The sequence below is a fragment of the Ailuropoda melanoleuca genome, chromosome 10 (genome assembly GCF_002007445.2).
Source record: "Ailuropoda melanoleuca isolate Jingjing chromosome 10, ASM200744v2, whole genome shotgun sequence".
NCBI classification, from domain to species: Eukaryota; Metazoa; Chordata; class Mammalia; order Carnivora; family Ursidae; genus Ailuropoda; species Ailuropoda melanoleuca.
Genome location: NC_048227.1, coordinates 65,941,311 through 66,064,761, shown reverse-complemented (window position 1 = coordinate 66,064,761; position 123,451 = coordinate 65,941,311). Strand labels below are relative to the sequence as shown.

Sequence of the window (123,451 nt, the reverse complement as noted above, 5' to 3'; positions counted from 1 at the left end):
GCGCCGCCTCGTCCGCCTCGGTGTCCATCGGCCGGAAGGTGGAGCCCTTCCTGGTCACGGTCTCGGTGCCAATCATGAGCGGCGGCTGGTAATCTGAAATCAGAAGCGCAGGAGACACGCCGTGTGCGCGGAACGCGGACCCCGGGCAAGCCGGTGCTTGCGGGGGGAGGAGCTCTGCGGCACCAGCTCGGCCCACTGCCGGCCGCACAGCGGGCAGGGTGCGCCCAGCGGGCGGGGTGCGCAAGCCCGAGGTGCAGAAGGCGCAGGTGCCACACACAGGGGCCTAGGCAGCCTTACTCAGCGCATCGCAGGAGCCTAGAGAAGGCAGAGATGACGCTTCCCCACACCGAGGGGTGCGAGGGAAAGTACCTCATGGAGCTCTCCAGCTGGCTCTTGAGGTGGCAGATTTTGGAGGTGGAGGTAGTACTATGAGGAACGGGAACGGTGATTAGAAACCTATTTGATGTGGGCAGAGTATGAGGGACATGGGGTGGTGTAATGGAACACGAAGACCAGAATAGTGGGTTGGGGACTAATGATGATGGCGATGATAACGATAAAACTCCCATTTACTGAGTCCTCACTCTGTGCCGGGCACTCTTCTAAGATACTAAGATATCAATGAGTGAAATCCTCAGAAAAAGTACAATGAGGTAGTGACTATACTCCATTTCACCAACGGGAAAAGAGAAGCAGGTTGAGATGAAGTAACTTCTCCAAGATCACACAGCTAGCAGCCAGTGGAGCCAGAAGTCGAACTCAGGTCCCAGGTGTGCGCTCTTAGACGAGGCTCCACCATAGAGAACACTGAGTGCCTTGCTAGCAAGTTTGGTTTACTTTTTAGAAAGCTACTGAGGATTGTAAAGAAGAGACTGGCACAGTTAGAGGTAACCCGGAAGCCGACTAAAGAGGGAAAGATCACAAAAATGAGAAAAAAAGAAAAAGTCTAATTCACACACTAAGGATCTGGCAGCAGCCTTGGAAAGGCCACCCCTTGGAGACACGACTCAGAGAAATATATTACCAACAGTGTAGGGTGTGAGGAAAGAGGGGAGCCAAGGCCCCTTCCCAGATGTTAAGCCCAGAAGCCTGGGATACACAGACGGGAAGCCACTTGGAAGAGAATGTATGAAGCAGTCATGGGGAGGGTGAGGAACGATGGGTTCAGTTCTGGACCCACTGAGGAACTGGTGACACTCACAGGTAGAGGGGTCCAGCAGGTGAGAATGGCTGACTTCTCGGGGACAGGGAGGGAAGTCTGCGCTTAGCAGCTGGACAGAAAAATAATGCAAGGAAGGGCTCTCTACTGGGCGCTCTGCAGCAGGGGATGGTGAGGCTGCTGAGAAGAGAGACTGTGGCTAAGTGGGGGGAAGAGTGAGACCCAGGGGCTCCCACAGTCAAGGTGCTGAGAAGGACCACACAGTGGGGGAGGAGGACAGGCTGCACCAGAAGCTAAAGAACAATGAAAGGAAGAAATGGATAGACAAGGGAGTCTTCCCTCCCCTTGTTTTATCTACAAGGTAGCACTAGAATTGTCAGGGGTGGGGGGTGGGAGGAGGAATAAGAAGATGGATTTTGGGTGGAGAGATGCTCTCTTTGCCCTGAAGCGGCTCCAGCATTCTTTCCCTGGTAGCTTCCTGACTTTGACATGCACCACCTGGGGACTTCTGGGTCGGAAGGCCCAGGGCATGGCCTGAAAGCCCTCGTTTCTGGCAAGCTCCCTGTGCTGCTGGCCCTCCGAATGCACTCTGGGTAGCGAGAAGCTAAGCAGTGCTCCTCAGAGTGTGGTCTGCAGATGCCTGCGCATCTGAGAACCGAGACAGGTCTGCAAAAAGACAAGTACGCAAATTCAGAGCAAGTGTTTAGAAACTCACAGGAATTTGGAGGTAACTTTATGTCCACTGAATCTAATAAAAGAATTAGACTTTGTATTTTGTATGTCTTTTTTTAAATGTCATTATTACTCCTAATTTATACAGCGGATGCTGAACAACAGGGGTTTGAACTGTGTGTGTCCACCTACGGGTGGATTTTTTTCAATACAGTGAGTACTGGAAATGTATTTTCCTCTTCTTTAAGATTTCTTAATAATATGTTCTCTTGCTTTATTGCAAGAATACAATATATAATGCATATAACATACAAAGTATGTGTTAACTGACTGTTTATGTTATTTTTAAGGATGAAATCAACAGTAGGTTGTCCTGACCAGCAAAAAGCTATGAGTAATACGTTCTGGGGGAGTCACAAGTTACACATGGATTTCTGACTGGGCGGGGGGCGGGGGGCGGGGGACGGCATCCCTAACCCCTTGCTGTTCAAGGGTCAACTGTATTGTATTTTACAAAAGTATTAGTTCTTGATGGATTAGAAATAATTTTTTAAAAGGCGAAAACCAAAATGGATCCTTCCCCAAGAACCGTTTGAGAAGCTTGACTCTCAGGGAGGGCTACTGAGGACACAGAGGCCATTCTAACACTGGGCGGCTTCTTTTATCTCCTAGCTCGTCTTCCACAAGGGCAGGAGCTGTGCTTTCCAGTCCCTCTTAGTGTCTTCACCAAAACCTTAGTGACAGATGAATTCAGGGCTTCCAGATTGTCGTGGTACCGGGGCCATTGCCATAGCTCTGCTCTAGCTCCTGTCGGTGTATCGGCCTGGTGTGAACCGGCTTCTGAGAGAGACCTCAGGGTCCGTTTGCAACTCGGTGCAGAGTGAAGAAAGAACACTGTGCACATCACTGACTTATGGGGCCCCATGTGAACACAAGGGTTTTCGCCTTCTTTCCCTCCTGGTCTCCCCCCTCCCAGAGGCAGCGCTTCCGACCCTAGAGCACCGTCCCAGCGGCTGGACGCTTACCTGCCATATCACTTGTGATGAGGTCTAACTTTTGTGTCACTTCCTTTTCATTATCATAGCTGATGGTGAACTCGGCGGACTGGTGTCTAGCAAAGGGATACTTGATCTGTTTCCAACAGTCTGGAATAAAGATAACACGGAACAAACTAGTATCTCAGAAGCCTAACGCACACTGCCCACGATGTGTTTCTCCATGAGTCGGGGGTCAGGCCGCCTCCTGCCGGCTGACCTTCCGTGTCCAATACGTGGCCCCGGCCCCTCAGATACATGTGGTAGAAACAACATGCTGCGGTCGTTACAACAGCGAACACCATTCCGACCACAGTTTCCACTTGCCTTCGGGATGTATTTGTGTATCCCTAACATCCCAGATCACCCTACGTGACACACGTGGGCGTGGTGTCCCCTGTGCTCATCTGCACAGACGCGACACTCGTGTCTCAGAGGAGTCAGCACATCTGGCTGTCGAGAGCTTGCGGAGGTGGAGTCCCAAAGTGCCCCTAAGATTCTGAGGGGTCCTGCCCCCCTGTTCTTTCTCTGGGCTGCGGCTGACTCATTGCACAGGCGTCCTGTAGTCCTAAGGATTCTCTGCAACCTGAACCTGAACCCTGCCTGGTTCCTCTTTGCTCTCCCAGGATGGGAAATACCGTGGAAGCCTGGGGAGGCACAGTGTGCTGGACAATGTACTTTGTGAAAATGGGGCTTTTATAACTTCTCCCAGGTGACCAGCAGTGGGGTGGCCTTCACAGTGGCCAAAAAAAAAAAAAAAGAATGTTGATAAATGATGGGACAAGCTGAACAGAAGTCAAAGTAACAGGCCATGGAAACTCCCAATTAAAATAAAGAGGATACAATCTTACTTTCCTTTTAGGCTTGATAACTTAAAGGCTATAGATCTTATTTTTTTTTTAACAAGTAAGTGTGGTCACAGACCTCCTCGTGCTTTTAATCAGCAGATCCTGTCCCTTCTCTAAGACAGTATAAAAATTGTAGGAAGAGTTTTCTGCAAACCAACCTGTTTTCTGGGCCTTAGCTGATCCATATGGATTTCCTTTCTTCTTCCTCCTACAGAGACAAAAGAATCCTACTTGAAAAGGTTTCTAAGTGATAAGTATTGTTTATAGAAGAATACATGATACTTTCTACCCCTACTCAACTTATTTTTAAAACATAAATTAACATTTTATCTTGGCCAAAGTAACGCTGCTTTTCTACACCAAAAAAAAAAAAAAAAAGCAAACATTTTGGTTTTGTCATTCTTTGCATAATTAGAGAAGAAACTTAAAAATGTCAAGTCACACACCTTCTAAGGACTGCAAAGATCCCCATTCCGGCAACCAGCAGGGCAAGGAGTACCAGCGGGATGGCAACAGCAGTGCTGTTTATTCCTAGGAAGGGGGAAAGCCGCCACATTACAATAGAAATGAAAGGCAGCCAGCGTTCACAGTCTGAAACTCAACACTAATTTGAAAGCTCTTCAATGGTTTAATATATGGGGAAAATGAATATGTGCGAGGCATTTCCTGATCTCAGAAAGCATAAAGAGAGGATTCAAAATCCTGGCTCAAGTTTAGGAAAATAAATTTTATTTTTTCCAAAAAGGCAATTTTTGATGGTCCTCAGGGATTAACATTTACTCTGAGCTTGCTGTTTGGACAACATTAGGCTCCAAAATCAGAATTGAGGGGGAAGGTTTCAAGCTGGCCCACCCAGCTGGCCCGGAGGTAATGAGCTCAAGGAACCAGTTCCCCCAGATGGCGGGAAGCTTTGCCCGTGCACAGCAACAGTAGCTGAGGGGAAAGGGGAGAAGAGCCCTGGGCTTCCGGTTACCAGGGCTCTGGAGCGGTGGGCCCAGCGGAAATGCAGCCTGATGACCTCAGACAGCATTTCCGCTCTGCTGCACGGAGCACCATGTCTTTCTACTTTAAAAAAGGAAGTCACGTTAACAGCTAATAAAGCAGGCCCCAAGCTTGTAGATACGATGCAAACTAAAGGAGAAATATTAGTTCGTCACCCTTCTTTATCTGTGATCCCTGAGAAGAAAACAAAGCAATGATCAGGAGTGGAAATGTGCAGTTCATGAAATGGGGGGCATAAGGACCTTCGAAAGGAACAAAAGTTGTAATTAACAGTGGCGTCATTTACCAGAGTGGAAATTTGGGAAAAATCTAAGAACTTAAACATCCAACAATAGGGGAATGGTTAACTAAGTGATATGGATATACATCCATATGAAAAAATACTATCAAGCTACTAGCAGCTGTGTTTTTCAACTACTTAGTAACACTGGAAGATACTTATGATACAATGTTAAGTGAAAAACTATATGCTACAGAACAAAATATGTGGTATGCTACCATTTTTTCTCCAAGTTACAGATAAATATAGTTGATTATATACAGTGGAATATGGTGATTGTGGATGCTAATTTATGACTTTTTTTCATACTTATAGACCTATAATCTTTCTGAATTTTATAAAATAATACATAAATCATCTTATATTCTGAAAAAAATAAATGTACTTTTAATGTTTATTACTTGAATTTATTATGTATTTACATGTTCAAACTTCAAAAAGTTTGAAGACACAAAGTCTCCCTCCTACCTCTGTTCCTCCTCTCAGGAAGCCAAATTATGTTTCTGACATTCTTCCAGAGATACTGGAATGATTATCTCTATATATTCATTCTTTATTCCCTTTTTAAAAAAAAAAAATTTATTTGTTTAAGAGAGAGAGACAGAGTGAGCACAAGCAGGCAGAGGGGCAGAGGAAGAGGGAGAAACAGACTCCCCACTGGGCAGGGAGCCCGATGCGGGGCTCAATCCCAGGACCCTGGGATCATGACCTAAGCGGGAGGCATACACTTAACCGACTGAGCTGCCCAGGTGCCCCTCTTCCCTCCCTTTTTTGCACACATGGTAGAGTCCTCTACGGACTGTCCTGTCCTTTGTGTATTTTCTTAAGTTTGTCTCTTATTTCAGAGAGCTTCCTCTATTACTAAACACATTTTTTTCACGGCTGCAGAGTATTCCATTGTACAGAGGCGCTATTATTTTCCCATAAAATCTTTACCTGGTGTGTGAAGGGCAAATACTACTTTCTCTACTTACAACGTTGCATCATTTTACACATATGCAGCTACCTCTCGGCCATCTGACTCCAGACATTCCTACTGTTGTATGAATGCGGAATAAGTTTCTGTTGAAGCTACTGTAATAATCATGTGGAGTCCGGTCGTGCTCCTGAGGAAACCACGAAACAGTAAGTGCTCTACCTGTGGGCATTTCCGGAGAGGGGACGGATTTTGTGATCGTCTCATCTTCTCTTTCAGTGGAACCGACAGTGTTTGGACTTGTTTTGCGAAACACCAACGAGTCATTACCTGCGACAGAGGAGATGGTGGAAGAATCACGTTAGTAACAACTGTCTGGGACAGGGCACGAGCAGAACCGAACGACTTGCTGACTTGCCTTGTGTGATCCGGCAGCCAAAGAGCTCCACCTTCAAGGCTATCCTCTGATGCCACGTCTGGGGGACAACCCGCACGTATCTGGCCACGATGGGAGGGATGAAATTATTCCTCACTGGATCCCGAAAATTAGAGTTGCCCTGAAACACCTGTAGAATGAAGTAACTTTTACCTGAAGAGGCGGGGCATTCACTCCTCCGTCCTTCCCACCCCAGTCCTACCCGGCTGTGGACACCAAAGCCAGGAACCCAGGTCTGCTGTGGCTCTGCAGACACCCTTGGTAGCGTAGTTACAAGGCTTTGCCAACAAAGGCTGAGTTACCTAACGAAGGTGGTGCTGCAGATCTGTTTTCTGAAAACACACTGATAAAAATATCTTGAGACCCACTCTCCCACTCAGGTCTTTCCTCCAAAGTTTCTCTTACCTTTTCTTTATTACTTGCAATTCCTTTATAGGTCCTCCACTTGGAGTTGTTGTTTTTGAACTTCATCACGAAACTCTTTACATAAAAGTTGAAATTCGACTGTGTGGATCCTGTGGTCATAATTCCTTGTAAGAAAATATTACTGATAGGTTAGATTTTAAAATATATATAGCATGTATTACAACCCCAGGTTTCTCTTCTCTTTCTTTTCTTTTTTTCCCCTCACTTGAAATCTTAAATCATTTTATAGGCAAATTTTTCTTATTCGCATTTAGAAACCTGACCACAGCTGACTGTTTCCACACTGACAACACACTATAAAAAGGTTTCATCTAGGGGCGCCTGAGGGGCTCAGTCGGTTAAGCATCTATCTGCCTTCAGCTCAGATCATGATCCTAGGGTCCTAGGATCAAGCCCCACATCGGGCTCCCCGCTCAGCAGGGAGCCTGCTACTCTCTCTCCCTCTGCTGCTCCCCTTGCTTGTGCTGGCTCTGTCAAATGAATAAATCAAATCTTAAAAAAAAAAAAAAGTTTCATCTAATCCATACCTCCACCCTTACAACCTGCACGAAGGTTCTTCCCATCGAGGTGATGTGGAGGCTTGTTACATTTAGAAAAGACACAGAGTACTCTGAGGTAGAGAAGAGGCGCCTACGTTGCTCGGAATCATAATTTCAACTGCCCGTCATTTTGCATCTGTGAAGCCGTACCTGTTATTTTCTTTTTCTCTCCCAAATCGGTCTCCAGCCACTCGCGCTGTCTGCGGGTCTTGCCGCTGTCCCCTGAAGCCCATGACGGGTCTTGGTCCTGAAGCTGGGCTTGGCCGGGAGACCAGTGAACTTGTTCTCCCGTCTCACTGACCCACTGCCAAGAAGCTCTGATCTGTGTGTCCGGTTCCAGACTCAATGATCTGCTGCAACCTAAAAAAAAAAAGGCCAAGAAAGTATTTCAGATAAAAAAAAAAAAAAAAAAAAAAAAAAAAAAAAAAAAAAAGAAGTACTCCATCTCACCTAGAATTTTCAGTTGATTTATTTTCGTTCTGATATCAAATCAACTGTTTAATTACTAGTTTTTTTTAATGACCCAGACTTTTCATCTGACTCATTTATACTGTTGTCTCTTGCAACTGCTGCCTTTCTTCTTAATGGACCTCAATGAAATCACATCCCCTATAAATGACATCTTTGTTCCCACTATTGATTTTCCTTTCTAGACTTCTAAATTCACCCTCATTTCAGCAAAGTACAATGTGTCTTAAAGGTTTAAAATGCTGAAGATTCTTCTCACTTGATCAGAGGGGACTCTATTGTCTGTGTCCTTGAAGAGGAGGGACATCCGGGTGCTCTGAAGATAGTAAATTGTACTCAACGTCATCCTTAGGACCTTAATTTTACCATGTCCAAGACAATGTGGAGGTTAGCAAATAAAGGCCACACTCCTCTCCTGGACAAGAATACATATTCATATTGTTCTCCTGGAAATATTTTACTTTATGCTGAGAAAATATTTACACAGAATATATTTTGTGATGGAGGGGCTACAAAGCCCTTGTTTCACACACTCATGTTCAATCACTTTATTCAAGATAACCACAAATCAAACTGTAATATTTAAAAGCTGTTCTTGTTAAAATCTAACAGAAAGGAGTTTATCTTCACGTCAGTGTCATTTTGAATTTTCATTCTTTTTCTGGCAAAAATTTGAGAGAGCTTAGATTATGAAGAAAAAATATTTTCTACTTCATGCTAATTGAGTTACTGTCTCGGTATTTTTAAGTTATAGCATACTTGCTGCTGTGTGACCTGTGGGAAAAAAGAAAAATAAAATCCTTTAAACTATATCATCGGAGGGGTATGGGAGAATAAACTACCGCTGAAGACTTGAAAATACCAAATTCTTAAGGAAAGCAGGATCCTTACCATCGGAGGTAAAGAGAAATCGCTTGTCGGACAGGGAACCACTGCAAATAATAAACACAAACAGGAGGTGAGTTGCTTCCGTGGATTGCACTGACTGACACAGCCCCACAGCCCAGGCGCCATGGAGCCTTCCCACACCTCATGGGATCCTCACTGCACCCCAGCAAGGCTCTTGTCATCTTTGTCACTGGCGTTATAGAGAAACTCAGGCCCACTGAAGGGAAGCAACGTTCCTAAAGCCACCCAGGGCCAGGACTCTTGAGTCCCCGCTATTAGGTCAAAATCTTGTGTGGTTGCCATCATGCCACATTGTGTGGGGGGAAGGAAAGTAAACACATACATTCCCAGGACCAACCTTAAGACCCAATTAATTAATACCTGGCAATGGAGGCAGAAAGAATGACTGCCCTCAATACTCCCCTTGCTTTAATAGCCACCTTGAAGCATCCTAATCATTGTCAATAGTCAAGGACCATGGAGAGAAATGAAAAAGACCGGCCACTTTTAGAAGAATGACCATGTCATCTGCTCGCTGCCTTTTCTACAAGCTTTGCTCCTTCCCTGAGGGGTCCTGCCCCAGTGCTGCTCTGGGGAAGCCTCAGCTAAGTCTCTCCAGTCACATTCCTCCCCACTTTAGCAACCGACACCAAGCTATGAACCATCCTGCTTCTGGATGACGAGGTGCAGAGGGAGAAAACTCATGGCATCTCACTGACCTTGCCTAAACTGGGCATCACCCCTGTGGGACAGTCCTACTGCTGAGCTCGCATTAATCCCTGGGCCTGTGGACTCTAGGATTTCTACAGCTCATGGTACTCTCATAGGCAAACATCGTATTGGCCTTGTTCTGCAGTTGTCTCCTTCCGTGGAGAAGAGATTCCTAAGGCCCAAGACCATATTTACCTTTTTGTAAATCCCTTACCAACTCAACAGTGTAAAACTATGTCGAAAATTTGGAGTTCTCAAGATGAATCTGACATGCATAGTACTCAGTACAATGATACTAGAGAAACGCACAAAGACGGAGATGTCACTGTGGTGGTCAATTACTTTACACTCTGAGGGCACTGCTTGTTGTTTGGATGTTTAACTCTGAATTTGATCCGGCAACCACGGACAGAGAGCGTACTGAACGGTGAAATCCACGGAGAGCCCAGAAAGAGTCTGGACAAGACTGTAAGAACCTTCCCATCTCAAAGCTCGGTGGCTGGTGTTGTTTAGAAGTACCAGGTAGTGCAACTCCCTGGAACGGACTTCTTCTCTCACATTCTTTGTCCACTCTCAAGCTCAGACTCCACCGCCCTGCCATTCCACAGAAGGTTCTGTTATAAGCTCTGCACTGAATACAATGCAGGCAGCCAGCATTTCTCACGTGAAAGTGCGGGCCCGCTGGGGTCACAGCACTTGCCTAAATTCACAGCTCGTGGCAAAACCAGGGTCAAGATCCAGCTCTCCTAACTTCTAAAGAAATGTGCACACTGTTCACATCCAGAGTTTGATTGATTTGTTTAGAGCCTCCATTTGACTGCTTTTTCCATTTTTTCTAACGTTTCCGCACTAAGTATTCCACTTAAAATTTTGCTCAAATAAAGCTACCTGGTATTGCGGTAACTCGGAGGGCCCCAACTCGCTCCTGCTGCCATGAGACACTAACATATTTATTTTGTTTTGGAAAAGAGAAGTTAGGGAAAGAAGGATAACTGTGGAGTTAACCTGGGGAAGACACCGCCAGGGAAGGCTCTGCTCCTAACCGCTCTCTGCCTGCCTGGCTCTTCTCCGTGATCAGGGGGATGCGTTTTTCCATTGCTCTCTATTAAACTAAATACAACCACTTCGAGAATTCTATTGGTAAATGAGCCTCCCCTCCTAGCAATGAAGACACCCCCAGAGGCTGGGGTTCGGAGGCAGTCCCGCATCAGGGTGAATGAATTCAGATGACTGGAATTGCCAGCCTTCCCAGAAGGCTCCAGAAGCAAGCAAGAAGAGGCTGATGTAAACGGAAAGAAAAGCCTTCCCTGCTGGTGGTGCGAGCCTTCCCTCTCGGTCTGAGGTCAGGCTTTCTTCCTGATTCCATTCTGGTCTCCTCAAATCAAGGAAGTGACCCGACCCGGATGAATCCCAGAAGAAACCTAGATATTTACTTTGGGGACTCCTTCTTCCTCAGGGGCAGCGCTTCCTTCTGTGTTTTTTCCTGAACACCAAACAATCATGTGTGGGAACAGAAGTTCAACGACCGCGCGCACACTGCGTCCCCAACAGCACACCCGCACAGATAAAAACAACTGCCCCCAAAAGATCTGGGAGTCGGGATGAGTGGAAGAGACGTGTTTGCATGTAGTTCACTCTTCTCTGCTCAGGACAAAAAGCCAGAGCAAAATCAGAGCTAGAAGATAGAAGGGACCTCGATATAATTCTAGACTTTCTCTTCCCACCCCCCCAAAAAATTGAACAGTTTGTTCAAATAACTACATGGGATGTGGAGTCACACTCTTCGTGATTCATTCATGGTTAAGGTTTCTGGACTCTTTGCATCAACATTTAATTTCAGATTACATAAAGTGACTTCATCTGTATCAAGCCTGGAAGTAATTGAGAACATCTCTACTTCTCTTCAATAGGTTAAATAATTTTTTTTTGAAAGTAAAATAAAATCCTAGTAGTACAAGTTCAACTTTCTATGATTCTATTTTTCTACAAAAGAAGCATTGAAATGTACACAAACACAGGCAAGAGATTCCAAAAAACAGATTTAAAACCAGAGGCCAATTCTTTGCTCCTATCTGGAGATGGGGCTCCCAACAAATCTAGGCCACAGCATGGCATCTTCCTGAAATAGTGCCCTGGTATCACTATATCGGACCATAAAAAATGTCAACAGAAACAGATCCTCAAATGTCAAGATCAAGCTGACACAGCTTACTGAGTCTAAGCAATCACTTTTATTATAAATCAGGATATAATATTTATGTTCCAAAAACCTTGAGGCAAATACATAAGTGAAAAAATATATGTACATACATATGTGTGCATGTATGTATATGTAATACATGCATGCATATATTTATATATAGTACATATGTGTAAAGCATACATGTATGTATAAAGTACATGTGTGTGTAGATAAAAATGAATTTCTAATACACACATATATAAATTTTATTTATTTGAATAAGGATTTTACTTGCTAAAGGTACTCTCTTACTAAGCTTTTAGATCTTACATTTGGGACTGATTTGTGTTTGAAATGTTCACATACTATGAAAAGAACACTTTGGGGCCTCTCAAAGCTAAAAGTCCTATCCAGGGGAAAGTAGTGGGGAGTCCTATCGGTAGTGAGCAGAGAACACAAAGACAGAGCGGTGAGCCTGCCCATCAGAGTGCAGCCTGCCCCTGGTCTCAGTGCATGGCTGCCTCCTGCGGATTACATATGGCATCACTTGTGTGGCTTGTGAAAGACTTGGCCTGGAACACCCTCTCCCGTTACCCCACCTGCAGCCCCGACTCAGATTCTGCCTTCTCTCCTCAGCCACCCACCGGCCAGGGCCCTGGACGTGGGCATGGTGTGCTGACCGCCTCAGCTCCCCTAGTGTCCCTCCCTGGGCCCTGACTCTGCTCCCGCGTCCCCATCTGCCCGGTTCCTGCCTTCCACCAAACCCAAAGCTTGCCTCCTTCATGAAGGCGACCTAAGCAATTTCTCCCCCAACTTCAGTCACTGCTTCTATATCCCCTCTCCTGCGAGTTTAACCCAACACCCCAACCCAGAAATGGGTTTTAGTCCCTATGTTTACTTAGGCTGTTCATCAACTGGTTCTTTGGAACTTAAGATACATTTTCCTATAAAAATAATATGGTAGCTTGGAGTCAGAATCCCCATTTGAACCACAATATCGCTAAACTAAGCTGTAATATATTTAAATAAAAAGCAGAAGGGGAAGGAAAAAAATTACTGTATGACTTTCTCAAAATGACATCAGCGTCACCATATTATGCTAACTAGGGAACCTATCGACCCCCTTATGTGGTTTCTTTTCACCAGATGAGATGGTCCACACCCTCTGCGAGAACAGAGCAGGGAAACGTGATTGTGTTCTTCCTGCACACAAGCAGGGACCATGGCAATGGCGGGTGGGGGGTTGTGGCGGGCGGTCAGTGATCAGCGCACAGACGAGGGAGTGGTAGAGGATACAGGCCCTGACCTCCTTTTTCCTACTTTTGGATCCTGAAATTGAAATGCCTGTAGTCTCTGTCTTGTGCCATATTCTTGGGACCAAGACTATGTGACAACCTGTCCAAAACACCCAGGGTCATGGGAGCAGGAAGACATTTCTGAGGCAGATAGGGAGGGAGCAAGAGATAGACACAGTGGCTGGAGAATCACCATTCTCTGACAAGGCACCCACCCAAAGAAAGCCCCCTCTGGCCCACTCAAGCTGCCTGCTTCTATGGGTGGGCTCCTGGACCACGAGGCGGGCTTATATTTAGTTCTAACAGCTCTTGTTTTCCACTCCAGAAGCTGAGGAAACCGAAAAGCATTAAAGGCTCAGGTTGAAATGTTGAAAACAATTGAACAATTGACATACTTTTTTCTCATGAAGCTGAAAGAGCAGAGGATACCAGCAAACAGAGAGGTAAATGTTAACAAAAGCCCTTTTTTTTCACTTCCCAACTATTACTCATGACTAAGAGCTTGTCTCTAGGGATCTTCCGGGGAGCTTGGTAGTTCAAGGGAGGCTAATTTTAGCTCCCCGTCTCCTTCAGTACCTTTGGTAATACTGCAGATCACCAGTGATTTACTTAAACTGGAAACACTGAAAACGGACAGCCTTTATTTTTTCCTACTAACGTACCTGAGAGTAGAAACACTCCTTTGCCCCAGAACTTCAGATATGTGCCATATCTGTCAGCATAATCAGGGAGCTTTTTTACTGCTGCACTGACCCTCCACATAGACACCATAAATGCTGCTTTCACGCACACACGTTCTTCCCAGCTGACAACCCCCTGGTAGCATGTGCCCACTGTCCCTTCAAAATTGCGAGCTGATACATTATGCCTTCTGGGTTACCTTCCACTCAGAACAAAGGACAAAGTACTTACTCTCTTGAGAGCACACCATTGGCCAGGATTCCTTCGTATCGACTTATCCCTTTGCTTTGAAGCACGTGGATCTGACCGCCCAACTCGTCTGCAATTACTCCCGCGTGGATGGCGGCTTTGCACAACAAAGAGGTCTGAAACACAGCAAGGCCATCACTCACAGCTACTCAGGAACACATTCAAATATGGTGGGAGGTTTCCATTTTGTTATAACATGTGGTCAGGATCCCTATCTGACCCATGACATTGCAACACTATAATTCATTTAAATAAAAAGTAGAAGAGGAGGGGAAAAACTATTATATATCTCCAAATGACTTCAGGGTCACATTTACGCCAATGTGGGCACCCATCCACTCGAGAGGTAAGTAGGTTATTCGTGGTGCCCCCCACCATGAATAACGCCTCCTGAAGGTCATGCCCCCACGTAGATCCCTCCCACTGACTGCAGTGGACCATGTAACTTGCTTTGTTCTGCTGCAGATGACACGGCCCAACCAACTGCCAGACATGTCATCGTGGCCACCTTCGGCCCTCCGGCCCCACCTGATGCACTGCACGACTGCAGGAGCTCTTCTAGGCAAGGGGGGATTAAGAACTGACCAGCCCAAACTGCTGACCCACAAACTCAACAGCAAATAACACGGTGCTATTTTAAGCCACTAAATTTTGGGGTGGTTGGTTAAGCAGAAATAGATAACTCATCAGCTTCTGACATTTGGTTTCCCAGATACACATAACAAGGCTCATCTGAGAATGTGAACCTTCCATATCACGGCTTCATTTGATAATTAATTCAGAGATTGAACAAGGCACCGAAAACAAGAGAGTGATGTCAGCCACAGAATATTAAATGGAATGGAAAACATCACAGAGGTCTTAGAGCTATGAGGATGAGCAACCCAGGGCCCACAGTCTCCGTCTCATTTCCTGAGTCTCTTCTGGAAGGTCAGACAGCTGGCACCTGCCCAGTCCTCCAAGACTGCTGTCTGCAGTGACAAAGCGAGGAGGAGCACCTCACCAGCCGATTAGCAGGTGGCCCTGGGATTGGAATTGGCCCACTGGACGTCTGGCTGGGGAAGGACTGGAACTTTTCCAAGGGATGCCCAGGCCCCGAGGTCCCCTGGGTACAGACTGTGTGGGAAGGTGATTAGGCAGTCAGCCCAGGACTGAGGAGCTGAGAAACATCATTTTCTAAATGAACTTTAGCAATGCCTCACTTCTTCATGAGGCTAATGCCAAAATGAGAAAAGCAGCTCATGAAATTGTGTCTCAATAACTGGACTTGAGAATTTCTCTTCATGTTAATGACAATGCCGTTGCCTTAATTTGCCATGGAAAAACTCTCTTGGATTTAGGTTACAATATCTGGGGCACCAAGGAGACCAACCATGTTTTGTAATAATTGTGGCTGCCATGAAATCGAGAACTTCTGTAATCTTTGTTTTAGAGAGTGTATTATTTCCTAACCTAGATTCGATTTGGGGAAATGAGTCGGGTTTGCAATAATGGCTATCATAGCCGAAAGAGGGGAAGAGTTCCTGACGGAGCAGAAACACGAACATCCTAAAAGACAGATGCAGATACTACCCTCGTTGAATTTGGAGAAAAAAAGAATTAGAAGATGAGAAAAAGATAGTGCTCTTTAAACTAAATAGGCAGCTTGTGTGTGTGTATGCGTGTGTGTGTGTGTTTCTGGAATGTTCTTTTCTTAAATAGGTTTGTTATAATTGTTTTAGATTCTTGGGGTACAAAATGGAGCTGCCAGTTGTAATGGAAAAGCCCTGAATTTAAATTCAGCAATTTAGCTCATCAGCCCAGCTTTACCTCTAATTCTATCACATATGAGTAAGTCATGTCACTGCTCTGGACCTGGCTCCCCAATTCCTCTGTACAATGAAAAGGCTGGACTGCATGATGTCTGGTATCTTTTCTAATGGGTGTCACCTTGTAATTCTAATCATCCTATGTACCCACTATAGGGTCCGTGCACGCCTGCCCAGCCCTCTTAGCCCCCAAATGAAAAGCAAATTGGTCCAGTGGTCTACTGGGCAGATAATCCCACTATCTCTGGGATCATTGATCTTCCTTGGAATTTGTTCTGGGGATGGAATGGTCTTTATCCAGGAGCTGTGCCTGGTGGACAGCTCTCACTGGACTTGGCATGTCCAAGGCCTCCTTGGTTACAAAAGGCCAGTTTCACAGGTCAGTGAGCAATAGGACCTAATACCAGCTTCACTGGCCAACATATATTCCCATTTTCCACAGTAACCAGTATTGAGGGACCCCAGTGGCATATATATACCCTTTTTATGGAATTTGTTCAATTGCAGCTCACGTTTTTCCATAATATCCAATGTGGGCCATAGGATACAACTCCAAGAGAATAACCACCAGATCTGGCTATTACAGTATTGTGATAAAATTATTATTCGTTTCCAGGATTGTTTAAAATCCCTCTCTTACCCAACCAACTTAAATAAAATTGATGTTTACTTAAATTGGGGCTTTTTGGTATCAATTTTAAAAATTTACTTTCGCTGAACTTGACTTTTAAAAATTCCCTTTTGAAGAGCGGCATAATTTATACTTTGATTTTCTAGCTATTTTCGAGGTCTAAGCCTCGCTGAAATGTAAATATAGGAAAGCCACATCACTGGCCTGTGTTAGTGAACTGCCTTGGACTCAAATGAAATAATTTAAATATAATTCTTCAGGAAAAGAAATGCAACAGACAGCTCGAAGAACACCTGCATGGCTCGTGAAATTGTAGGTTGATGGTGTGAAACATTTCTGAAGTTCACTAAGCCCTAAAAGATGGCCAAACAGGATAAAATAAGACTGTATCAACTTTCAAAGCAGTTATCACATCATCCCAGAACTGGAGCATTTTCTTAAGTCTTCCTTTAGGAAAAGCCAACTTGTATTAAAAAGTGTAGACAAAGTATTAAAATAAAGTTTAATGTAAAACTAAACGCTTGAGGTTGCATTTAATAAAACATGAATAAAGCACATGTCTTAAAATGATGGTAAAATGCTAAATTGTGGGACGCCTGGGTGGCTCAGTCAGGTGTCTGCCTTCAGCTCAGGTCATGATCCCAGGGTCCTGGGATTGAGTCCTGTATCAGGCACCTTGCTCACCAGGGAGTCTGCTTCTCCCTCTCTCTCAATCTCTCTGTCTCTCTGACAAATAAATAAATAAAATCTTCAAAAAATAGTTAAATTATAAAATATAATTCCACATTCTATCATATGAATTGTTCCAATGTTGCTACAGTCTTTGTAATTACCATATTGAAAACCTTTTCTTTACAAAAGTAATATGCATCCATTGCAGAAATGTTGGAAAATATGAAAAAAAAAAAAAAAGGCAGTCATACTGCCATCACCTGGAGACAGTCATGTGCCATTACAAGGTATTTCCCTCTGGCTTTTTGTGGGTGTACAACAGGCCTGGTTTCTCCCCTTCTGCTAAACCAGGAGCACACTCTGTGCACTGTCTTCCTTTATTTTATAGTCCTTCTTGAATATTTGAGGCGAATGGAGAATTTACTGGAGCAAGTTATTAAGGGATGTCTTCCACTGAAATACAGATGGTGCAGTCAGCACGCTTGGGAGAAGGTACCAAGACAGAAGCTGTTCTAGGGGCTTTTTCTTTCTGGTTTTCAGGTGAGGCAGATCTCAAAGAGAAGCCCATCCTACTTACCTGGCAGGGTAAGCATGTACCAATACAGATGTCAAGGAGACAGAGTCACAGAACCACCTTTAAAGTTCTCTACTGACACTCCTTGACGGTCACTTTCTCCACCCCACAGCACCTTCCCAGACATATACGGGCCACATCTGACAAATGGCTGTAACATCTACACTTGACACTTCCAGGGACTAGAGCTCACCATTTCTTGAGACATCCCATCCCATTTTACGCTCCTCAATTATTCCTTATACGCAACTGAATCTGGCTTCTCTAGAACTCTCATCCTCTGATCCTACTTCTACCTTTTGGAACAACATAGAATGAACCAATGCCTTTTCTGTCATTGTTCTTTAAGACAACATATCTCTTTCCTGAGATAGAGCACCTGTTTCTTCAACTGCTTCTCTAGTAACCTGTTTTACGGATTCTGTCATCCTGATCTACAGAATATGCTTTGGTTTTGCAAAGATGATTCCAGGAAGGATGTGCTGCAACTGAACACGTTTCCGAAGACGAAGACACCATGGAGGACAGACTCTAGGATAACCTCCAGGAGCCCCGCCTCCTAGCATTCCCCCACAATGTAATCCCTCTGCACGTAGGTGGGAGCTGTGGTCTTCTTCTACTAATAAAACATAGCAAAGGTGATGGGATGCCACTCCCAGGATCACATTATGTAAGGTTGTAACCTGTCTTAGTAGAAAATGCCTTCATTTGGAAATTCTCCCCAGGGGGCTTTGAAGAAGCAAGAAGTGGCGTCAGGAAGGCCTAAATGGCAAGGAGATGAGGACAGCCTCCAGCCAAAATCCAGGAAGAAACTGGGGTCTTCCATTCAACAATCCATAAGTAACTGAATGCTGCCCACACCACGTGAGCTGAGAAGCGAAGCGGAGCCTCAGATGGACTGCGGCCCCAGCTGACAACTTGGACGCACCCCTGGGAGACTGTGAGGCAGAGAACTCAGCTAAGCTACCCAAACTCCCGACCCCCAGAGCAGGAGAGAGAACACATGTGTTGTTTTAATCTAAGTTTGGAGTCATAAGTTACGTAGCAATAGATATCTCCTACAGCCACCATGTCAACATATACGAAAAGGCACTAGTGAGACTTCTTTGAAAAGATTAGTTTTCAAAATACACATTTTCTCTCCAGATCAAGTCATTCGAAAGCAAATGATATGAAACCAGCTAGTCAAACAGGAAAGCTGTTTGCTAGCACTTACAGATCATGTACTCAGATCTCCCAGGCAGGGAGCTGTTTATTTACTTGTTGTCCTAAAACACAGAGCTCTGTCAAGAGGAAGCAAGATAAACAACTAAAGTAAGAAAAAAAAATGATGCTATCTCTCTTATCGCACATAATTTTTAAGTTTCTTGCATGGGATGGAAAAATAACGAAGAGACTTTCTATTGCTGGGGGGAGAAGTACACCTCAACTGTTTATTTCTCACAGTTAATCTCCTGAAGTCATTTAGAAATAGCTTGTGCCAAGTATATCTCAAACTGAGGTATTATAAATCATTTTAAGATTCAAGCAATGTATAGGCCAAATGAATATCCTATGTCAATCCTGTAAATAAAGACAATACACGCAAAAGAAAACAAAGAAAAAAAGTAGCAAAATATGCTGCTTCCAGAATCAGGATGAATTAAAAGCAAAAATTAAAGCCAAGTTTGTTTTCCCCCTGCTGGAGATGAAATTATCAATCCCCTGGAACATGTATGTTTTCTTCGATGCATGAAGACACACGTCAATAACTCTTAGCAAAGTTCCAACACTACACAGATTTTCACATTTCTAATAACTCAAGCCAATTCCCGTGTACTGTAAACTCAACTATTTTAAGTAGCAATGTTAATATTCAAAAATTAGATGCCAAATTTCCAGGGATTGAGATCTGCAAATAGTAAGACATAAAGGGCTGTGTATCTGGAGACAGGACATGTACCTTAGACAAATTTCTTCTTGTGAATGTATTTTTCTCTGGGAACCATGGAGGCAACCAGAGAGTCCCAGTCTGCAGAAGAAGCTGGGGTGCAAGGAAGGAAGAATTAGTGCGTAAGTGCAGGGCCGCTGGCTTCCCTGGTCCCAGACACAGTGTTGTTACTCTGTGATGTGAATGGTCAAGCCCTTGCCTATTACACGAACCAACTGAGGCATTAAAATAAAGAAATAAATTACCAAAAAAATCCCCCCAAAAACAAAAAACCCTCCAGATGACCTTTTCTAAAAAAATAAATGAATTATACTCATAGGTGTTGAAAACGGTTTTATTTACCATTTCACTTACACCATGCTTAAGTGGAAATGCTAAAAACAGGAATGCATGCGTGAACAACCTTGGTTTTTATACTTATTATTTCATTTATTCTCAGAAAAATAGAGAATTGTGCATTTATCTACAGAGTTTTAGATCTTATTTAACTTGACTTTATGAATTTAGGCAGAACAATAAACACTTTTTGATTTCCTCCCTGCCCTAAATTTACCCTCAATTACTTACATCCCTGTATCCATCCACCAGATTCCCAGAAATGTCTCCTGCTATGTCTCTACAACCAGCTGGGCAGAATTTGCTGGAAAAAGAAAATAAAGAATTGATATTTTTATTAAATTACACTTAAACTAAAAAGTATAAATTATACTTAAATGTACTTTCTCTCCTCCACAGAACATGCAGGAGGGAACACGCTCTTTTATTTTTTTATTATTTAAAAATTTTTTTTAAAGAGTTATTTATTTGAGAAAGAGAGAGCACAGCATGCACGCGTGTGTGAGCAGGGGGGAGTATCAGAAGAAGAAAGAGAGAGAGAAACAATCCTCAAGCAGATTCCCCACAGAACGCAGAGCCTGACGCTTGATTCTAGGACCCCGACATCAGGACCTGAGCTGAAATCAAGAGTCAGCCGCTTGACCAACTGAGCCACCCAGACCCCCTGGGAATATGTTGTTTTAGTGACAAATCAGAAACCTGACTTGTGAAAGCACAGATTAATCTAAAATGTGAACCTGAAGGCAAGTTTTACACAGTAATAATTTGCTTTATATAAGGACTCATTATAAACTCTATTAAACAATGAGCTTCCCTAATGCATCTTAATTGATTCAAAGGTGTCCAAGACGTATTTTTTAATTTTAATTTTTTATTTATTTACTTTCTAAAAGTTTATTTATTTATTTTAGTAATCTCTACACCCAACATGGGCCTTGAACTCACAACCCAGAGATCAAGAGTTACATGCCCTTTCAACTGAGCAGCCAGGTGCCCCTCCAAGAGATATTTTTTTAAAATAAAGTTTCTAAACACTATACATAACATGATCTTGTTTTTATAAAAAGATATGTTTAAAATATATAAAATAACATGTTTTTTATGAATATAAAGAAGAAAAGGAAGACTATCTCTGGATTCTCTCCAAGAACAGCATTTTAAGAAACTTTCACTTTCTGTGCCATTTGACTCTGTAATATCTTGATTCAGCCTACTAGAACTCACTCCCCAGTAGTAACCTAATGGAAACCACATATGTAAATTTAAATATTCTAGTAGCCATATTAAAAAGGTAGAGAAAAAAAGGCAAAACTAACAATAATATATTCTAGTTAACCCAATGTATTCAAATTTTATCATTTCTACATGTAATGAACAAAAAAAATGTCAACAAGATATTTCTAGTCTTTTTTTTTTTTTTTGTACTAAGTCCTCAAAATCTGCAGTTTATTTTGTACTCATAGCACACCTGAATTTGGACCAGTCACAGTTTAAGTCCTTAATAGCCACATGTGGCTAGTATTGGACAGTGATGGTCTACATTAGTTATTAATTGCCTTTGCAATCAGATAAAAAAGATACATATATTTTTTTCTGTTTAATGTGCTATAATTGACAAATTGTAAGATATTTCAAGTGTATATCACCTCATGTATATTAATATATAAATGTACATATTTAAATATGTATATATATATACACACACATATGTAACACATATATTTTTGGTAAGAACATTTAAGCTCTACTCTCAGCAAATTTCAGTTCTATAATACAGTGTTATCTGCTATAGTCATGGTTCACATTAGGTTCTCAGACCTTATTCATCTGATGGCTACATATATTGATCAAAAACATTAATATCTCTGTAACAGATACATTACTAGTCATATTAAGTCCAATACATACAGACTAAATAGACTCAAGTTAGTTAAATTTTGCTGTCAAATGAATTTAAGTTTGCACTGATCAGGTATCGCCACCAAATGAGTTATAAAAACTTTTTGACTTTTTTTTTTTTAAGATTTATTCATTTATTTGAGAGAGAGAGAATATGAGCGGGAGAGGCAGAGGGGAGGGAGAATCTCACACGGACTCCATGCTTGGGGCAGAGCTCGATCTCATGACCCTGAGATGATGACCTGAGCCGAAACCAAGAGTCAGATGTTTAACTGACTGAGCCACCCAGGCGCCCCACGACCTTTTGACTTTTAAAGCTTTCTACATTTCACAATCATAGATGAGGGAATGTGGACCTGTACCAGTCACCACACCTCATCTTACCTAAACACTCCGAAACAGCTGGGCTGTAGCCTAGGTGATCTGGCACCGTAGTATCACCCCGCAGGCCTGAGTATATTCTTCTCTGTAGGAGGACAGGAAATGACCGCTGCTGCCCTGAGGCCCTATCACCACTGAGACTCTATAGGTATGGCTGGAAAGATCTCAGAGGTTGGCATTTGTCCATAATGAATAAATGGCAACTTTACAGGGCAAATGTAATTATTAGTCATTTTAATTTTTATTGTCCAATTATTTAAATTATTGGTTATTTTCTTTTTTGTTTCTCTACTAGACTTAATATTAGTTAACACCAGAATCGATTCTGCATTAAAATAATCTCATTTATTAGGATGTCGGACCATGGACTCCTGCACCTGACTGTCTGCATATACTCATGAGGTGGGCAGCCCCGGACAAGCTACTTAACTGCTTTGTGCCTCTGTTTTCAGGGTATGACAGAACCTACCTTGCAGGCCTGCTGGAACATTCACGAGTTATTTATATGCAAAGTCCAGGGAGCTATGACTGGCATGAAGAAAGCGCTCTAAGGAGTTACAGCTGTTGTTAGTGGGGGTGTTACTGACAGTCCCCTCTAGACCAGTGGTTCTCAACACGGAGTGAATTTTACCTGCCCTGGAAGACCTCTGGCAACATCTGGAGACATTTCTGGTTATCACAACTGACACACAGAGGGTAGAGCCCAGGGATACTGGGCACAATGCACAGAACAGCTCTTCACAACAGAGAATCATTAACCCAAAATAACAACAGTGCCGAGGCGGAGGAATCCTGCTCCGGACTACTCTTACTTTAGATGAGGAAATGTACATCAAAGAGAGTAAGTAATTTTCCCAGTTAAAGTGAAGCTGGAATCAAAAATTTCATCTATTCTCAGCAGGTTTCTCTTTCGTGAGAAAGACAAAATGAACTCTCTCTGAAAGTGAAGGAATTACGAAAGTCACTTCCAAATGCTGGCCAGGTTAAAAAAAAGAAAAAAAAACACATTCTAGATTCTGCTATGGCTCATTGGTACTGTGGTAGAACTCAGGGGTCAGCAAATTGTAGCTCATGGGCCAAATCCAGGGGGCTGTTTGTTTTTGTAAATAAAGCTTTATTGAAACACTGCCACACACATTTGTTTACATACTGTCCACGACTGTTTTTGCATCACAGCAGCAACAGAAACTATGAATAGATGCAAAAGAGACTGCATTGCCTGCAAAATCTAAAATTTTTTCTCTCTGGCCCTGGACACAAAGTTTGATCTCTGCTATATAAGAAACCATTTCAAGTATTCTTCATAACTTACAAATGATTTTTTAAAAATTAAATACAAATAAGGTACTTTATCTGGTTTAATGTGAAAGAAAACATAATGTCCAACAGATACCTGCCACACAGCTTGGACACTGTATTTACCTGTATTCTGTCTTCAAATAATGGTTAGCACGTTCCAAGCACGTTATTAAATCTGTCATAAATAAAGATAATTGCAGTTAGGAAACTGAATGGAAGGACACTCATGCTCAAAAACAAAAAAACAAAAAAAAGAATTTTAAATAATTGAATAAAAAAGGATTTTTTTTTAAAGATTTTTAATTTTTTCATTTGACAGAGGTAGAGACAGCCAGCGAGAGAGGGAACACAAGCAGAGGGAGTGGGAGAGGAAGAAGCAGGCCTCCAGCGGAGGAGCCTAATGTGGGGCTCAATCCCAGAACGCTGGGGTCACACCCTGAGCTGAAGGCAGACGCTTAACGACTGAGCCACCCAGGAGCCCCATAAAAAAGGATTTTTAAACATTTTTAAAAAGATTTTATCTATTTGAGAGAGAGAGAGTGAGCAAGAGAGCACAAGTGGGTTGGGGGGGTGGCGGGGAGAGGCAGAGGGAGAGGGAGAAGCAGACTCCCCACTAAGTAGGGAGCCCAGTGTGGGGCTGGATCCCAAGACCCTGAGATCATGACCTGAGCAGAAGGCAGATGCTCAACCAACTGAGGCACCCAGGTGCCCCTAAAAAAGGATTTTTAAAAAGCATTTATTCACTATCTAGTTATTATCTGAATTTTTCCATTTAAAAATAAATCAAAACTGAGAACACTGTCTTCAGGATTTAACCAATTTCTTCCATTTCTCTTTTCTACCACTAAACACGGTTTTTCAGCAATTGTCCCGTGAACGATAACAGGAACTATTTCAAACAGAAAAACCAACACTGGTTCATTACTGTCCACTACATGCCTACAAAGATCCTATGTATAATGACCTCCCTTGGCAAGAGGAAAACAATTTCAAAAGCCTGATGTGGTTCATAGAGAAGGTTTGGGAACATTTTAATTTAGCAATTTAGCTAGCAGCATCTGAGTGACCATGGGACCACATGTTTACCGAGAATACAACCTTTCCACTTTCATCAGTCAGGACCAAGGACTTAAAAAAAATAATGCTCTTTAGGGGCGCCTGGGTGGCACAGCGGTTAAGCGTCTGCCTTCGGCTCAGGGCGTGATCCCGGCGTTATGGGATCGAGCCCCACATCAGGCTCTTCCACTGGGAACCTGCTTCTTCCTCTCCCACTCCCCCTGCTTGTGTTCCCTCTCTCGCTGGCTGTCTCTATCTCTGTCGAATAAATAAATAAAATCTTAAAAAAAAAATAATGCTCTTTGGAATACACCACTGAATGAACACTCAGCAATGGGGAGGCTAAGATGCTGTGGATTTTAATGCATTTAGATCAACCGAGGATAGTTTCCAAAATATTCCACACTTGCGGTAATAGTTCTTTCTTTCCTTAATATTCTCAGTAGTTCTTAGGGAGCAACATACAGTGAACACTGGTCCTGCTAGGGTCTGCTGGGATTGGCCAGATTTGATTGGCTGAGAGAGAAATGAATGGTGCACCCCCTTCCTAGAGCATTTCTGCCAGCTGGGACTGAGAGCAGAAACTCCGGGCCACTTCTGTGACCCTGGGCAGACATGGAGCACAGGTACAGTAATCACTCAGGAGCACAAGACGGCTGGACAGGAGGCCATGCTTTCCTCCCTCATCAGTTTTCATACTCCCCTTCTCTCCTGCTCAAGTGTCAGCTCCATGGTTAAGGCACACCGTGACGGTGACTTCACATGCGACTCACACTCCCGTGCGTCCCCCATGCTGGTACACTGGTGTGTGTGAGTGGACGTGGGTGGTGGAGGGCGGAGGTACCACTGGTTAAAAGGCTTGTGCCCGAGGCTGAGAAAGGTTGAGGGAGGGCTCCAGAGAATAACCAGACCTTAAAATAGCCCTAAAGGTGCATCACCCAAGATTTCTATGAAAATGAGATTAACCCTCTTCCACATGGGTCAGCTGATCAAGCTAACATGCTCGATAACAGTATTCTGAGTTCAGATCTAACTGCTTATGAAGACACTGCATTCCTCTCTTCCTTCACATACTCTATACCCAATGTCACAATTCTGTCCAGAGATGGTGATAAAAGTAGCAAGAAGAGGGGCGCCTGGGTGGCGCAGTCGTTAAGCGTCTGCCTCCGGCTCAGGGCGTGATCCCAGCGTTCTGGGATCGAGCTCCACATTGGGATCCTCCCCTGGGAGCCTGCTTCTTCCTCTCTCACTCCCCCTGCTTGTGTTCCCTCTCTCGCTGGCTGTCTCCCTCTGTCAAATAAATAATGAAATAAAATCTTTAAAAAAAAAAAAAGCGAGAAGAATTCTTAGATAGACACAAGTTTACAGATCTGGGTTGAGTCTTCTGCTGTACCTGGATGGTCGCTGCTGGCATAGGTCAGCAAAAATCCCCGCCCTGAAATGTGGGATCCACTCTCAAAGCGAACAGTGACTTCGTTCGTGTTCAATAGGAGTTCTTTGGGAACAGGAATACTTCCACAATATGGTCCTAAAAACAAAGCACACTTTTGGCACATTCAAAATTTAAACCAGCACAAAGAATTGGTATATGGAATTTTTTTCCCTTAAAGGTCAAATTTAGCAGACAACACATTGTAAGATTGCAACCTTTACCCAACTGAAATTTTGCTTATTACTGGAACTGACAATTAGTGCCTAAATGTGGGCTCGATGATACTGACAAGCCAAGGTGGGGGGAGGGCAAACTCTAGATAAGCAATGGGCTGGAACTAGTTAATTGTGAACAACCCAAGAGATCTGTTTCAGTTTTTGTAAAAGAAGACTAACAAAGGTCGAATACATTAGGTAGTCAAGAAAATGTTATCACAAAGGTGATATTCTAGGGGCCTCTTAAATTTGCTAGAAGAAACTCACAAATTTTCTTTTTTCAAGGTTTCCATAATTAAAAGACTGTCCAATGCATGGTAACAATCTTATTCTCTTGCAGTTTATACATTTATCTCTCTCTCACCAGTACCATACAACTTATTTTGACTTACAAAATGAAGTTTGTAAAAAAGCAGAAGAATTTCTAAAGGCTTTTGAAGTACTGTAGTATAAATTATGCAATTAAGAGTATAATACATCATTTCTAGAATAAGTTACTTGAAAAGCAATAGGAAGCTCCACGAACTTTCAAAGGACAAAATTAGATTTGGAACTAAAAAAGAAAAATAGACCTTCCTACTACTCAAGTTAAAGTTTAGTTTGTAAACTGTCATCTTGAAAATCATGTATGTAAGAGATAATTCTAAGAAAATAGGGATTAGTAAGCAAAGCTTGAAGACAGGTACTCTCCGTTAACTTCTCCCCAAATAAAACTGTATGGAAAGAGTCAACAGCAACATCAGGTAACAGTCAACAGTGACAGCAGTGTCAACAACAGGTTAAGGAAGGAGGAAGGAAAGAAGGTCTGGGAGAGGATCAGGAAACCAACTAAGCGCTCCTCTCCTGCTCTATGGGACCGGATTTCTTTTGTCCCGTCCAGGTCTCACATTTGGAAGATGTAATTGAATAAAAGAGAAATGTTGTGTGTTTACCTTCATGCCTCAAATCTCTGTTGTTCCCTATTATTAAATTATAGTGAAATCCGAATTAAAAACGATGACTTGCCTCTTTAGAGATTCTCATCTTATATAATTATTTACATGAAATAGCAAACTGATTAGAATAGTACCTAGCATATAATGAGAGCTAACTAACTTGGTAGTTAGTAGTAAGTAGTTAAATAAATATGAATGAATACATTAAAACAAACAAGTAACGTCTGTTTTCCTTTTAGACGGCATTCGATGGGGTTAGAAACTTTCTATCCACCACTTTATCCCCCGCAGTTTATACAATACCTGGCATGTGGCGGCCTTCCAAATATCGTTAGAATTGAAATGAAGTTAAATGCTCTTCTACTTGCAACAGTTTTGAAAAGCCAAGCCTGATTATAAAGATGCAGGAAAGATTTAATCCTCGCATTTTAAAATATCATGAAGAAGTCAGGAAGAGAAATGTGGAAAAGCAAGAAAGGAAAGAAAATCATTAGTGTAATAAATACATGGATGTTTGTGAACTTTAACAGTGCTCACAGCATGGTAGAGAAGCAGTTTATACTAAGTCCATTTCTGTATAGTAGAGTGATAAGCATTTTTTCAAAATTAAAGTGAGTGGGGTTACTGTACTTGACTTTTCAACTTAGTTTGTTATACATGTTTGAAATTCCTTTGTTCTCTACACAGAGATGTGAAGATGCTTGCTTTGCAAATCTAAGAATAAAAATGAAATAGCTAGTAACTAGCTGCTACTGGTAAATCAGAATATTTTTCTAACCACATTATCCTTTCCAAGAGGAAATGATAACGTATATGCTCCTCTCCAAAGGGTGATAATGATACTAATCTCTCCTCCAATTTCTACAGCATTCCAATGAGTCCTAAGAAAAACAGTGAGATAAGCAAGTCTAAAGTGATGGTAAGTGAGAACTTGTTTGGATTTTTTTAGTGCAAATATATTTGATATGTAACACTGTAAATTTAAAGTGTACTATATATTCATTTGATACATTGATATACTTTAATATGATTGTCATTGTAAGGATAAATAGCACTTCCATCACGTTACATAATTACTTCTTTTCATGGCTGTAATAATTAGGTTCTAGTCTCTCCGTAAATTTGGTGATTATACAGTTGACCCTTGAACAATGTGCTGGTTAGGGGTGCCAACCCCTGTGTAGTTGAAAATCCACGGATAACTTCACTCTCCAGAACCTTTTTTTTCAAGATTTTATTTATTTATTTTAGAGAAAGCACAGGTCCATACACGGGGTGGAGGTCGGGGCAGAGGGAGAGGAAGTGAGAGAATCTCAAGCAGATTCCCCACTGAGGATGGAGCCGGAGGCAGGGGGAATTCGATCCCAGGACCCTGAGATCATGACCTGAGCTGAAACAAGAGTTGGACGCTCAACCAACTGAGCCACCCAGGCGCCCCTCTTGACTCTCCAAAAACTTAACAACTAAGAGCTTACTGTTGACTAGAAGCCTTACCAGTAACATAAGCAGTCAATTAACACATATTTTGTACATTATACGCATTATTTACTGTATTTTTATAACAAAGTAAGCTAGAGAAAATAAAGTATTAAGAAAATCATAAGGTAGAGAAAACATATTTGCAATACTGTATTGTAAAAACAATTCATGTGTAAGTAAGCTGCATAATTCAAACCTGCATTGCTCAAGGGTCAATTTCGATATTGTTGTCTATATTCACTATACTGTGAATTAGATAAGGGCATATTTACTACTCACTGCAAGCTTGTACCCTTAAATAACATCGACCTATCCACCCCACCCCACTGCCGGCCTCTGGTAACCACGCCCTTTTACTCTCTATTTTTATGAGCTTGGCTGTTTTAGATTCCACATATAAGCGCTATCATACAGTACTTATCTTTCTCTGACTTATCTCACTTAGCATAATGCCCTCAAGGTCCATTCCTGTTGTTGTAAATGGCAGGATGTCCTTCTTTCTCATGGCTGAATAATTGGAATTTTTTTTTTTTTAGATTTTTATGGAACAGTTGAAAGGAATGGTTGCAACACTGCATATATCTTACACAGAGGGATAAGCGTGTATGTCATCACGCGAAGCTGTCACGCAATACATATAATTTCCTACACCAAAAAGACACATAAATATAGTAAAACTCTAATTTGGTTGTATCCTCCCAAAGTCATGATAGGAATGTAAATATTCCTCAAAGATAAAATGTAAACACACTGCTTTAATCACCTTCCCCCCCCCCAGGCACCAATCTCTCTCCCATTCTTCCCGAAGTAACTGCAAAAATGTAACTAAATCCTAGACGGGAGAGAAGATACCCTCTCCGTATCAACGCAGCATTACACAGGCAGGAGGCAGCGTTAGTTCAGCGGGGAGGCTAGAATCCACTGTGGGCTGTGGCGAAACGTCCAATTATTTCCTGTCTGAAGGCCTGACAGATAGATTCCTTTACACAGAATGGAAGTTAATAACTGCATTCCTCGAGTTAAAAGGGAAAAGAGATGAAAATGGAAAAATGTAAATGGCAGTGAGAGGGAAAAATAATGAACGGGAAGGCACTGAATGATCCGAACCAATCTGTCCCAAGCAACATTTTCAGTTTTCAGCCAAACTCTACGGAGGATTATAGCTTTTCTCATGACAAAGCCTTCCTCCACCCACCCCTGGCCACACAATACATTTCACTGTTAGACTTGCCATCACAGCTTTTAAGAAGGGGCGACACTTACATTTACACATTCCCAAAGACAGTTCAAAGGAAACCCAATGGAGAGCTTGGTGACTTCTAACTTAGATCCTGGTTATGGTCTCTGTCCCAGGGAGTGTTCCCGGACGGGTAAACCTGTCTCAATTCATAGTCAGGCTGAACGCCAGTCTTTCTGAAGGGGGTCTTAAGAACTGTAGCAGAACAGTAAACATAGGACTCCCAGTGCTGGATGGTGTTTGCTTCACGACCGGCCATGCTGTGTGTTCTGCCGCGCTTGGACTTGCTAACTTCCACCTTCCCTCCCCTCGATCCTTGTCGGGAAGGCGGGTTCCATCTTACTCTGCCGTCCCCAGTTCCCACTGGACCCGGCCACAGCTGGAAGGCAGTTCATCAAGCAGGCAAACAAATCAGGAAAAATAAGTACCCCCACCTTTTGTGAAATAAAATTGGTAGCCCTGGATTGTGGGAAGAGCTATCAGTGATAGCAAATGGGAGAGCGTGGTGGCATTTGGCACCACACGTGAGACGGAGACCTAGCAGACAATGCCCTGATTCCTCGGACAAAGGAAGAAAAGGCCAGGAACCGTAGGAGCTGCCTTCGCTGAGCACAGTAGGCCAGTTCCTCTCAACACACCCCTTGTTTGGAGCTACTGTTCCATGAGCAGCTGAGAGGGAAACCCTTTATCTTTGCATGCGTGAATGAAAGAAAACTGTCCTACAAGGAAGAATAAACTGTCTGCCCCCAGCCAAGCCCAGAATTCTCTTGCTCCTCTGGCGACCTGACAGTCCATTCCGTACTGCGATTTATGCTGCTACAACATTCTCTGCGGACTGTGTGAGATGCCACATTACAAGGCAATAGCAGTCTGGTTAATAACTGCTCCAGGCCAGGTCGGGCGGCTATGTGTTTTTCATCTTGAAACGGATGAAACTAAGTTATTGTTTCGTCTGTGAGAGGGATGTGTTTAAAAAATGGGGTGCGTGCCATTAAAAAGCAAAATCAAACACAAACCCAGAGACCCCTCCCCATCCTGACGCATATTCTCAGTGGTGAAAAACAGAGACCTGACTCTTGAGACATCTGTCATAAACCAAATTAAACAACAACAAGACAATCTCCTAAAAACTTTCATTAACCTTATGAACACCCTCTGAAACACACATGTAATTTCTCAGGAGAGATAAGAACGTGCTGCAGAGCCTAAGCGGTCCTTCCAGGGAGTGTCCCCGCCACAGGGCACACACCAGCCGCCAGGAAAGTGGTGTTTGGCGCAGCCCAGATTTGTCCTCGGAGGCGTGCTGATAAAGCAATCTGTAGAAATGCTGAAGCTGCAAACGCCTTTACCCTCGTGTCTGTTTTCCATTTGTTTTCTCAATGCAGGCAAATGGCACGGTTTGTCCTTGCTCGCCAATTGCAATAGGGTCATCGTACAAAATTACAGAATTTTCAGGGCCATTTTCTTTGAAAAGGAAGGGAATTAGCATTAAAAAAGGATATTCCTAGACTATGCTATTAAAACGATAGTCACGTAAGAATGTAAGTGGTATCCCTGGAGAGTTTTGGTCCCTGGTTCCCAGGCAAAAATCAGTGACAGATGATAAATGAACCAGGCAGATTCCAAGACAAAGGTGTAGCTTTCCTTGGGGCTCCGGGACTCAGGTCAAGAAACGCCTTCACGCTAGAGCTCACAACCCACCTAGGCCATTACCTCTCTCCCAACAAAAGATGGCAGTTACTGAAACTAAATCCCGGTGTCTCCAGGGAAGGGTCTGGGAGAAAAGAGGAGGAGGAGGCCCATAGCTTTTTCTCCTTGGGGCTTATGGTATGTCAATGAGATACATCTTGGTTGGAAGAGTCTGGCCGATACAAGTTAAAGATGTTTCTGAGTTCTATCATGGCATAAAAGATGAAACAAAACAAAAACAAATAAACAAAAATCAGTCCTTCCCAAGGGTGTCCACCCAAGTAGACCCAATCGGAGGAGAATGAATGTAATTCTGAAGCCCAAAACAACTCTGTACAAGCTAGGAATTTCTTTAAAGGCTATTTATTATTATTATTTTTAAAAGTTGTGAGAATTTTGCATTCTTCATAATATGTCTGGGAGACATAAACCACTTAAAAATAGATGCTACCAATCTTGTGTTTTTTCCCTATTTAGGATTTTAAAAAAAAAATCAACAGACAAGGCATAATGATTAGATCTTAACGCAGTATGCCAGATATGCATCTTTCTGAAAATTATCACAGCAATCTTGTTTGCAATCAGAGTACTTATCATTTCCTAGTTTTCCCATTTCTCTTATTCCTAGTGTAATAGAAATATTAACGGCTGGCTTCACATCGCTATACTTCTAGGTCACTGACAATAGTTAGAAAAATATTGGGAGTGGAGGTGGAAGTACAGGAAATGGAAGGGAACAATTCTTGAACTTCCTTCTCTATCTCAAATCAGGTAGCAGACCACCACCAATTCAACCAACTTACGATTAGGTTCCTGTGGCAAGCTGGTTTCTTTCTATCCCTGACCACAATGCCTCCTGCAGCATTTCTCTGAAACCTTAAATTTATACTAGTACTCTTCATGGGAGTGATTTCTCAGAACTCCAGCTTCTTCTCACGATACCCTGGTGGGGAGGCCTGGAGAAGTTTCCATCTCTTCCAGCAAATGACAGACAAAACTATAGCTCAGGTTTTCTTATACACAAGCCACTTGGTCTGATGGTTTCTGGGACATTACAGGGTTTAAGAATTGGGACATTACAGGGTTCAGGAGTGGAGTCTCTGAAATCAAATGCCCACACTCACATCCCACATCTAGGAAAGTGATAAGCAAGTTACTTGACCTCTTTGAGCTTCAGTATCCATAGGTTTGGATGTTAATAACAGGCCCCATTCTCAGGGCTATCATGACAGTTAAATGGGTTAGTTAGTCTAAAGAACTAAGCCCCGTGTACAGCATGTAGTTGAATGCTCAAGTGTAAGAGCCTCCTACAGCACTTCATGGTCTTTTCTATAGAATAAGTAGGCTCCTAAAATTTTATGTAAATCAAGTCTTTTTGTAAATGCAAAGGAGATATTTATAGATCGAAGAATCTTACTAATCTTCCTACAGTGTGAATAAAGATACTTAATCTTCTGTGAAAATCCAGATTTTTTTTTAAGAGAGAGAGAGAGCACGTGTGTGAGCGTGGGGGTGGGGTGGGCAGAGGGAGAGGGAGAGAGAGAATCTTAAGCAGGCTCCATGCCCAGCGTGGAGCCCCAAATGAGGCTTGAGTTCATGACCCCGAGATCATGACCTGAGCGAAATCAAGTCAGATATGTAACGAGGCATCCACATGCTCCCAAAATGTAGATTTTTAAATGTATGTTTGCCAAAATCAAGCTACATGCAATCAGATTCATTAAATATTCAGTGAGCATCTGCAAATGCAAGAGTATGCTAAGCACCCAGGGATACTGAAAAAATGAATAAAATGCAATTCCTGGCTCAGGAAACCCTATATCTGGTACAGAAACTAACATATGATCTCAAACTGAGAATGGTGCTCCAGTAGTAAAGGCTTAGAGAATCAATATAAGCCCCACAGAGGGAGTAACTGGAGCTGCTGGACATCAGAGAAGGCTCTGGGGCTCTGGGGTAAGTAGCAATGGATCGTGTGTGTGTGTGTGTGTGTGTGTGTGTGTGTGTGCGTGCATGTGTTGTGTGTCTGTGTAAGAAGGGGTAGGAAATGTAGGGGAAGGAAAAGAGACCTACGGGAGGAATACTGTCAATAAAAATACCACTGCATGAAGCTCTATGTACGATGTGTTCAGGAAAAGGCACAGACATAGGGAGACTCAGAGATGAGGCTGGAAATGGGGATGGGGAGAAGAGTGAGTGAACCTTGAATGCCATGTTGACAAGGTTCTGTAGATAGGAGGGTACAATAAGTAATTTTTGAAATAAGAAAAGAAAGAAATTACAATCACATTCAACAAGATAACCTTGGCCAGCCTGGCGGGAACAGAGACTGGTGAAAGGAGAGCGGGAAATACCAGGAAGCTCCTTCCATAAGAAATAGATACAAAGACATGGGCTGGCAGTGAAATAAGAGAGCCACACTGAACAAAACGACCTGTGAGCTTGGAGAATATGTGTTTTCTGCTCATCTCACAAGGCTGGATGGAGAAAATCTGTCCCAGGAGCTATTTCCGGCTCAGGGAGCCCCCGCCAAGTGCTTGGAATGATATGGGCAAACTCAGGCGACCAGGAACGCAGTGGGAGGGTAGGGTGCCCTGCTGCAGCTCAGCCTTTGCTTGGTGCAAGGGAAGTGTTCAGGGTACTGAGCAGGGACCAATGTGTTCTCTGCTCTTAGACCTCTTAGACAAAGAATAAATAAACTGTGTGCAAGGCCACTGAGGAAGGGGGGAGGAAGGGCAGGTGGAGAGGAGTGAGGGTGATGATGGCTAACATTTGCTGAGTGCTTATTTTTTGCCAGCATCATTCTTTTTAAGTTATACATATGTGCCTCAATTATCCAAATACGGTAGATAGTACTATTTTGCCCACTTTACTTTTTTAAAGACTATTTATTTATTTATTTGACAGAGCGCGCGCACCTGCGCGCATGAGCGGGGGGGGGGGGGGGGGGAGAGGGAGAGGGAGAAGCAGGCTCCCCACTGAGCAGGCAGCCCGATGTAGGGAGGTAGGCTCGATCCCAGGACCCTGGGATCATGACCTGAGTCGAGGGCAGATGCTCAACCGACTGAGCCACCCAGGCGCCCTATTTAGCCCGTTTTAGATGGGGGAATGGAGCGAGGGAAAGATGACATAATTTGCTCAAGGCTAAGCAATTAATAAACGAGCAGTACAACAGCAACTTGAAGCAGACAGTCTCACTCCAGAGTCTGCACTCAAGCACAAATGAAAAATCTCAGCAGAAATGACAGCCTTAATCTTGATCCACGCTGAAGGCCTGTTTTCACTGATCCGCACTGACACAGGTGGGGAAGTCTGTGGGAACGAGGTCCTCTGAGATCTGAGAAGCCAGTACCTGGTTCCTACCCAGAATCTTCCAGCAAGTTCTTCAGCAGGTCCAGGAACAACCCGGAACCCCATACATCAAGGGAAGGCCAACTTTCAGGGGAAATGGTCCAGTCAATCCTCCTGAAACATCAGGAAAACAGACATGACAATTCCCCTGGGGTGTCTGAGGGCAGGCCCTTTCTGGTCAGCACGACTGGAAACAGAACTTCACCATGGGATGAGTTTTAAAGTTGAGAAGAATGACCTTCGGTATGAATTCACAGCCCTCCCTCTTTAATGTCATAAATAAAAGTTAGATATTTCATTTTTTTAAAAAAGATTTTATTCATTTATTCGACAGAGATAGAGACAGCCAGCGAGAGAGGGAACACAAGCAGGGGGAGTGGGAGAGGAAGAAGCAGGCTCATAGCGGAGGAGCCTGATGTGGGGCTCGATCCCAGAATGCCAGGATCACGCCCTGAGCTGAAGGCAGACGCTTAACCGCTGTGCCACGCAGGCACCCCTAGATATTTCATATTTTAAATGGAGGGATTTTGGTTTGACAGTGTCTAAATTAGCATCTACTTTTTCCCAAAGTTCAAGATAGTTTACTGTTATTTTAATGTTTTATATAACTAACCTGCTATTATTTTACATCATGGCTATAGAAGGCCAGAAACTGAGAATCAGTACCGAGGCAGCAATCGGGACTGTACTACAGAACAATTTTAAATCTGAAGATGTATTACTTAAATAGATTCTTTGTTTTATTTTTTATTTTATTTTTTTAAAGATTTTATTTATTTATTTGACAGAGATAGAGACATCCAGCGAGAGAGGGAACCCAAGCACAGGGAGTGGGAGAGGAAGAAGCAGGCTCCCAGCAGAAGAGCCTGATGTGGGGCTCGATCCCAGAACGCCGGGATCACGCCCTGAGCCGAAGGCAGACGCTTAACGACTGGGCCACCCAGGCACCCCAGATTCTTTGTTTTAATCTTCAAATTCAGGCTTAAAAGTGAACCTGTTCAATCCTACGACAGCGTTGGCTCCTTCAGTCAAATCTCTATGGCCTCATGTGTCCAAATATAAGGTGAACTTCCTCTGCAAAGAAGGTGCCACTTTAAATTTGCATTTTTTCCACAGTCTCCTGTTACACCGACCTCTCTGAACAATGCAGAACTGTTTGGGGAAGACAGGTGAAGTAACTTAAATGGATGTAGTTTTGAATGCCAGAAAGAGTCCACCTGAGGAAAGCGTGAAAACAGAAACAAAGAAAACAATGCAGACTTAATCCACGTTCCTCAGGGGACACAGGACCTCACAATTTCTAATGCTGGAAATTTTTGCAAACAAGCCTTTCAAAGATCACTTTAAAAAGGGATAATGTTCTATTTTCCAAAAAAAATATGCATAAACTGAATTTAATCACAAGGGTACATCGAACCAACCCAAAGCAACAGACATTCTACAAAATAAATGGTTGGACTCTTCAAACCCATGTAAGAGACAAAGTAAACCTGAGGAACTCTCCCAGATTAAGGCAAAGGGAGGAGTCATGACAAGGAAAGGCTTCCTGACCCTAGCTCGAATCCTAGAATATAAAAGGGACATTAATGTTTCTTTGGAAGGTAGTCTCAGCTTCTTTGGTCTCCTAAACAAAAACCCAGAATTCCCTAAGTTACAGCGAAAACAACCTCTACTAAGCAAACTATGACTCTTATTAAAGACTTTGGGGTGGGGCAGGATATTAGCACACATGACCTTGAAAGTCGGTATATATATTTTAGATCCAAAATGTTTTGTGAGTTTAAAAGCAAAATTTGTGCTTAAGAATACCTTTAAAAAACTTATTTTGTTCTTAAAAAAACACATTTTCCAAAGTAAGGTTCATATACTTCGTCAACTTTGCTGCTTCCTGGCCGTTTCCAGGGTATTTTGAAAGGAAGAGTCAGTGTCTTCACTCAGTAATAAACATATATGTAATCCTTCTAACTGAAGTTGAATCTGAAATATCAACTATAATTACAATGCCTGACAAACAGAAGACTAATAATCCCACCTAATCTGTATCAGGCCTTCTAAAAGCAATGAGATCGAATGTATATTTTGCCTGATTACTGGGAAAGCTGGTGTGGCTTACACTTGTTTATAGTGCATTTTACTACCATGAATGTCGATTATAAAAGTATATGAACCAAACATTTAAAACAAAATTGGCATGGGGATGAATCATTACAAAGGAACCACACAATGATTAAAAGTGCACAACTCCTGTATATTCACAATTTGTTAATGCAATCGCATTCCAAGTCCTTCCATTCTTGGCAGAGCTTACAAACACGAATGCCAGAAAACATAACTCTTTTTCAAAACTTTAACTCCATATTCAAAATTCTGTTAGCGTTGAGTCTTAACATCTCTTGGCATGGGTTTTAATAATTAACTGGTTAGTGAAAAAAATCGAGCTGGATAAACTACAACTCTTTGGCTATTTCAGCCACACATGGAATGGTCAGAGCCATCGTCTACGGGAATTTCGAAGAGGTATTACACAACGCCCTTCCCCACTGCTGCCCCTCAGCAGGCACTTTCTGCCACCACCGCCAGCCCAAACAAGTGTGGTGGATTCCCGGGGCCCCTGCGTTAACCCTCCGGCTCTCCCTCCGTAGGCGCACCAGCTCCTGCGGCCACACTGGCTGCACACTGGAGTCCCACTCTCCCAGAAAACCGGGCAACAGCCCCGCAGCAGGGCCCACCCTGAGCTTCAGTGCAGAATCACAGAATAACAAAGCAATTCTACCTCCTCCCCCCCTTCGCAGATGCCTGCGCTCCTTAGGTAAGTTCAAAGTGACCAGGAGACTATTTTAACTAAGAGTATTGGTCTAGTTAGTGTTTTGGGTCAAAGGAAATCTATTTGTTCTGTATTAACATATGCTTGTTAGAGAAAAAATAGAAAGTAGAGAGGAGGTGTAACAATACCAGTAGTTAAAACTTCTAAAGCCTCACCTTAAGATTCTGCTAAAGTTATGTTGTCTTATTTTATTGGAAGGTTTTTTTTCCCTATTGTTATGACATTAGCATATATTCATATTTTACCTAACACTATATCATAAGCAGCTTTCCATATTAATAGTCTTTTAAGCAAATATGTGTTTAATAGGCCAAGTAACTGTAACATGTTTTAGTTAGCTGGTTCCTTGTCATTGAATTGTTCATTCACTTCATTAAAAAGTCATTTATTCACTGAATAGACCTACTACATTCAAATCACTGAATTAAATACTAAAAGTACGTGCATAAGAACAAGTGGCCCCTCTCAGAATGCTCTCCAAAACTACAAAAGACACAAACATATACGCAACACACACAGCATATGCATGTATACACTTTCTATGTCTGGCCCTAAGCATTTAATTTTTAAAAAATATTCTTACAGGACTAAAGTATCCTAATTTTCTTTCTAGGTATTTCTTTTATTGCTAATTTCTCTTACCCTTGTCTGCGGGGTTTGTCTTAGCATGACTGATCAGGAAATCTTTAAAGTAGCCACGAAAGAAAAATTCTGAGCATCATTAAATATTTTATCTTAAAAACATCCCTAGCCAAAAACATGAACTCCACCTGCATTTTAGACAAAACTGCTATATGCTATAATATTGGGCTGAGAATCTGTTGTGGTTTTCTTTGAGTTGTGGGACTGGGACAGAGGAGCAGACATCTGGAAACAGAGGTCTTCGAGCCACAAAGACATGGATATAAATCCTTCTTTCAGCCCTTAACTAGCTGTGTGATCTTTGGCGTGTTACTCAAAAACAGAAACAAAAACAAAAACAAAAACACCCCACTCACTATGCTTTCATTTCCCTATTTGTAGAAAGGAGTTAATAACATTTACCTCCAAGGTGGATGTAAGGATTCCAGAAAATCTGTGTACGGGTCAATCATATGCCTGGCATTACAAGAGATGCTGACTATGTTTATTTCTACAATGAGCACAAATTCTGTTTCTAAAAGATAAACCTAACTGGTATATAGAAAAAAATATAAAAAGAAAAATTAATTTACTTGGTTTTACTGCTACAGGTGAAGTGTAATTCATTACTCATTTCCTAGTAAAGAGTCTAAGTCTTGAAAATCCGAGAAATCTAGAAATGTGGAGATTGGTGCCCTGAAGCTGACCACAATCACCTCAGAACCTAGCTCCTAATATGTTGTTAATCCTATGCTTTTCCTCTTTTCTGTATATTCCCCAATATACATTGGAGATGATATAGTGAACTCACGGTGTGGTGTGGGAAGGCAACATCCATTCTCCAATCCTGCTTTGGGAGGATTTGCTCCCCTTTCTAGTTCTTCTCACCTCACCTCTGATTTGAGAGAGGCTGAAAGCAACAGAGATGATCACCCTGCCGCTCTGGGGAATGGGTGGAATTAACTGTTCATCTTCCAGGGAAGTAGATGGTCCCGGGGAGACACCAGTGTGGGAAAGCAGTCTCTGGCCCCACAGTGTCTTGCCTCACATCTTACAGGGGGGCTCTGACACTCAATCCTCTCCTCTGAATGTGAATGACGTTTCCTGGCAGATGAGGGATTCCCTGAAGAGTGCTTCCACAAATTAATACACATGTGATCACCAGTAAGCGTTCCCAGGGGCCTTAAGCATCCTTTGAATTCCCATTTTTCCCATCTGTTTGTTTTTTTATGAAGATTTTATTTATTTATTTGAGAGAGAGAGAGTGTGCGTGCAGGAGAGAGAGCATGAGTGGGAGGAGGGGCAGAAGGAGAGGGAGAAGCAGGCTCCATGCTGAGCACAGAGCCCCACTCGGGGCTGATCCCAGGACCCCAAGACCATGACCTGAGCTGAAGTGAGATGCTTAACCAGCTGAGCCACCCAGGCACCCCTCATTTTTCCCATCTGAATCAAACTGGAGTTAAAAAGTTGCAACCAATTATATGGAATTGACTATCTTTAATCTGTTAGAGTGTTTCAGCCATCATTAAAACAGACATAATATTCCCAGGGATACAAAAATCCTCAATTTTTTTCCCCATGGGGCCGGATAAACCCAGACCTCTGAGTGGTCTCCAGGCCAGTCTGGGCCTCCACGCTGGGAGGAGGCAGCCGGAGAGAGGGGAAACACGTCTGTGGGCAAAGGTAAGGACAACATTGAAAGTTGTGTGTGTTCGAGAAATTGCCTGAGAGCCAGTAGGCAGACAAAATCGGTATCGTTTTTGGAGCTATATGCCAAGAGAATTTCCGTAAACCTCTAACCTCAAAAGAACCTGTACATAAGATTTCGTCTTTATTTTTGAACTGTCTAAACCTAAGCTGTTTCCTTGGACTTGGGATCACAGGGTCACTGTTATGCTGATTTCAGACTCTGAGGTGCTAACTGCACACCCAAGCACACAAAAAAGCCTGATTTCAAAAGATAATTTTGGAAACTGTCCTCTGCATCTGCTGTTCCCTTACCCAGAAAACTCTGACCTCAGACATGCGTACACAGTCCATTCGCTCGCGTCATTCGGGTCTCTGCCCACATGTTCCCGTACTGGAGAAGTCTTCCTGACCGCCCCATTTGAAGTGGTACAAACCCACTCTATCCAGGCTCCACACCACCTCAGGGTGCCTTGTTTTCCCTATTCTTAGTTTTCTTTCTCACGACGTCTCCTATGACAGATGCATTTGATTTTCCACCTCCCCTCCCCAGCAATGCAAGCTGCACGAAGGAGGAACTTAAGTCTTTTCACTGCTCGGTCCCACAGAGTTCCTGAATACACAATCGCAGTTCAATAAATATTTGTCACAGGAATGAATGACTTGCAGATGTTTTAGCCAAGTGCCATACATCCCCAATTCTCTTCCCAGCAAGAAATGAAGTCAAACAAAGCTCCTGGGACACACACGAGGCTAAAGCTAAACCCTAGATGTCTTTGCTGTAGCTTAGGAAGCAAGCGCGGCCATGTGAGCTGCCCTAGGAGTTTACAAAAAGCAAGCTTCTCTTCTAATCTTCCCAGCCTATTATACTCATCAACAGACAACTTGCCCTCCCTCCCAAGCTTCAAATTATTTCATGCTCACAGAAACCTAGACCTTTTTTCTTACCATACTGATCGGAACTGCTGGTGAAGAGAAGGTAGTCAGAAGCACAGGTCTGGGATTCAATATCCAAATCTCCTAACCTCAGAATCAGTTTCTTCCCTTTTGGTACTTTGATAGTCTTTTCACAAACCGTGTGATTGGGGTAAGTCCCTGGATAATTCTTAGACGTCATTGTGCCACTGTCCTGATAGGTCACTATGTGCCCACAGCCATCACCTGGTGAAGAAAAAGAGAATGAAAGAAGTAATATTAATTCTTACTGAGGATTGACAGAGGCTAGTACAATCTCCAGGTCATGTATGTTATTCCTTCTTTGTAGAGGGAAAAGCTAAAAAAAAAAAAAGAAAAGAAAGAAAGAAAGAAAAGATAGAAAAAAAAAGAAGATTAAATTTTTTATTATTTCAGGTTATTTCATCTTGTTCCCAGTTTAATCATCTGAATATTTCTGACCAAAGTGTTTCATATATTAGAATGGAAAGCCCTCAGCAAACGTATCATTTAATCACACCACTTTTTCTGATCATCTACTTCTCTACCCATGCAAACGAGCACAGTAGGTCCTCGGCATTCACAGATTTGCCATTTGTGGTTTCTTCTATTAGCAAGCCAATGCTGTGCAATAATTGGTGGTGGAAAAATAATGGCACTTACTTCTGAGGGTCACTGTATTGTTAAACAAGAGAACATTCGCCCTGTGCTGCTGGTTGAATCTGAGACATAGGCTGAGAGGAGAGTGAGAATCTGTCATATAACTGGGGGCTTCCAGCTGTTCGACATTCATGTCACAGTTAATGACAGTCGCAAACTGGAAGGTTCCTGACAGACCCAGGATGTCATTAGAGAATGTCCAGGGTCTAGTGCATTGAGCGCTTGGCACATACCAGACCTGGTACTGCTGGAGACAAAAAAGCAGCAATGGTGGCTTCACAGAACTCAGAGCAAAAGGGGAGATGGTCCCATGTTCAGCTAACTATGATACTGGGTGCTGCGTGCCATACCAGGAGCTTGAAGTGCCGTGGAAGGCAGGAAAGAACCTATTCCAGCGAATTATCACTACTTCACTAAGATAAGAAATTTTCTTAAGACTTTTCTGAATAGGGAAGTTCATCAATTGACCAACAAGTTGCTCCAGCAGATTAAAGTGACTAAGTCACTCACTCAAATACCGAGTGGCCTGCACAACTGGGTGGGCTGCAAGGGAAATGGGCATATACACTGCTTTCAAATCGCAAAATCTCTGTGGACAGTATGGCTTCACATAAAGGCAAGAATTTCTGCCCTTAACTGGAGGGAGAGAAAGCAGAAATTGCTCAAAGAAGGAATTCTCTGAGTAACAAAACAAGGCCTCTGCATCCCAAAGTCTCCCACAGAGAAGCCCCAGTTTGGGAGTAGTGGGAATCTAAAGCCCAAGGCAGCCTTCTTCCTCCTCCAGCCTCTTCCTGAGCGACAAGAGGACTGGCCTGGGGCTTTCCTTTATCTCACTCTTTTCTGACCCTGAGGCTTACAGCCCAAATGATAATGGAGGCTTAATTAAAAAAAAAAAAAATTGGCAGGGGGGCAGGGCATAGAACTCCAAAAAGCTAGCCCATCTCAAGAGACAAGTCTTAGGAGAGGAATCCACCCATATTCCAGAAACTGCCACAGATTCCCAGCAGCTCCCGCCAGACGGATAGATGGGGGATAAGAGTTAACTTTACCGAGAATACCAGCAGAAATGTAGATGGACACTAAGATAAAACTACTGGGACACCTGCACGTCTAAGGAAAAGCTGTGCAATTTATATGGAAGACTCTAGAGACCCAGAGACGTTTTTAAGAAGGAAAATAATGAAAGAAGTATTTAAAAAAAGTATGATCGATCTGGCTGGGCAATGCTACAGGACCTAGGATGTGGGATGAATCCGGATCAGAAGAGTAGTACAAGGGCTAGGAATGGGGCAGCTAGAAAGGGAAGGGAAAGAAAAACAGGGAAATTCACAAGAAAAAAAAAAAAGCAATGGTTCAGAAAACAACAGGTGTTGGAGAGGATGCAGAGAAAGGGGAACTGTCTTCCACTGTAGGTGAGAATGCAAACTGGTGCAGCCACTCTGGAAACTGGTACAGAAGTTCCTTAAAAAGTTGAAAATAGACTACCCTGGGGCACCTGGGTGGCTCAGTCAGTTAAGAACCCGACTCTTCATTTCGGCTCAGGTCATAATCTTGGGGTCCTGGGATTGAGCCCCAAGTCAGGCTCTACACTGGGCCTGGAGCCTGCTTGGGATTCTCTCTCTCCCTCTGCCCATCCCCCAATTTGCACTTTCTCTCTCTCTTTCCCTCTCTCTTCAATAAATAAGTAAATCTTAAACAAACAAACAAACAAAAACAACCAGAATTACCCTATGACCCAGCAATTGCACTACTAAGTATTCATCCAAAAGATACAAACACGGTGATTTGAAGGGACACCTGTACCCCAATGTTTATAGCAGCAATGTCCACAATAACCAAAATATGGAAAGAGCCCAGGTGTCCATAGACTGATGAATGGATAAAGACGATGTACATACAATGGAATATTACTCAGTTATCAAAAAGAATGAAATCTTGCCATTTGCAATGACGCGGATGGAAGTAGAGGGTATTATGCTGAACAAAGTAAGTCAGAGAAAGACAAATATCATATGATTTCACTCATCTGTGGAATTTAAGAAAAAAACAGATGAACATAGGGGAAGGGAAGGAAAAATAAACTAAGATAAAACAGAGAGGTGGGCAAACCATAATTGACTCTTAACTCTAGGAAACAAACTGAGGTTTGCTGGAGGGGAGGTGAGTGGGAGGATGGAGTAACTGGGTGACAGGCATTAAGGACGGCACGTGATATAATGAGTGCTGGGTGTTGTATGCAACTGATGAATCACTAAATTCTATCCCCTGAAACTAATACTGCACTGTATGTTAACTAACTTGAATTTAAATAAAATCTAAAAAAAAAAAAAAAATCAACAGACTTGGGTTTTGGTTTAGTGGGAAAGACAAGAGAAGAAAAAAAAACCCCACTGAGATTCCGAGTCCAGAAATGACTGGAACACTAAGGCTAATTGATATCAAATGAGAAGCCCAGAGAGAGAGCAGGTTTGGGGGCAAAGGCTGTAAGTTTGGTTAAGGCTGAGGTGACAGCTATACTTCATGACATCTCTGGCAGTAAGTACAAAACTGTTGAAATTTCAATGAAAATTATACTAGAGTGAAGCATATGGTGCAGAAGCCCACAGTGCTCGGGGCTTTGGTTTAAAATCTGAGTTATGTGCCTGCTTATAAAGGCTTTCATTAAAAAATCCAATTTACAGTTTCTCTTGAAGACAGGAAGACATGGCAACGACTCCAACAGGCATTCCCATCGGGCTAGTGATACAGTGGCTGCCCGTTTAAAGGAGAAAAATGCCCTAGCTCCTGGCCGCATCCTAGCCGCTCATTTCTATGACACACCCCACCTTGGAAGGCAGTGATCTGGAGCATGCCGACAGGGCAACGCTAGGGTAACTGGGGTACAAACAATCACGCACACACATTGCACATAACCCTATCTCAGCCACCGAGATACCACCTGGTCAAACATTTAAATGCCTCTTTTCTTATTACTGTGAAATTCTCTGCTTTAATAAGAGAAGAAAAAGTGAACTCTTTCTCGAAAGCACAGCTAAATATAAAATGAGGCGTAATTATATGTGAATCAACTTTCATTTGATCATTGCAGTCTCAATTTTATTTAAGTGACATGTCATGACAAAAGAAAATCCCAGGGTATCACATGTATTCAACCCTGTAATTATACTTCTTTCCAATCACTTTTACTCTAAAGCCCAAGAGGAAACTAATTTTACCCAACGATACCAGCAGAAGGTGAGCGGGTCTGTCTTCAACACTCCCATCATTACTTTGCCTGGGGGATCTGTGCCTCCTTGGAAAAATTTCTCTGTTCCATTAACTATCAGAATGATACTCTAGGAGTCTTTGTTCTGCCAAAAAACCTGAAAGGAACTGCTGAATCCTAATTTATTAAAAAGCAAGCTGTCATCAGAAGTTTGTAATTTCACCCCGGCCTATGGAAGGAGACCATTTATGGGGTTTTCTGTGGCAAGCACTAATATAATACATTTATTCCATGGTATTAACTACATCAGGAATTTTCACCTTATTGTCCTTCCACAGTTTTGATGAATTCAAAAAACTAGATATAATAATAGTAATACTGGAAGGTTGCTAAGAGAGTAGATCTTAAATGTTGTCACCATAAAAAAGAAATGGTGATTACGTGAGGTGATGAAGAGGTTAGCTAATGTTACAGTGGTAATAATTTTGCAATAGGTAAGTGTATCAGATTAACACATTGTAGACGTAAACTAATGCAACATCATATGTCAATTATATCTTAATAAAGCTGGAGAAAAAAAAGGACTAGAAATATGCCAAAGGGGAGAATGGAGAACTGGGTGGGAGAGAAAATGCCCACTGTACCATGGATTGTATAAACCAGATGCACGCAAATGATCGACAGTAGGGAAGCAATATTCCCATGACCTCATCCTAACACTCAGGGAGCTTACTCTCATCACCCAACTCTAGTGAAGAATCACCAACAAGAAAGATGACAAAAATTATTTAAAAATCTATCAGTTCCTGTTCCATTTCTTGCATATCAATGTCAACTTCCTGGTTGTGATTGGCAAGATGCTATCATTGAGGATAACCAGGTAAAGGGTACACAACATTTCTATTATTTCTTCCAACTGTATATAATTGACAGTTATCTCAGGAAAAGTTTAATTTAAAAAAATGTGTTAGTCTGGTTAAGTTTGGCTGACGGGGGATGGAAACTAGGATGTTTTCATTTTCTATTTTATACTTTTCTATACCATTTGGATTTTGTTATTCTGTATCAACTAAACTATGCTTAAATAAAATATTATCCACATTTGCATTGAAAAGGTATATATGGAATGACAACCAATAAAGGAGGCCACTTTTATTCTAAAAATCTCTCTGTACCAATTCATTGCCCACATTTCCCATATTTGTCTGAGAAGCAAATATGTCTGAGGGGGGCTCCTTTACATACTCTAGCTTACAGATGAGAAAATACAATGTATATGGGCTTTCCTTAAGGCTACTTTACTGATGGTGGGGATTTAGCAATGGCTCTAGGATTTTAAAAACATTTTTGTCTCTCTTCTTTATTTGATTTTGTAATAAATTTTTGTGTTTAATCTTAAAAAAAAAAAACCATCTGAGCGGCTTCCCTATCAGACCTCCCTTTGGATACTTCCATGACATTCTCCTATTAAAATGAACTGTTCCCTAACGAGAGGTAACTGACTCCTGCCATGGTCATAAACAGATGGAGAACCACTGGGTAGAAGGTTGAGGAAGAACTTTAAAATGCCAGTACCAGGTGTGTTACCAGCTAAACTCACTGATGGATCCCAGCATGATGACAAGTAAGGTCATCAGATACTGTGTGTCTCTAGGCAGGATAAAATGTGCTCCATGCACCAACACCTAGGAACACTCTTGCCAAAAAGCAAAACATGAATCAATAACTGACTCCAAATCTCATCAAGCCTTTAGGTCTAACTTCCAGGCTATAGGAAATCCACAAGTTCACTGACACCACAAGGAAGCTATTAGCCACATCCGGGCTGGGACAATCTAGGTGCAACTGACCGAGTTTCTTCAACAAGGAATTGTATAAAAGAAAGTATTTATTTCAGATTAAAAGAAAGTTAAATAAACAACAACCAAATGAATTTTGTTTGGATCCTGATTTGAAACACCAACCTTACAAAACGACTTAAAGAAGGTAAGTAGGGGGATTGCTATCAGGGAAGAATTATTCATTTTATTAGGTGTGATAATGGTATTGAGGTTATATAACAAATGTCTTCTTTTAGGGAGGCCAAATGACATATTTGAGCTGAAAAGACATGATGACATGAAGTCTGGGATTTGCCTTAAGATACGAGAGTAAAAAAAGGGAGGAAGCAGGATTAAAAAAAAAGAGAGAGAGAGACAGGGAGAGGTTGATGGCTGCTGTAACTATGATGATGAGGGTGTACAGGTTTTTAAATTTTTATTTATTTACTTATCTGACAAGAGAGGGAGAGAGAGAGCCTAAGTAGGGGGAGCAGTAGCAGGAGGGGGAGAAGCAGACTCCCCGCTGAGCAGGGAACCCGATGTGGGGCTCGATCCCAGGACCCTGGGATCAAGACCAGAGCTGCTGGCAGATGCCTAATCCACTGAGCCACCCAGGTGCCCTGAGAGTGAACAGGTTTTTTTGTTTTGTTTTGTTTTGTTTTAAACTAAAATGGAAGAAATGAAGGTCAGTCTTTAGGGCAAAAAATACAACCTTGGTTTGGAGGATTAAGCTTCACATGGTGTTGGGAGCCCTGATGGGCAGTGAGGGTGGCACAGGCGAGACTAGAGTCAACTGCCACCTACCAATGTCAAAGGGGAGGCCGTGGAAATAAGGGGGAAGGAGGAAGCTTTGCCACAGGGAACTTGTCTACTTTTCAAAAGTGGCTACGGTGCAATGTTTATCTTTTTCTTCCTTTGAACTGTAATTTAATTGCCAAAGTGCCAAAGCACATGATGACTAAACTATGCATCATTTCCTCTCTCCTTAGGCTGAAAGCTCCTGTCCTCTGCAGGGTATGTGATGCGTGGTCACTCCATTATGCACCGAAATCCTAGGGTCTGCTTGGAGCCAGAGCTGGTTTGTGAGACTGACCAAACCCCGTCTCAAAACAACTTGCCAAAACAAAACTGGATGCAGTTTAGATTTTAAAAAAAAGCTGTTAAGTCCTCAGTATTTTATAGCTCCCCCAGTGATCGCTACACACAATTTAACTATTTTAACTCTGAACATTTGACAACAATCTAAATTAGAAAAGGCTGGTCAAACTATGATATCTCCAAGCAATGTGATATTAAGGAAAAGTTAAAGTCATGTTTTAGAATTCTATTTAATTAAAAAACAGAATATTGTGTACACATAGAGATATAAAGGGAAAATGTTTGAAGTGTTATGATGTAGGATTACAAGTGATTTGCATTTTATTTATACATTTATTTTCTAAATTCTCTACAATATGAAAACATTACATATAAATCACAAAAATGATACAATTAAAAATACCAAATTTACCTAATATTCTCTGTTAACATAGGGTACTTTCAGCGCTAGCCTTAAAGTATAGACTAAAAGAAGTCCCTTTAAACCAATACGCAGAAACTGTCATTAAAAGCTCACTCAACAGGGGTGCCTGGGTGGCTCAGTTAGTTAAGCTCTGGTTGTGATCTCAGAGTCCTGAGATCGAGCCCCATGTTGGGCTCCCTGCTCAGCGAGGAGTCTGTTTCTCCCTTTCCCTTTGCCCCTCCCCTGCTGTGCTCTCTTTCTCTCTCAAATAAATAAGTAAAAATCTTAAAAAAACAAAAAACGAAAACTCACTAAACAAACAGCTGGGAACTTAGTATAATGTAGTTCCCACTCAAAAGAAGCTCACAGGCAAGAGGAGAGGGTTATGTTAACAAGGAATTCCTGAGAGTAAAACGACAGGTCCGACATAGAGTATGGGCTCAGTATCTGTTCTCCAAATGCCTGAAAGCATATGTCTCTATGCTTTTAATGTCAGCTGTTCCAGAAGTATGGATATACAAGGTATTTTCTAAATAAGCTTAAAACAAATCCTAGACGCTTGTCTACACACATCAACTGTTTATTTAGTCTACTCTAATTCCACCCACTACGAAAGGAAAACAACAACTTCCTTAAAAGACTATTTCCCTTTTGATAAGAAATCCTGTTCCACTAACAGAGAAGTGAAATTAAGATACACCTGGTAGGGACTAAGTTCTGTAATACTACAAAGCATGATTTAGGCTTCAAAAGAACACTTTCAACTGAATTGCACTTGTGGAAAATTGTTTGGATGATATGAAATAAATAGGGCAAAAATTCCTTTAGTTATTAACTGATCCACACAATAAAACAACAGACTTCAAACTTTTTAAAAAATTATGACCCATAGTTAGAATGTAGGTTTTTCATTACAGTCTAAGTAAGCACACAAGCATACGCATGAAGAAACAGGAAAAAAAGTCTAATGTTGTAATTCTTTCTATCGTATGTAACGCACTGCAATCTTTCTTATTCCATTTCATTTTTTTATTTTTTAATTTTTTTAATTTTTTTTTTTTAAAGATTTTATTTATTTACTTGACAGAGATAGAGACAGCCAGTGAGAGAGGGAACGCAAGCAGGGAGAGTGGGAGAGGAAGAAGCAGGCTCACAGCACAGGAGCCTTATGTGGGGCTCGATCCCATAACGCCGGGATCACGCCCTGGGCCGAAGGCAGACGCTTAACCGCGGTGCCACCCAGGTGCCCCACCATTACATTTTTTTAATTGAAAGCATGCTGGTTGTGTCAGCTGAATTGATTTCACTGCCTACTGATGGGTCACAACCTGCAATTTGAGAAATAGTGCTCTGAAATATCACAAGAGTGAAAGAATTTCTAGAAACATGATTTCATTACAGTTGGATCCTTGCTCTTCTAATATTCAAGTTACGACAGGTCTCAACGCATATACAATCAGCCACGTGTGGGTGTGAGAACATTTCTTCCCATGTCTAAGATCAAGTGAGTGCTTGATGACTACAATCTTTTCAACCACAAAGAGGAGCCTGCAATTATTACAGAGTTCTTTGTCTGATGGCAACGTGAACAGATTTCCCAAGGTATCACTAATTTCACTGTCAGTCATACTCTCTCATACACTTTGCTTTTCTCCCACTGTGCTTAACTTTTTTATGCTATGTGTTGCCTGAAAAGGAATGGAAGAACCAGGACAGCAGGGTCTATGTGGTTATGTGAGAATAAAACCAGTAAGACAGAAGTTATGATGATGAAACTTCAATTATTCAAAATCTTCAGTGTTCTCAAAAGGAAAACGGATAGTATCACGCTGATAGAAATTACAACCAAGTTCTGTAAGACTGTTGTGGAATCTCTTTAAACCTTATTGTCACCACGTATAAAGCAGACGCTGATGATGTGACTAATGATCTAATGAAGATGATACTTTTGCCTCAGCAGATGAAAGATATTTGGCAGTAAAATAAAAGGAAACACAAGGTACTTCTTGTCAAAAGTCTCTCCATGTATACTCTCAACACAGTGTTTCCTATCAGCTAAAAGTCACTTCAAATAAATACATCTGAATGCATGAAAATGAAACAAGTCATTTCGAGAGGTCCTATCCAAGACTCCTTACATATTGTGAGACTCTTTCCATCAGGGTGCAGAGACGTCAAAAACCGGGCATCTGGGTTCCTCAGTAGATTAGGCGTCTGTCTTCAGCTCAGGTCATAATTCCAAGGTCCTGGAACCGAATCCCATGTCGGGCTCTCTGCTCAGTGGGGAGTCTGCTTCTCCCTCTCTCTCTGTCCCTCCTCCCCACTTCTGCTCTCTCTTTCTCTCTCTCAAATAAATAAAAATCTTAAAAAAAAAAAGACATCAAAAATTATAATGTTCACATAAGAAGCATCATTTACACCTAATGGGAAAAAAAAATCTTGAAACCTAATGCAATGCTACCCTGCAACGTGCTGTAAGTAAAAACCAACTGGCTCTCGGTTGTTGGTCACTCTCTAGTCCTGTGATTCCTAAGGAAAAGTTAAAGATCACTGACAGGGGCATGGGGGTGGGGGAAGAGGGTTTGCACACCTATCGCTTTTCTAATTTCATAAGTTATATCCGTGATATAGAGACAAGGGTAGCGCCCCACTCACAGGCTTATCACGAGCATTAACTGAGATAATCCTAGTAAAGTGCTGAGCATAGAGACTAGCATCTAGCAAGACAAGAATTCAAAATATTTTAACTGCCATATTTTAACTTAAAACTACTATACATAACAAAGTATCAAGAATATTGCTTTAGATTTACTGACTTTGTCCAAATTCCCTCACTCGTTGGCTCTATGATCATAAGAAATTACCCATTTTGTGCATATCAGTTTTCCTCATCTTTAAAAAGCCCAAAGGCAGCTGGGCATGGTAGAGACGAATGAGGCTGTGTTAAGTGCTGGAAAGTCTAAATTGTCAGAAACTCTCATTAGAATGCCCCCAGCCCCCAGTATGTATCTAGGGCCCACTCACTGCTATGTCAGCATCTCCCACAGTGGGCACTGTGCGCTTCTGAGTGTTAGGGAGACTTTAAAGGAAGTCAAGCCCTCACCTCCAAAAAAGATTTGCAGATAAATAAGCTTGCAGAATCTCACCTTTTTCTTCACCAGAGGACATCTCGAAGGCCTTGCAAGTGTACAGTAAAGCTCTCACAGGAGACCCAGGTGGTCATATTCCCAGGGAACCCCTCCTCAGTGGGCATCTCCTGGGTAGAGCTGTTCTGTAGGGCACACGGGTAGGCCAACTCCTGGGCTAGGCTCTCAAAAGTGGGACACACACAGAGAGCCCATGATGGGGCTTCTGGGATTACGGCTCAGATGCAGAGAAGTGGATGTTGGCTTTGAGAGTTCTAAGAACAGTACTGAAATTATACTATGTGAATCTGAAATTCAAAAGGAAGACTCTTTTCACTTTTGTTAAGTTACAAGTGCTTTGGGAAAATTGGTAACAAATCGGATGCCTTGTTTCAGAGAAGTTTCTTAATTTCACAGATAAAAAGGGGAAAAAAACTTGTTTGTGCAGCACAATGCGTTTAAGACAACTATTTTATCTCTGTCGAAGAGATGCTCAGGATAAGGAAGTCAGAGGAAAGCAGCCACTGACCTTTACCAGTCATGTCAGGATGCTGATGGAATGTCCAAGCTGCAATTGCTGGAGGTGAAGATAAACGCGAGAAACCTTTCCTATCTCTACAACGTGTTATACTTTCTAACCTTGGCTCCATGTTAAATACACATAGCGCCAGGATTCAGATAAAGTGTAACTGGACGTTGGCTTTTCCCTCTGGAGTGAAAAAAAAAATCCAATATTACCAAGTATAGATAAAGTTAACCTGAGTTTTAGAAATTAAAACTATAAACATTTCTCTCTCTCTGTCTCGCCCTCTCCCCCCCCAACACACACCTTTTCACTTTCCCAGATGTGTTTTTCAAAAACTCAGTAAGAACCAAAATGTTACTGGACTAGGAAAAAAGAAATCATAAAATTATGAAAATGCTAACACTTAGCATTTACTAAGCATTTACTGTAAAAAGTGTATTCGAAGGGACTTTATGTTATCTTCTTCTGACGATCATATTTGACAGATAATATTAGTTTCCTTTTTAAAATTCTGAAGCATTTCATTTATACACATACATCCAGACTGACAGACAGAGGGTAGTATCTCAAACATCCAAGAATAGACCCCAGAGCTTACAAGGTGGGCCATTGCCAGTACAGCACGGGTGGAGCCCGCCGCACCCTCTTCACCCCACGCCCTCCTGTTGTTACCCCCGTTCTGTGCGTGAAGACATGAGGCTCTGAGAAGCCCAGTAACTCAGCCCCAGTGGCTGAGCTGCCATCTGAACCTCACCTGAACTCCTGAGACCTCAGACATCAAACACCATGCTTAAATGCTGCAGCTGCTAGAGTCACCCAATGAGGAAGCGAGTAAACTGAGGCAGACAGCCCTACGACTTGCCCAAGCTCATGCATGACTAGTATTATAACCCACACTGTATTTATTTTTTTTATAGTCCTACTTTTTTTTTTTGTCTCAAAATTAACATGAGGAAAATAGCCATGTTTCATTCAGGGAGTCTTGTAAAACTTCTGAGAAATTCCATCACCCTCTCTTTTTCATTATTTAAGCAAGCACTTTTTTACCACACTATGAAGGGGCAGTCTAACGCGAGGTGACTGTTCCACCTCCGACAAAGCCGGTCCACTGTGCTCAGCACCGATGCGGCTGCTAAGTGTGCTCTGTAAATGGAGGTTTCAGCGGATCAGGACGCTGTTTCTCAACCTTCTGTGGGCACACCAGCCACCTGGGGACCTCAGCAACATGCAGGGCCTGGAACTTCCGCATGTCCAAAAAGTTCTTGGTTATGACTATTCTGCTCATCCCCGTAAGATACACTCTGAGTAGCAAGAGACTTAGACAGCCCTTATTAATGAATCCCTGGTAATAGGGATCTTGCCGTGAACCTTTTTAAAAATGAAAAATCCTTGGCAAGAGAAGCAAAAGCAAAAACGAACTATCGAACTATCGGGACTTCATCCAGATAAAAAGCTTTGCACAGCAAAGGAAACAATCAACAAAACCAAAAGACAACCTACAGAATGGGAGAAGATATTTGCAAATGTTTTATCAGATAAAGGACTAGTATCCAAAATCTATAAAGAACTTATCAAACTCAACACCCAAAGAACAAATAAACCAGTCAAGAAATGGGCAGAAGACATGAACAGACATTTCTGCAAAGAAGACATCCAAATGGCCAACAGACACATGAAAAAGTACTCAACATCACTTGGCATCAGGGAACTACAAACCAAAACCACAGTGACATACCACCACACCAGTCAGAATGGCTAAAATTAACAAGTCAGGAAATGATGGATGTTGGCAAGGACGCAGAGAAAGGGGAACCCTCCTACACTGTTGGTGGGAATGCAAACTGGTTCAGCCACTCTGGAAAATAGTATGGAGGTTCCTCAAAAAGTTAAAAATAGAGCTACTCTATGACCCAACAATTACACTCTAGGTATTTATCCAAAGGATAAAAACATAGTGATTCAAAGGGGCACATGCACCCCAATGTTTATAGCAGCAATGTCCACAATAGCTAAAACATTTGAAAGAGCCCAGATGTCCATCGACAGATGAATAGATAAAGAAGATGTGGTACACACACACACACACACACACACACACACACACTGGAATATTACTCAGCCATCAAAAAGAATGAAATCTTATCATTTGCAATGATGTGGGTGGAACTAGAGGTATTATGCTGAACAAAATAAGTGAGTCAGAGAAAGATAAATACCATATGATTTCACTCATACATGGAATTTAAGAAACAGATGAACAGAGGGGAAGGGAAGGAAAAGTAAAAATAAAAAAAATAAAATAAGATGAAAATTGAGAGGGAGGCAAACCATGAGACGTTGAACTCTAGGCAGCAAACTGAGGGTTGCTGGAGGGGAGGTGGGAGGGGGGCTGAGCCAAGTGGGTGATGGGCATTAAGGAGGGCACTTGACGTAATGGGCACTGGGTGTTAGACACAACTGATGAATCACTCAATTCTACCCTGGTAACTAACAATACACCACATGTTAACTAAATTGAACTTAAATAAAGGATGTGTAAAAATTTTTAAAAAAGAAAAATCCTGGAGATATTGGTTTTATATGGTTTTATTTTAATATCTATTTCTAAAACTAGAACAAGTCTATATTCCCAATTCTTTGACACTGATTTTCACTCTAAATTTCATTTATAAGTCTAGGACAGCCATTAATAAATTTTAGGACCTACATTTAAGCCAGGGTGACATTTCTGACATTTGGAAAAAAGTGTCAATTTAGGAATTATTTGAGCATATGGTGGAAAATATACAAAGAAATAGGATGAGAAGGTTTCTGGGAACATACATGTATGTACCATATACAAGGAAAAAGCAGTCAATGTTTACTGATCGGAAAACAGCAAATCTCAGGAAAGATATGGCATCTTATCAGGCAACTACTGAAGGATGAAACAGAGGAGCTGATGGAGGAGAAAATAAACCTTATGAAACGCCTATCACATTGCACAGTCCCCAAAATCACACTGCCTTTGCACATGGCACATCCTGCCTCACTGAATGTATCACGATGAGATAAAAGCACATGGTTCGCTACTAACTGGGATTTGCAAAGTCTTAATATTTCTGTGGCAAATGTGATCACCTCTAGGAGAAACCGAAGACTATTAATTTAAAGATGTATGGCATAAACAACCCCCTGAAATTGTGTTTCTCCAAGGCTTCTTTTCTTTCCTTGCTCTCCCCTGGACACAAGCATCCCTCTAAGATGAAGGGCAGGAGACTATCGTAAGGCATCTAGGATGCTAAGGCATGCATGCACCTGGTGTCCCACTCTGGACACTCAAAGTGTGTGCGCCCCGGGTAAATGATTCCATCTTTCTGAATCTCAGTTCTCCTCAGAGTGCTCCGAACTGTTGGGATTAAATTAGATGCGAAAAACACTTGATAAATCAAAATCCATATGAAGGTGGGGTTTTCCCTTTTTATTTACATAAAAAACTATGAGCGGACAAGCAACAGTCAACAGATGCTTAAGCTACTGAATGAAATGTTGATGGGGAAGAGCAGTTTTACTGAGTAAGAGACTACTGTTGCATAGGCTATTTTCAGGTCATAAGGGGAAAAGGCAACTTCAAAATGGAGGGATAGAGTTGTCACTTCTTTTTTTAAAGATTTTTTTTTTTTTTAATTTATTCAACAGAGATAGAGACAGCCAGCGAGAGAGGGAACACAAGCAGGGGGAGTGGGAGAGGAAGAAGCAGGCTCACAGCAGAGGAGCCTGACGTGGGGCTCGATCCCATAACGCCGGGATCACGCCCTGAGCCGAAGGCAGACGCTTAACCGCTGTGCCACCCAGGCGCCCCAGAGTTGTCACTTCTTGAAGTCACTGAGCATTTTTAGCGTGGTGAAGAGTGGGCCAATAATAACAACAATAATATACGCATCCAGAGATACAATTAGCAGCACATGACGCCTTTGTGGTACTTTTACAAAAAAACATTTAGCCTGACTCTAATTAAGTCTTAAGGTCTAAGTTCACGTTTATGGAGAAATACAGTGGATAGGGCACCAAGGAGAAGATATGGAACCGAGAAGCCAGTTGGTCGAATTTAAGAGTGAGCTGTGTCACACTGTAGCTGATTTCCTGCCAGGAAAATAAAACCCATGTGGGCAGGGCTTAGTGGTCTATGACAGGTGACTGAAGAGACAGAATAGCAAACCGTAACATGTGGACGTTGTTTGGATCTTTCTTTGTACAAAGCAGCAGTAAAAAGACATGTTTAGGTCAAATGGGGAAATTTGAATATGACTTGAGTATTAGATGGTATTAAGATGGCACTAGTAATACTTTTAGGTGTGCTCATGGCATGCATGGTAGTAATGTAAGAGAATATTTAGAGACACAAATGAAATATTTGGGGGGGAAATGCCATTAAGTCTTGAATAGATTTTAAGTACCTCAGAGGGAAAACATTGTTCCTGTTAAGATCTTGGTCATATAGCACAGCAACTGTAGCAAAAAGGATGAAAAAGGGAAAAGAAAGTAGATGAAAAACAGAAAGAAGAAAGAATCTCCTACCCACAAGGCAAGAGGGTCTCAAAGATCTTTAGATCCTTTGGAGTGAGTACCAACAGTCAGTACAGGGCCAAGTCTCGATCTGTAGACCATCTTCAATTTTAGTCTGTTGGCAAAACAGGGGCTTTTTGAGGGGGAAAAAAGGCAAATCATGGTCCATGTAATTCTCAAAAGAAGGAGCTTCTGTTCTAACCTCCTCAGAATGGGAGCAGTCCAATAAACAGATTTCATGTCTCAGTGCTCCTATGGACTAGCAAGTCTCAAAAGTTTCCTCCTTCAGACTTTAATCAACTACATTTCAATATGAGGTAAACTTGCTTTTGTGAAAAGCCATAAAAAGGCTGAATTAAATCCACTTAGCCATTTAAAAAATTAAGTGAGACCCCCAGAGATGTTTACCTATATTTCCTGTAGGAAGTTTTAAGCACTGGTAATTCAAATTTACTGGACTTCTTAACTTTTGACATCCTTGTTCTTTGTCAGAAATAACAGTGAAATAAAGTTCTAGGTTTTTTCCCTTTTTTCAAGAATAGAGTGCTCTATAAACAATCATTTAGGGGCACTTGGGTGGCTCAGTTGGTTGACTGTCCAATGCTTGATTTCAGCTCAGGTCATGATCTCAGGGTTGGGAGACTGAGTCCCGAGTCAGACTCCATGCTGGAGGGGAGCCTGCTTGAGATTCCCTCTCTCTCTGCCCCTCCCCTTCTCCCTCCCTCTAAAAAAAGAAAGAAAGAAAGAAAGAAAAGAAAGATCACTTATATACAACTTTTTGGCACATCCACTAAACACATTTAATCATGAAATGGAGCCAGATTAGTTCTAATCTCCAAGGATTTTAATTTTTTGATGAAAGAGAGACTGTTCTTCTCCCTTCCAGTAAAATGTAAACATGCTGGACTTTGAATTAAAAGGCTACGATAGTGGTTGTGATTTGAACTAGAAAATGATGACTATGAAACCATATAAAACAAATATGGTTATCAATAAACATAAACTCCAAGTAGTCTAATCATTGACAAGATTGACCCCTGTAAGTGTAAATTAAGAATCTCATCCAAGAAGGACCAAAAACACATTTTACCTTTCTGACAGTACATTTAACGTAATAGTTTTTTCAAATAAGGTATGGACAAGCAATTTCCTTCTGACTCCAAAAGCAATGAGGGTTATTTGAAACACACAAAAGACAAAAATCTTGACAACACCCATAGCTGGTTGGCCAAGACAAAAATTCCATTTTCCCATTAGATAATCCTCAGTAGCAATAAATGACTTGAAAATGAGTTTTCAGTTTAAAACCTGAAGGCTGATCCTAAAAATAAATATAAATGTAGAATTTTTTCCCAATTAGTATCGTGAAAGCTTTTGATAAAATGTTAAGTTGAAAAAAAGCAGAATATAAAAGCATGTAGAGACTAGGTCGTAGAGTGTATATCCAGGTATTGTTTTATTGCTGTTCTTTACACCTTACACATATTTTATATATGTAATTTTGTCTACTTAAGTTTTACTAAAAGCGAATAGTAGACAGTATGTAAGTGTGTGTGTGTGTGTGTGTGTGTGTACATTAGTTGTGGGGATACATGTTGTATTTGTGCATGTATATGTGCGCCAAAAGCTTGTCCTTAGTGGTTCTCTGTGTAACATCTTCCTTGCAGGATTATGATATGTCAGTACAACATTATTTATCAATATCCTGTTTTGTTCCGCAGCTGTTCTGCCTTGTAAACATTAGGAACCATGTTTGTGAAAGCGGTCAGAAAAGAAAGCCCTATCCTAAGAGAAATTAAGTTAAAAAAAAAAAAAGGTCCCGTGTAGCTTTATAAAAATTAGGGAGAAATGGGTAAAACAAAATCACTTTGCTATTACCTTGTTTCATTGTTATTCCTTGCAGCTTGTCCTACCAAAAAAAAAAAAAAGAAAAAGAAAAGATCCACCTAAGCTAAAATTACCACATAGAAGACACAAGACATTTCTGTCAGTATTGGGTATAATTTCATATAGCATAAAAGCTTCCAGAAAGATAGTTCATAAAAATTAGATTAAAAGATCAAATTGAAATGGCAGTAAACAGTCAAGGCACAGATGACAATATGGCTTAATACAATGTTAATGTCACAAATGTCTAAACACTGTCCCCAATGGTTTTCGGGGTAAAAGGCCCCGGATGCCCTCAATGTATAAGCAGCTGGAGATCTTGGGGGACCACTGACTCACCTGGTCCAAATCAGTATACCACCTGCTCCAATATTGTCCAGACTACCAGCACCTAATTCATGGCAGATTCCCAAACTTTTCAGAGTTGAATTTAGCTATTTTCCTGAATACATGGAAAATGTTTCCTAGGTCATCATGATAGTCATTTATGGAGTTCTGTTTAAAACGCCTTAGTGAATATTACCCTTCACCTCATTCTCTCAAACCTCAGCCACACCATTCATGCGTGGAAACAGGAAATACTTATCTGGAGCCCTTTCTCTACCAGGCAGTGTACCAGGTGCTGGTGGAGACTATAAAAGGCTTCATTTCATCTCTACTCTCCCCCATTTTCCTCCCTATCCCCCATAAAAAACAAAAACAAGAATAAAAACACAACAAACAAAACAAAAACCTCTCTTCTTCACTGCCACTGAAAGGCAAGTTGACAGTTGGAGTGCATTCAGCATACTAGGGCTCACAGCGAGAACTTATTTCTACATTGGGCTAGAAATCACCATGTGGGTTTTTTTCCCATCAATTAAGTCTCTCCCACTCCCCCACCCCCAAGGCAAACAACTATTTTTTTATATATACAAAATAGAGAACAAACATCTGGAAAATGACATCAACATGACTCTTTAGTTGCAAAAAGGCAAAATTACACCATAGTCTAATGAAAGATAAAATCTGAAAATCTGGCAATATTTTTGCGTTTATCCTCAAAACCAAACTTCAAATATACAAGAATGAATCACTCTAGTTCAAATCCATATTTTCAGACTTTTTGTCTATAAATAACAGTTGGACTAGACATATTATTTTATTACTTTGTCTTGTCCTGGGTTTGATTCTCAGCTCCAGTCAGCTCTAAGTCTTTAACAACAGGGCAGGAACTGCGTCCCCACTGCCTTCTCCCCCCTCCCCCATCCTCTCTGAGCACACATCCCCTGCTGAGCACACATCAAGTGCTGGCCACTGTTCAAAGCAAGTCCTCATGAGCCTTACATTCTTGTAGGGGAAGAAAGACAAATTAAATAAAAGTCTAAATGATATACTCTAGTGGAAGATGGTAGTGCTTCAGGGAAAACCGAAAGCAGGGAAGGGGAATATGGAGTCCTGGGCGGTAGCAGGAGGGTTATAGGTGGTTAGGGCCGTTCTCCCTGAGAAGGTAACATCTGAACAAAGATTGCAGGGGGACGGAGTCATGTAGATAATTGGAACAAGCCTATTCCAGGCAGAGGGAACAGCACATGCAAAGGCTTTAAGGTAGAAAAAAGTGTCTGATGTCTTTGAGAAAGAGTAAGAAAGCCAGTATGGCTGGGAGTGTAGGGAAACATGATAGAAAATGAGTCCTAGAGGCAGTGGAGAAGGCAAAAGAAAGGGCCCCCATACTTGTCAAATAAGTAGTAATAAATAGTAATGAACAGGAAGATGGTTGGCATTTATTGAGCTTTTACTATGTGCTAAGTGCAATTCCAGATAGGTTATGTGTATTTTTTTGTTTTGCTTTATTTTTCTGCCTTAACACGACTAAAACCTTTGTCAAATGTTGCAATTAATTTCACCTCCCCATGCAGCTTAAATAATAAAGCCATAATTCCTATGTCAGATATCTAACTTATTTCCAAGTTATGTTTTCTATGTGATTTTTCAAGTCTGTTTCAGAACCACAAGGTTAAAGAGTTCAACCTATAGTGTAAAAAGTTAAATACAGTTCACGACACTATTCAGAGTTCAAATCCCAATGTATCCTTTGGTTTGTTTAATGAATTCTTTAACGTACCTTCTTTCTTTCCTGAACTATATGGTGCAACTTAATGTTTCTGAGTGTTACAAACTACATCTATTAGAGCCAAAGGATATGGTACATTTTGGTCTGCTGGTACGTTCCCTTCTTTCTGCTGTTCTTTTATTTGAAATATAGATAGACATGTAGAAATAAGCAAGCCGAGAGAGCCAGGCTTGCTAAACACAATTAATTAATGGAAGCACCAAAGAACATTCATAACAAACTTCACTAGACTCTTTATTTAGTTTCTACTAATTAGGAAATAATTTGAAGAAATCTCCTAAACATGAAAAGATTGTTCAGTTTAACCCAAGAAACATTCATTGAGCACCTTTGTCAGGTATCAGGAAGATAAGGACAATCCCAGTCACTCCCTCAGGAACTTACAGTTCAACAGGGAAGACAGTATCCCAGACCGCAGAGATGGTGGAAAGGATGGGGCGAGTGCACGCACTGATCCAGAAGGTACCAGAATAAGATTGTGCTTACTTTTTAAGAAGCCTCTCCAAAACATCAGACATCCACTGTCCCATGTCTAACCAAACATGCACGAGTGATGACTTAAGAACAGACCTTCCGATAATAACAAATTAGAGTGGGGAAGAATTTTTAAGGCAATTTAAGTATCCAATTCTAGGCTTAGAAGTTTCCTTAGAGACTGAATGCTTATTTTTATTCTTCACTAACACTTAAATCACAAGGAGGCGATCTTTAATATACATATCTGAATATTTTGGTGAGTAGAGAATCAGGGATTTTTAGCACACATTCATCGCACGAATTAGGATATTTTGTTCTCAAAACTTATAATCAAGGTAAGAAGACCTAAGTCCAAGCCTATGAATTTATACTAATTGAATTAATACTAAAGATCAATTTATAAGTGATGTGATGTAAGATCAAAAACCATGTGAAACAATCTGTGTAAATCTCTAAATTTAGTTAAGTTGGTCCAGAGGAGCAAGGCATAAGAAGCAGCAGAAATCAGACCAAATTCTGCTCATCAAGTCATGGGGTCTGGGGCCTAGCAGGCTATAAACACTAGGAGAAGTGGCCACGTTTTAAAAAATAAATTGAGCAAAAGCACCTTCGAGCAAACAGAACCCTACAAAGGACCCAGTATAGCTTCCCCAGACTCTAACATAAAAAACTGGAATAATTTCATTGACTAAGCTTATAAATATTTAGATTAAATTATCGCATTTGTTTCCTGAAACATAATCCAATGAATAAAAGTATAATATTAAATTGTGACATAGATGGTAACACTTTATAATCCTAACATTATAAAATGTTTCCACCGTCTCAAAGCAGATTAGAATCAGAATTACCTGGGGAATTTTTTTTAAAGTGCCTATTCCCAGGCCCCACCCATTTGTAATTCTGATTCATAACATGGGGCTGGGGCTTTATAATGCTTCCAGAGATAGTGGTGACGAGGCAAGTTGGGACCCAAGAAAAACCAGACTAAGCTGACTCCAAGAATGATGAAGGTAAAAATGTAATCCATGAGGTCAACTTCTTACTGAAAACAGACTGCTATGGCTAGAGCTGCCCTCTTCTAAGCACCAAGACTGCTCATATCACTTATGACCACCATTCGACTATTGAGCCTATATCAAGACCTAAAATGGGTGTGCCTGTTTAAATTTATGGAAACTTGCAAAATAAGTGACCAAGGGCTGATTGAGAAAACCACAGATGTGAAAAATATTCAAAAAAACCGACTATGGCTTCACTCGAGAAGTATCAGACCAGAGTTCCTGGAAGATTTTCTTTTTTCAGTAAAATGTCCCAAATCTAAGTTTTGCTCTTTTGTGTGATTGAATACCTCTGCCTTCATTGGTTCTTTTAACATCCTAAACACATGAGATGCTTCATGGAAACTCAAATGACATCTTCTTCTGCCAGTCAGCTGCTATCAAGTCTCAAATTTGAAGCTCAATGAGAATCTAAGCAATCACACTTGTTCCAGGAGAACCGCTGGACAAAGTACCCAGTCAACAGCCTAGATGACCGTACAACATCTGAAACTTCGTTTGGAAAAATGGATGACAGTTGCGGTCAGAGTAGGACAGAGACACGTGGTTGGACCCATTCACAGATGTCCCATCTTCTAACAGTGACGTGAGAAACATGTTTTAAATGTTTAAAACACCTATGATCAAAATCCTACATATTTAATAAAAGCACACATTATTTATTAAAATTTTACGATATGCGTAGCATTCTGTCAGTGCCAAGGCATATTTTGCCTAAACATCGCCTTTAAAAAGGAAGGAAGGAAGGAAGGAAGGAAGGAAGGAAGGAAGGAAGGAAGAAAGAGAAAGAAAGAAAGAAAAAGAGAGAAAAAGAAAGAAAGAAAGAAAGAAACGAAACTGGTATGTAAGCAAACTTAGGAACTACTAACATTTTGAGTATCCGTGTTTCAGACTGGGAATGGATACGTGGTTCAGTGAAGAAAATGCCAGCATTTGGTTTCACTGTGATTCCTGGGGTAGGGGCGGGGGAGCTGTCAAAATACTCTGGATAGTTAGTGCCATTAAATATCCTCGGTGGTATAGGGGCAAAAGTAGGGCAAGAAAAAAACAACTGAAAAATCACAGAAAGCTGCCCTATCAGTAAAGAACTAATTTACAAGGATTTGTTGGGCAGGTAAAACGGTTTATTACTTTAATCAGGTGGCTAGGTAGAGGTAAACTCGGTTGTGAACTCATCACCTCCAACCTGAAACCAAGGGCCACGTCCACAGAAACACCAGCCTGGTCCGGGAGTCGACTCGCTCAAACACCCAGGAAAGAGTCGAGCCACAGGACTCCAACTTGGGGCGCAAGCAGCACACAGGTGAGAAGCCGCAGAGCAGCCCTCCTCCCCAAGCTCGGGGGAACCTCTCCCCCCATTCCTACAAGCTGCAAAAGCACACGCTAGGGTCTCAGCCGCGCGGGGAGGACAGGGGACCCGGAGGGCCCAGCCGCCCAAGTGCCGAGCAGCCCTGTCAAAGGAGGCTTGAGAGCAGCGTCCCCGCACACACGACCCTCCCCGAAGGCGGCCCGGGGTCGTCAGCGCGCGACCCCTGGGCCATGTCCCTTTTCACCGGGCCGGCGGAGTCAGGAAGTCTGGAAGCAGAGTGAGCCCGGCTGCGGGGAAAGCAGAGAGAGCGTGGGGAGGTGTCAAGTTGCTCCTGTGGAGCGGAGAAGGAAGGAGTCGGGTGGGGGAACGATCGGAATTCTGTAACTTATTCTATACTCGAGCCGCCGTCGGCCAGAAAGAGCAGGACTCCGCGGGGTGCAGGCGACGACCCCATTTCCTCCCGCGCCGGGTCCCTCCAGGCCCAGCCCGGCCCGGCCCGNACTGCGCAGCCGCGGCCCCGCACCGAATCCCATTGGGGCGGCCCGGAGCCCAGCCCGGCGGGGGCGTCGCCCGCCCCGCCCAGCCCCGCGCGCCGGCCCCCAAAGGAGGAAGTCGAGGTCCCCGGCGGCGGCTGGTCTAGAGGCCGGAGGCGTACCAGACGCCGCCCGCGGTCCCCTCTGGGTACCCAGGGCTCCCTCTTGCAGTCTCTTGCTTTTTTTCCGCCGCTCCTCCCCCAGTGCCCGTGAACCTGGGAGCCAGGAGGGCACCTGGCCTTGAGACCTGCCCCGAGCCCCGCTGTGCCCAGGTACTCCCCCGAGGTCCTGAGCGCGCGGTGGGTGAGTGGGAAAGGCTGCTCTCCACCAGGGCTTTGCCAGCCCCACAGGGGCGGGCATGCCAGTGATCGCAGCAATGGGGGACGCGAAATATTGTCTGATAGGTTGATGATGGTAACAAAATCCAGTTCAAGTCCTTCCATTCATTCATTCAAAAGTTATTAAGGTCCAGCAGTGTGGCAGCCAGGCACAGTGCTAAGCCCTTGTGACACTTGAAGACGTCAAAAATAATCGGGCAAGTGTATAATGCATATTGCAATCGGTGACATGAGTACTGGTGGAGCACATTCAGGAAGATCTAATTGGAAGGCGGGGAGGAAACCGCGGGGGAGGAATCAGCCAGGAAAGGCTTCCCTTAAAAAGTGTCTTTTAAGCCATGACGGGGACGGTGAGTGGGACTTGGGAGAGCGGAAGGCGGGGGACAGGAGAATAGCCGCGGGGTGCGAAGGAGCTGAGGAAGGAAAAGGCCAGGGTGTACGGGGCATGCTGTACAGACGGTTACATGGCAAGAGGTGAAAGCCCGTGCAGAGAAGGGGCCGGAACGTGGAGGGCCTGGAACGCCACCTAAAGGATGCTTAACTTGATCCTCGGACCAGCGAGCCGCTACGGAGGATCGGGACACAGGATCTGATTCCCTGGGAGTGTAGAGAAGGGCTGCGGGAAGGGCAAGCTGGAAGAGTGGAGAGTTACAAGGCTACTACCCAGTAATTGAGCGGAGAAGTGGCAGTGGAAATGAACGTGGACAGATTAAATGTGTACTGTAAAGACTCTTACATCTTCAGTCCGCTTGCAGTTCTCCCGTGCTTCCTGCACTCGGCGCTCTGCAGTTTTCTTGGGTAACATGCAGCCACAATTACTCCAGCAGGTGCGGAGAGGAGCTCTGGGAGGCGAGGACAGCAATCCCGCAGAGGTCCAATATTCGCCGGTCACGTGCTCTTTGGATACCCGGATAGACTCTGTTCATACCTGCATTCATTTTTTCCTCGGTCTTTATTTTTTAACTATGAGGTTTTTTTCTTTGGCGCTTTGCTTTCTCAAAGGCAGTATAGCTCAGAGGAAAGAACTTGGGCTTTAGAAATGAGGCTGCTCCAAGCCTGAATGCCGGATCAACCACTGACTAAGACTGATTCTCTCTGGGCCTCAGTTTTGTTGGGGAGTATAATACCTAATCGTCCTGGCTGTCACAGAGACAAAATAAAATATGTATTAGAAGTTCTAGCATGGCCGAGGTACTCAATAAATAGGTTTATCATATTTGTAGTAAAAGTAAATTCATACCCATAAAAATATTGACCATTGTCACACAGAAAACATGAAAGATACTTTGGCACATTGAATTACTGCCTAACTCCAGCTTTCTCTGTTTCTTCTTTCTCTTCATTCCTTGGAAGAAAGTGAGTTGGAGCAGCTGCAGGGGGCCTCTGAGAGGCTGCCCTCCAACAGGCGTGGCTCTGTGAGAGAATGAATGAGGCAAGACAATGAAAGTATTGTTTACCAGTGAGGAATTCACAGGGTGAGCCAGGTGGGCTCCCAGAGGTGACCTTTTCCCTCTCAGGTAATACCTTCATGGGAATGAAGTAATCTGTTCTACGCCAGGATCCAGAGCCACATCAGAGGCGGGATTTAGGATCTGGTAACAATGAGAAAACAAGAAGGCAAGCTAGATCCTAGTGCTTTCATTATGCCATTCCTTCTTTGAAAAAATAAAAGCAAAGCATAGTGAAAGAAAAATATGAAAATACAACAGATTGCCAGTTATAATTTTGAATATAAGGAAATAAATCAATCTCATTGCATTGATACAGTTCAGCATACAGACTTTTATGTTAAGCATGTGTGTCTGTTTTACTCTTGAGAAGATTCCATTATGATTTTTAAAATCATGCATTATGGGATCTCAGAACTTAATGTAAAGTTTGGAGATTCTGTTAAAAATTATAGTTGTTAAGACCCCGTTACAGCATCTCACATACTAAGATTAAAGAACTGCTTATCATGTGAAACCTCTCTGGAAGGGTCTCTCACAGTGCAACTCCACATTTAATCCAGTCTTTCCTTATTTTGCATATCTTACTGCAATTTTTGTTTATATTTGCTAGCTCTTCTGTAAAAGTAGAGAACAGCTGGTCAGAGTTGCCTCGTTTTATATATAAAATATGTATTCTGTACTGCTTAGGTAGGACAGAACTTAAACAGAACTGCAAGCCTCATTTTATTCGAAAGCAGTTAGAAAGCTTTCGACTATGGTTCCGTTTGATAACCTAATCAATTTTATCCTTAACATATAGTAATACTGATGTGCTATGAAGAAGACCAAATGGGATATAAATTTGAAACCTAGGTAGGCTTCCACTTCCTGAATGCTCTCCCTTTTCCAGTTCAGCAAATTCAACTCCATAAATTTATTTTAAGCCTTTCTATATGCAAAACAATGTGGTGGAGATACAGTGAAAACAAATACAGGTACTTCTCTCTCTCTCTCCTTTATTCATAATCTAATGACAGAAACTTCAATTATATAGGTTCATAAGTACAGTGATGGAAATCCAGAGTATTATAGAATCACAGCGGAAGGAAGGTATATAACTGGATTTCAAAAGCCTAGAAGGGTTGGGAGGGATGAAGATTGGAATTAGAAGGAAAACAATGCTTGCAAACTGAGAAGAATTTCTGAGAAAGTTCAGAAATACAGATCACAGGATGCTTATAGGAATAAGCCTAATTCACCAGGGCTGGGACAGTGAGTGTGAGATAGGAGTGGGAGCCTGAATAAGCAGTGGGAGGCAGGAGCAGGATCTGAGGGCGCCCAGGGCAATGGGAAGCAAGGAAAAGTGGAGGAACTTGTTCAGATTTGATTTTTGGAAGACCACACTGGCTGTGGGGTGGAGAATGGATTGGAAAGAGGCAGAAAGACCAAGTAGGAGTTTGTGGCAGTACTCCAAGACTAGAGATGATGACACCTGCCTCTTGTACTCAAAGGGGTGGGGGATCACTGGACCAGCAGCATCAAAACACCTGTGAACTTTCTAGAAATGCAGACTCCTGTCCCCACCCTGCTTGGACCTCTGAACAGAATCTGCATTTTAATAAAATCTCCAAGTCAGGATAAAGCCTTTGGTAGATCTGAGAGGCAGAGGTTAGAAACACAAGCTATGATGGAGTCTTAGGACATAGGCAGTGTGAGAGGGAAGGAGGATTAAATTCTGAGTGCAACAGCCCAAATAGTTGGTCTCACCCACATTATTTCCTGTCTCTAACTCCCTGCTGACTTCTGGCTGCTGGTGTTCATTAGGGTAGCTGTGTCGTCTAAGCTCTAGCATGGATTCTTAAAGGCCGCAGCTCACTGTGGCCAAATCTCACCTTCTGGTCCTCTCTTTTGCAGCCCCAGAAACTTGATTTTTGTCAATGTGTTTGAACTTGGGGATACCGCTCCATGGTTAACTTGATCACAGAAATATATAAACCAGCATCAATGCCAATTTATTAATACTGAGAACTATAAAATGGTGACGGGCATTTTCTTCAGCTTGAGAACAACTTCGGCAGGTAGAAACCAGCAGAGGTAGTTAGGCAAACATGAAAGAAAAACAAGGCTGATTATTTTAGTGGTTCTAATGTTCAAACGCAACAAGTAGGAGTACTGGATCCTTCCAATCCCTTAACCCTATTAAAGTTAAAAAAAAAAAAAAAAGATATTCTGACACTTATTCAAATAGGGAGACTTTATTTGGGAATATTGCAACAGGGGTCAAGACTATGGCAATAGGAGAGAGAGATCGGGCTTCACTCTGAATACAGCAAAGATATGCAGGGATTTCCAGGCAACAAACAGATGGAAAATTATTAAGAAGAGACATCAAGATAGGGGGATTCTCGCTAGAGCCACTTAACAGGGCTCTTGCTGAAGACAGGTCAAGACTCATATATCAAAGGTGGAGGAGGAGAAACTTGATCAGATATCAACGGTGATTCAATATGGTGGAAGGTTCTCTCTAAACTGACTTAGTAGTCAGAAGAGAGCCCAAAGATGAGACCTCGTTGGAAAAGGAGCTCAGAGAAGCCTGACTTTAGTTTGGTCAAGGAAAGCATCTTCATCACCCCCGTGTGGGTATTTCTGCCACCAGCACCAAACAGCTGGACTGAGCAGGCGACACCCTCTTCCAGTGGCAGAGATTATTAGTGGACACTGTTACACCTGCCTCCTAAATTAGCCTTGTCTAATTTCCATTTCTTCTGTAAACGTGCTAATGTTATAATCGGGCCTTCTCCATATTCCCTCATTCTGTTTCCAATTCTTTCTTTATTGATATAGTGTAACTTTTAAGGGGCAGCCCTATTTTCAAGTTCTAGTTGCCTGCAATACATGTGCATGGTTTTAAAAAATCAGTTTTGAAGAATGTTCGCATTCCATTTTTGTTTTCTGTGCTGTGTGTGGCGTGGGGCACAAGATGGGTAACTGCACAGTTTTTATTTTCTTTTTACCAAACCCGTTCAGTGGAGAGAGAAGAGGTATGGTGGGGCAGCTTCATTTGCCAGGCTTGCAAGAGCCCATCACTGACCAGTTGCTCATTTCCGCGCTCTCTAACTTGGTGTGAGGTGGAGGTGGAGGGGACAGTCATGGGTGGATACTGGAGGAGAATTCCAGGCTTTGCTGTCATCAACAGTACCCAACTGCAGCCCAGAGCCTTGGGCTGTTTGCCTGGATGAGGAGGGGAGGGAGGCTCTCTTCCACCAGCCAGAGTCCTTGTGCTCTGGGAATATCTTCCTGGAGTTATGCAGGTCTGTAATAGCTGTCATTCAGAACCCCCAAGGTAAAGGCGGAGGGCCCTCCACTCACTCATAATAGCCACAAACTATTGACTTGAGTGTTGAAATCAGACCCGGCGGCTGAGTTTCAGGCTCAGCGAACAGGCTTCAGGTGCCATCCCTTTTCCGCACTGGACCCTCTATCCGAGCCTAGAACCCTGGGGAAAGAGCTGGAGAGATTACTTGGAGAGCAAAGAATGAATGGGGAGTGGATAGCAGGAATCAGAAGTTGCCATTATGGGTGGAGGGAGTCTGGGGTACAGGGCTGCAGGGTCTCCCAATACTGAGGCTGAAACTGACCTTTAGACCTTTAGGTTATGACCACTAAGAGCTTAACAACAATTGGTCAGAGCTGGGGAAGCAGAGAGGAAGGGAAAGGAGAAGTGAGCAGCCCCCAGCACAGCCCACCCCTGCCCTCAAGTTTTATGCTCTTGTGATATTGGGACAGTGGGGAGAGCCTGGCCAAGGATCAAGGAGAACTGGGTCTAGTCCTGGCTCCACAAATTTTGTAACCTGGTAAAAGTCGCTCCCTGCCTGCCCGCCTGGGCTTTAGTTTACTCATCTCCACAAGGAGTAGGCTAGACTAGACAGTCTGTGATACTTCCTGCTTGGACATCCAGGATGCTGTCTTGATGCTAATGTGAGCTGTTGGGGAAATGGAGGTGATCCCTTGGGATCTCTGAAAAGTATTCTTGGAAGCTAAAAACAGAAAACAAAAACTTTCAAGAAGAATTGGCCCCCTCTTTGGGCCTGCGCACGTGACTCTCATGTACTCAGACCCAGGGCCTGGGGGATTTCAAAGAACAGGCACGTGCGGTGAATGGGGTGGGAGCGGAGCATCCACGGACACCTCCCGGTGAGGACTGGGAGGGAAATCAGGAAGCTTGGGACTAATGAGGGCTCTCCATTCAAAAGCCTGGGCCATTTATCTCAACTTTTGCTAAGAGATTAGGTCCTGATTTTTATCTTCTTTCCTTCCCCTGCGTCCCTCCACGTGATCTGACTTTAGAGTTGGAAGAAAACAAAGACTGTTGCAGAACCAGTCCATTTCAGCAGGAGATGCGTTTCTTTTAGGCAACACAGCAGGAAGACCTCGGCCCAGGTGGCTGGCCTTCCCTCAGATCCTTGCAGCCCTGTCTCTGCACAGCGGTTTGTAAATTCCGTGGATATCCTCATAAACATCTTGAATGCAGAAACTCGGAGAAGCTTAAAATAAAAAGTCCTGATGGTGAGTAGGAAATGGGACTGCTCCTATTAAAAACTAGTACCCACTTTTCTTTTCTTAAAGCCTTTTATCTCCTACCTTCACAAGCTTCATCTCAAGAAAAGGTCTTCATTTAGTTTAATAGGTGAAGGATTGAATTTCAGCTTAAGAGACAGGCTTTGCCTTTTCAAAGAGGATGTTTTCCCTAAAAATCTAAGTGTTTATGTCATATGATTTTTTAAAAAAAAGTTGTGATTCCAGACCACAGGGAGACGATCATAGGTTGGAAAAAAAGAGAGATAAAAATCTTGAAATTAAGAAGTTGAGTAATCTTTTCTGAGAACAGAAATTTCTAAGTAAACAGAGAGACTTTTATGGGTTTGATTCTGAAGTCTTTATTTAGACAACAATTATCTTAGTTAATGGAATTTTTATTTGAACATAGAATGAGATTGAGAGGCAGGTTAAAAGGAATCCAAAAGACTTGCCACTTAGTTAGCAGAACTGCCAGGGAGAGCCAGGCAGTCTGACGGCAGGCTGCCTCGTCTGGCCCTCCTCACCCCCTCCCTGCCCTTAGCTGCTCTGCTGTCTTCTCCAACTTGCCAGATGAAATCTTGAAAGATACAGGTTTGGCAGACTTTGGTTAAAATATTAGCTGAACAGTTTCTACCTTTTCTACCCTGTCAGTATGTGTCAGTCCGTAGCAGAGGGGCTCTTGAAAAGCAACATCAATTCAATTTTCTCCGGCCAACATTTTCTGTCCCTACTTGAAGGTAGACCCAGTTGGCTTTATTTCTGCCATATACCCTGAAGACCAGAACACACTCAACTCTCTTCCTCAGTCACAATAGGACTTTGCATTACAGACCATTCACTAATTGATGAAGGGGAGACACTTGACAAAATTCAGCACTCACGGGGCATCTGGGTGGCTTAGTCAGTTAAGTGTCTGACTCTTGGTTTCAGCTCAGATCATGACCTCAGGGTCCTAAGATGGAGCCCCTCTTCAGGCTCTGCGCTCAGCAGGGAGCCTGCCTAAGATTCTCTCTCTCCCTCTCCCTCTGCCCCTCCTCCTACCCCTGCTCTCTCTCAAAAAAATAAATAAAGATTTTTAAATAAAGGGGCTTCTGGGTGGCTCAGTTGGTTAGGCATCTGACTCTTGATTCGGCTCAGGTCATGATCTCAGGGTCATGAGGTCAAACCCCACATAGGCCCCCACGATGGGCATGGGGCCTGGTTAAGATTCTCTCTCTCTCTCCCTCTTCCTCTGTTCCTCCTCACCCCCTGCCCCTGCTCTCTCACTCTCTCTCTAAAAAATAAAAAAACTCTCTCTCCCTCTGCCCTTCCCACCCTGCTCTCTCTTGCTCTCTCTCTCAAAATAAATAAATAAATTAATTAATTAATTTAAAAAATTCAGCAGTCACTCATAAAAATTACTCTGGAAAGTAGAAATAGAAAGTTCCTCAACTTCATAAAGAACATCTACCAAAAAACCTACAGCTAACATCATAGTTAATGTGAAACCCTGATGCTTTCCCATTGACATTGGGAACAGAATAAGAACGTCTGCTCTCCCTGCTCTTCTGTTTTTACTCAACATAATGCTGACAACTTTAGCCAATTTAATAAGGCAAAAAAAAAAAAAAGGAAAATAAAGGGCATACAAATCAGAAAGGAAGATATAAAACTGTTCTTGTTTGCAGATGACATGACTGTCTATGGAGAAAGTCCTGAGGAATCTACTAAAACTTCTAGAACACATAAGTAAGCTTAGCAAGATGGCAGAATACAATATAAACATACAAAAATCGATTGTGTTTCCATATACTAACAGTGAATGTGGATGTGAAAATTAAAAATACAATACCATTTACAGTCACTCAAAAATGAAATACATGAGGTAAATCTGTTAAAACATGTATAAGACTTGTATGCTGAAAACTACAAAACACTGATGAAAGAAATCAAAGAGGATCTAAATAAGGGGAGAGTCCAACAGATGATGTGCTGGGGCAGCTGAACGTCCACAGGAAAAAAAAAAAAAAAAAAAAAAGCGCCTCAATCCAGGTTTTACAGTGTATACAAAATTAACTCAAGATGGGTCACGGTCTCAAACATAAAAGCTAGGAAATCTTAGGAAAAAAAAAGAAGAGAAAACCTTTGGAATCCAGGGTTAGATAGAAAGTTATACTTGACACCAAAAGCACAATATCTGAAAGGAAAAATTATAAGTCGAACTACTTTAAAATTAAAACCTTTTGTTCTGGGGGGAAAAAAAACTAGATAAGAGAATGAAGAGGCATGTTACAGAGTGGAAGCAACTCTAGGATACCCGTGTCTGACAAAGGACCAGTATCGAGACTGAAGAAAGAACTCACAATATTTACCAGTATAGAATCCAAACAGTCCAATTAGAAAACGGGAAAGACATGAAGACACGTTCACCAAAGAGGATATTTGGATGATAAGTAAGCACATGAGAAGATATTCGACATCATTAGCTATGAGGGAAATGCAGGTTTAAACTATGAGCTATCAGTACACACCTGCCCGAAGAGCTCAATAAAAATGGTGACACCACCAAATACTGGTGAGGACACGGAAAGCTGAATCACTCAGACATTCCTGGTGGGATTATGAAATGGTACAGCCAGTCTGGAAGATCATTTGCAAGCTTCTTTTTTTTTTTTTTTTTAAGATTTTAGTTATTTATTTGACAAAGGAGGGGTGGAGAGAGAGACAGCACAAGCAGGGGGAATGGCAGGTAGAGGGAGAAGCAGGCTCCCCTCTGACCAAGGAGCCCGATGCGGGACTCCAGCCCAGGACCCTGAGATCATGACCTGAGCCGAAAGCAGACACTTAACAGACTGAGTCAACCAGGTGTTCCTTTTTGCAAGTTTCTCAGTGTACTCACCGATCACATTTCCCGCAGAAAGGAAAACTTAGGACCACACAAAAACCACACACAAATGTTGGTACTATCTTTATTCAGAATAGTGAAAAACTTGAAACAACCCAGATGTGTCGCAGTGAGCGAATGGTTTAACAAAGAGTGCAACTTCCACACCACGAAATACTGCCCAGCGAAAACAGGGAACAGACACATGACAACTTGGTGAATCTCCAAGCCTCAGTCACAGGTCGTACGATCTCAGTACTACACCATTCTTGAAATGACAAAACTGGAATGTGGAGGACACACTGACATGCACACATGGAGTCAATGTCAGTATCTTGCTTGTGGTGGTCACTGTAGTTGTTTATGTAAGTTGTTACCGTTAGGGAATACTGGGGAAGGAGTATACCAGATCTCTCAGTACTATTCCTTAACTGTGTGTGAACCCACTCTTGTCTCAAAATAAAAATTCAAACAAAACAAAACAAAGCTACTAAGGATATACCTTACCCTGTGCCAAAAGTCCCACCGGGAGGGAGGGCCACAGTGAAAGACCTTGCCACTCCATGTCAGTCTCTAGACTAAATTCATTTGGGCCCTCACCCTCAAGGTTTGGGCTTAGCCTTAATTTTTTTTGAAGATTTTATTTATTTATTTGACAGAGAGAGAGAGAACGAGCATGAGCAGGGGGGAGGAGCAAGGGGAGAGGGAGAAGCAAACTCCCTGCTGAGCAGAAAGCTTGATGCAGGGATCCATCCCAGAACCCTGGGATCATGACCTGAGCCAAAGGCAGACGCTTACCTGACTGAGCCACCCAGGAGCCCGAGGGCTTAGGTTTGATTTAGGGGGGGCTTGATTTGTGAGTTTTTGGACAGGCCCAGACAGCCCACTTCCTCTCTTCCCATTTGTTAACTTACTGCCCAGAGTAATTTGGTTTATATTCACTGTAGGATGAGAGGAATATTTTTGTTCAATTTATATTGTCATTAATAAATCTGTCTGCCCATACCACCCTAATACTAAAACAAAACAACTTCAATTGGAAGCAAAAATGTACTATTTTTATATAAATAAAATAGATTGTATGAATCTTCTCAACTTGGTTGTGTGGGAAACAGTACCTGTGAGTGGCTTACCCTAAACTGTCATAAGAAGTATGGGTTCATTTAGACGTCAGAGAGAACAAAAGTACAACCATAAAGCAAAATAATTTAGGAATTTGATTGAAAAAAATGAAGAATTTCTATTTGCAAAGGACGTACTGAACAAAATGTACGGGTAAGTGAAAGACTAAAGGAAGATATTCGCAACTTCCCCACAGACAAGGAACCAACATTTGGAATACATTTGTACCTACAAATCATTCAGAAAATTCCAGGGAATGTACAGAAAATGGGCAAAGGATATGACATACTTCTTACAGAACCTAAGCGGCTAATCCGTATATAAACAGCTGTCCAAACTTGTCAGTATTCAGAGAGAAGGTGAATTTTGAATCGATGAGATACCAGCTTACACCCACGAGAATGGCACAAATAGAAAGGTAATATAAAATTTGGTGGGGATTTGGGGTAATAGGAGCCCTCTTGCAGTGCCAGAGGGAATGTACATGGGTGAAGCCGCTCTAGGCGGTCACTTGGCTGCGCGCCATCAGACTCGGTGCCCGCAGCTCGATGAGGCAGTCGGGACCGTAATGGGACAAGCAAGAGGTTGTGGAGGCATCAGGACGCCCCTCACATCGGGGAATAAGGACTGAAGTGTCGCGGTTGCGCATCTCAGAGCACAACGTCACATTTAGAAGCAATGAACTTGACGTATGTATCATAGCACAGACAGGCCTTAAAAGCATGGTAAGTAAGAAAAGTAAGTCACAGCATGGGACCATGAGTATGTACATTTATATAAAGTTTTAAAATATATACTCCAACAACAATACTTTTTACTCAGTTGCATACAAACTCAAGAAAACATATAAGCTGCATTAGTGTTGTTGCCTGTGGTGGGAAAGAAAACAGGGTAGTGTATAGATAAATACGCAAAAGAGGGCTTTTTATGGACCCTTGACACTGATGAGACTGCCTTGGGATGAGTAGGATTAGTTCAGTCCTCCGCACCTGTGGCAACTAAAGGAGGACGAGACGAAGTAATGGAAGGCTGGTGGTACGTGAAATTGAAGCTGTAAACATCAGCTCGGTAGAATGGTAAATTCAGAAAGATGCACTAGGAATGCACAACTCAGCTCTTCCCTTTTTTTCTTAGGAGGGAGCCCTCATCCCACAGGTCTGCTTAGGCTCAGGGCTGTTGAAGATCGAGTGGGAAAATTTCCTAAGACTATCATTTAGTCAGTAGACCCAGTTGGGTCTCACACTTCCAACCAACGTCTATTGGCAAAGGTTCCAATTTTCCTCTATTACTCAAATTGTTTGTAGCTGGATGGGGGAGGGGGTACTATTTATTGAGATCACTCTCGGCGACTGTAGCGGTCATAGACACATAAATGACCTGAACTGTGTTGTTTTTATTATTTGGCGACCAATTTTCCCACGATTTCACCCACCTAGATCAAGGCACAGCGTGGACTTGGCAAAGAGCAGGGCACTGAGTTGAGGAGTAAAGGTAAACCACCCGAGTGGAATGAAGACCTTATCAGAGTTTCCTATCAGAGCCTTTTGACTCAGGTTTGTGTGTAAAATTAAGTGTACAGATTAAGCAAGCTTGCTTATCAGGTTTCACTGGTTACTTTCACTTATTATTAAGTTCCTAGGGTGTGGCATATCAGAAAAAAAATGAAATGGCGTTGTGGGGGGGCTGCAGGCATGCTGGGAAAAACAGACCACAGAGGAGGTAGCAAGGGAGCCAAATCGCATATAAAAACCTTAGTAATGGTGAAGTGTGTCCTGCAGCACAGTAACTGATGTCCCTGACCCTCCGGACAAGGGTGATTGTGCTCAATAGATTCTGTTCAATTAGGTGAGAAAATATCTGCCGCAATTTTCATAGATTGTTGTTAAAGATAAAAAAGACATTTGCTGCAACATGGATGGCACTGGAGGAGATAATGCTAAGTGAAATAAGCCAAGCAGAGAAAGACAATTATCATATGGTTTCTCTCATCTATGGAACATAAGAACTAGGAAGATTGGTAGGGGAAGAAAGGGATAAAGAAAGGGGGGGTAATCAGAAGGGGGAATGAAACATGAGAGACTATGGACTATGAGAAACAAACTGAGGACTTCAGAGGGGAGGGGGGTGGGGGAATGGGATAGACCAGTGATGGGTGGTAAGGAGGGCACGTATTGCATGGTGCACTGGGTGTTATATGCAACTAATGAAGCATCGGACTTTACATCAGAAACCAGGGATGTACTGTATGGTGACTAACATAATATAATAAAAAAACATTAAAATAAAAAAAATAAATAAGACATTTGAAATGGTTACCTACAGCTGTTTGAAAAATTGCTAATGTGCCACACCTAATTCTCCAGTGTTTGATAAATGAGTTATGATTTGATATTACTATTTTATAATAATTAGTAGATTTATAAAATCGAGTTCTTGTACTCTTTAAAAATGTGCACCTTATTCCTCTCTGTAGTTATCTAAGCAATAAACGCAAGTTATTATTATGGGTTCCAAGTTCTTTTCAGGAACTAGTTGAACAGGTAAGTGCTTTAAACAAAGAAGTGTCTCCAATTCAAGCCATTGTTTTGAATGCTCTATTGCTTTACAGAATGTTGTGAATTTGCAATGTGTGTGCTGTGCAGTATGTAATTTAGACTTTGATCAGAGACACGCAGTTAAATAGTAATCTGTAATAATTTGTGTTACAAAGATAGCTAAGTTTGCAGAATTGCTTTCCAACTTAGAATAATAATGACTTTGAATTTTTTCAGTTCCAGTTTGAGGAAACTGTGACCTTGTGAAAACTGTGGCTGGCAAAAATGTTTCCATTATGGCGATAACACACATCTTCTAGTGTCTGTGCTCAGATCTCTGCAGGCATCGTATTCATTGAGATGATTATGTCTTTATGTAAACTGAATACGAAGGAATTGATATGAATATGAGTAGACATCTTTATAACACAGACTAGAAATCTTCTGGGAATGATTTATCACACAAACTCCAGAAGCCAAACGTAAACAAAATTTTAGATTACTTTTTCTGCTTAAAATGCAAGATGCAATTATTGTGAAAAGATAAAACATTTCAGAAGCATAGCACAGAATGTCTTCTGTCTTCTTAATTTCTTTTCCTCACCAGATAACCATGGTTACATTTTCAAGTGTATTTCTTCAGAACTTCCAAAACTGAGCCTTGATTTTTGCCATGGGAGTGTTGTTATTTAAATATAATTATTATATCCTGACTATATTGGCCATCACATAGATACAAATTTCTAAATGTAGATAAAATTAGGTTTAACGTATGTAAAATTACTATCAAGATTTTGAGAAATCCCATTCTTTTGTCCAAGAAGAGCTGGTAAGGCCTGTTTTTCTCTGTTCCCACAATCTTTTACTGGCTCAATTCAGCTTTGTGTAAAAATTGTTATACACTCAGTTAAAACTTACTTTTGCACTAGTAATATATTTTTACTTTTAATAATTCTAGGATGTTACTTTTCAACTTCTTTAATGTGTAGGGGAAAAGTCAGCTAATTATTTAGACTTTGATGAAAGCAATAGCTGCCACTGTCAAAATAAGAAAAGCTTTTGGGATGGTTAGTTCTTTTAGTCCTGGATAGATACAAAAGCTTAACAGTTTGTCATATTATACTTTCCAGTAGATTAAAGAGGTTTATAATTGATCTCTGTTGATTTGTAACCAAAATTCTTGGCATATCAAGTGGGGACGGGTAAGTATAAGTAGAACAGTAATTTTCAATTTTATATTTCTGATTCTCAATGCTTAATTGAAGAGAGAAAATACCAAATAAATGGATTAAAGTGTTCATTAAATAAATGGATAAATGGCTTTAACAAGGTTATAATATTTTCTCATCAACAATTGAAAAGATAAATGGTTCTAAGTTCATTCATTAATTCATTCTCTCATTTGTTGTTTGGTTAGTGCATCCAACCCATCCATCCATCTATTCATCTTTCCACCTACCATCCTCTCAAAAAATACTTTTTGAACACCTTCTCTGGAGATGACATTGTGAGAGAATTAAAAAACAGACAAAACCCCCCCCAAAAACATCAGTGGCATCTCCAAGAAGCTAAGCATTAACATTCTAGTTAAAATTCTTAGAGTGGAGGGGCACCTGGGTGGCTCAGTCGGTTAAGCGTCTCCCTTTGGCTCAGGTCATGATCCCAGGGTGCTGATGTCCGGCTCCCTGCTCAGCGGGGAGTCTGTTTCTCCCTCTGCCTCTGCCCCTCCCTGCTGTTCCTGTTATCTCTCTCTCTCAAATAAATAAATAAAATCTTTTTTAAGAAAATTCTTAGAGTGGAGTTTCTGGGTAATGTTTCCAAAAAAAAAAAAAAAAAAGAGAGAGAGAGAGGTCAAAAATGGATTTATATAGGCCTGAAGAGAACTACTTTGGAAATTAAAATGAAAGGTAAAAACGTATGTACCCTGTTCTGGAGGCTCTTGATTATGCAGGTGTGGATCTGCCAGTTATTATGAGTTCTTGACCAGATTGCTCTATTTTTCAACGCTGGATTCCTCATCTGTAACAGAGATATAATGAAACCTACCTTTCAAGCTTATCAGGAATATTTAGTAAGATACGACACATGAGAGCCTCTGAAATTCCAAAGTATAATAGAATTCCAAGGTATTAGTCACTTTTAATATAACACAATGGGGTAAAAATATTTTCAGAGGTATAGAGCCCTTTTCTTGGTTTTCACAAACACTGTTAAGTGCTAACGGCATCCGGTTCCAAGGTACTCAGTCAATTTTCATGAGTCAAGATAGATCTGTATTTAACTATTCTTTCTATTTGATTCAAGTGTAGGGTGGGGGAGGTCTGGGAGTAGGGAAGGGTGGGCAAGGGAGGTGCTGGAATGTGGGGTGAGAAACCAGGACTGGGTAGTGAAAGAAGGTGGAGGGGTGGCTGTACAGAGTGGCTTTACCATGGATCATCCTGTGCTCGTGATCCTGTTGGGGCTGACCCTCTCAGTCATCCTGAGAGCCCGTGGACATTTTGAAAGTATACTTTAAAATCCTAGAATGTTAGCTCTAGAAAGAATGCACGGTTATCTATTCTAATCTTCCCATTGTTGGAAGTGGAAGTAGTACAGAGAGGTCAAGTGACATGATCAAAGCCACATAGCCTGGTGGTGGCAGGGACATAGGATAATTTGACATAAGATGGCTTGACATGTGGCCATTTTAGAATCCTAAAAAAAATTATTCAACTTTTATCCTTTCTTATTTTTAAATAATGTGTACAACAGACTTTGGGTTCATCCAATGGCCAAATCACCCTGGTGTCAGCATCGGCGAGGAGCTGGGGTGGGTGGGCTCAGGTTCATGCTGCCAACACATGTGACCAGCATTAGTACATTGACCACACTTGCTTCTCCAAGGATGGCCCTCATTCTATGAGAACTCTCTTGTCTCTCCAGTAGGTTTCAGCTCACGTTTTACAATTTCACTTTTTATGTTACAATATTTATTTATATTTACTTTCAATTGATGAATGTATTTGTCTGTCTAACAAAGGAAACTGTTCTAATTTTCACTTGGCATTCTAATGCGTGCCTTAGATGACTGTAGGTTTCCTGACGATGCTAGCCTTGCTTAATTGGCTATGGGTAAGAAAGATGACAGTGCGAAAGATATCTGGATCACAGTCTCACCTCTTAGTCTCAGTTCCAAACTATTCAGAAAATCCACAATTCAATGTCCTCATTTCTCTCAGTACTTGGTAACATATTTATACTTAAAACTATCAAACACCTCTTCAATGTTGATTTTGGCCAAACTTTATGCAACAGGTTTTTTAAAAAAGTATATTTACAGCCTTAAAAATTATAAAAGCATTATAAAAATTATAAAATTATAAAAATTATAAAATTAAAAAATTATAAAAAATTATAAAATTATAAAAATTCAAGCAACATAAAAATGCATAAGACAGCGTTAGGGAAGGATAAGAGTCAGGGATATCTCTAATAAAGAATAATGTGGCTACTATTAAAAAAAAACACAGAAATAACAAGTTTGGGTGAGCATGTGGAGAAATTGGAGCCCTTGTCCCCTGTTGATAGGAATGCAAAATGGTATAGCCACTATGAGAAGTCGTATGGAGTTTCTTCAGAAAATAAAAAACAGAATTACCATATGATCCAGCAATCCCACTGCTGAGTCTGTATCCAAAAGAATTGAAAACGGGATCTTAAAGAGATATACGCACACCCATGTTCATGGCAGCATTATTCACAGTAGCCAAGAGGTGGAAGCGAACTAAATGTCCATGGACAGATGACTAGATAAAGAAAACGTGATGTGATAGAGGCATTAGCTAACGTGACTGAAGAAATCACATCGCAATGTGTAAATGTATCAGATCAACATGTTGTATACCTTATGTTATATGTCAATTATATACCATGTTATATGTCAATTATATACCATGTTATATGTCAGTTATATCTCAATTAAAAAAAGAAAACATAGTCTAATACAATGGAATATTATTCAGCCTTTAAAAAGAAGGAAATCCTATCATATGTTACAACATAGATGGACCCTGAGGACATGCTAAGTGAAGTAAGCCAGGTACAAAAAGACAAATACTGCATGATCCCACTGTATGAGGCGTCTTAAGTCGTCAAACTCTTAGAAACAGAAAATGGAATGGTGGTTGCCAGGGGTCGGGGCAGAAAGGAAAAGGGGAGTTGTTGTTTAATGGGTATGGAGTTTCAGTCCTGCAAGATGAAAAAATTCTAGAGCTCTGTTGCACAACAGATCCCACTACTGAACTGTTCACTTACAAGCACTTAAGATGGTACATTTTATGTTATGTGCTTTTTTTCTTTTTTACCACCATAAAAAGGTAAATAAGTGAAACCCAGGTACCTTACAACAATAGCAAAAACCCCAGTGATTTTATTTTCATGGAGGGTAAGTGTTCTGTCTTCATAGTTCTAGGGCTGGGGCTACAGCTGTCCAGCTGTCTAACTTGTGAGGGGGACCTGTGTCATGCTGCCACTCTGCCTCTTGGGGTAGAGAAGCAGGTGTTTCCCAGACGAGCCGCCGCCGTTCGTTGTGTGAAGAGCCCGGGACGGCCGTGTGCTATAGGAAAGTCAGGCCTGGGTTCCATCCACGCTCCGCACCGTGTTGCTGAGTGTCCCAGCCTCAGCTTCTTCAGCTGCCCCTGTGGATAACATCTGCTTTGCAGTGTTGGGAGGGTTAGAAGGCCAGCCTTGTTAGTAAAGCATTCCGTAAGTGGCAGCTGTTAGGACTGACACCTTCAGGCCATTCCAGTTTGACATCCAGGGTTTCTCTGAATGCAACACAGACTCTTAGTGGTCCGAGCAGGCGTGCCAGGGGGAGTTCCTGGGGACAAACCTTGATGAGTTCAGAAGGCTGGCTTTGCATTCCAGAGCAGTGGACAACAGGCAAATTATCTTTGTGGGCCTTTGAAATCTGTTATAAAGGTGAGCAACCATCCCCGTAAGAAACTTCAAAGACACAGCTCTCAAAAGCATCATTCATATCAGAAGAGTGTTTGTTCTGCCTGTTCTATCCAACAGGAAGTTATTCTATAAACTTCAGGATCCATTGAGAAACTCTGTAAGAAGGAAGTCCCTGGCCTCTTGAAGAAGAGAGAGTAATTGGGTCAACTAAAGAGCAACCCATCACTTCACATGTGTCAGGCAATATGATGTAGACAATGTATCATTTAGCACAGACAAGACATTTTTCAGGAAAGCAGCCTTCCCAGTCTTAGCTATACGCGTAATGCCTCAAAGAATCTCTGCAACCCAGTGGATTGCAGTCCTGGAGGCACCTGTTGATATTAACACAGTATTACAAACAAACAAAAATGACTCTGTTCAATCTGATTACAATTATTCAGTGGTTGTGGTTAGAAAAGTTATAGAAGTGGACATTTAGAATCTCAAAAGTTCTAGAACAGGATAAGTATTTAAACATATACTATCTTATTCCCTTTTAGATTAGATGCCCACTGTCTGCATGTCTGAACTTCAGCAATGCCACGATAAATGGCTGAATCGACGTGGGCAAACAGAAGACAGACAACTCAGATTAGGACCAAAGACTTCTAGAAAAAGACAGATTCCAGCATGAAGAGCCTCTAGAGATCAGACTGCTTTAGATTCCATCGCCATTGTGACCTGACATCAAAAAGGAAGAGACTGTGAATATATGTCCCTAGATTCATCTTTCGACTGCATTTTCTTTTTCCTCCTTTGCTAATTTATCTTTACTCAGCTTTCAAGTCTATGGTGCCTCCTTCTTAACAGAAGGTGAACGCTAGCCCGGCGTGCCAGTTAGAAACTATTACAGGAAGGTTGGTTTTCTCAGCAATTTCTGTGTTTTTATGAAAAAGAGGGTGTCTTTTTCTTTCATGCAAAAGAAACTAGCCCACACTTTGCTTTACCCTTACCTTTAATGGTGTGAACAAATAATAGAAGAGTTTCCAAATTTCAAGGTTGTTGCTATTTGTAGGAAAAAGCATAACTTTTCTTCTATATTCTTTTTCCTTTTTTAAGTAAGATTTATTTATTTATTTATTTAAGGGGAGTGGAGGGACAGTGGGAGAGAGAATCTCAAGCAGACTCCCCGAGGAGCACAGAGCTGGAGGTGGTGCTCGATCTCATGACCCTGAAATCGTGATTTGAGCTGAAATCAAGAGTTGGCTGCTTGACTGACTGAGCCATCCAGGTGCCCCTCTATATTTCTTTTTTAATGTGAATGCAGAAATACATATACTTTATAAATATCAGGCCTGTAAACACTGGGTTTATGCTGCTGAACCCAATGCAAATGAAAGGTAATTGTTTTTGTGCCTATTTCCTAGAGAGGTAACTGTTGAGAACATTCTAAAAGCGAGTTCAGCATTCAGTAGAAGGTTGTATTAGAATTATGTTTTCTCAGTCTAAGAATGGTAACATCCTTGTGTCCAGATTGGGTATACAGCATATTAAAGTAATTTCTTTCTTTTTTTTTTTAAAGTAATTTATTTCTAAAAATCAAGTATTGAAACTAGTGAATGACTAACTTAAAAAATAGAGACTTGATATTATCCTTATAATATTCCTGTCACTCACCTAAATTTTAACAATCCTTGCTTAAGAAGAGGAAGAGAGGTAAAGTTATAATCTACGAAATGCCGTGGGCATGTATAGTGTCTGAAAATGTGACCTATTCAATGTTTTGTGTGTGTGTGTGTAAAAGGCAGAAAACATTGAATTTTGTGATTTCTAAGGCTAATTCTATAATTATATCAGCTGCAATTAAAAAAAAACTAAACACTTGAATGTCTCTGAACTATTCGATTAAATTTATATTTTTTGTCTTAAACTTATGGTTTGGGGACGTCAGTGGTTAACCATGAGGCTATTTGCCGGAATAAAGCAAAGCCATGGATCTCATAAGTAGTTGGTTGGCCTTCCTTATTTTCTTATAAAACCACGTAGTGCAAAGCAAAGATGAGGTTTTATTAACACAGCTTCCGCTTCAATTCTAGCTGGGTTTATGGGTGTCACACTGCCACCTTGTGGACATGAGGCTTTTCAGCTTTCAGGGAGGTCTTTTAATAATTAACTGGTACTCCATCTAAAAACTAAGCAGGGCTTATCAATTGTAGCAAGCGTACCGCTCTGATGCGGAATGGTGGTAATGGAGGAGGCTGTGCACGTGTGGGGGCAGATGGTATATGGGAAAAATCTATACTTTCCTCTTTATTTTGCTCTGAACCTAAAACGGCTCCAAAAAATAGTCTTAAAAATATCATATGCAAACATATCTATCTATCTATCTATCTATCTATCTATCTATCTATCTATCTATCTATCATCTATCTATCTCCGGCATTTTGTATATATATGCTTAACCATTAAAATTAGCATGTGTGAAATTTTCAGACATTGTTCATTATGTAGAAATTAAAAGAATAATTGTTTCCCACTAAAACAAAACTATGTAAAGTGATAGTTACTGCATAAGGCAGTTTTAAAAACTATATCTTCACCAGAAACCATAAAACTCATCTCAGAAGACAGGCTTTTCTAGAATTGCTTTCTGAACTATGTCCCAGTCTAGGAAACCAGCTGTCCTGGTTTGCCTGGAACCAATAGTTTTCCCAGGACACAGCCTTAAACTGGGAAGGTTCCAGGGAGACCAGGAAGAATGGATCACCCTAAGTATGACACACAAATTGCTGTCTTGCCTAGGGATTTTAGCCTTCTGCCTTTCTAGTAATTTGTCACAGATTTATGGGAGTTCACAGTAACCTTTTTAGGGTAAAAGGAGAGTCTAATGAATTAAAAGTCAATGGAGCCAATGTCTTGAGCCGCATTATTCATAATCGCCCCAAAGTGGAAGCAATCCCAGTCTGTCAACTACTGAGTGGATAAGTGAATGTGGCATATTCATACAATGGAATATTATTCAGCAGTAAAAAGGAATGAACTACTGACACATGTTATAAAATAGATAAATCTTGAAGACAGTATTCTGAGTGAAAAAAAAACCAGTCACAAAAAGCTACATGTATAATTCCATTTATATGAAATATTCGGAACAGGTAAATCCAGAGACAGAAAGCAGATTAGTGGTTGCCAAAGGGGCTCGAGGGAGGGAGAATGAAGGGATAAAGGACAGGAGTTTCTTTGTTGGATGACGAAAATGTTCTCAAATTGGGTGGTGGTAATGATTGCACAACTCTGTAAATACACTAAAAGCCACTCGGTAGCACACTTTAAATGGGTGAATTGTATGGTAGGTGAATCATATTTCAACAACGGTTCTTTTTTTTTTTTAGATTTATTTATTTAATTTAGAGAGAGAGAGAGAAAGAGAGCAGAGGGAGAAGGAGAGAGAGAATCCAAGCAGACTCCCCGCTGTTGCAGAGCCCGATGTAGGGCCCAACCCCACAACCCCAAGACCATGACCTGAGCCAAAATCAAGAGTGGGGTGCTCGACCAGCTGAACCACCCAGGCGCCCCTCCATAAAGCTGTCTTTTAAAAAAGGAAATAGATCCTTGCTGTCAGGCTTCTGCTGCAGTAGACTATCAGCAAAAAGGAAGATGATTGGTATGGAAAATTTGAAAAACCAATTTACATGTAAAAATTTCCATTGTTAACTCCTTTCAGGTTTATAAACTATGGCTCAATTAGCTTGTAAATGATTTAAGAGAGTAAAGAGGCCCACAGTTTCAGGTACAGCTTTTGCCTCTACGGACGGTTAGAGATTTAACATCAGACACATCTGGGTTTGACTCCAGCTCCATCATTTAACTGCTCAAGCCTCGGTCTCCTCGCCTGTAAAATGGGTTTGACCACATGTTTGCTGAGTTGAGTTGTAAAGAGTAAGGAAGTGTGGGTCTTGAGTGATGTGGCTGGTCTCCTGAGGTAGGATTCTCCTGGCTGTTGTTCGTGTACATTCTATCTTTCCTACTGTTGCTGACAGCCAAGGTATGACCAAGAGCTGAGTCTTGGGGAAGGAGGGAAAGCCTCCCCTTTCAAGCCACACAGCACTTTCGTCCTTGGGGGGGGGGGCTGCGGTCTGAGTATGTTGATGAGCTCCTCAGAGCCGCCATTCATCAGAAATTCAATCAGTAGGTTGTCCCTGGGAGAGCTTTTCACCCCAAGCTCTGGGGGGGAGTGGGGGCTGCAGGTTGCCCCGGACCTGGAAGAGCAGTCCCTGAGGCCTGAGGAGGGACAGGGTGTGAAGTTCTCATGAATCTTCCTCCCAAAGGACCTTCTCCTTTCTGCTTGCACTGGTTTGTTCTTCCTTCATCCTTGTTTTCCTGCCGCCAGCCATGAGGTGGTATTTTATGATTCATACCACTATCTTTTGCCTTCTATTTCAAATGTGATTGTTTCTGCAGTACTCCAACCCTTGGGCAATTAGCAAAGGATTGTTTGTTTATTTGACAGAGAGAGAGAGAGGGCGCGCGTGCGCATGAGCAGGGGGAGGGGCAGAGGGAGAGGGAGAAACAGACTCTCAGCTGAGCAGGGAGCCCAACATGGGGCTCGATCCCAGGACCCCGAGATCATGACCTGAGCTGAAGGCAGGTGCTCAACCGACTGAGCCACCCAGGCGTCCCAGCAATTAAGAGTTAGTAACAAGGTGTTTCGGTTGCCCTTTTTGCGCCTGTTCCTATTTTTCTCAATACCATTGAATCGCCTTTCCTTACCCGGCTTCGCTAGACGTGGGTCCGTAAGGCAGGAAGCCAGTGCCAGCAGGGCACCAACCGTCACCGAGCTGGCACACAGGGTGTGTTCTTGGATGCCTACTGGAGGCGGGCCAGCCACTTAATTTATAACAATGGACCTTTGGGGTGGGTGACAGACCTCTATGCAGTATTTGTCATGTCCCCTGTTACTGCCTCTTCCCTTCTCCTCCGTGATTACTTCCCGCAATAGTCCCCTCAGCCACAGTCTCCGAGACAGCTAATCTCTGAGAGGACTAAAACCGAATATTTAAAAAAATGCCTTAGAATGACCTTAACTCAGATGCCTCAGACTCAGCGTCGTTGTACCACTGATGTTTGTATTGTGCTTGAATCAGAGGCATTCTACAGAGTGATAAATGTTAGGGGACTTTGCAAGGCATTCCTGGAGAGGAGCTGCTGCAGGAGAGAATCAGTCACGGCTTTAAACAGTTAAATCCATTTCAGGGAGGGAAAAGTTCGAGGAAGGGCTCCTGGCCACCACCATCTATTTTGATGCTCAGAATGGGAATTGGGGAGGGCAGTGCAAAACCTAGATCCTGGTCCTTCCACGGGTCAGCGGGAAATCATGCGAACTCACCTTCAAGGCTCCAGGGAGCACAAGAGCTGACTATTTGAGCTCAATCTCATGGAAGGAAGAAAACTCAGATGAATAGAAAATTGACCTAAGATCAAAGCCGCAGAGGGAAACTGCTGAAGTTGTATTTCAAACAGACCCAGTTTTGGAATTCATTATTGTATTTAACTTCACAAAATCTCTGTGAAACCCAATGAAATTTTTAAAAATTAGTATAACTTAAAAGATTCTTTTAGTAACAGTTATACTGATAGCTGATCTCTCTGTTTCTGTCTCTGTCTCTCTCTCACACATACACACAGACACACAACACACACACAGAGAAAGCCTAACACCATATGAATGGCTTTATAATGTATTTTTATTTTTTATTTGTTTTATTATTTTTAACATATTTTAAAATAAATATTTATCGAACAGGTTATTAGATTGAAGCATATGAAACTGACATTTTTTAAGGTCAAGATGTTCAAATATTGTCCATTCCACATGGTTGAACCTATGGCCAAAGTCCTCAAGAATCAGCAGTGAAAACTCTCCTATTCTCAAGAGATTTGTAATCTACTACAGAATATAGCTTTTATACAAATAATTAAAGAGTAATCAATCAAAAAATAATTACAAGTGTGCCAACTATAAGCAAAAACAAACAAAACAAAACATTCAAGGAGCCACGGGACCATGTGATGAGAAAACCAAACCTAGTCTCAGGGGTCAGTGAAGGTGCCTCTGGGAAAGTGAGAAGAGAGATGGGTAGGACAAGTCAGATGGAGAAAGGGGTGAGTCTTCCAGGCAGTGAGGATTGATGAAGGAAGGCCCATGAGAAAGAGAGGAAACCAGAAGGACTTGTGGCTATTTGGAGGGTGATGTAGGGGAAAGAAAGCAGAGGGAGAGAAGCTGAACAGGTAGACTGAGGAGATCTTTGTAAACACATACATTTTAAGGACTTTAGATATTTAACTGTTAGAAGGTAAACTGAGGCATATTAACACTTTGAAGAGTTTACTTGAGTTAATATAGATTCTAATCAGACAGTGTCGGGCTGGAAGTGGTTAGGAGCACTCTGCCCACAGGAGTTAGGGAAAAGACTCATAGAGAGAAGGTGTACAACCAAGCAAGGGAATTATTTGATTAAGCAGTTGCCTTATTTGGGAAAAGCCTAGTTGGCCGTTTATGATTGGTTGTCCTTAAGGTTTTGACTTCTTAACCTTGAGGAATTTACAGGCTTAGGTTTGGGTTTGCTTACTTAGGCTCTAAAGCGTTAGAGCCACTTCAGTCTAATTTTTAGCAATCCTAAGGGAAATGGGAAGGCACCAAAGCAGTTTACGCAGGAAGCAACTGAGTTTCACACTGTGTATTGGTATAGAATTCATTTCAGCTGACTGTCTTGTTGACATTTCCAAGTGCTGCAGTAAGATCTGAGCAGAAAGAAATGTCCGAAGTCTGGACCAGGACTGCAGTTCCCAAGCCCTGGGAGGGCCAAAACTGTGCACCTGTCGCTCTAGACAGAGCATCCGCTCCTGATGAGGGCAGTGCTTGTCCTGGTGAACAGAGAGGCAGCTCTCTTACCACAGTCCTCCCAGCTGGGTCACTTGAGATTCATTTACAGGCCCTCTTGTTCCTCTGAGAAACTCTGCTATTCCATTTCCAGAGGAACAGATGGAAGTAGAGATTCAGGATGGAGATGGCATAAGGAAGACGTCATAGTTCTCTTGTAATGCACTTGAAATAAATCACTTGTAGTGGATTGCTTGGCTGTTCAGAAGAATCCTGAAAAGAATTGGGCCAGGGTTTTGGAGTGAATATTTCAGTGAGAATTCTGGAAAATTCAACTGGAAAAGCAGAGTAATGACCACAGCAGCTGATATGCTTTGTGCAATCATGCTACATCCGATATTAGAACACACAGCCATCTTGGCTGAAGACAGTACACTGTGGTTGGGTAAGACTGCTTAATATCTGGGACAAATCTTACTAGTAAATAACAGCTCTGTGTTCCTGAAGCTTAATTAGAACCCATCCTTCCCATGTGGGTGGAATAAACAACCAGGGAAAAAATAGAGTTCTTAGTTTGTATTTTTGACATTAAAACTTTTCCCATTTGATACCTGTAGTCATCACCCACAAACATTTTTGTATCCCCTGCAAGGTACTGGTGAAACAAGGGCTTCATTTTTATCTGTTATCATTTTATATTCTTCTTACATTTGTTATAGTGCATCCATTTAGAAGGTCTTGACTGAGAATCAGACTAAGAAACTGAAAATGTCTTAAACGCAAATATGATCTCAAAGAAGTCTGGAAGTAGGTGGGCCCAGAGTTCATTCAATTTTTCATTGCTTTTTATGTTAAAACTTGTAATGGAGAAAATGCTAAACTGGCATGAATTTTAAAGCCAAAATTGGAGATACAACGAAAATTTGAGCTCATGAGAAACTCAAAGCTCAAAACTCGAAACCTAAGTCCAGCAATGGCCATCATCCCCATCTAACTCATTAATTCTCCTTTGCTGTCAGGGTTCTCCCAGGGAGAAGCTTCAAAAACACAGGGCAGGGAGATCTTGCGAACATGGTGGTCTTCGTGATTGCAATAGAATGGACCAGTGAGATCTAGTCATTTTACACATGTTAAAGCGATTTAACGGGATCAACTTTTCACAATTCTAGAGACCAGGGAAGAACAATCTGATTAGTTATCTAATGACATATCTGTAGTTAAATAGGAAAATCCAAGTTCAAGTTCATAAGGACAATTTTAGTTTCCAAACCAAAGCTTAGTATACTGCCCAAACCCTACTCAGTCTTCAACCTCTATTGGTAATTCCTTTGAAAAATAGGTAGCATATTTCATATATTCTGAGAAATACCTAGTACAGTGTAAATATTTATGTAAGGAATATTACTACTACAATGGATAATAATGCACTTAAAATATTGCCATTACCTCCAAGAACTTTATTAAAATAAAAAAATTGAGATATGTTAGTTACAGCAATAACTGGAACGCAATCTCCTGTAGTTTAGGGATTACTTTTCTCCTATGTTTGATTATTGTTTTTGTTTGTTTGTTTTTGGCAGGGGGTGGGGGCTACTTAATATTCAAATTGAGAGTGCTAAATAAAATATATCTCCTCCTAGAACCATTCTAGTTAGATATTTCAGTCCAAAGAGATGAATGCTTATGGTCCACTGAAAACATTACCTAGCTAAGGGCAGTTTAATGATAATGTTAAGGTCAAGGTCAAGGTTATGGACTTTAGAGTCAGATAAATAAGATTTTTGTCCCAATTCTGCTATGTTCTATCTGTGCAAACCCAAGAAATTTTTAAACTTCACAGGCCTCAGTTTTCTCAACTATAAAACGGATACATTAATTATTATTTTACTGTGTCTTAAGAGGTTAGAATGAGATAATTAATACACATGAACCATTTCTCAGTGTGTGGTACATGAACACTACTCATTAAGCGTGGGTTAAGAGGATGCGCCCTATGCCTGTTTTACAACAGCTATGATTGTGTCAATCCAAAATGCGTGGTAGAAGAAAACAGGACCCTTCTGAATTATATATGTATTTCAAAACAGGGACATTGAACTGAGATACATAACTACAAAATTTAAATAGCATATCTTCAAAACTCTAATTGCCAACTCTTTTTTCCTTAATGATTAGCTTTTAAACAGGAACCCTGGTTTAGGCTCCCAAAGCAGTTCACCTCCCTCTGATCAGGCAGGGAACAGCATGCACGCTTGCTCCGTGATGTTGCGGCTCCGCATAGGTCCCAGTCTCTCCGCGTTCTGCTACTAACGTTCTGAGGCCTGGGGTTTGAACTCACCTCCTTCTCCAAGGCCAGTCTTTGAAATAGGAAAGTTAATATTATATTATTTTAAATTATGTTGTTAAATATATGTTCACAAATACTAAATTACACTATTTAACACATTTAATAATATTTAAGTATATTATATATTATATTATTATGTTACAATTAATAATACATAATAAATTATGTTTTAATAATAATTAAAATATTTTTTAAATTCAATAATTAAGAATTTAAACATAACAGCTTAAGAATAATAATAATTTGAATAAAAATTATTCTAAATGTAAAATTATATTATTATAAACCCCCATTTTAGAGGGGCTTTGCAGTCATTTTGCATTGTCAAATTTCTCTCTTTGTAGCAAAGGACACAATTGGAACCTTTGTCTGCCATATGTGTTACAATATTTGCAAACGCAGGTCAGGTGATTTAAAGAGGAACAGCAGACTTTTGCTAAATCTGAAGTCATGGTTTGCTAGTTCTTCATTCCCCCTGAGTTTAAATAGTGTGTCTGTCATCATTATAGCCATAAGAACTTCTTCAAGAAAGCACTTTGCTCTCAGCTGTAATCTTTACTTGTTAGTGATCAAAGTACTCTCATTGAAAGTAGGTGAAGAGATTGAGAAACCTTTTTATTATATATAAAGAAAGCAACATTTGTACAAATGTGTGTAATTTGTGAGCAGATAACCTTTTTTTATTAGCAAAGGCTAGCTCACCATTCAAATTAAAATTACAATTTTATATCTCATTTAATAAACAAAATTATATAGTGTTTATGTAATGGCATAGTATCTAAAATAGCAACTTGCAAACTTAGTCCTCGATCCCTGCAAACCTTCCCTTTTTTTCTCTTCAGAGTTTATTACCATATAATAACTGAGCACATGTTTTACCCGTGTGCATCTGTTTTGTTCTCCTCTGGCCCCTACCCAAATAAGGACAGGGGTTTTTATCTGTTTGGTTCACTCTTGTCTTCATAGCGTCTTGCAGGATCTTTGGCAAATAGTAGGTACTCAATAGCTGCTGAATATTCATTCAACAAATCATTATGACTAATTTAACTGGAACAACTTGAGTATCTCAAGTGACAAAATTCTTAAACATGGAGAAATTGATTAAGAACTTACCACGTGGGGCGCCTGGGTGGCGCAGTCATTGGGCATCTGCCTTTGGCTCAGGGCGTGATATTGGCGTTCTGGGATCAAGCCCCACATTGGGCTCCTCTGCTAGGAGCCTGCTTCTTCCTCTCCCACTCCCCCTGCTTGTGTTCCTTCTCTCTCTGGCTGTCTCTGTCAAACAAATAAATACAATCTTTAAAAAAAAAAAAAAAGAACTTACCATGTGACAGGTATTAGAATTTTGAGATTGAATCCGTTATCTGCATTTACAGACGAGGACACTGAGATAGGCAGAACAGCAGGCCCTCCCAAGGTCACTTAGCTCACAGGTGGAGCCAGGATTGGACATCGGGATAGCTGGGAGTACATGTTCTAAGTACTGTACTATTTCCCGAGGACAGAAAGGGTGGGGGTTTTGGCTTTAGTGACGTGTTGTGGGGGAAAGAGAAATAAAGTGTGCTGGAACCTATTACCATGGCTACCACCTCATAAACTCTCCATGCGCATTAAGGGTCAAGACCCATTTCCTGCTGCACCAAGAACCTCTCTTTACCACTGCAATAATTTTCGAAGCAAAGAAATTTTAAAGATTCCCATTCTTCTCTTTCCTAGGTGAACTCTGATGTATTGGGAGGACATTTTTAAGTCTGAAGTTGGTCTTCAAAGCTAATTGGTTTTGTGCTCAGACTACTTAGTCATAAACGGTCAATAATATAAGTGATGTAATTAGTGTTTCTTTTTTTCTTCCCCTGTTTATTGTTTTCTCAGTATCTGGAATAAGGTCAATGTTGGAGTTTTTCTCATGTCACTCAGTAATTACAACTATGATCATACATTTCTTAAAATGTGTGACTTCATTAGAAGAAGAAAGTCATAGGCCTTGGCTCTCCTGGGTCAGAGTCCCTGCTTCCCACCACTGCCCCCCTCCCCTGCCCCCATCTCCCATCCATTCCCCCCATCGGTGCCTTCCCTGACCTCTGCCCACCCTCTGTCCTTGGGCAGTTGCTTTCTTTTCTCTGTCCCAAATTTCCTGCCTGGGGTAAGGGTTTGAAACAGCAGCAATTCTAGCCCCAGAGGGTGGTGGGGATGGTGGAGTGTGGGGGGCAATCTGCAGGGTCATTGGTGATGCCTGTGATGAGGGACTCTGGTGCCCCGGGGGTGGAGAAACTGCAGTTAAGACAAAGGTTGCAGAGCTCCTGAGGGAGGAACTGTGAAAACGCTCTGTAGACTCTGGCCCCTCTACACCTGGAGGCTGGGAGAAGTGGGACATTTTAGGAGGCTGACTTTGCGTTTGAAAACCTCTGCACTCTATTACTAAAGTTGTTTCACTCCAGGCCTGCCTTTCGGTAAAATGTCCAAGCGGTCATCCAATATCTGGTCTCAATCACTGAAAATATTGTCCAGGAAGACCCAATGTCTTTTAACCTACGATCAGATTAAAAGTCTCAAAAATGCAAACATTTGAGAGAATTAAATAAAAAACAATGCTTTTATTAAGAACAAGGGTTAAGACCCTGGGTGCCTAGAAGGAGTGGTGGTAGGCTGTCCTTAATCTGTATAGACACCAGGGTCAGAGCAAACCTGAGGGGTGTCAGCACTCTGAACACGAATGTGAGCCTTGGAGCCTGGTGGCTGGGACGGAAGGACGTTCAGCCAGCAGCGAGTGCATCTTGGGAACCAGGAGTCCAGGAGCACATTCTTTGTGAAGATACAAACCTAGAGATGTCTATCGGAAGTTTATGGAACCCCAGACTCTGGGCAGAAGCTCAGTAAGTGGCAAGTGAGTCATAAGTCGAAGGAGAAATCCAGCAAAAGTTAACTCCACGCAGTCCTCATCTTTGGCATGAGGGTGACCTAAATTCTAGCCGATGGTAGGACTGAGAGCCTGACTTGGTGACACAGGTGAGTCAGCTGTTGAGCGTCACCTGGGAGAAGGTGGGCACCATGGGCACAGGGAGGGAGGGGAGCACACAAGAGAGGATGATGTGAAAGGCATATGAAGAAACCTCTGAGGATCACGGTGGAAGTAATACACCCGTATTGTAGTGGATGACTTGCAGGCGACACGCGAAACAGAGCAAGTGTCAAGAAACAGAAGGTTTTCTTAAAAAACAAACAAACAAAAAACCAGAACACCACTCAGAGAAAAATACTTTGGTACTTCTATCCATTTTTTTTTCTGTTTTATTTTTCATAGTTGAGCCAGTCTCCAAATACATAATACAGTTTTATGTACTTCTTTCTGCCTAATATTATGGCGTAAATTCCCTCAAACCATTAAAAACTCTTCATTGGGCTGATTTTTAAAATGTTCTTTTCTCTAGGTTACTTTATAGTAAGAATACAATATGTAATACCTATAACATGCAAAACATGTGCTAATCAACTGTGTATGTTATCAGTAAGGCTTCTGGTTAACAGTAGGCTATCGGGGATTAAATTTTTGTAGAGTTAAAAGTTATATGCAGATTTTTGACTGCAGAGGGCTTGGGGTGCCCCTAACTCTCACGCTGTTCAAGGGCCAACTCTTCTTGCAGAAATCTAGGCTGATTTTGTATTTATTTATTTGAGAGAGAGCACGAGTGAGCACAAGCAGGGGGAGCGGCAGGCAGAGGGAGAAGCAGGCTCCCCACTGGGCAGGGAGCATGACATGGGGCTCGATCTCAGGACCCTGAGATCATGACCTGAGCAGAAGGCAGACACTCAATGGACTGAGCCACCCTGCTGCCCCTGGGCTGATTTTTAACGACTATAAATAACTCATACAAAGAAAAAGCAACCACTTAACACTGGCCTTCTAGAATTTGCGGCTTCTGAAAAAGCTCTAGACAGGCCAGTACCAGGGGAAAGATTGTGAACCAGGATAGTAACTAACAACAACAGTAATGAAATCCCCTAAGCACTTAGAGGTAAATAAATATTTGAGAAGAGTAAAAAAAAAAAAAAGACCCCAAATTATACCTTAATATTGTGATTTTTTTATAATAATTTTTTGTTATGTTATGTCAGTCACCATACAGTATATCCTTAGTTTTTGATGTAATGTTCCATGATTCATTATTTGCGTATAATACCCAGTGCTCCATGCAGTACGTGCCCTCCTTACTACCCATCACTGGCCTATCCCAATCCCCCACCCCCCTCCCCTCTGAGGCCCTCAGTTTGTTTCCCAGAACTGTGAGAGACTGTGGACTCTGGGATACATTGTGATTTTTATCTTTCATTATACCAAGTGGGAGGCACACACTGGTGGATCCCATTTCCATCTCAAGCCTCATGGAAGGAACGCAGAGAACCAGAATGTTAAATAGCCCACTTTTGCATTTCAACCACCCAGGTCCCAGGCTAAAATAAAATTTTAGTTTCATAATAATGTAGTGAAACCAAATTGCAGACCAGAAACTGAACTCTGTGTGTTTAGCTGCCACTCCTCTAGGCTGGAACCCTGGCCCTTGAAACTCAAAAGCTAATTATTGAATATTTTCCTTCTCTGACTTCGGTAGCATCATCCCTTCCCTGAGACATAAAGACGAGAAGCGCCGAGTGTAGAGACAGAGACATATGAACGACGATGAGAGACAAATGCCACCAAATATCCCACCAGAGAAATAATTATTGCCATGGTGATGACCAGTATACACCTTTTGGCCAACTTCAAGGATCAGCTTATGTGCTGTGGTGGACCACGATCAGGTTCCAGTGGGCCCGAGAAGCAGGAAGGGATGATGGGAGAGGTATGTGCACGAGGAAGAATTTGCCATACAAGCAAATTCTTCAGGCCTTGAAGGTTGCCACAGCCCCTCTCCTTTTATTTGAGGCTCCTTTTGATGACTGTACAATTTCATTTCCCTGGAGTTCTATGATACTGATGGAATACAGCTGGGTCTGAGGACGTACATTCTATATTTTCAATAACTATAATTTTAGAACTCAGATATATTTGATCATATCAAATCTAGACTGTTGCTAATGAATTATAAAACTCATTCTGATAAAGAAATAGCAGAGAAGTTCGTTCTCAATGAAATTCCTCACAGTTGATATATTGTGGTAACTGAAGTTTAGATTGTTTGAGGACCAGTGTTACTTAACTGAACTGTGGTAACTAAGATTTCTGCCTTTCAGGGGTGCCTGACTGGCTTAGTGGGTAGAGCATGTGACTCTTGATCTTGGGGTCATGAGTTCCAGCCCCATATTAGAGGTGGAGATTACTTTAAAAAAATAATAATAAAATTCCTGCCTCTGAGAACCAGGCGAAGGCTAACTGCCTCTTTGCTGGCAGATTGTATTTTCTAAAGGTAGTGCAACAATCTTCCGGACTACCTGTTCCTCTCAAAGCTTGCTGTTTTCACACCAAGAGGTGGGGCCTATTTCCCTCTCCTCTAATCCGGGCAGTTCTGTGACTCTCTGGCAACCCAGAAAAATGCAGCAAAAGTAACTACGATTTCTCAAGCTGAATCATAAAAGACAATGCAGCTTAGCCCTGAACACGTCCACCAAAGCTCTAAGCCACCACCACGTAAGCTCTCCAGTTGCCTGGAGGCCGTGATGCTGGGAGGAAGTCCAAACAAGCCCATGTGAAGAAATCACCTAGACGAGATACATGAATTGATTGATCCAGTATTATATTATTGGACTATTAGGTTGTTTCCAATCTTTTGATATAAGTTATTCCATAACAAATATCTTTGAACACAGGCCATTTTCCATGAGTGCAACTACGTGCCAGTTAAATTCCAGAAAACAGAAGAAGCACAAAATCTTGAAATTGGAAGGATATTTCTTTTTCACATTCCACCAATGAAGCTACATCAAGAAAGTGTTTAGTGGTCTATTTTGTTAGCGAAGTAAAAGTCATTCTTTGTGCTCGTAAGGCAAAAGATATTGATAGCACAGCTTTGAAGGAGAGAAATTTCATTGGAATGAGGAAATTCCCTAGGCAAGATCGTTTGTTTTCTGATTTAAATGTATATTTTGTAGAAAGATGGCCATATTCCTCTGACCAAGAAATTGGACAGTTGTATATTCTTTAATCTATGATCTTAAAAATATAGAAAATGCAAAAGATCTAGTGGACAATGGGGAAGTTTTTCATGAAGCCAAGTTTTAGGGGTCAATTCTAGAGTCAGTACCATTTGTCTTTATGTTGTACACCAGTTTTGTCAACATTTGCTCAAAGATGTTCAGCTTGAAAAAACAAACAGAAAAAACCCTATGCCTGTATTGCTCACAATGAGAACCTCATGCCAATAAAAAAAGCTGAAGTTACATTAGTATAATTTATTTAAGAAGACATGAAGTTTCTTTAATGCTTAAATCATAAAAAAGGACACCAACACAAAACTATCTGGCCTGAAAGAGTTAATCCTCAGCCATCTAAAAAGTAGCTCTCCAGAATGACTCACTTCTGTACCTTGCAGATTTCAAATTCTTAACTTAATCTTGATGCAAGGCTAACTGAAATTGGTACAATATTCCCTTTTCAAGACAGCTACACTTGTACATATCTGAGGTCCGCGGTGGCTAGTTTCAGCTCTGTCTCAATAGACTTGATAAGGCAGTATTTTGGTTAATATGTAGTGAAGTTCTCCAAGTACTCTAACAAACTTCCTTGTCTTTAACTCACCCTCAGAGTATTTGTCTATTAATTTCAGCTTTGTTTGCTTTTTAATTTTGAAATATGTACTAGGTCTCAAAGGGTTCTGTTTTTCCCCTCTGCAGCATCGTTTGACTCTGATTTTCTGATAGTTCTTCATTATAATGGTGCCACTGTTTGCTGAAGCAGAGATGGTCAAAACCCCAGTTTCCCGCATAGCTGAGCCAAGCTCAGAGAAGTGAAGCGGTGGATGATCCGAAAGGCTCCAGTTCCAGACAGTGCAAGTGTCACACGCTGGCTGAAATGCAGTTTGCATCTTCTACGTTGTTTCCTTCCCATGCGAAGTGCACTGCTAAGATCTAACCTTTGGACAGGGGGTGCCTTTCTTTATGAGAGTAAAAGGAAACTCAGTTATGAAATAGCTCTTAGGGGACTATTGCACGCTATCTAGGATTCGAAGGTCTCGACTAAATGGTCTAAATATTATTTTAAAAAGGCAAAGAATCTCTAACATGTCAACCCCCCCTCCCAACTCCACTAGCCACTCTTTCAACGGGAACTTAAAGAATTGATATGGTGGGATGGAGAAAATGAGAAGAACAGTCATCTAAAAATCGCCATCGGTGAAGTGATGAAGAACATTTGCTGGCTGATTCTGAAACTCGTCCGTGTTGCGACTCTTGGCTGCACATGGATTTCTGTGGTACAGTGCACAGTTTTAAACGGCTGCCTAAAGTCATGTGTAACTAACCTGGTAAGTTTGCTGGTCTCATATTTGTCTTTGTAGGAACTGGAGCATGTAGAATTCAGCTTGTTACAAATGAGGGAATGATTTTCTCATGAGGAGTGGTAGCAAGGCAAGAAAGATTTTTTTTTTTCTCCAAAAAAAGTTAGGAACGTTTTTAATTACAGAAGGTAGGGGAGGGCTGTTTTATTTCTTTATCTGTTCATTGATTGTGTGTGTGTGTGTATGAGGGGGCATAAGAATTGCATTAAAGAAGCTTACATGGGGTAAATTTTACATGCTTTAAAAATGTTAATTTAAACTCATTTATTTCAAAACCATTTATATTTGCCTTGAAGCAAGAAATAGGTTCGGCCACAGGGCAATGCCTACCAGTTGCAGACAGCAGTAGAATTTATATTGTGGATGGATGGTTGTATCGGGAGGTGGATACCCAAGGAAGCAGGTGCAGATGCCATATAGAACAGCGATCTATTTGGAAAGCAAGAATTGTTTTTAAGTTCCTTTACTTCTGCCTGTGCATTGGTAATTTTTTCAGTAGTGAGGTTTTTTTGGATATCCTTCCCATAAAAATTGTTTCATATCTTTCAGTTACTGTGACTTGATTGTGTGTCAAACAGCCACTGAATCAACTGTAAAAACCAAACATTCTAGCCAGGGAAAGATGCACTCCTCTTATCTAGAGACAAAGGGAATAGCATGATAGCTCACATGTTCTGCTACTTAGAGTCCAACTTTTTAGAATAATAAAAGTACCAAATACATTGTTATGTGTAAGTATTGGAGGCGGAAGTCTATGATAGATAAAAAAGATAATTATCTGTGTTACACTCTTCTGGCTTTATTTAAACCAAAGATTAAAACACTACCTAAGGTTTCTACAGGTAATAGTGCTTTTTAAAAAAGTTTGGTATTTTCTTTAAATCCCCATTGAAGACCTCATTGCTGTTAACGTGGAGTTGTATGCGTGGGGATTCTACGGTCGTCATCCAAACTTAAACATGGAAAAATAAGACTATTAAATGTATTCCTTATTGAATAATTTAAAAGTTTTCCCTGATTATAGTAAGAACATATATTCACTGTAAAAGATTTATAAGGTAGAGAAGTAGAGAAAAATAAAGAAGCACTTTCTCTTCAAATATGTATATAATTTCACGTACAGTTGTGCACCCGTCTTTTCCACTTAACATGACGTTGTAAGTTTTTCCTCTGCCCTGACGTTTTTATGGAAACAGGGTCTTCAGTATATTTAGAATATTTCCATCCTATAAACGCGCCACCATATTTGTTAATTTCCCCTTACTGTCAAAACTGATGTTGGTTGTTTCCATTACTGTAGTCTCCATTTTATTTGTTTTACCATGTTTCATTTTTTAGTTAGGTTTAGTCTCCTGTTATCTCTGTGTGGGCTCCTGGGTTTCAGGCAGTAGGAGTAAATGGTTTGTTCCTTTGTTGCACTGCCTTCCGCTCACCACCTACAGATGCGGGCACAGCCGATGCGGTGGTCACGGCGAGAGATGTGGCCCAGTGCCTGTAATCACTGTTCTCCATCTGGGCCTCCCACGCAGGGTCTGGTGGGACGAGAGCTAGGTGAAGGAACAGTGAACACAGCTGTGGATCAAGGGAAAGGATGTGTAAAGTGCTTCAGTTTATGATGCTGTTTGCATTTTTTGTGTGTGCCATTCTTTGTAGCCTGGACGTTTGCTGTGAAGGTCATCTTTGATTTCACGGGGTGGTTCTTGATACTGGGCCATCTTTGCTTTTTAAAAAGAAATACAAAGAGTCTGACACAAAGGAATGTTTAGAATCGTTGTCCCAATGTGCACAAACCATGGTTCTGTGCTGAGCACAAGTAGTTTTCATTATTTGAGGGATCTGTAGGTATTAGTTGAATGCACTAACTGACTTAGTATTTTTGAGTAATATGTGCCTGTGTTGCAGAGAACAAAAAATAACAAGTGTTCTTCAGAACACTAGTATTGTGGCATCTTTTATGAAAAAGAAACAAAAGAGATTCATGGTCAAATAGTTTATAGAAATGCTTCTTTTTTTTCCTTTTATGGAAATGCTTCTTGCCAGCTTTGTGTAGATTCACAGGGCACAACAGCATATTAATGGCTTTGCTTAATCATAATTTTCTGATCTTCTTTGGCCACAAAACCTTTTTTTTTTTTTTTGAGTAAGTCCCAACAACTGAGGAACTAGCGATGAGAAATGCTCTGTTAGAAGTATCAATTCAATTCAATGCAAGACTATTAGAAACAAGAGTTCCAGAGGTTATCCTGTTAAGAAAAAGTACGCACATCAATACCTTTCTTGTATATCAATATATAAGTTTATAGCAAGATGATAGAACAAAACCAGAATCCAAAAATGTCATAAAATATCCAGAAATTAGCACAGTTTGTATTAGTATAGGAATGGGCACATGAGGGACGCCTGGGTGGCTCAGTTGGTTAAGCGTCTGCCTTCGGCTCAGGTCATGATCCCTGGGTCCTGGGATGGAGGCCCCGCCGGGCTCCTTGCTCAGCGGGGAGCCTGTTTCTTCCTCTCCTCCCCGCTCATGCTCCCTCTTACTATCTCTGTCTCTCTCTCTCAAATAAATAAATAAATAAAATATTAAAAGAAAAGGAATGCGCACATCAGTAAAACAGAATACTGTCTGGGAGTTAAACCATGCACGTAAGGGAGTATGGAGTATGATAAAGATGGCAGTTCAAACGGAAGTGGGGCTGTTCATTTAGAATGAAAAGATAACGCCTTCCTTTAGTAGGTGAATGGATAAGTGAATCGTGGCACATCCAGACAATGAAATAATCAGAGCTGCAAAGAAATGAGCTTTCAGGCTATGAAAAGACATGGTGTGAACCCTATGCTTATGCTAAGTGAACGAAGCCAATCTGAAAAGACTGCATACTGGATGATTCCAACCATTTGACATTTTAGGAAAGGCAAAACTATGGAGAAAACGAAAAGATCAGTGTTTGCCAGGAGTGGGTTTGTATGTGGTGGGGAGATGAATAGAGAGAGCACAGAGGATTGTTAGAAACAGTGAAAATACTCTGTATGATATCATGATGGGTACATTTGTCCAAACCCACATTTGTCCAAACGTACAACTCCAAGAGTGAGCCCTAAGGTAAACTACAGACTTTGGGGATTATTATTGTGTCCATGTTGATTTATCCTTAGTAACACCTACTATTCTGGTGAGTGATGCGGATAATGAGAGAGGCTATGGGTATGTGGGAGACAGAGGTATTTGGGAAATCTCTGTACCTTAATCTCAATTACACTGTAAATCTAAAACTTCTCTAAGAAAAATGAAGTCTTTTTTTGTTTTTTTTAAAGATTTTATTTATTTGTTTATTTGAGAGAGAGAGAGAGAGAGAGCTGAGCATGGAGCCCAGCGCAGAGCTCAATCTCATGACCCTCAGATCATGACCTGAGCCAAAACCAAGACACTTAACCGACTGAGCCACCCAGGCACCCTAAAAATAAAGTCTTTAAAAAAAGTTTAGGCAAATTTTTAAAAACCTAACTCCTTATAATACTACCAGATTCAAATAGATTCCAGGAGTTATTAAAAAATACTGTGATTTAAATAAAAATAGACAGATAACAGAAACAAAATGAAATAAGACTTCACCCCATAAATATATTAGAATAAATTACGGGTGAATATTTCTTTTCTTTTTTAATTAACATATAATGTATTATTTGTTTCAGGGGTATAAGTCTGTGATTCATCAGTCTTACACAACACACAGCGCTCCCCACAACACATACCCTCCCCAGTGTCTATCACCCAGCCTCCCCCTCCTCCCACCCCCTCCCCTCCAGTTTGTTTCCAGACATTAAACAAACCCTCAGTTTGTTTCCTGAGATTAGGAGTCTCTTATGGTTTGTCTCCCTCTCTTCTTTCGTCTTATTTCATTTTTCCCTCTCTTCCCCTATGATCCTCTGTCTTGTTTCTTAAATTCTGCATATCATGAGATCATATGATAACTGTTTTTCTCTGATTGACTTATTTCGCTTAGCATGATACCTGCTAGTTCTATCCATGTCATTGCAAATGGCAAGATTTTATTTTTTGATGGCTGTGTAATATTCCATTGTATATATACACCACGTCTTCTTTATCCATTCACCTGTCGATGGACATTTGGGCTCTTTCCATAGTTTGGCTACTGTGGACATTGCTGCTATAAATATTGGGGTGCAGGTGCACCTTCAAATCACTATGTTTGTATCCTTTGGGTAAATACCTCGTAGTGCAATTGCTGTGTCATAGGGTAGCTCTATTTTTAACTTTTTGAGGAACCTCCATGCTTCTAAAATGGCTGCACTGGCTTGCACTCCTACCACCAGTGTAAGAGGATTCCCCTCTCTCTGCATCCTCGCCAACATCTGTCATTTCCTGACTTATTAATTTTAGCCATTCTGACCGGTGTGAGGTGGTATCTCACTGTGGTTTTGATGTGTATTTCCCTGATGCCGAGTGATGTTGAGCACATTTTCATGTGTCTGTTGGCCATTTGGATGTCTTCTTTGCAGAAATATCTGTTCATGTCTTCTGCCCATTTCTTGACTGGATTATTTGTTCTTTGGCTGTTGAGTTTGATAAGTTCTTTATAGATTTTGGATACTAGCCCTTAATCTGATAAGACATTTAAAAATATCTTTTCCCATTCTGCCCATTGACTTTTGGTTTTGTTGACTGTTTCCTTTGCTGTGCAAAAGCTTTTTATCTTGCTGAAGTCCCAATAGTTCATTTTTGCAAATTAGGGGTGACTATTTCTACAGTCTTGGAGTGGCAATTCCTTATGAAGCCTGCTTCAAAAATACAGAATCCCTACAAGAAATTAATAATAATTTAACTACTTAGAAGCTTAAACTATTTGACAATAAGCAGAGTACAAGAAAAACAAAGCCAAAAAATGGAAAAAGTATTACATATGATGAACAGAATTTTACCAACGCTTATATATAAAAAAATGATTTAAAATAAGTTTAGAACGTGAAGACCTACTTCAAAAAAGAAGAAACAGAAATGGCTAACATATGTGACCAGTGCACAGCCTCACAGCAAGCACAGGATTGCAGAATGACCCAACTTTTCTCTCATCAAATTGGCAAAGATAAAAACATTCATAGTTGGCAAAGACGGGATAAACCAGCACTCTCATGCACATCAAGAAATGTATCTGAAGAGATTCTTGCATAACTCACCAGAGATACGTCTGGAAAAAGCTATTTACACATAATATTACTAATAGATTTCCCAGTGCCTGACACTGCACTATAATAATACATTATTTAACTGAATCCTCACAGAACTGTATGCACTAAATATTATCTTACTTATGTGTCAGATGAGAATACTTAGACAGCACAGCTAACTTGGGAAATGTCACATCAGGAGCAAGTGTCCTAAATGGCACTAACATGCAGACCATTCCGCTCTGTTTCATTTATCAGGGTAGGAAGTAAAGGAATGAAATTCGTTGTGGCTGAGGGGGGCGGGAGAGACAAGCTTGTGCCAAGAGGTAGGTATGGGTTAAGAGGATGCAAGATCCAGTGTTGGGATGGTGTGTTTTCAGCAGATTATTGGAGGAGGCAGAGCTAAGGTAAACTGGCAGGGATCCTAATTGCAAATTGAGGACTGGGGCTTTGGTGCAGATTACAGGAGGCATCGTGCTTTGGGTAAGAGCACAGGCTCTGGAGGCAACTCTCAGCCTCCTTTACATTTGAACTTTTGAACAATTCACTAAACCTCCCTGTGCCTCGGCTGTGCAGTGGAGTTAGTAATAATACACACCTACAAGGGCTGTTGAGAGGTTGAATGAGATTTAGAGTAAAACACCTTGTAATGTGCCTGGAACATAGGAACTATTCAATGAACAGTAGCTGTGATAATGATGAGGACAGGGGTTGACAAAATCTGCTTCATCAGAACCCCATAGACCATGAGGCTGCCTTGCCCAAGGCCACTTGGTGGCTCTCCCTTCAGCCTGTTCAACTGAATCTTGAGAGCTGCCAATGAAAGGACTCAATACTGTTACAATGTGACCTTATGGTCACCAAGGACCATCTCTGCTGGCCTACTGTTTAAAATGGAATGCAGAAACTACCCAGCAGCCACCCTTTTGTTTTTATGAGCTAACAGATTTTTGAAGGGATCTGAAAAAATTTAATTGCAAATTCACTCGTAGACTTGATTATATATAATTGTGGGTCAATCACATAAAGGGGAATCAAAAGCTTCTTTTTGAACAAAATCACGGAAACAAAGCACAGGTATGCCCATGGCTGCAAAATTAATCTAAAAGATACAGTTCTTACTCTCTAAGAGCTTATTATCTAAAGACAAAATATATTAAGCATCCTTCTCCTTTCTCTACAAATATAAGTGGCTAGGGAATGGAGGTCAGAGGAATCTTCATTCACACATCAAATGGGAGGGGAAAAGGCAACTCTGATTACTTCTTAAGTGAACCCCCACAATGCCAGGCTACTGGATGAGGCTTCCAAGAGATGAGACTTCTGGACCATTCCTATATAATAGGCCATCTTGAGTTCATGGGTTTATTCTTTCTGTATGTATTTACTGAAGACCTCTTATCCCCTCTGGACTGTTCTAGATACTGAGGATAGAGTGAAGGGCAAAATGAAAGGTGCTTACCTGGAAGGGGAGAGAAAGCTCAGTGAACTTAGTGATAAACTGATCTTCTCTTCCCTCTGAAAAGCACGGGCTATTCTGAAGCCCACAAGAGATGCTTAAACCACCTGCGGTGGGGGGTGCCTGGATGTCTCAGTCTGTTGAGAGTCTGGCCCTTGGTTTCGGCTCAGGTCCTGATATTAAGGGTCATGATCTCACGCATCATGGGATCCAGCCACACGCCCTGTGCCAGGCTCCCCTCTGGCAGGGGAGTGTGTTTCAAGATTCTTTCCCTCTGCCCCTTGCCCTCCTCCCCCCGCTTGCATGTGCACGCACCCTCTCTCTCTCAAATAAATAAATAAATCTCAACAAAACCAAACCGAACCGAACAAAAAAAAACACCTCCAGGGCTCCTTTGGATTTTCTATCATCTCCTGGAACACATCTTGCTTATACCGCTGGGTCAGCCAAGGTCAGATGGCATGCTTCTTGCTGGATTAATCTTCTCTTCAATTCAATGGTTCAAATCCAGCAACTTTTCAGGGGGGGTTCTGAGCAGTACCAATCGGAGGTACTAGGAGTACTCGCTGAGTTATCCACTGCTCATAATTCTAAGTCAGGTGAGGCAGGCTGACGATTAGATCATATCCATATAACACTATTTAGCCACATGGCTGATCATTGTAGGCCCAATATTGTCATCATTTGTTAGCCTTTCTGTTTATCAAAAACTCTACTCACATAACGACCAGGGAGAGGATCAACAATTTATAGATATCCCCCCCCTTAGCTCCTATTTCTTTTATTTTCTCCCAGCACAAAAAATTATTAAAATTTGTGAAAATATGAGAAAAAACCCAGAGTAATCTGATGTTTTACTATATGTAAAATTCTGAATTTGTATTTTTTTTCACTATTCTTAGTAAGACTGCTTAAAAAAAAAACCTGACCATAATTCATCTTTAACCCCTGAGTCCTTTGACTTGATGAATTGACTAAAGTCACAGGCTTATTTCATACTGTGTGAGAATCTGTCTGTTGCCCTTAACCACTCCTTACAGCCCCCCTCTTGCCTTGATCATTTCTGCAGAATTCTTAGGCATTCCATCTTATAATTTGCATTGGCATTTTACCAGATTTCATGACTGATTTAATGACTTTAAAACATCATACTACATAGTTAGAAAACACGGAAGAGGCGACACTATTCCAGGAAGCTTTTTTTAGAAAAGGTGTGGTAGTCTCCCTGACTGTGGTATCGATAGCTGGCGTTTACGATCTCCTTCTTCACTTCAGGGCCGGCAGCTTGACATTGGCGCGCCATATAACCTGAGTGGACCGGTGAGTAATCACTTCCATTGTCAGGAAGTTTATAGTGTTTGTATTGATAAAAATGGGACAATGGTCAGGTTTTATTACAGTAAGAGTAATTCCTAAGTAAAATCTCATTTATTTGTCCTTGATGGAGGAAGTTCAATGGAAAATAGCAACAAGTCTGAATTACAGAATATTCAAAAATGAACTCAGGCACCTTGTGCTGAAGTGGAAAGAACACAGGACTAATCCAGCTCCATGATTTTGATTCTACTTGGGGCAAATTACTTAATATTTCTGAGACTTAGTTTTATTATGTGTTATCTGAGAGGGCTGGATGAGATGGTTTCCAGTGTTTCTTCTAACAATGACATTTATGGTTTTATTACTTTTCTGCACCTGTATCCATTTATTCAACAGGAGAGTAGTGACTCAAAATATAAACATGAACGCACTTCCCAGACTGGGGACCCCCTTAGGGTTTGGTATGCTGCCTTCGGTTGAGTCCCCAGGTTTGAGTTTTGCTTGTTGTGTAAGGACATGGCCAGGACCCACGACATGCTCGATGCCACGGTATGCGGGACCTTACCTGCTGCCAGCCACCCAGGGGACGGGGTGCTCCCCGAAGCTTGGGTGATCTCCGGGTTCTAGGCCTGCCCACCCCGCCTCCACTCAGCAACCTGCTGCCCTGCAGTGAGTCACGCCAAGCCCCGCTCCATCTGGAGACAGCAGAGCTCTGCATAGGATTCCACGGGTCCTGATCCTGCTAAGGCCACGGATTCCTGCATAGATACATTTTGGTACGAGGTTGCACTACTCCGGTGGCAAGAAAAAGTCACCCTTCTCCAGTCACCATTGTCTCTTAATGTATCTCTTGCAGTGCATCCAAGGATGTCATTTTTGGAACTCTGTAGATCAGGAAAATTGTGCTTTAAAGTGTGTAAGTATTAATTATGTTTCTGTTTTGATACTAATATTTCCTTCAAGAGAAAAGTTATCTAAGAGGATTCCCATTTGAATTTGCATTGGCTTTCAAGGAGTTTGCATGACTCTAAAGGAAAAGTGTGATAGCCTGAGTGATACATAATAATGCGGAAAAATTGAGATAAATTAATGCAACCGGAGACCCAGGGAGGTTAACGCAAACTGTGGAACCCAGGGATCCTCAATTGCTCCAACTATAACGGCCTTTTGGTAGAAAGTCAGGTGCTTGTCAAATTTCTGAGTCTTGTACTTCTCAAATGTGAAAGAACAATTATCTAAGGATCTTGTTAAAATGCAGATTCTGGTTCTGAAAGCCTACGGCAGGACATGAGATTCTGTACTTGTAACAAGCTCCCAGGTGATGTGATGCTTGTAGTCCCTGGATGACACTTTGGATAGCAAGGCCCTAGACCACGTTCAAAGTGTCTCTGCAGGGAACATGGCAGCAATCGAATCCAGAGGTCACAAACCACTATGTTTACTCCACTCTGTGTAGAAAATACATCCCCAAATACTTCATTTTTAATTTTTAATTAAATGCCACTTAGTGTGTAACTGGTTAAGGTACTTAACTTCTTGGTACTTTACTTTCCTCCCCAATAAATTAGGATAATAATAGAATCTCCCTCTTCAGGATAATGCCTGATACACTGCAATTATCCTGATCTAATGAACAAGAATTTCGTCATTTAAACATGGGTTCCTTTGTTCAGGTTGTTCAGGACCCAGGTTGAATCATGGTAATTTGGGGTAATCCTAATATTGTTTTCTACTAATGAGTGAAACTATATCATTGAGATTGAAATAAGGACATTAACTTCTCCTTCCAAATGGTGCTCAGAGCTTTGCTTATATGGTCTGTGCTCTGGCCTCTCTGACAGGCTTAGGCTTACTCTCACATTCGTGGTTATGTGCCCCAGAGACAGAAAACAGTGGAGCAGGAGCTGTCTGGATTTGGGGACTGTTACACATTCTTTAAAAATACTTTTCCCTTTCTTTGGTGCCACTTTTTACAAAGTTCAGTGGCAATCGTCATTTGTCTAGCCTGTGTTTGCTGTCTTTTGCTCCGATCTGTAAGCCCATCAGCGCGGGTCTCTCTCCCTGTTCACACTGTGTCTACGTCACACAGCAGGGGAGAGGCACATCGCAGGTGCTGAGACAGCACTTGCCGAGTGAATGGACAGGAGGCACTGTGTGTTGCTGGCGACAGTCCAGGCCATAGAGTGGGCACCAGAGCAGCCGGTCTGGGCAGGGGAACCTACGGGCCTTTGCTAGCAGAGCTCTTGGTGGTTTTCATGTCAGGTTCTGTCTGCACTGGGCACCTGTCCACGCCTCTTCATTCTTTAACCTGCTCCACAGATTACCTCTTAGTTGACTGGGATTTTCTAGTAGGCATCAAACTGCACCATTTTTCCAGTGAGGCAAATGTAATTTTTTTTTTTTTTTTTTTTTTTTTTTGTGGGAGAGATAAAGAGAGCGAGCAAGCATGTGAATGGGGATGGAGAAAGGGAGAAGCCGAGAGGGAATATTTATGCAGTGCCCAGCTCCGTGCAGAGCCCGGTGTGGGGCTCCATCTCACGACCCTGTGATCACGACCTGAGCCGAAATCAAGGGTCTGTTGCTTAACCAATGGAGCTGCCCAGGCGCCCTGCAAACATTATTTTTATAGCTGTTCATACAGTGGCGTGCCTGGGCAGAAGGCCCAGCTCTGGGCTCTTTGATTTTGATTGTTTTTATTAGTTATTTGTCAATGGTGGGGCAAGAAGTTAATTTGAAAGAAATATATAACGAAGTGTCATTACAATTATTTACAACCTTAAGGATTTTAAGTAATTTCACTTTTCTTTTTTCCTATGCAGAACGATACCTACGCCACTGTTTGTGAGGTGAGTTGACAATCACAAAAAAGGTGTCATCAAACCCCATGTCTTTATCTCTTATATTTAAAAAAGCTATTAAAATAAGAGTGAAGAAGGCTGACTAATTCTCAGCGTACAAAAATCTTCCTTGTGGGGGTGCTATTAATCTGGGTACAAGGATGACTGTAAGATTCCACTTTTGACACAAATACTTGCTGTTTTATATACCCGTGTGCGTATATATGTGTATATGTATACACACTTATTCATAGAGATACGTATAAACCACTCTAATCTGATTGGACAGGTTTTAATTCTGGAAGCCTGGTGGGGAGAGGGTGGTGGGAGGAGAGAGGAGGGGACCCATCTAGGGATACACTTACCTCTGCTGACTTCATCTTCTTCCCCATAAATCACAGTGGTCTATCATTAAATATGTATATTAAAAAGAACACTGTAGTTGCAATTTTCTTCCTTATTCAACAAACTCCTTTGACAACATTTTAAAGCACAGCTTTCAAGATATTTTATTTTTTATTTTTTTCCCCTGTTATGATTATTAGTGTCTTCATGCTGACTCTGGCTGCTCAGGTCTCTTTTCTCAGCTCCCCATCCCTGTACTGGCCCCTCCCTTGCTCTGAATTTTCTCCTCTTTTTCAGAAAGACCTTAAGGATTTTGATTTTTTCCAACTTGATCTTCAACTGTTCTGGATTCTGTGGCCCTCAGAATTAGTTTTAGGTTGACCATAGAGGTTTATGAAGAAATTTAAAACCTATGTTGTATTCTCTTTAAGTGTCTTTGAGACCAAAGAACAGAATAATTTTATTCTGCCTGGGAAAGGAGTATAACTTACCATCCATTAGTAAAACAGAAAAATTTCTTTTTACTAGAGTCTAAAAATAAACAACAAAAAATGTTACATTAGAACATTTTCTGAATAGTCTGTGCTTACTCTGCCCCTAAGTGATTTTCCCCTGGGAGTAGATGGAGAGGTCAGGGCTGGCTAAGAAGACGTAAAACGGGGTGTTGGGGGGGATAGGATTCACTCCATATGTAAATAAACAATTATAGCTCTTTCCTGATTGACATTTAAAAAAACAAAAACTGCCTGAGAACATTTTTATGCAATTAAAGTAACATTACCACTGCCCCCTACCCCGCCCCCGGCAAAACCATCCCTGGGGAGATTGTGTTAAGAAAGTCAGGGATAGTTCAAGCCTCTTAAGCACCGAGGCAGCTGGAGATTGGATTTCTAATGTGTGGCTCCCTAGCGATCAGAGTGCTGTCCTGTGTCTGTGTCTATATGACGTGCAGCTTTTCTCTCGGTGTTATAACTTACATAATTATTCTGTTCTTTTCTTTGTATACTTGGCTATTTCACACTTTAAAGTAGAACTGAACAGCAATGCATGCTATATAGGTGTAGAGATTGCGATAGATACATGGATACATAGCTGTTTGAACTCAGCTACCCACACCAGCAGAAAATCAAACTCTTCAACCATTAATGCTTCAACCTAGGAAGCTGGGCATTTCTGCACCTGTTCCTTGGGGGAAAGAGTGTTGGAAGAGGTAGCTTAGCAAACTGTAACTTGGAAAATGATGTTAGCCAGTGAGATGACTCATCCCTGATAATTAAAAATGTAAATTAGAGCATACTGTTCCTAAAACCCTTTCTAGGGCTTTGCGTTGCCATTTGAGAAAGCGTACGAACTACCTTTTGCTGGCTCCCCTGCCTCACCTTGAACCCCTTCTCCCTCGTTCTCCGTGCCTGCCACACCTGCCTCCGCCTTTCCCTCTTCGGAGTATAGGAGGCACATTCCTGCCTCCTCGCTTTTGTCCTTAAGACCTTCATGAGCCCAGATTCTCGCAACTGCTCAGGTCCTGCTCCAGGCTCCTCTCTGCATGGATCTTCCTGAGCGCTCTGATGAGAGGAAGTCTCCTGCCTGCCTGGTCATGCCTTATGCCTTTAACTTGTTTTATTTTCTTCATAGCACTTCTCATGATCTGAATGTACTTTATTTAATTTTTTTTTTAACTCGGTTGTTGTCTGTCCTCTTCTAAGAGAATGTAAATTCCATGAAGGTGAGGAACTTCACAGTCTTGCTCGCTGCCGGATCCTTAAAGCCGACACCAGTGCTTGGCACACACACAAAATACATACTCAGTAATTTTCGAATGAATGAATGAATAGTTTTTGAGGAAAGGAAGCCACAATTCGTATGGAGAGGCTATACTAGGGGCAGCCCAGGAGGGCGGTGGCTACGTCCTCCTTGTGTTACAGGAGTAAGGAAAGGCATTGCTAGCACGTGTGCCCATCTGATAAACCCAGGGACGGAGCCAGAGGGATGATGAGAAAGGTGGTTTCACTACTAGGGGAGAAATGGGAGTGTGGACTAAAACGGAGACAGTAGATTGATGTAGTCCTGGGAAGCACGAACTTGGCTTCTGCAGTGGGAATGGTAGTTCAGGAACCTGGCATACACTGTCTACATGCCTCATTGTGGGGGTCTGGGCTCAGATTCTGTGAATTCCTTAAATCTGACCCTTTTGATTCTCTCTAGGCAATTTGAGCACTGGATAATGTCACTCTAAGTCCAATGTTAGATGAGAGAGAGAGAATCTAATTTATCGTGTTGTCTCCACTTGATAGAACATTTAAACTCCTTAGAATACGAACTTCCATTTTAACATGAAGAAGTTCTGGTGATCTAATGTACAGCATGGTGATTATAGCTAATAATAACTGCAATCTATACCTGAATGTTGCCAAGAAAGCAGATCTTAAATGTCCTTAACACAAAAAAGAAATGGTCATTATGTGATGGGATGGTGACGTTAGCTAATGCTATAGTGGTAATCATTTTGCAATATATAAATGTATCAAGGGGCACCTGGGTGGCTCAGTCAGCTAAGTGACTGCCTTTGGCTCAGGTCTTGATCCCAGAGTTCTGGGATCGAGTCTCGCATAGGGTTCCCTGCTCAGCAGAGAGCCTGCTTCTCCCTCTCCCACTTCCTCTGCTTGTGTGTGTTCTCTCTCTCCTCTATCTCTCTCTGTCAAATAAATAAAATCTTAAAAAAAATGTATCAAATCAACATGTTGTATACCTTAAACTTATACATTTTATATGTCAATTATATCTCAATAAAGCTGAAAAAAATACAAGCTTCACAAAGTAACAAAACATTTAAACTCCTAGATAGATTGGAATTTTATTATCTATTTTCCTCTGAAAAGATTCAGGTAAAATAAACCCACAATGTACTGGATAGTCAGGACTAACAATATTTCCAAATAAACACCATTCTATTTCCTTTCTTCTTCCTTGGTTTTAATTCTTGGAAAAAAATTCCATGTTACATGATAATTTTGTTGCCATTTGGTATATTTTTTCTCTGCAGTTAATGAACAGGTTGAATGTATTTTACTGAAACCCGCAAAAAGAATGTGAAAAGTATACTAAGCACTTAAGTTAAATAATCCTGAGCCCAGACTGAGGTATTTAAATTAATCCTTAACTAAGCAAACCCGAGCTTATCAGTCTGCACTTCCCTTGAGTGAATAGGTCAAACATTGTGCAGCTAGTATTTGCAAAATTACCTGCAATGTTCAGGGCAAATGTATTATGTCATGGTTTCCACTATCACCAGGAGAAACAATAGCATGTTGTCCTGGGTATTATAAATGCAAATTGAATGAAAGCAGTAAGATGGGTCATGATTGTGTTATAGTCTTGGAATTTGCACCTTTTTTTCCAAAAGTTTTTTTCTTTTGTCTTTTCCTTCCTTCCTTCCTTCCTTCCTTCCTTCCTTCCTTCCTTCCTTCCTTCCTCCCCTCTCCCCCTTCTTCTTTCTTTGTAACGAGTGCTAATGCATCTGTTAAGAGTTGCGGTTATGTCTGGGTCATGAAAATGTTTACTGTTTTAAGTTAATGAAGGAAAATGCTAATCATTGTTAGGTTTTTGTAGACCTTAAAATTTAATGTTAGTATTAAGATATTCATAAAACGTTCAAGTTACTATAAAATTTAGTCAGGTTTTAATTTCTGAAGGAAAGCATGGATATACAAAATAAATAGGCATCATTTTAGGCTGGAGTTTTAGGTTATTAACTCACTAAAACTTTGACCAAGACGGCAAACATACAATTGCATTATTGAGCTCAGTGCTTTCTCACACGGTGGGATGTCACTCATTAGAGGATCATGAAATCAACTTAGTGAATAAAGAGTCACAACAAACAAAATGAAAGAATAGACTAGAACAGAACATGTATGATTGTATCACAGGTGTGGGATGTGGGATTTCTTAATGGGACGAACTTGTTCTAAAATTAGATTGTACTGATGACTGCACAATTCCATGAATATATTAAAAACCACTGAATCGTGTACTTTAAATGGGTGCATTTTATGGCATATGAAATATACCTCAATAAAAAAGGAAACAAAAGTAAATACTGTTTCAAGATTTTTTTCCCCCAAAATGTATGTGTGTACTAGGTTGTTTGGTTAGATGTGTTTTGAAATTTGGGACATGGTAAAAAAGTTTGAAAGGTGCTCTTGTAATCCCACTAGCAAATGGAAACTTAAAGTATTACAGTTGAAATAATTGATATACAAGGACACTTACATACCAGGCACTTGAAAGTGACAATGTAGTTGAAATGTATCAGCAACATCAGGAGCGAGGCTGCACTGACTGGGACGCCACCTGTCTCCACAGCGAGAATCCTGTGAGGTCGGCTGCAGCAGCGCGAAAGTTGCCTTCGAGGAGGAAGTGCTAGGTAAGCAGACTTACGCGACAATTATTAAAAATACTCGACACCCACTCTAGGGACCCCTGCTTATATAAGGAGAATGAACCATCTCTTATTTAGACTTCCCCATTATAAAAATATATATATGTATACAGAAAAAATAATTTCAAATGTGAAAGCCATTGTGATAGAAACTCAGCAAGACTCTTCTTTCAGAGCAAAATAGGGGGAACACAGCGCCTGACTGAGGTTTAGAATTTGAGGTTTTGCCCTCAGTTCAGTAAGTGAGATCACTTCTATCTTAATGAAAGAGACGACTATGAATAGCTAAGCAGACTTGATGTCAGGAAATGCCACTATTTTAATGAACCGAAAGCGCAGGAATATTTTATTTAATGTGCATTTAATTATTCAGCTGCTAGCTAGCCAACAGAGTGCCTATGATGTGCATGGCTCCCTACAAGGCTCTGGGAAATTTACTGAGGGTATAGAAGTTATATGCTTCTTGCTCTTAGATTTTGAGTAAGTGGGGAACTTAGTTGTATGTCTCCAGCTCCCTCTGTCTGATTTCAGAGCAGGTTAGGTATGTCTAAGTGGCTTTGTCCTAGTGCATTAATTCTCTAGTGGTTTCTGAAGGACCAACTGTTTGATAAGTCACATCCTGGATGTTAGTAGCTTGCTTTTCCAGAATTTCCAGGGTCTTTCTCCCACTAAGAGATGGACAGTTCCTTCCAGACTGGGAATTGATTGATTCTTCCCTAAGTTGTAGTCTTTGTTTCAATGGCTTGATCCTTGCTCTCAGTGGCTGATGGAAATTGGGAGGATCTTGCCTTGCTGTCCTGATTTGCTTCTGTCCTTTAGACAGAACCCCCTTGACATTTCTGTGGAGAGACAGTGCTATTACTTTCTTTTCCTACTGCATAGTGGGAGTTAGCTGTGGATAAAATTTATATTCTGTGCATCGAGGTACCCCAGTGCATTATATCTACCTCATAGGAAGGCATGGGGCATTTTGAACATTCAAGGGAAACACAGGATAGTTGACATCTTCTGGACATCATTGGAAGTACTAGCTGGAGATAGTTCATGGTATAAACAATGAAAGGCACTACATTCCTTTCTATAGTATATCTTTGCAATGTTGAGGTTTTTGGCGATTGCTGCGATATAAAGCAAGAAACTCAGTGTGGAATAGGATATGGGGATGGTGGTGCCCAGTCTGATTACAATATTGGAGAAATTGTGCTGTCCTCAGTAGGCACACAGATCCCATTAGTGTGCAATTATTTTGAGGATTGAATACATATATTGTCTTTCAATTTATGTGTGTTATTTTTTTCAAACATCTACTAAGTTGAAAGGTCATGAATACTTAAGTTAAAATACTTAATAAATGGTGTTGTTAGGCAAGTCTTTTGGTCCAAGGAGTTATGAAAAAGTTACTGAGAGGGGCGCCTGGGTGGCATAGCGGTTAANCTCAGTAGGCACACAGATCCCATTAGTGTGCAATTATTTTGAGGATTGAATACATATATTGTCTTTCAATTTATGTGTGTTATTTTTTTCAAACATCTACTAAGTTGAAAGGTCATGAATACTTAAGTTAAAATACTTAATAAATGGTGTTGTTAGGCAAGTCTTTTGGTCCAAGGAGTTATGAAAAAGTTACTGAGAAACTGAAGATGCCAGAACTGAGAAAGTTTGGGAAATTTTGATTTACATTCTTTTCTTATATTCCCAAAGTTACACTACCAACTTAATTATATATTCTGTTAGAATACAAGTGTAATCAATGCTTTATTTAAAATTTCTCATTGACTATGGGTCATTGTCTATAGACTATTAACAAACAAGATGTAGCAAGTCTAAATAAAGGCAATTGTGCTTATAGACCATATCTTTAGTTTATTAGAATGAATCTTTTTGGCCATACACCTAAGATCGTGTTTGTCTCTAACACATTTAGTCCTGGTCCATTTATCTGTGAGTCTGCTACATTATTCTATTTTAGACACCATCCGTATCTCTTTTCCATGGTGGAAAAGCTATTGTTAAAAATATATTAAAATAAAAAGAACTATTATTTATTAGACATTTATGAGTCAGGCACTGGTAAAAGTAATTTATGGGTATTAGTCTTTTTTAGCTCAGAGGGATAAATACTATTATTATACCCATTTTACAGATGAGAAAAAAGAGGCACAAAGTATATATATTTGCTTGGGGCTACATAGAAAGGGATGAACTTGAAGATGAACTAGAAGGGGAGTAACTTGATTTTAACCTTCTGAGTTGATTTGAGAGCCTTTTCTCGCCCATTCAGCAATGTGCTGAAAGTAGTATATAGCTCAGTTCAGCTTCTGTTTCTCATGTAGCTACTTCCTGTCCTGATATTTTAGAACAAACCTACTTGACCTCTGATTTTCCATACACATCGCCATGGCTTTGAAACACATGTCTCCAGTGAGCTGTGAGGTTTACATTCACTGGTACTTACTCATAGAGCACTGATCCCTTTGGCCAAGTTCTCAACTTACGTTCTTTCTGATTCTTTGGATCTTCTTCCTTACTCTGCTGACAACTCCACACTGGACCCCTATTTAGTTAGTTAGTTAGTTAGTTATGATTTTATTTAGTTATTTCAAAGAGAGAGACAGAGCATAAGCAAGGGGGAAGAGGCAGAGGGAGAAGGAGAAGCAGACTCCCTTCTGAACAGGAAGCCCAATGTCGGGCTCAGTCCCGGGACCCTGAGATCATATCTGAGCGGAAGGCAGAAGCTTAACTGACTGAGCCACCCAGGTGCCCCTGGACCCCTCTTTAAAGTGTCAGCCTTCAAAATAAAATAGCCAGTTATCTTACTAGCAAAATGAGTTTATTTGGGAATAGTAAAGGAATTGCAATTCAGGACAAGCAAACTATGGCAAACCACAGGCAAGTCTGGAGAACAAAGGGAAGGTCAGTTTTTATAGAGGAAAGGAGGAAACTGGGGAGGGTTGTTCTGAACAAAAGTTCACTGGAGAAGAACAAAAGCTCAAGGTTGTGGCGGTTTCTCATTGGCTGTGAGCGGTGGTTAGTGCATTGTTGCTGGAGCTTGGAGAGATCTTCCTACTTTTTTCTTAAAAAGAAAGATGAAATTCCCATGTGAAAAATGTCCTTCTTGGCAAAATAATTCTTAGCTTCCTTCTTTGTGCTGGTTCTGCAGGCTACAACGAGTGGTGTGTGTGTGAGAGCTCCCCTTTCAGGGCTTCCTGACTCCATTTTAAACCAGAAGTCCTTTATTTTTTGACAAAGGTTTCCCACAGAATATTCCAATCTCTGCTATTAAGTGTCTCACACCATAAAACGGGGGGGGGAGGGGGGAATGGAACTGTGTTCTGCTTGTAGTTATAATGGCTAAAAATGAACCATAAATAGAAGAATCAGGCTGTCTGTGGATTAGATGACCATGGCTCTCTTTTTTGTGGGTCACAGAGTATTCTGGTAGTATGGACTACAATTAGTCCAGATTCAGTATCTATAGTGATCCCAGTGGTGTCAGCTTTTAACCAGAAAGAGAGAGGTCATCGAAGTTTGTATTTAGCCATTTTAAGCTTTTTACAAAAACTTATTATGTTTTCTTGACCAGAGTAGTCATTGTTGTTTTAAAAAAGAAAGCTTATCCTGTAAGGTCGAGAACAAGGCAGGGGTGTCTGCTTTTGTCACTTCTATTCATCATAGTACAGGAAGTCCTAGCCAGAGCAATGAGGCAGGAAAAAGAAATAAGCCATCCAAATTGGAAAGGAGGAAGGAAAATTATCCTTGTTTGCAGATAGTATGATCTTATAAGTAAAAAATGCTAAAGATAGCACAAAAAACTGTTAGAACTAATACATTCAGCAGAGTAGCAGTATACAAAGTCAACACATGAAAATCAGTTGCATTTGTTTTCTAATAATGAACAATCTGTAAAGGAAATTAAGAAAGCAATTCCATTTACAACAGCATCAAAAAGCATAACATACTTAGGAACCAACTTAACCAAGCAGGTGAAGAACTTGTAAAATAAAAACTATAAAACACTTATGAAACAAATTAAAGAAGACATAAATAGACATCCCATATTCATGGATTGAAAAACAATACAGTTAAGATGTCAATGCTAACCCAAAGCAATCCACAGATTTAAGGTAATCCCTATCAAAATCCCAGTATCTTTTGCAGAAATAGAAAGATCCATTTGAAAATTCATATAGAATCTCAAGAGACCCCAAATCTTAAAAAGAAGAACAAAGGTGGATGACCCACACTTTGGATTTTAAACTTATTACAGTAATAAAGACAGACATACAGACAAATGGACCAGAATAAAGAGTCCAGAAATAAATCCTGTATAGATGGTCAAATGATTTCTGACAAGGATGTCAAGACTATTCAATCGGGAAAAGACAATCTTTTCAAGAAATGGTGATGGAAAAACTGGATATCCATATGCAAAAGAATGAAGTTGGACCCTTACATAATATCATGAAAAAATTAACTCAAAATGGATTCATGACCTAAATGTAAGACCTAGGCCTATAAAACTCCTGGGAGAAAAAATAGAGCAAAAGCTTTGTGACGTTGAATTTGTCAATGACTTCTTAGATATGACACCAAAGGCACAGGTGATGAAAGAAAAAATAGACGAATTGGACTTCATGAAAATTAAAAAAATATATACATCATCAGAAACTATCAACAGAGCAAAAAGGCAACAATAGAATGGAAGAAAATATTTGCAAATCATATATCTGATAAGGGATTAATATCTAGAATATACAGAAACTCCTAAAACTGAACAACCAAACAAACCAAACAATCCAATACAAAAATGAGCAAAGGACCGGAATCGATATTTCTCCAGAGAATATATACGAATGGTCAATAAGCACATGAAGTGATATTCAACATCACTAACTGATTAGGGAAATGCAAATCCAAACTACAACTAAATCCCACCTCACACTCGTTAGAATTGCCACCCTTAAAAAACCCAGAAAAATAAAAGTTTTGATGAGGATGTGAAGCAGTTGGAACACATGTGCACTGTTAGTGGGAATGTAAAATGGTACAGCCTCTGTAGTAAACAGCATGATGGTTCCTCAAAAAATTAAAGACAGAATTACCATAGAATCTAGCAATTACACTTGTGTGTATAGACTCAAAGTGAAGTGGGGTCTTGAAGTGATATTTATACACCGATGTAACACACTTCTTGTTGAATTCACAATAGCTAACACATGAAAGCCATCCAAGTGTCCATTGACAGATGAATGGGTAAGCAAAATTTGATATATACATACGATGGAATGTTATTCAGCCTCAAAAAGGAAGAAAATTGATACATGCTGCCACATGGATGAACCTTGAGGACATTATGTGAGGTGAAATCAGCCAGTCACAAAAAGACAAATATTGTTTGGTGCCACTTACGTGATATATTAGAATCGTCAAATCGCAGAGACAGAAAGTAGAATGGTATTTGCCAGGGGCCGGGTGTGGGGGAGGCAGAATGGGGCGTTAATGTTTAGTGGGTAGAGTTTCAGTTTTGCAAGTTGAGGAGAGTTCTGGAGATGAATGGTGGTGATGGCTGCACAACTATATGAATGTACTTCATACTCCTGAACACAAGTAAAAATGGTTAAGATGGTAAATCTGATGTCATGTGTATTTTACCACAATAAAAAATTGGCAGTGGGGAAAGCAAGCTGAAGCATGATATCGGTAACAATTTTGGAAGACAGGAAAAGTAAAGTAAACAAACCTCATCCCAGTGGAACATACCAGTCCAAATTCTAGCCCCTTGTACAGGGCCTGAAAGTAGCAACAGTAAATGTGTGTTGCCAGTCGTAATGTTGATTTAGGAAGAACGTTAGGGTTTGAAGCTGATGGCCAAGAAAGAATTCTTAGGACATCTTTGGTGTGAAAAGGTGGTTTTATTAAAGCACGGGGACAGGACCCACGGGCAGAAAGAACTGCACTGGGGCTGTGAGGGGTAGCAATTTACATACTTTCAAGGGGGAGGGGGCTAGGGTTAGCGTAAGTCTCTACGGAATTTTGGAAGCAAGGTTTCCAGGACCTTGAGGAGGTTAACTATTGTTGGAAAAAGGTCATTTATTGCTGTCCAATAAAACCTTAGTCATGAGACCCTTCAGATGTATATCAATGGGTCATATGCTTGGGGGATGATTGCCAACATGTATCTTGGGGAGTAGAGATAAAGGAAATTTCCAAAGGAATTTTTATATGTTAAAGAAGACTTACAGGATCCTGGGGGTCAGGCTAAGATTGCCTTTTGCCCTTAGCAAAGTATCATCATCAAGGCAATTGAGTCCCTAGAAGAATGTCACTCCGCCTGTTTCAAGGACTTGTCAATGGGCTGTAAGTATTAAGGAAATTTAATAATTTTTCTTCTGCTTTTGTTTCCCACATCAATGTTACTAATATTTAGAAGTCACAAAAATTTCACAGTATTGAACAACTGAATATAGAATCCTTTGGAGTAGAATGACTTTCACATATAAAAATAATGTATTGACAAGAAGAGCAATAGCAACAGGGTTGGAGTGTAAAATTTAAAAAATGTCTTGCGATACATGTTCTGGGACAGTGGATGGTTCTCTTATGTACCATACATGCTTCTGGCACCCAGCCCCCTCACCTTTAAGGAAGTGGTATGGTAAGAGAAAACTATACAATACTCCACATTGCTTGCCTGTGAAAAAAAAAAGGTAATAGTGAATTCTATGGGGAAAAAAGATGCCAGGCTGTTTAGCTGATTTTTAAAAAATAGACCAGTTGAATATATGCATCATTTATTATTCGGGTAAGTTATTGTGGCAAGATAAAGCTGTAACCAGAGACTCAGGAGAGCTGGCGATGAAACAGACACCCTTTCTCCTGACTTGACGGACAGAGGTGCAGGGTGAATGAAGTCCTGTTTCCTCCCCCAGAAAATGCAGATTTCCCCACTGCACCCTTTGCTTCTTCCATTGGAAGCCATGCTGTGACCTTACGATGGAAACCTGCCAACATCTCTGGAGTAAAATACATCATTCAGTGGAAATACGCACAACTTCCTGGAAGCTGGACTTATACTGAGGTATGAAAAGCTCCGTATGTATGTACACACGGATTTTTTTCCAGATTTTAAAAGTGTCAAATTACTAAGTATTACAATAGGTATAAAGACATTCTAGAGAAGATTGGAGTGTAATACTAAGTATTACAATAGGTATAAAGACATTCTAGAGAAGATTGGAGTGTAAGGTGAGTGGTTGGGTTAGAGGAACTTCAATTTCTGCTACTAAGTAACATGTTGATGCTAAATCCTTTATTTTTGAGCAAAACATATTGTTAGACATATATTTTGTTCCTTCAGCACAGTGTCACCTAACCTACTACTCGTATCATTGGTCTTTTCTGCCCATCCCACCTACCATGATTCCAGCTAGGATGGAGGGCAAGAAAGTCATCTAGGACTGTCTCTTTTAAGAATGCAGGAGTAAGTTCAGAGAAAAATAGTCCCAAGACACTAAATATATTAACACAGAAAAATTAAAGCCTTAAGGTAAATGCCAAATAACCGAATCCATAATTTTGCAAATTTGAAGGAGAGACTTTTGGTGTGAATTATGCAGACTGACATCTGGATGGCTCAGCTTCCAGCTCCGTCTCGTTTCGTCTGGTCTGGCGGGCCCTGGGTCACCCCATATCCAAAATGTCCTGCACCTGTTACAAGCTCATCTGTGCTCTGGAGCCGCACTGTGCGGTGGTGGGTCTGTAAATGCTGATGATTCATCTCTCCCGACGCAGGCGGTGTCCAAGCTCTCCTACGCCGTAGAGCCCCTGCACCCCTTCACGGAGTATATCTTCCGAGTGGTCTGGATCTTCACAGCGCAGCTGCAGCTGTGCTCTCTGTCAAGTCCCAGTTACAGGACTCATCCTGACGGAGGTACGGTGTGTCCCTGTTGCTCATGAAATAAGGAGATTATTCCAAAGCTTTAGTTTAGTTAGTTTCTATTTAAAATAATGAAATAAATTACTCCTTTGTTAATTGATCCATTCAGTAACTGGGTACCTAACCACCTGCCCTGTAGCCTTCTAGGTACTCAGCACTCTTCTGTGATCAATACCAAACTCCCTGTTCTCGTGCACCCACCTTTTGGTGGAAGACACATACTCTAAGCTGTAAGCATAATAAATAAGGAAAGTACATCGTAAGTGGGAAAGTGCTGCGCAGGATGGTAAGAGGGCCATTTTGAACAGGGTCCGTCTGTTAGGGGCTTGCAAATGGGGCGCAGGGGTGAAGGACAGGCAGGTTGCAGTATTAAATAAGGCAGCAGACTAAGCCTTAACAAACAGCAGTTAAGGACAGTTTTATTTTTATTTAAAAAAAATTTTTTTAAGATTTTATCTATTTATTAGACAGCCTCCTAGTGGAGGAGCCTGATGTGGGGCTTGATCCCGTAACGCCAAGATTACGCCCTGAGCCAAAGGCAGATGCTTAATGACTGCGCCACCCAGGCGCCCCCTTAAGGACAGTTTTAAAGCAGAGAAGTAATGGTTTCACGTGCTTCTGAAAAAGATAGTTTTGGCAAGGATGCATAGAATGAATTGAGGGAATGAGGGAATCAGCTTGGGAAGCACGGAGAGAGAGCAGCTAGCCCGGAGGTTACAGACATACTTGAGCATTTTATCAGACATGATTTAAAAAAAAAATTGCACTTACCTTGGAGTGTTTTCTGATTTCTTCTTTTGAAGATGTGACTTCCATACTGGGAAGAGGGGCCAGACCTAGAGCATTTTAGGGGCGTGCCTGTCCGGGCAGACACTGAAGGAGAGTTGTCTGGTGCCCTGGCCCTCAGGCTTGGCTGAACGGACCTGTGAGCATGCGCTCCAGGCCTGTGTTAGATGTCCCGCCCCTCAGCTCTGCCATGTGGCCGTGTGCACGAGCCTCACGCTGAACTAGGCTGTGGACCCAAGCAGAGCTGCACGGCTGATGGCGCCACCAACGGCATTTTCCCCTTTCCCTGATTCGTGCTCTCTCACTGCTTGTCAGATTTGAGGCTGTGTGTGGGCCACCTCTGCTGATTACTCCCTGACCACCCTCCAAAGCTCGGGTCAGACACTGGCTAGGGCAATATTTGAAATGTTCCAGACCAGAGTGGAATACATGGATCCTTCTTTGTTCAAAGCAATGCCTCATGTATTCCAATGGTGCTGGGACATTTTCCCATGCTGGAGAGATAATATGATCCAGGGCCAATGGCTACTCAAATCAAAATAATGAAGAAGGCAAATTTTGCTTTCCAGTTCTGGGCCTTTCTCCTGGATTTGCAAGCCCTCATGCCCACCAGGTATTCCAGACCTACACTGGGTATCCTTTCCACAGATAGCCCCTCATTCCTCAATTCCTTCTCACTTTTCTAGCCACATTAAAGCTTAGAGTTCCCTGCTTTGTGTTCCATGACTCATGGCCCTCTTCTCCTTTTGTGATGGGAAATGTATGACTTCGGTGGGATTATTACCTTTTAATCGGGGCCCTTATGAAGATCATTTCTTAACCAAGTGGAATGGTTAGTAGGCAAGGAATATCTTGCCCACCCTGACCGGCCTTACAGGGAGGATTTTCGTGGGAGAGATTTGGGCAATAATCACAGCTCACTGTGTGGGTGGCATCCAACTTGCTCGAAGTGGGGCAGATCATGTCTGCACCTTGACCCTGATGAATTAGGTTTTTCAACATCCTGATTCTAATCAGTGAAAGATGATTCATGCCCCTCCGTTCACCAAGGTGACTGAGTGCAGGGAGCAGAGGAGTCGACACAATGATGTTTGTGTTTGGCAAAGATGGGTCT

At 41.4% G+C, this 123,451-nt stretch overlaps 2 protein-coding genes across 4 annotated transcripts in view; one reads left to right on the top strand and one right to left on the bottom strand.

Moving 5' to 3' along the window:
* Positions 1 to 2,473: 2,473 nt before the first annotated feature.
* Positions 2,474 to 63,485, bottom strand: DCBLD1 (discoidin, CUB and LCCL domain containing 1). 3 transcript variants are annotated; one of them, XM_034669034.1, is made up of 16 exons: positions 62,564 to 63,485; positions 40,790 to 41,002; positions 25,766 to 25,900; positions 23,440 to 23,491; positions 19,969 to 20,041; positions 13,769 to 13,902; positions 8,672 to 8,712; positions 8,540 to 8,554; positions 7,463 to 7,672; positions 6,753 to 6,877; positions 6,330 to 6,477; positions 6,134 to 6,241; positions 4,160 to 4,244; positions 3,872 to 3,921; positions 2,857 to 2,976; positions 2,474 to 2,671 (listed from the first exon to the last, which is right to left on the bottom strand). In XM_034669034.1, exons 1-16 carry the CDS (start codon positions 62,625 to 62,627, stop codon positions 2,493 to 2,495), a joined length of 1,752 nt encoding a protein of 583 aa, XP_034524925.1. In that variant the 5' UTR covers positions 62,628 to 63,485; the 3' UTR covers positions 2,474 to 2,492. The 3 variants fall into 3 exon arrangements, with proteins under 3 accessions (XP_034524925.1, XP_034524927.1, XP_034524926.1); XM_034669036.1 differs by lacking the exon at positions 62,564 to 63,485 and adding an exon at positions 50,099 to 51,761; XM_034669035.1 differs by lacking the exon at positions 8,540 to 8,554 and having other exon boundaries at positions 62,564 to 63,483.
* Positions 63,486 to 95,281: 31,796 nt separating this feature from the next.
* Positions 95,282 to 123,451, top strand: part of ROS1 (ROS proto-oncogene 1, receptor tyrosine kinase) — a 131,192-nt gene continuing 103,022 nt past the window's right edge. Inside the window, exons 1-8 of the mRNA XM_034670773.1 lie at positions 95,282 to 95,386; positions 97,790 to 98,002; positions 105,954 to 105,998; positions 106,852 to 106,911; positions 108,815 to 108,841; positions 113,540 to 113,600; positions 120,545 to 120,693; positions 121,407 to 121,545. Of these exons, the coding sequence (XP_034526664.1) occupies positions 95,321 to 95,386; positions 97,790 to 98,002; positions 105,954 to 105,998; positions 106,852 to 106,911; positions 108,815 to 108,841; positions 113,540 to 113,600; positions 120,545 to 120,693; positions 121,407 to 121,545 (760 nt within the window). The 5' untranslated portion in view covers positions 95,282 to 95,320. The remainder of the gene's footprint in view (positions 95,387 to 97,789; positions 98,003 to 105,953; positions 105,999 to 106,851; positions 106,912 to 108,814; positions 108,842 to 113,539; positions 113,601 to 120,544; positions 120,694 to 121,406; positions 121,546 to 123,451) is intronic.

Coding starts and splice junctions, on each gene's coding strand:
- DCBLD1 (XM_034669034.1), bottom strand. CDS start 62,627: ATGCTGGCATTTTCTTCACTGAACCACGTATCCATTCCCAGTCTGAAA. Junction 25,901..40,789: donor CAGCAGTTCCGATCAGTATG/GTAAGAAAAAAG, acceptor CTTTGTTTTTAG/GACCATATTGTGGAAGTATT. Junction 2,672..2,856: donor CATCACAAGTGATATGGCAG/GTAAGCGTCCAG, acceptor GGTCTCTCTCAG/AAGCCGGTTCACACCAGGCC.